The 134,695-nt window shown below is 39.3% G+C and overlaps 3 protein-coding genes across 4 annotated transcripts; all 3 read right to left on the bottom strand.

Moving 5' to 3' along the window:
* Positions 1 to 10,184: 10,184 nt before the first annotated feature.
* Positions 10,185 to 33,722, bottom strand: MYH4 (myosin heavy chain 4). Its single transcript, XM_010379592.2, is given in 39 exon segments — positions 10,185 to 10,426; positions 11,502 to 11,597; positions 11,694 to 11,798; positions 11,885 to 12,055; positions 12,147 to 12,272; positions 13,616 to 13,819; positions 14,419 to 14,727; positions 14,997 to 15,121; positions 15,219 to 15,384; positions 15,464 to 15,647; positions 17,087 to 17,283; positions 17,411 to 17,529; positions 17,956 to 18,082; positions 18,572 to 18,961; positions 19,047 to 19,137; positions 19,417 to 19,562; positions 20,100 to 20,276; positions 20,595 to 20,837; positions 21,506 to 21,761; positions 21,892 to 22,028; positions 22,123 to 22,246; positions 22,567 to 22,684; positions 22,767 to 22,854; positions 23,422 to 23,492; positions 24,666 to 24,735; positions 24,737 to 24,976; positions 26,495 to 26,665; positions 27,214 to 27,363; positions 27,465 to 27,583; positions 28,180 to 28,318; positions 30,108 to 30,211; positions 30,336 to 30,434; positions 30,585 to 30,648; positions 30,814 to 30,906; positions 31,744 to 31,858; positions 31,953 to 31,980; positions 32,722 to 32,878; positions 33,240 to 33,383; positions 33,512 to 33,722. Coding segments are annotated over 39 exon segments (5,820 nt in total). The 5' UTR covers positions 33,716 to 33,722; the 3' UTR covers positions 10,185 to 10,273.
* A 32,596-nt stretch (positions 33,723 to 66,318) lies between these two features.
* On the bottom strand, positions 66,319 to 92,871 carry MYH1 (myosin heavy chain 1). Of its 2 annotated transcripts, none has more exons than XM_010379593.2 (40): positions 92,813 to 92,871; positions 92,533 to 92,563; positions 90,730 to 90,973; positions 90,486 to 90,629; positions 90,213 to 90,369; positions 88,782 to 88,809; positions 87,919 to 88,033; positions 87,728 to 87,820; positions 87,533 to 87,596; positions 86,770 to 86,868; positions 86,579 to 86,682; positions 86,306 to 86,444; positions 85,972 to 86,090; positions 85,737 to 85,886; positions 83,365 to 83,535; positions 82,244 to 82,553; positions 81,771 to 81,838; positions 79,947 to 80,034; positions 79,747 to 79,864; positions 79,326 to 79,449; positions 79,101 to 79,237; positions 78,746 to 79,001; positions 76,911 to 77,153; positions 76,642 to 76,818; positions 75,703 to 75,848; positions 75,531 to 75,621; positions 75,047 to 75,436; positions 74,568 to 74,694; positions 72,791 to 72,909; positions 72,437 to 72,633; positions 71,529 to 71,712; positions 71,075 to 71,240; positions 70,857 to 70,981; positions 70,037 to 70,345; positions 69,746 to 69,949; positions 69,287 to 69,412; positions 69,026 to 69,196; positions 68,664 to 68,768; positions 68,449 to 68,544; positions 66,319 to 66,579 (listed from the first exon to the last, which is right to left on the bottom strand). In XM_010379593.2, exons 3-40 carry the CDS (start codon positions 90,931 to 90,933, stop codon positions 66,427 to 66,429), a joined length of 5,817 nt encoding a protein of 1,938 aa, XP_010377895.1. In that variant the 5' UTR covers positions 90,934 to 90,973; positions 92,533 to 92,563; positions 92,813 to 92,871; the 3' UTR covers positions 66,319 to 66,426. The 2 variants fall into 2 exon arrangements, with proteins under 2 accessions (XP_010377895.1, XP_030778508.1); XM_030922648.1 differs by having other exon boundaries at positions 90,730 to 90,969; positions 92,813 to 92,838.
* A 2,562-nt stretch (positions 92,872 to 95,433) lies between these two features.
* Positions 95,434 to 123,273, bottom strand: LOC104675132 (myosin-2). Its single transcript, XM_030922649.1, has 40 exons — positions 123,210 to 123,273; positions 123,025 to 123,067; positions 121,351 to 121,574; positions 121,105 to 121,248; positions 118,954 to 119,110; positions 117,723 to 117,750; positions 117,521 to 117,639; positions 117,335 to 117,426; positions 116,735 to 116,798; positions 116,510 to 116,608; positions 115,319 to 115,422; positions 114,652 to 114,790; positions 114,171 to 114,289; positions 113,932 to 114,081; positions 112,344 to 112,514; positions 111,912 to 112,221; positions 111,215 to 111,285; positions 109,961 to 110,048; positions 109,756 to 109,873; positions 108,183 to 108,306; positions 107,959 to 108,095; positions 106,266 to 106,521; positions 104,442 to 104,684; positions 104,174 to 104,350; positions 103,946 to 104,091; positions 103,772 to 103,862; positions 103,300 to 103,689; positions 102,050 to 102,176; positions 101,241 to 101,359; positions 100,903 to 101,099; positions 99,983 to 100,166; positions 99,741 to 99,906; positions 99,514 to 99,638; positions 99,047 to 99,355; positions 98,755 to 98,958; positions 98,048 to 98,173; positions 97,785 to 97,955; positions 97,597 to 97,701; positions 97,380 to 97,475; positions 95,434 to 95,718 (listed from the first exon to the last, which is right to left on the bottom strand). Exons 3-40 carry the CDS (start codon positions 121,552 to 121,554, stop codon positions 95,566 to 95,568), a joined length of 5,823 nt encoding a protein of 1,940 aa, XP_030778509.1. The 5' UTR covers positions 121,555 to 121,574; positions 123,025 to 123,067; positions 123,210 to 123,273; the 3' UTR covers positions 95,434 to 95,565.
* Positions 123,274 to 134,695: the final 11,422 nt, after the last annotated feature.

Raw genomic sequence — 134,695 nt, 5'->3', positions numbered from 1 at the left:
TTTTTTTTTTTTTTTGGAAACAGAGTCTCGCTCTGTCGCCCAGGCTGGGGTGCAGTGGCCGGATCTCAGCTCACTGCAAGCTCTGCCTCCCGGGTTTAAGCCATTCTCCTGCCTTAGCCTCCCGAGTAGCTGGGACTACAGGCGCCCGCCACCGCGCCCGGCTACTTTTTTGTATTTTTTTTAGTAGAGACGGGGTTTCACCGTGTTAGCCAGGATGGTCTCGATCTCCTGACCTCGTGATCCGCCCGTCTCGGCCTCCGAAAGTGCTGGGATTACAGGCCCTATCGCTTTTAATGTTACAAACCCAACAGTACATTGTTAAAGTTATTATTTTACTATTTATAGTCATTTCCTTAGCCCAGTACAGCTTTGTTCCCACAAAACTCCTTCATGCTGTATTGGCAAGTATGTTACACATATATTACATTTCTTTATGTTACAGGCCCAACCATACAATGTATATGTATTATTTTATACAATTGCTTTTTAAGTCAGTTAAGAGAAGAAAGAAGAAAAAATGTGAATTTATACTGTCTTATAATTACATACTTACATTTTCTGATACTCCTTTTTTTGTGTGGATATGAATTGCCCTCTGGAGTTACTTGCTGTCAGCTTGAAGAATTTTCTTTAGTATTTCTTATCAAGCAGGTTTGCTATCAGCAAATACTCTGTTTTTATCTGGGAAAGTGTTTATTTCACCTTCACTTTTGAAAGATAGGTTTGCTGGATATAAGATTTTTTGGTTGATGGTTTTTTTTTCATTTTTTTTTTTTAATCTTTGACCACTTTGAATATGTTATTTCTCCTGGCCTCTATTATTTCAGCTAAGAAGTCAGCTGTTAATCATACTGTTCTCTTGTAAGTAATGAGTCGTTTTTCTCTCACTGCTTTCAAGATTTTCTCCTTGTCTTTAATTTTCAGCATTTTTACTATGATATAGCTATAGAACTATTTGCATGTATCCTACTTGGTGTTCATTGAGTTACCTGGATGTATAGATAATTGATAAATTCAGGGAGTTTTCATCCATTATACATTTGAATATTAAATATATAGATAATAAATTCAGTGAGTTTTCATCCATTATACATTTGAATATTAAATATATAGATAATAAATTCAGTGAGTTTTCATCCATCATACATTTGAATATTTTTTCTGCTCCTTTCTCTTTGTCTTCTCCTTCTGGTATTCTCACTGTGTGTATATTAGTGTACTTAATTATGTCCTACATTCCTTTGAGGCTCTTTTCATTTTTTATTATTATTTTTTCCCTCTCTATACTTTGGCTTTCATAAGCTTTATCAATCTGTCTTCAAGTTCACTTATTCTTTCTTCTTCCAGTTCAAATTTCCTGTTGGGCTCCTCTAGTGAATTTTAAAATTTCATTTATTATATTTTCAACTCCGCAATTCTGTTTTTTTTTAAAATAATTTCTACCTTTTTATTGATAGTCATTATTTGATGTGACATTGTCATTATGCCTTCCTTTACGTCTTTCATCATGTTCTCTTTATTTCTGTGAAAATGTTTATGATAACTACTTTGATGTATTTTTCTGTTAAATTCAACATTGATTGCTGTCACAAGCAGTTTCTGTTGTCTGATTTTCTCAGTGTATGGATCATGCTTTCTTATTTCTTTGCGTGTATCGTAATTTTTTGTTGGAAACTGGACATTTTAGATAATGTATTGTAGCAACCTTGGGTAGTGTTGCCCTCTCCAGGGATTGTCAGTTTTATTTTCTTACTTATTTGTTATTAAACAATTTCTTTATTACCTTTATTATTTTTAAAAATTTTAATTATTTTAAAAATTAGTACATAATATTTGTACATATTTATGGGGTACACGTGATATTTTGATACATGAATACACTATGTGATGATCAAGTCAAGGTATTTAGGATATCCATCACCTCAAATATTTATCATTTCTTTGCATTGGGAAGATTTCCATTTTTTCATTCTAGCTATTTTGAAATATACAATATTTTGTTGTTAATTAGAGTTACGCTCCTGTGTTATCAAACACTGGAACTTATTCTTGTGCTTATTTGTTTTTAACTGGCTGGTTTATTTCAGTGAAGTTTGTTTCCCACCCACAGTTTAAAGCTTCTGAAATTGCTCCTCAGGGAGGTGCGGCTTTGGTATGCCCACAGCCACCCTGTGATGACAATGGTTTTGGGAGGGCTCTCTTCCTCTCTTTCTCTGACCGCACCCGGATGTCAAACTCCACTACTAGATGGCTGATAGCTTTATTGATTTTGATAATTCATTTGGGCATAAATTGCTCTGTGAATGAATCCAATCAAATTCTATCTGCTTTGAAAACATAATTTCTGAGGTCAGTGTTTGATATTTGTTTTGATCCCAGGGGGACTTCTCCCAGCTATCTTATTACCTGGTTCTCTCCTAAAAACTAGCTGGCATACATTTTAGCCTATATATTTAATTTCATGGCAATTTGTTTTTAACACAATGTGCCCTATTCTTGAAAGTGTACTTGGGTTTTAATTTCTCTGCCTTCTGTTGCAAATGAAATCAGTTCTTTTGGGCAAAGATTAGGAGCTCTGTTTTATGACCGACTTCTCCCCTAAGGCAAAATCTGAGCCAGGGCTTTGGAGCTGGTGGTGGGGACAATTTTAATCTTCTGTCTGATTGACACCTCCATTCTGGGAACTGAGCACTTGGTGGGGATGAACAGCAGCCTAAGGTCCTCTTGGCTTGTCTCTCCTTGTGTAGAACCTCCACCTCATAAGTCAGGTCAAGGGTGATCAGGGCCCCAATGTTCTCAGCATCTGGGGTAGAGCCTCTGTTCCTTGAGTGGTAGCTGGGCAGAAAAGAGAGCCTAAACCTTTCAATCACACTTGCTCAGGTCTTAGCCTCGGGACAGGTAGCTGGAGGCTGAAGGAAAAAGACCAATGTTTTTCACTTTCTAGAAAGAAAGCCCTCTGACTAGGAGCTTGAGGAAGAGGAAATCCTGCAGTTGGCTGTAGCAATCTGGAGTGGAGTCCCCCACCTCTCTGTGTTGGGATGGTAAGAGGCAAGAAGTGATTTTGGTTCAATACCACAGAACTTTACCTTTCTTACTGAATTTGCACAGATTTTCTTGATAGATGTTTTTTCCTTTTCTGTTTCTTTAGGGCCATTTATTTTCAGAGACTTTAAATGTTGTTTTGTTTAAAATAATTTTCACCTATTTCAGTGGGAAGAGGATCAGTGGAGCTCCTCACACTGTCATGCTGGAAGTAAATCCTCCCTATAGCACACGTGTGTGTATGTGTGTGTGTGTTTCTTTGTATGTCATTTTTAGTAGTTTGCTTTAGGTATTACATTATGTGCGTCTCATCACTGTCTTCTGTTGTCATGTTATCAGTTCAAATGAAACATATACATTTTACCTCCCTGTAAGTCCTTTTATCCTCCCAGTTTGTAACTGTCTTAAACATTTCCTCTGTATACTTTTAGAACCACACCAGAAGGTGATATAATTTTTGTTTCAATCATCAAACATAATTTATGAAACTCAGGAACAGAAAATCTTTTCTACCTGCTTTTATTTTTGCTTATCATATTTTTTCCTCTTTGATGTTCTAAGGTTTCTTTATTCACTTTTTTCCTTTCTGCTTAGAGACTTTCCTTTAGCCATTATTTTAGGCTATGACAATTCTCACAGTCTTGATCTAAGACTTAGGTCTAAGACTTAAAATAGTCCTAATCTAAGAATGTCTTGATCTCCCTTTCATTCCTGGAGCTTATTTTTGCTGGACATAAGATTCTGAGTTGACATTTTTTTTCAACTACTGAAAAATACTGTACTATTTATTTCTGTCCTTCATGATTTCTGATGAGAAATCCCCTGTCATCTAAACTGTTTTTCTCCTATAGGTAAGATGTCATTTTTCTCTGGCCGCTTCCAAGATTTTGCTTTATTTTAGTATTTAGAAGTTAATGATATGCCTTGGTGTTAATTTCTTTGAGTTTATCCTGTACAGATAAACTCCTTGAATCTGTAGGTTTATGTTTCCTAACAAATTTGTAAGTTTTCAACCATTATTTATTTAAGTACTTTTCAGCCCCACCCTCTTTTTCCAGCACTCTGATAACATGAATGTTAGGTCTTTTGTTTTAAGACTTTGTCTACTACTTTTTCATTTACTGCTTTTAGTTGTTCAGCTTGGATTACTTCGATTATTCTTATTCCAACTCACTGATTTCTCTGTCCTCTCCATTTTCCTGTTGAGCTCATCCACTGAGCTTTTTAATTCAGTTATTGTATTTTTCTCTTCTAAAATTTCCACTTTTTTATGTCTTCTTTTTATTTGCTGAGGCTTTCTCTTTCTCCGTTTGTTTCAAGCATGTTCATAGTTGCTCTTTGAAGCACTTTTATCATGTCTGTTCTAAAATCTTTGTCATGTAATTTAACATCTCTATCATCTTGGTTTTGGCTTTTTTTTAACTCATTTGTCTTCTTTTCATTCAGTATGAGATTTTCTTGGTATAATGAGTGATTTTCAGTTGAAACTTGGGCATTTTTGTATTATGTTCTTGGAATCTGGATCTTATTTAAACCCTTGAATTGGCTTTCTGTTATACTTTCCTAATAAGGGAAGTGATGTGGTTTGGCTGTGTCCCCATTGAAATCCCACTATGAATTGTAACAATCCCCACATGTCAAGGGCAGGGCCACGTGGAGATAATTGAATCATGGAGTCGGTTTCCTCCATACTGTTCTCATGGTAGTGAATAAATCTCACAAGATCTGGTGGTTTTATAAATGGAAGTCCCCCTGTGCAAGCTCTCTTGCCTGCTGCCATGTAGGACATGACTTTACTCCTCATTTGCCTTCTGCCATGATTGTGAGGCCTCCCCAGCCAGTGGAACTGTGAGTCAATTAAACCTCTTTCCTTTATAAATTAACCCGTCTTGGGTATGTCTTTATTAGCAGTGTGAGAGCAGACTAATACAGGAAGTAAGTGAAGGGGGGCTGGTGATGCTACCTTACCGTTTCCAGATAGAGTTGAAAGTCCAGTTTCCCTTCTGTTAGCACTTGAATGGAGAGTATTTTTTCACTACTGTTGCAGGGGTAAGCTCATTACCACTGAACAACAGTGAAAGTGCTGACTTTCCTCTAGGCCTCCTCTAATGGTGGGAAGGACAAGGGGTGCCCTGTTACTCCCTGTGTGTGGGAGTCAAAGATCCCAATGTTATCACTACTGATATGCGGTAGGAGGGCATTACTGACCAGCAGGGATGAAAATTCCATTTTTCTGCTTGGTTGGCATCATCACCCTCTAGTGCAAGTGCTGGGCATCTATTCATAGCCTCATAAAGGCAGAAGTATAGGCTTTCCACTCGTCTTTTGCTGGGGATGGGAAGGGGTCACAGTTTTATTCTCTCGTGTCGATTCCACTGGAGAAGCTATTGTCTAAAAAGCTATTGTCTAAGTTTTCTGTCTTGCTAGGCTGCCTGTTTCTTTTTCCTCTGCCTAGAGAGAAAGGCCTTTGTTGGGGCTTTTAAAATCTTTATCCATTTGTGTTTTTGTATTGTCTGCTTCTTCAGTTCCAAGTCTGGGGCATATAAGTCAAAAAGAAAACTCAGGGAATTTATGTCATTCCTTGGGTCCTGAGGGTCCTGTATTACTTCGTCCTCATGCTGCTGATAAAGACATATCCAAGACTGGGTAATTTATAAAGGAAAGAGGTTTAATTGACTCACATTTCTGCAGGGCTAGGGCTTGCACCCTCTGAAGCAACATCCTGAGCTGTCCTTTGGCACCTTTTAGCTATGGCTGGAGTGACTGGGATGCTGGGCACCAAGTTCCAACCCTGCACACAGCAGGGGGGCCCTGGACCCAGTCCAGGAAACCATTTTTCCCTCAGGAAACTTGTGGCAGAAGGGGAAGCAAACATGTCCTTCTTCACATGATGACAGCAGAGTAAGTGCTAAGCAAAAGGAGGAAAACCCCCTTACAAACCATCGGATCTCATGAGAACCCACAGTATCACGAGAACAGCAGCATGGGAGTAACCACCCCCATGATTCAATTACCTCCCTCCCATGGCACATGGGGATTGTGGGAACTACAATTCAATATGAGATTTGGGTGGGGACACAGCGAAACCCTATCAGGTCCCCGGCTTTTCCATCTTTTCTCCATCTTTCAGAACCTCTTACGTAAGTTTTATGTATAATGCCCAGGGTTTTTTGTTGTACTTAATGAGAGGAATAGGGAAAAGTACAAATTATCGTCCTGGAAGTGGAAGACTCCTTACAGATTTTTTTTTGTAGTTCTATCAATTACTGAGGAAAAGATGTTAAAATATACACTACTTTAGGATGTACTTATGGATAATATGTGTAAGATTCCTAGCACTGTGCTTGGTACAGGTTAAGTTCTTATTGTTCATTCATCCCACAGATATTTCTTGAGCACCCATTACATGTCAGGCAATGTTCGTCAGATATTCAACAGGGAGCGTAACAAAGTCCCTGCCCTTATGGAACTTATATTTTAGCAGAAGGAGACAGATGTTAAACAAATAAATTAATAGTTAAGTGGTGCCGTGGACAGATATGAAGCAAATCAAGGAGATAAGAAGCGTAAGTGGCAGGGTAGGGAGAAATGGTTGTTTGTTTTATACTGGGTGGCCAGGGAAGGTTTCTCTAATAAGGTGTAATTTGACCAGAATCCTGAAGACATTAAGGAGCAAGCCACATGGATATCTGGGTGAAGAGCCTCTGCTGTGGTGAAATGACAGATGACTGACCTTATTTGTAAGGGAAGAATGTCATCAGAACCTTTTGCTTGTTAGGGTATGGTGGAACTCAGAACAGCGTATTACTTCCAGAAGAAAGAGTTAGATGATCATGCCCTAGGTCTGGCTTTCCCATCTATTAGTCATACAACCTTTGACAAAGCACAGTCTTCTTTGTACCTCAGTTTCCAAAAGGATTCTCTTTATCTCACATGGTTGTGAGAATCCAGTGACTGACAAATTACACATAAAAAAGCATTTTACAAATGAAGCAAAGGGTTCTATAGATGTAAGATATTATAATTGTATCATTATTACTTCCAGTGCTATCTAACTTGGAATAAAAAACATTTAAATTATATTTTAGAGATTATTTTTAGCTCAACCTCCTAATTGCAAGGATAAAAAAACAAGCCCAGGCCAGGCGCGGTGGCTCATGCCTGTAATCCCAGCACTGTGGGAGGCTGAGGCAGGCGGATCACAAGGTCAGGAGATTGAGACCATCCTGGCTAACATGGTGAAACCCCGTCTCTGCTAAAAATACAAAAAAAAAAAAAAAAAAAAAAAAAAAAAAAAAAAAAAAAAAATTATCCAGGCGTGGTGGTGGGCACCTGTAGTCCCAACTACTCGGGAGGCGAGGCAGGAGAATGGCGTGAACCCAGGAGGCGGAGCTTGCAGTGAGCCGAGATCGCGCCACTGCACTCCGGCCTGGTCGACAGAGCTTGACTCCGTCTCAAAAAAAAGAGAAAAAAAAGAGATTAAATAAAATGACCATCCTTTAGGGTCCCAAGAATTCAGACTCTAATAGGAGATTGGGATATAAGATAGATAGAAGAGGTAATGCTGTGGAGTAGAAGGATCCTGAGATTTCTTCTATTCTTAATACCTGTTTGGTTATTTGAACACTTGTGAATGGAGTGGAAAGAAGAAGATTTATGATATTTCCAGTGTTAGTCACAGAATTTGTTTCTAGTAACCATGGTTTTTAAGTTCTCAGAACAGAGAGAAAAAAAGGGACTGGCGTTGTTACAGATTCTTAGGGGGTTTTATTAGCGTCATGACGCTTGACTTACCAAAAACACTAGGGTATGGTCATCTTTGCCTAGTTCTCTGTGTGTGCTTTAAATAGTTTTATTTGTAAGTTAGAGAAGAAGTCCCTTGCTTTTTTTTTTTTTTTTTTTTTTTTTTTTTTTTTTTAACGTTTCAGTCTTTTTCCAGTCTCCATTTCTTTCTGTCACACTAAGTGTTAGTGTTACAATCAGGTAGGAATTGAACTTAAACTACCTGTCTTGGTCCTAATTCAGACTTGTGTATTCTTGGAGACAGCCTCTGCCTTCTCCTTGCATGCATCCTGTTTGGGTTCTCAGATCCAGCAGCACTAGGTTAGAAACAGTCACCAAATCTCAGTAATACCTCGTATCAATTAAAGGAAAGATGAAGAGTGCTATAAGCTGTCCTAGATTATTATGTGTGGCTTTATTGTAGTAGATAAGGAAGTAAGTCTATAAATCAGCTAGTCTGAGGAAAATGAGGAAAAATATTAACCAGAATAACTGTGACTCTGTGTGCTTGCTCCTTTAATCAGGAAACCCATAATAATTGACCCATAGGTAATAGAATACACTCTCGACTCTCTACATAAGCAATTATTTAAGTTAGGAGTCAGAATAATGAAGCAATTGCTCAGTGCTTTTGAGGTCAGTAGATTAACTCTCCAGAGCTTAATTAAAAAGCGATAATAAATGCCTGCTCTAGGGAGGATGTTTCATTAGTCTTCATCATGGCCTAGGTGAAGTATTCCTAATAATTATTTTCTACCCCTTTAAAATTCTCCTCTTATGAAGCAAGCTTCTCACTGCTAGTTAGGATTCCCACATTGGGGAAGGAGAGTTCACAAAGCAGCCCCTCCATTAGAAAAGCCTAACTTTGAAAAGGCAGCACCATTATAAAAGAATAAATTGGTATTCTCTTATCTTATTTTTGGAAGAAGCAAAATATTAAATTTTAAGAAAATATCAAAGAGAAGAACACTATGGCAATGGTTATGATAAAATTTTGGTCATATTCTTTTTGAAATTAAGAATTAAATTTCCTTTACGGTTCCTCCTTAAAATATACAAGATACTGAGAAAAGTCAGACTCCTTTTCTGGAGCAAAAATGGACAGAACTTTTTGGATAAGTATTTCTCTTGACCTTCTAATTCTACATACAGTAAGCAGAACTTCATCTTCATCATGGCCTAGGTGAAGTATTCCTAATAAGTAAGCAAAACTGTATGTAGAATTAGAAGGTCTAGAAGGTCAACAAAAAGATTTATCTAAAAAGTTCTGTCTATTTTTCTTGGAGAAGGAGACAGTTCAGAGGAAAATAATTTATTCCAAAGGGAAATGAAATCTGTAACCAAAAGTAACTGGGAGGTTTGAATGCTGTGAAAATGTTTAACTTCTTCCGTTCTTTCAAGCCCTTTCTTTATACTGTTAGAACTGTGCATTCATTTTGCATTCTTGTTCATTTCTATCACCATCATCCATTCTTGTTCATTTCCATCACCATCATCCATTCTTGTTCATTTCCATCACCATCAGCCATTCTTGTTCATTTCCATCACCACCATCTCTAATTTTGACCATTTAATAGCCTCCTAAATAGTCTTTGCAGGCTTTGATCTTTCCCACCTTACTCATTCCTCCATACTGCTGCCATAATTGTGTCAACTCTACTCTTCAAGAAATTGGACCAGTTTGATGTGTGTCCTTATTCCTTAGCACTACATGTGAGGCCATACCCTTCACAGCCAGGCCTTAACTTCCGTATCTGGCCTCATCTGCTCCCCTTTGCTCATGAAGCCTATGCTAAAACTATGCTGAAATCTCATGCTTGTTTTCTTTTCTTCGAATGATCACATATTTTTTTTCTCTTTCACCTAATAACTGTCTGGTCATCTTTTAGGAACTAGCTCATAGTCTCCTTCGAGAAGCCTCTCTGGATTTCCAAAGTTAGCAGCTCAGTCTATGTTATTGCCACACTTGTTTTTCACACTTATGTCAGAGCATGTATGTTGGACATACATACAGCATGTATCTGTTTGAATTGCCGTCTTCCACACTGGATTAAACTCCTCAAAGAGGGATAACTATCATATCTTTGGTGTCCATTTCTGGACCAGACATATAGTTGATACTCAGTAAACTTGGTTGAATGGAATTGAGAGTGCATTTGTCACCTTCACGTCTCCTCAGAATATCTTATTTCGTTTACCTTCTTTTAAAGTTGGGTTTACTGCCCACATTCATTTTTGTTATCATCTCTGATTGCACATAGTAGGAGCTCCACAAATGTTGAATAAAGGCATTAGTTCTATTAGCACTAAAGAGCGTATAATTAAGGGACAAATGTATTTTTAGATGCAAAATTATCTAACAATTTTATTTCCTTGATATACAGGACAGTGACAAAGAACTTCACATTTTGTGCATTTCTTTGGCCACATTTTCTTCCATTAAAATGAATTACTCTTCACTTATGACTTTTGTGTGAACCTCCCGACTCTTCATTCTCAGCTTGTTGACTTGGGACTCAGCAATGTCAGCCCGTTCCTCGGCCTCCTCCAGCTCGTGCTGGAGCTTGCGGAACTTGGCAAGGTTCACATTGGATTGTTCCTCCTGAAAACAGAGATGTATTTGAGATAACAAGAAAATTGGACATTTTCTGATTGTTACTGCTTTTGTTACTTCAGTATTTGCCTCATGAATGAGAAAGAAAAGGGTCTGTTGTCCGGACGTGGTGGCTCACACCTGTAATCCCAGCACTCTCGGAGACCGAGGAGGGTGGATCACCTCAGGTCAGGAGTTTGAGACCAACCTGGCCAACATGGTGAAACCCCGTATTTACTAAAATTAGCCCGGCGTAGTGGTGCATGCCTGTAATTCCAGCTACTCAGGAGGCTGAGGAAGGAGAATCTCGACCCAGGAGGCAGAGATTGCAGTGAGCTGAGATTGCACCATTGCACTCCAGCCTGGCAACAAGAGCGAAACTCTGTCTCAAAAAAAAAAAAAGTAAAAGAAGAAGAAAAAGGCTTTATTATTTAGTAACATAGTTATTTGAGAGCAGCGCATCCCACAAACTCGCCTATGTAAATAAATGTGCTTATGACTCTCCTCAAGTCTCTTTCTCACTTGACTCTCTTTCTGGAAAACTGAAGAGGCTGCAATGATAACCAGAAGAGCAAAGTAGCAGGGATCTGAATTCAATCTTGTTTCTAAAAAGCAAACTTTAAAAAATAGGTGCGGTAGTGGCATTTGGTGCCAAGACTCCTAAGGAAGGTTTCAGAATTAACAGAATGAAAAAGATAACTGCAGCCGAATTGAAAAACAAAAGTTCCAAGATGGATTTATCATGAAGTTAAATGAGGCTTAGAATTCATACCCTCATTTGCACAGGTTCATATGAGTTGGGGGTTGTAGAATGTTCTAGATAGGGAGGGAAGTGGATTGTAACCAAGAAACATTTCTATGTTAACCTGTCTGGAAAATTGCTTAAAGAGGTCTCAGAAGAAATAAACTCAAATCGCTAAGGCTCCAGTAATTTATGGTTCATTTTTCTCATTCTAAATATTCATGTTTATACCTAACTATGCCCTTCCAATTTAAAGAAAGTCTCCTAAATGCTATAAACTTTCAGCCCCATAAAACCTGGATCTGCATCTGAACCTTTCATTTCCACTGTGGAGATACTCACAGCCTCTTCAGCTTGTCTCTTGTAAGCTTTGACTTTGATTTGCAATTTGTCCACCAAGTCCTGCAGCCTAAGAACATTCTTGCGGTCCTCCTCAGTCTGAAAGAGGGGGCAAATAGATAGTGCCATTATTTTAAAACAACTCATTATTTTCTTGAAAGCTGTAGGCCTGGAAGATATGAAAACACTGGTCACCTGGTAAGTGAGTTCCTTCACTCTTCTCTCATGTTTGCGAAGACCCTTGACAGCCTCAACATTGCGCTTCTGTTCACTTTCCACTTCACTTTCAAGCTCTCTCACCTGGAAGGGAACAAAGACATTCACCAGTTTGGCTGTAACTGGCCACATGAGTAGGCTAGGAATTGAGTGAAGTTGTGGAGACCCACCCTGGCCTCCAGTTTCTGGATCTGCTTCTTCCCGCCCTTCAGGGCCAGCTGCTCAGCCTCATCTAGACGGTGCTGCAGGTCCTTCACCGTCTGCTCCATGTTCTTCTTCATCCGCTCCAGGTGGGCGCTGGTGTCCTGCTCCTTCTTCAGCTCCTCAGCCATCATGGCGGCCTAGTTAGCAAATAAATCATGAAAATAATGAATTCTGATGATAGCAGGCAGCAGCCCATGTGTCAGTAAGACAAATGCTCATCTTGCTTACATCAGTGATGGCCTTCTTGGCCTTCTCTTCTGCATTGCGGGCTTCCTGGACGATGTCCTCCATCTCTCCCTGGATTTGGGAAATGTCTGTTTCCAGCTTCTTCTTGGTGTTGATCAGACTGGTGTTCTGTTTCAAATTAATGAAAGAGAAGAGAAGCACATTAAATTATAACAATTCACACTGTCATTTTACCTAGTGTACACAGGCATAAATTATTGATCATAAGAAATGTTTAGAATAAAAACCAAATTAGAAGATAATTCTAAGTTTATGCCTTTTCTTCTTTCTATATATATCTCTATTAATCACACTTCTAAATTATTCTGGGTAAAATCTAATTTCTGATATCAAACATATTCAACTATTACCAATTGCCATCTGTAAGCATGAAACACAACCCGCAAAACTCAAAGTGCTGTGCCATGCAGTACCACACCACAGCTCATTTAAAATGAATCCATAATTCTTAGCTGTTAACTCATGTTGGTTGGCTCCATATTACAAATGCATAAGTAGTAGTCTTGTGGGATAAAAATGAACCAAGAATCCCTTCTGTTTTTGGCAAGTTGACAGTATTTGGAATAGTCAATTTCAGATACTGTTAATAAGGAAAAGGTTGCATATTAATTTGATTTTAAAGTTATATAAAGCATGTGATTTTAACACTTCTATAATAGTTATGTCTGTACACTGCAACTTTCTGAAGTATATATTTATTGTAAAAGATAGTGGAACATACAAATTAGCAGACAAGAGACAAAAAATAATTATTGTGCTCTCACCAGAGATAAAGGATAAGCTTTTATTTATCTTTCTGGATGTTTCCTCTATGTTTATATGGGAAAAAAGATCACACATCCTATATTATTTTTAAGTTGCTTTTTTAACTTACTATAATGTAAACATCCTCCCATGGCAATAAATGCATACTAGAGTGGTTACATATTAGCCATTGTGAGGATATACCACCATTTATTTAACACATTCACTATATACAACAAATGCTAACTAGTATTAATAATGGCCTCCAAGAATCTGAACTGAAGAGCTTCTCTTTGTATCCCACGAGGTTAGCATTCTGTGCATATGTGTGATACATAAATATAATTTAGTGGCTTTTTGTTTTTCTCCTCTATTTTATTTGCCTATCTTTTTGTAGCTTAGAGTTGCATAAGGCAAGGCAGCTACAAATATTGTGTGTATGTTTATTTGTAGGTGGTCTTCTGTGCTTTTTTAATAAAAATTTCTAGAATTCCAGATTATTTCAAATGAACATGATTGTGCCAGCCCATAAATATACTCGTGAACCAGCTAGGTCCCAGTAAATCCTACAGCACCCTCTACGTTTTCTAGAGCTCCAGGAAGGGGCACCTGCCAAGATTATTTTTTGCTTTATAAACAAGCTTACCTTCTCAAATTGTCTTCAGCTTCAGGGAGTACATTTGCTAAACCATAGTCTTGAACCTCACCTGAGTGTGCAGAAGTTGCACACGCTCACTGGCATCCAGAAGCTCTTGTTCTGCCATTTTCCTGCTCCTCTCAGTCTGTTCCAGGGATGCCCTGAGCTCTTCGACTTCAGCCTGCATCAGGTTAGCTCTGCGCTCAACCATTGCCAGTTGTTCCTTAAGGTCATCTTGGCCTCTGATGGCATCATCCAAATGTAGCTGAGTGTCCTACCCAGAAACAAAAAAGAGAAAAGCCTCTTACTTGTGCTCCACTTAAAGCAAGTGCAAACTTATGGTCATGTACACTCTTTGATCTTAATGACTTAGAGTGTGATTAGATAGGAACAATCTGCAAGTACCTTTAATAATAAATTCTTTGTAGCTGAGGGTTGCAGTTCTACTCAAAAGAACATGATGTTTTATTATTTTAGACCCCGAATCATTAAAAAGTACCATGGCTGGCTCTATGAAATTTCGGATCAGGAGAGTATCCTTAGACTTCAGTTAGTCCAATGGTGTTATTTTACATATTAAGCAATTGAAGTCCAGATTAATGAAGTGATTTAAGCAGTGGCATGTAGCCAAACTCTTTCATCACTTCCTCTATCTCCCTACCCCTCACCACAGTGCTTTCTGCAGATAACAAAGCAAAATCTGTCCTGGGCCTTCCAGAATTAAGCTCTTTTTCAGTTTTGTGCATATACTTTTGAACTGATTACCATGTTGCTTAGGTGATTTATGACGCATAGTCCTGGTAAAACATTAAAATTTGAGTTACACAATGGCACTGAGACTGTACAACACTCTGTGTGTTTTCCCCAGCATACCTTCAGTATTGCTTGTGTGTTTCTAAGATTTCTTAGTGCCTCAGCAGCCTGGCGGTTGGCATGGTTCAGCTGGATTTCCATTTCGTTAAGATCTCCCTCCATCTTCTTCTTGATCCTCAGAGCATCATTTCTGCTCCTGATCTCAGCATCCAGCGTGCTCTGCATTGACTCCACAACTCTGAGATGGTTCCTCTTCAGCTGATCGAGTTCTTCATCTTTTTCAGCAATTCTTCGGTCAATCTCAGATTTCACCTGATTTAGCTCAAGTTGAATGCGAAGAATTTTGCCTTCTTCATGCTCAAGAGATGCCTTAATAAAAGCAACGTTTATTTAGGTCACCTAAAGAGCTTTTTATTTCTTTCACATTGTGATAATTTCTCCAAGAAGGCATTACAAAACCCACAAACTATCATACGTCTTAATGTATCCTATTAGCTCTGCATTCTCAAGGTACAATTCAGTACTTTTCACTGAATTACATGTGTTATCCCCTAAAGATTTGCAACATGATAGAGATCTCAGTTGCTATTAATTTTCAATTTATTTATAATGCAGAGCTAAGCAAATGAAAAATATACCTCTGCTTCCTCTAGGGAAGCCTGTAGTTCACTCTTCTCATGATCAAGTTGTTTCTTTACTTTCTCCAGTTCGTGGATATGCTTTCCACCCTCTGCAATGTGCTCTGTCAGGTCAGAAATCTCCTCTATAATAATAAAGTACCAAATTTCAGTTCAGTAGAAAGAAAAATTGAAAAGATATCTCCCTACCATTTTTGAAATAGAACGATTGCAATGACTCACGTTGTAAATTCTTATTCTCTCGCTTTAGAGTTTCAAGATGATCCAGGGATTCCTCGTAGGCATTCTTCACCTTGAATAGCTCAGTGCTGAGAGAACGGGACTCCTTCTGGGAGGCCTCAAGTTCAGCTTGAGTTTCCTCATACTTCTGTTTCCATTCTGCCAGAATCTGGAAGTATATAGAAAATAAGCCTTTGAAACCAAGAATGATGTCAGCTTCCCCCCGGGGAGCTGGTACTGTGGACCACCTTGTCAAAGTTTCTTTGCTTCTTATCGAGAGCTATGCAGGCAGCATTAGATCGTTCCACATCAATCATGAGGTCCTCTACTTCATTCTGTAGCCTCTGCTTTGTCTTTTCAAGAGAAGCACATTTGGAATTCACAGCTTCTACATGTTCTTCAGCATCCTGCAGACGCTGGGCCAGCTTCTTCCTGAAAATTGGGTCAGTATGAATGACCAAGAGCAGACTCAGAGTCACCACAGTGTCCTTTATAAAGCTGCTGACTAGGAAAGCATATTTCCTCAAGAGTTGTCTACAAGTTGTTGAATTTTTCTAAACATTTTCACTCTCTTAGAATTCTGGTTTCCTGTTGAGTTCTTATTGTTATCCATCTCAGGTACTGCCAAACATATTTACAAAGCACGTGTGTGTGTGTGTGTGTGTGTGTGTGTGTGTGAGAGAGAGAGAGAGAGAGAGAATATAAGTTAGCACTAGGGCTAGGTGAACAATGTGAAAATTTGCTCCTCTTTCTTTGTTTTTATTTCACTAAGCTGGTCCTTAAGGTGTGGCACATTTTCTTGAAGTTTGCCTGGGGTGAGAAGTAGAAAACAGAAGTAGAATGAATACATTTCTCTTTTGAAGCCTGGGATTTAGAGATCTGTAACTACTTGTGGAAAAGGACTGAGTTTTATTTACTTTGAGGAAGAAATGGCAATCATGAACAGGAAGCGTATCACCAAGGAATGGTTAGCATTGAATAGTATCTTTAAGCATTTTCTAGTATGGGTCTCTTTATTTTGCAAATGACGAAACAGCAGCCCAGAGTGATATGTTCAAGGTCATACAATGAATCAGTAACTTTCTGGGTTTGGTGGCCTCAGATAATAAATACTACTGCATTATTACATTTCCCAAATTTCCTCCAAAATCTTATCTACTGCTCTTTTCACCAACCTACGCAATTCATGACCTTTCCCAGCCCATGCTCTTTTCTAGAACTCCCTCTGGAAATGCTTGCTAAACACTTTCATTCTGTTTAATTCTAACAACTACTGAGATAAATTAAATTTAGAAAGACTTCCTTCACTAGGAATATAATGCTTTTTTTTCCTTCTATGTGTAAATGTGTAAATCTCATGACTTGTAGTCCACAAACAGTATGTGTAATTAGTGAATACATTCATTGATATAGGTTGTTAGTTGAAATAATGACAGCATATGACAACCTTAATCTAAACATTCAATACTCCAGGTAAGGAAAAACCGATTATTGTTAATTGTAATACTCATAATAATTTACCAGATAGTCTCAATGTCTCAATTTTTCCTTCTATTAAAATATACTAATTCTATTTAATTCATAAATAATATTCTGATAATTAATAATCCATCTTTGTGGAAAGAAATTTAAGATGCTCTGGACCAGAATGGGTGGAAGGATCTGGTCTCATTCCATTCTCCAGTGGACATACATTGGACTTTAAGAAGAAGAATATGGTGGAATCCACCACCCTATAATAAAATAAGCTGAAGTCTTTCATCTCTCCTCCCTATGCCTGGAATATTCTCTTTCTTCTATTTTTCCTTCACTGCCTTCACTTTTATTTCTTCCTGCTCCTCCGCCCGCTGCCCCGCACGAAAAGCCCATACTTGGCCTCCTCCAGCTCCTCTGTGCGCTGGATGGCGTCCGTCTCGTATTTGGTCCTCCACTGGGCAACCTCACTGTTGGCCTTGGACATTCCCCTCTGCAGCTCAGCCTTGGCTTCCTGCTCCTCCTCATACTGTTCCCGCAGCAGGTCACAGTCATGGCGGGCTGACTGCAGGGCATGGGCCAGAGCACTCTTGGCCTAGACCAACCAAAAAGTATGTGATATAAGTTTATCTTCTGATCATTGAAATTCTCTCTGCAAAGTTCAATAGTGTGTTATGTTGCACGATTCAAGTGATTGAAAGTATCAGCTGGAGAATTCTCACCTTAGTCTCCTCTTCTAGCTGCCTCTTTAATTCTTCAATCTGTTGTGTAAATGCTTGTTTGCCGCGGGATAGCTGAGAAACCATAGCATCTTTTTCATCTAGCTGTCGCGAAAACTCACCTGTGGAAGACAAAACATCAATGATTTAGTTCTGTTGTCTAGGTAAACAATAATTTAAAGAATGGAATAACATTGTAACCCTCTTATTTCATATGATGAAAAAAATCCTCAAGATTTTCAGTGCTGTTGAGAAGGTTATTTCTTGCTTTTAAAAAAATGTGTGAGTTTTCTTTGATATTTTAGAATTCGAGACGTTTTGAGCAATGCTGAGGCAACAAAAATCTCCTGAGCCCAGGGAGCTTAATTTTTTCCCTCAATTGTAGCTTAGAATCATTGCATTTTACTGTCTCGTAACAAAAAGATGGAGGAATAGGTAAGACATGATAAATGAACGTACAGAGCTTGAGAAAGTACTTGTATTTGATAGGTAAAGGCTTGCCTTTCATTCCTCACCTCTCTGAAGGCTGATGTTATTTATTTACTGACCTGATTCTGTGTGTAAACGTGCCTTCTGGGCTGACAACTCATTTATTAAGCGTTGTTGCTCCTCTTCCTTTGTTTTTATTTCACTAAGCTGGTCCTCTAGGGTGCGGCACATTTTCTCGAAGTTTCCCTGGGGTGAGAAGTAGAAAACAGGAAGAGACAATACATTTTTATTCCAGAGGCTGGGATTTAGAGATCTGTAACTACCTGTGGAAAGAGGTTGATTTTTATTTACTTTTCTATCAATCTTGCATGGTGGCTATACAGTAGTAGAGGCATTTAATTTGGCTAAATAATGAACACATGATTGTCAAAATTATATTCTCTTTGAAAGTGTGAACATCATTTAAATTCTGCATCATATAGAATATGGTTTTTAGATAAACCTTTTTTGTAATTATATATTTTTTTCATGGTAATAGTATCAAAGGTTAAAGTGTTTTCTACAAAGAAGTTAAGAGAACTTAAGTGATTCAGTACAATGATGTGCACTAGGAGTAAGTTTAAGCTTCAGATGACATCTAATGTTTGTGTAATTTGGCTAAAAATAGTCATATATAAACTTGGTCATTTTGAATTATTGCAAATAAAGATGAAAAGGGCACAAGTTAATGAAGACCTTGGCTTTGGAGATAGTCTCCATGTTACTAGCAAGGTCATCGATCTCCATCTTCAGCTCACTCTTTTCCTTCTCCAGCTTCTGCTTGACCCGCTGAAGGTTGTCAATCTGCTCCCCAAGCTCAGCCACACTATCTGCGTGCTTCTTCCGAAGAGCAGCTGCCGTGGCTTCATGCTGCAGGGTGGACTCTTCCAGGTCCCTGCGCATTTTCTGGAACTCAGCCTCCCGCTTCTTGTTCATCTCAATCTGGGCTGAAGTGGCCCCACCGGCTTCTTCCAGCCTCTCACTGATCTCCTCCAGTTCCCGGGAGAGGTCAGAGCGCTGCTTCTCTGCTTTGGCCCGGGAGGCCCGCTCTGCTTCGATTTCTTCCTCCAGCTCCTCGATGCGGGCCTGGTTGTGATATGTCCACATTAATGTGAATTTATGTCAATTCTGTTTCCTGTAATGCTCAGAAAAGGTGGAGTTTATAACTTACCTGTAACTCTTTGATCTTCTTTTGTAGCTGCATTGCAAGGGCTTGTTCATCTTCAATCTTGCCTTGCAGATTGCTCATTTCAAACTCTTTCCTATTAGAAGAGCAACACATTAGCTTATAATCAGTTCTCTTACCAATCTTCTTTTCTATGTATAATCTAAGTTTTTTTATATACTACTGGTGTTGAAGGAGTGAGTAGTACAATGTTTTACAGATTAATAATGTATTAGTTTAATTAAATAAAAAGGTCAAAGATGTCATTATTTTTTTCCATATGCCATGATGTAATGTTTTGGAGATCTTTTTAGCGTATGTTTCATTTGCATTGACATACAACAAGCAGATTATAGCTGAATTATGCCATACTTACTTTTTGAGTTTCTCATCAAGTTGCTGTTTGTCATTTTCTATATCCATTGTGGATTCTTGGGCCAATTTTAGGTCACCCTCCAGTTTTCTCTTGGCTCTTTCTAAGTCCATGCGAAGTTTCTTTTCTTGTTCCAGAGATCCTTCAAGCTAAATTTATAATGCATTGTATTTATTTCAGCTCTTAAGCACTGAACCCTATGCTTAGTAGCCTTCAAAGATACATAAGAAAATTTTTTTTTTTTTTTTTTTTTTTTTTTTTTGTTGAGACGGAGTCTCGCTCTGTCGCCCAGGCTGGAGTGCAGTGGCCGGATCTCAGCTCACTGCCAGCTCCGCCTCCCGGGTTTATGCCATTCTCCTGCCTCAGCCTCCGGAGTAGCTGGGACTACAGGCGCCTGCCACCTCCCCCGGCTAGTTTTTTTTTTTGTATTTTTAGTAGAGACAGGGTTTCACCGTGTTAGCCAGGATGGTCTCGATCTCCTGACCTCGTGATCCGCCCGTCTTGGCCTCCCAAAGTGCTGGGATTACAGGATTGAGCCACCGCGCCCGGCCAGAAAAATGTTTAAAGATACAACAAATAGCACAAGAACTTTATTCACAGACCAAGCATTATGAGCATCATTGCTGGTTTTATGTCACAACTGTTTATTTTGTTGCAAGGGGAAACATTTTCTTTTTCACACTTACATCATCCACTTGCTGTTCTAGCTTGGTTTTAGCTTTGGTCAGAGTGTTTACTTTGTCCTCCTCCACCTGCAGGTCATCCAGGGTCTGCTGATGGGCCTCCTGGAGAGCCTTCTTCTCCTTGGTCAGCTTAGCAATGTTTTCATCCAGGCCTGCCATCTCTTCTGTGAGGTTTTTCACCTTTAGATTTGAACAGATGACCGGGAGGAATGTCAATGACAATCTATTATCTTGATGAAAAACGTGATACTGTAGTATCTTAGGATAATGTCAGCTTGAGATGGAAAATGAGAACCAGAAGGTAACCCAGGCTTATAATGGTTGAAAAAATAGGAGGTAAAGGTCAAGTAAGTAGATTGAGGTGGTGAAGACTAAAGAGATGACATAGTTATGACAGTGGTATTTTTCATATTCAGTCATCTTCAGATTAAATTTTTAATTAAAATACTTCAGTATCAAGGTACTTATAAATATTCTAAAATGGATCATGATTTGTACCTTGTTCTCTGTGGCGTGTTTCTCCTTCTCAACCTTGGCCAGTGTCAGCTCAAGGTCATCAATGTCTTTTTTGAGCTCCGAGCATTCATCCTCCAGTTTCCTCTTCTTGGCTGTCAGCTCAGCATTGATCTCTTCCTCATCCTCAGCTCTTTCAGTCACCTCTTTGATTTTGGCCTCAAGTTGGATTTTGGTTTTAATCAACTGATCACATCTTTCCTCTGCATCAGACAAGGCATCTGCTTCCTAAAGGGAGAAATTAAGCATTTTCATTTGTTTGAGCTATATCTACAAGCACACAATAATTTATTAAAAGGTGGAAACTTCAGTGACTGCCAGTTTGGTCAACATGTATACAAGTTGCTAACTTTTAAAATGAAATGGACAAAATGTTAATACTGTCATCTACTGATCAAGTATAACAAATTTCCTTCAGATAGTCATGTGTGGAAGGCCAAATCAGGAAAACTAGCTCTTTGGCAAAAATCTGCCTCTATACTAACCTTTGCAACTTTGGAAAAGTCACTCATTCATTGTAGGACTCAGTTTTCTCACATTTAAGAGGGGATTAATTTAGCCATTTCTCTGCCCTGGTAAAAACAACGTAACTTCTCTTTTATGCACAAAAATATACTAAAGAAAGAGTAATCTGATCTGAGAGAAGGTTTCATAAAGAAAGGAAAATGTCTATTGATATTTTTATGATTTTGCTCACTGATGAGCAAACTGTGTATGAATGCACATATGAACATGTGCAGCATAATATGTGACTTTGCATCTATTGCTTCTTTATGCCCGAGTCTTGGTGTTTTTGAACAGCAAACAATCAGAACAAATGTTTCCGTGGAAACCATTCATTTTAAAACATTAAAAACAATAAGATATGGCTGAACTGTGCAATGTATAATACATACAGCTTGAACTTGGAGTTGTAAGTCATTTTTCTCTTGCATTAGCGTCACCATCTTTTCTTCTAGTTCTTTCCTTTTTGCCTCTGACTTTGTCAGCTCTTCTTTGGTCTTCTCAAATTCTTCCTTCATGTTGGCCATCTCCTTCTCTGTCTCTGCACTCTTGAGGAGGGGCTTGATCTTGAAATACAGCTTCATCCAGGGCCAGTGCTTCACATTCATGAAAGCACGGATGTTGTACTGAATGCAGAAGATGGACTCTCTGCAGGAAAAGAAAAAAAGATGCAAATGGAGAATAACGTGGAATGTGATCATCATTCAACAAAAGTAATGACTGCAGTGGATTCATTTATGAAAGTGTGGAGAAGGGAGACTTGTGTGTGGGCTCTCACCTCCTCTCCATCATCTTTCTGAACTCCACTCTCATCAGGAACCCTCTGCATATGGCTTGAGTGCGCGTGATGAGTTGAGCTAACTTTTCATCTCGCATTTCCTCTAGAGTTCCCAACAGGCCAGCCTTAAAGAAAACCTTATGAAAGAACAAGTTAAATATGTTATTTCCACTTAGGAGAAAGTCTAAAAGTGATAGAATTATGACAGACAGAAATTTGGACTGGTGATACCTTGGTATGACCGAATTTGTACTGGGTGTGGTCAATGTCAATAGACCCTAGAAGTTTCTCAGAAGCCTTCTTGCTGTCAATGAACTGACCCTCTGGGATAGCACTCGCATTTAGAACCTTGTATCTGTCAGAATAAAAAGAATATAAAAATGTGGTTTTTCTTCACTAAAAAAAACCAGTAGAACATTTGGTAACTATCACTGAAAAGATGATAGATTTTTTGTGAACAAAATGCCATTTAAAAAGTCAGACAGTGCTTTATGTAAAACTTGGAAAGATATTATGACAAACTTATGATAATATAAACCTAGGATTCTTTCTTTTATGATCAATTTTAAAATAATTGCATGTCACTTTTCAAGGAAAAGTTATAAAATGTTTGAATTATACAGTGATTTTGATGTAGACTAAGACATTGAAAGCGAAAAATAATGAGACACAAACCTCTGTTTGAAGTCTGCATAAAGGATTCTGCTTGGGAATCCTTTCCTACAGATGCGGATGCCTTCCAGCACACCGTTACACCTCAGCTGGTGCAGGACAAGCTCATGCTCCATGGCACCTAAAAGAAGGAACCCACATGCCATACTTCCTGGTCTATTGCACACACACTGGAGCTTGTCTGGATATCAGAAATATCTTACCAGGAGTTTTAGTTTCATTGGGGATGATGCACCGCACAAAGTGGGGGTGAGTGCTCCTCAAATTGGTCATCAGCTTATTCAAATTCTCCTGTGGAACCACATGAAAAGTTTTAAACTCATTTCTAGTTGCATCTACATGACAGTCCCTATCAATGTTTGTCTTTCATTTCATATTTTAATGAGCTGTCTCAAGGAAAACAAATTATCATAACAGCGAGGAATCATATATATGGAGCATAGGTAGGAAATTACGGATTACACAAAATCAGTTAATTTAAGTTTGTTATTGTCAAGCACCACCAGTCAGAGGAACTTTGTATTGAGATTTTTGTCACATGAAGGAGATGTAATTGAATACAGTGGTTGTTTGATTTCATGTGAAATTTGTGCAATACCAGATCTCTTGGATGTAGGACTCGGGGCAATGGTTCAGGTATCATAAAGATTGATGTGAAGAGATACATAGTTTTTTGTTGTTGTTGTTAATTTTTTCCCTAAGGCATTTAAAAAGTTTACAAAACCTTTAGTAGTATACTAAAAAATATACTATACTACTTTATTCACTTTCACCATAGATATCTTTAAAAAAATTTCTGTTTTGATACTTTAGTTTTTTAATGAAAGTATTTATCTGTAATTCAAGAATATACTGTACCCTGAAAAGAGCTGACACTGTCTGGAAAGAAGAACCCTTCTTCTTGCCACCTTTCTTTCCACCACCACCCTCTAAAAAACAAAATGGAAAAATTAAAGTTATTTGCCACAGCCTTTCAAGTACTATCCATAGACATCAGGACTGCCAAAATTCCTTTTAGAATTTAAATTTGCTCTCATTCACTCGCATCATTCCTATGCTTTCCATATCTCTCTTCCCTCATTTGTAGATTAAGAGAATCATAGATTTGTCTCACGTGATAGGCATTCAGGAAAAAACCAACAACAAAAGAATTGCGAGTGTAAAGGGTAGATGTGGGTAGGGGATGGGACTCTCCTACTCCAAGTCAGCGATGTCTGTTCTCTGAAGGAAGGGCCAAGGAGACAGAGTAGTAATGCCTCGTGAGCGCAGGTATCCCTCGGAGAACAGGCAGAGTTGCACACTTGGTCCCAGGTAGGTGAGCCTCTGCTCGCCTGCAGGGAAATCCTGGCTCCCATTTGCCTGTGTTTCTTGCACATCTGGTGTTAGGGCACTTAAGAGAACAGAACTTTACTTCCGCAAGCACTAGGGCCCTGACAAAGGATTTCCTTATCTCCAGCCTAGCTGGAGAACCTTGAAAGAACCAATACTATTAAAATGATACATATTAGTTTTATGATCCTGAGCAAATCACTTAACCTCTCTGAGATTCGTGTTTTCTCATCAATGAAATCAGGCTGTGGGCTAAATGATCCAGTGTCACTTAGCTCTGAAAGTCTATGACTGTAAAACTGTACCGCAGTTATTAAATACACTTTCTTTTTTTTTTTTTTTTTTTTTTTTTTTGAGACGGGAGTCTCTCTCTGTCGCCCAGGCTGGAGTGCAGTGGCCGGATCTCAGCTCACTGCAAGCTCCGCCTCCGGGGTTTACGCCATTCTCCTGGCTCAGCCTCCCGAGTAGCTGGGACTACAGGCGCCCGCCACCATGCCCGGCTAGTTTTTTGTATTTTTTAGTAGAGACGGGGTTTCACCGTGTTAGCCAGGATGGTCTTGATCTCCTGACCTCGTGATCCGCCCGTCTCGGCCTCCCAAAGTGCTGGGATTACAGGCTTGAGCCACCGCGCCCGGCCTAAATACACTTTCTTTCATTAGGCACCTATTGGCCAGTGTTTTCGTGTTCGGTTTTGCTGTAACCACATATGTCTCTGTTGAACAGTGTATATCTATTTTGTACTCTTGTAACATATTAATGCTATTAAACATGACCTGATTCAGCAGTTTGTGCCCCAGAGAAGAGGAAAGCCAGAGTCTTCATTGCAGACTTCTGGTACAGTCCCCACCACAGTCTCGTTCAGGGGGTCCTTGTTCTTGTCAAGCCAGCCGGCAATGTTGTAGTCCACGGTGCCGGCGTAGTGCACCAGCGAGAAGTGAGCCTCAGGCTTGCCTTTGGCAGGCTTGGGCTTCTGGAAGTTATTGGACTTTCCAAGATGTTGTTCATACAGCTTATTCTTGAAGGAGGTGTCTGTTGCCTTGGGGAACATGCACTCCTCTTCCAGGATGGAGAAGATGCCCATAGGCTAAGAACAGGAAAAAAGGGATGATATATCATGAGCCCCTCAGAACGTTATGCTCCATGTGGTTGATGGAAAACTGAAAATACAATGTTTCAAAAGAAGACTTTGAATGATAAATTAAACAGGCATGGCATGTAAAGTAATCATTATGTACCCAGAACATATGGGAAATATGCTTGCTAGAAAGACTCAGTTAAAAAAAAAAATACATCTGAACCATTTGGCACACTTTATGTTCAGTGTATAAAACCAGATTCTGAAAACATCACTTCAAAATTGAATTCTTTATTCCATAAATGTATATATCTGACTACTTTCTTTCCTACTGACAATATAACTTCCTTTACCTCGAATCTAGAGGTGACAGAAGTATGAAGGGAAGAGAGATTATGTGTAAGGACTAAAAATGATCCATTCCTAGGGGAAAAGTGCATCTTATGTTGTATCATTAAACTTCTGTACTTTAGCCTATGTTCTCCACCACTGTGGAGTTAAATGATAGTAATTTGGTTTTGCTTTCTAAGAGTTTGGCTTTTTTCTTAATGTATTTGATAGGAAAGAGTGAAAGAAAATTCAACATTGATGATTTAACAAATTCACAAATTGTATCCCTAAGAGTATTTCGGTGATACAGAAAATGAAATACTAGAGAATAAAATAAATGCCTTTTCTGAGGACCATAAAGTTTTCATGAATAGTAGAGATATTATATCACCAAATTAACATATCTTTTCCCCAAATTGTGCAGACCTAGTCTTCTGTTAAACTCTTATCTTTCATATTTTTGTGAATTTTAACCTGAGTATTTTAAGTTTTCCTGGGTGGCAATTGCATTTACTCTTCCCTTCCCACTGCTTAGGGTAGGGTTCACACATAGACTTTATTGATATCAACAAGTACATGACAAGCTCCCAAGATACTTTTGGAAGTGTTTACCGATTGCTTGATGAGTGTTAACATATCTAGATCTGATGTAACTATTGCTCCACCCCCTTAATAATGGAGAATTCAGGGCCCATTTTCTAGGTAAGTGATACAGAGGTTTGGTGTTTATTCAGTAGTTATCATGAATGGAGAAAGACTTAATGACTGCAAGAGTTGAAGGACTAACCTTCCGATCTTTAAGACATGTTGACAGAGCCTGCCTTGTTACACGTGAGGGATGATGATACCTGCACAATACACTGTCATGGGTGCACCAGGGTTAATTACACACCCAGAGGAATAGCTGTAATTTCATCCCTTTCTCCCATATGCATGAAATCATGTAGGAATAAAAGAGAGAATTAAGTTTTTAGAGGGATAAATGTGAATCCATGTGTGTGTGAGTGAGAATCATTTTTCTACAAACTGGTCTACTTGTTAATAACAGATCGCTTGGGACACCTCATATCCAATCAGAATATACGAGTGTGTCAGGAAAGAGCACTGCTTGTTCTTTGAGAACAGGGAGTGTGATTAAGCATAGAGAGGCAAGCAATTTGGTTTTCATGTTTTGAAAGCTAGAAAAGTCATATGAACCTTCTCGATGAGCTCGATGCAGGCAGCCAGGTCCATCCCGAAGTCAATGAACTCCCACTCGATACCTTCCTTCTTGTACTCCTCCTGCTCCAGCACGAACATGTGGTGGTTGAAAAACTGTTGCAGTTTCTCGTTGGTGAAGTTGATGCACAGCTGCTCCAGGCTGTTGAACTACAGGACAAGATAAATATAGGAAATTACTCATAACTTAAGTATTCTATCTACAGAGTATCTATTAGTATTTTCTTGTGAATTTAAGGCATTTTGGTTTATTAAATTATAAACCTTCAGATTGTTTTCCTAGTACATAATTCTCAACAAAGTAGAATTGATTCTTTGAATACTTGTTTTCCAAGTAACTGCATGAGATCTTGCATACTAGGCAAAATACTGTTAAATGAGGATTCTAAAATATTCCCTTAGAGTAATTTTAAAAAGGTGTTTTTATGCTCATCTGCTTGGATCCAGGATAGATTTTAACTATTTTAACCTCTCAGAGATCAACTTTTGAGACTTCTAGACTGAAAAGAATAGAATTTTCTCTTTTCCTATTTATACCTATTTACTTTTCATATCTTTTCAAAGACTCTTTTCAGTAGGAATTACATTTGAACATTTTGTAAGGTACATTTTGTAAAAGTGATTTTGTATGCTCTAACAAGATTGATAAAATGACTGAGGATTTGCACTTACTAATCTTCTGTCAGTTCACAACTCACATCAAAGATCTCAAAGCCAGCAATGTCCAAGACCCCGATGAAGTACTGCCTGGGCTGCTTGGTGTCCAGCTGCTGGTTGATGCGGGTGACCATCCACAGGAACATCTTCTCGTAGATGGCTTTGGCCAGAGCACCCACCGCATTGTACACCTTCAATAGGAGTGATAGTTTAGTTTTTTAAATTGAAAATAGTGATGAACTCCTGAGTCACTTGCGGTTCAAATAAATCAGAGAGTTTAAGTCATGTTTACCTGCTGCACAGTCTGGCCTTTGGTGACGAACTCATTGCCGACCTTGACTCTGGGATAGCAGAGGGATTTGAGCAGGTCAGCAGAGTTCAGACTTGTCAGATAAGCAGCTTTGTCAGCAACTGTGTGAACAAGGTGAGAATGGTGAAACTGACCATGGCTTACACACTTTAAAATGTAAATGATGATAGCAAAGAAAAAAGGTTTTACTCAAAAAGTAATATGTGCAAATGTCATTGAAACCTATTCATTTGTTCATATTGCCTCAAAAGCATTACCACCACTTTCACTAATTTTAGTCATTTCTTGTGATGATAAATTGGAGGTTGGGGAATCGATACTTTCTGTGATATTTAACGTTGCAAAAGTAGACCACAGATAAAAATAATTTGTGAAACCCTAACCTAGAGGAGTAGCGACAGAAATATTCAGATCTCTGTTTCTTCCAGTGCATGTGGGCACACAGATTATTCACTGAAATAAAAAATGTATTAGTCAAATAGCAAATATGAGCTTATGAAAAGCCAATGAAGAATGGAATGAGCAGTAATCACAAATCTGCTCAATAATGTAAAACGTCAGTCTGTGTGTAATTTCCTTCTCATAATACTTTTGCCCTTCACGAACTAGGTCAGAGAAAGTAAAAACACGGTCTCTGCCTCTGAAAAGCTCACTGTGTCAGTTCTGTCAAGTGGAAGATACCAACGGGGGGTGGTACCTTCTGTGCCATCTGGCTCTGCCTGCTCTTCCCTTTGCTTTTGCTTGAATTTCATGTTCCCGTAATGCATCACGGCTCCAGTGAGCTTGTAAATGGCCACCTTTTCATCAGCAGTGAAACCCAGGATGTCCACAGCACTCTGTCAAAAGAGTTGAATTTACTCATCCCCAATTAGCACCATGGAAGACTCCCTCAGAACACCGGGGCTGTCTCCCACTTTTTTCTCATCTTGCCTTGCCTTATGTTTGACTAGCACTTTGCCATCTTCAAAAGGTACTCATATGCTTCACCTTTTGATTCACATGGCAATACCAAGAGGTGTGCATCAGTCTTTCCATTTGAGTCAGGAGTCCATTTGGTCACAGAATATGATGTGACTTGTCCACACTCACTCAACCAGGACTCAGAGCCATGACTTTGGATGCCAAGACTAGTACTTTGCCCCTTTTCTCCACCCCAGCCCCCCTTTCCTTCTCAGGCACATGCTCCTCATGGTCTCTTGGCTATTTTTGTTTCTTTTCTCCAGGCTCGCAAGTCTCTCTGTTGCTCCTTCTTCTCCTATTTGTTCTATCCTAGTACATAATCCCAGTCTACCTTCCCACTCTAATGGGCGTGAGCGATAAAGTTGGAAAGAGGGTATGAGGAGAACAGCAGTGGCTGTGAGTCTTTTTCCACATGCGTCTCTGATAGCAAGCCACAGCTCAGCTGACCATGAGATGCCTGGGGTAGCAAACTTTACCTAGTCATTTATTTCTCATGCAGAGAAGAGACATTTGTGAAAAGAAGGAATTTTGCTGTTTAATGTAATATTTCTGTGTCTTTTTTCTCTATAGAATTTTGATTACCTTTTTAGTTGCCCACATAGGCTTTGAAAAGGCTTTTAAATGGGGGCAGGATTCAGAGCAGGCAGAGGAAAATGCGTTTATTTACCATTCTTACCAAGACTCTTTCCCCAGATTATTGCCTTCCGCTTCTGGCTCACTAACCCTACCTATTTACAGAAACTAGACATTATTATGGAAGTCTTAGAGCAAGACTGCTACATTTTTTTAACCTCGCAGACTAGGGTGTGTTTCTTAACTCCCTATCACTTTTGGACATACAAAGATAATAGTAAGTTATAGAGAGTACAAGCTGGTATTTATAAGATGAAGCCACACAAATGAATTATTGACTTCTTGAGAATAATATTTTAATAGAAAAAGCATTTTTGCAAAAGCACTGTCAACCCTAACTTGGGGGTATTGGGATATTCCCACTGATATTAAAGTTAAAAATAAAGAAGATTATTCAGAAATCAAACGAAAAGATGAAATATATATAAAGTTTACATATAAAGAAAGTAAGCCAAAAAGTAATATTCCTTAAAAAAGAGGTGGTAGTGGGGAAAGAGTGTGTAGTTTCAAAAATAAATATAAAGGCTTATGGAGTCCCCAAAGTGCATGTTTTTGAAGTAGACAACCCACTTCTTCTAATGTTGCTTGGGGAGTAGAGAGGGATATATTATTAACCCACAGAGGTTTATTCAAAATGAGGCTTATGTTTACATGTGACTGTAGAAGAACAGTGGGAGTTCCATGTTTAGTTATAATAATATTGCAGTTCCTTCCCAGGATCTTGGGTGTGGGGTCTGGCATAAAATAGCAGAGAAACATCAATATTGGACCATAAATATCAACCAAAAATGACTAATAAGATAGAATAAAAGGAACCTACTAGCTAAGGAATACTAAAGACCCAACATTTATTACAGGCTTTTTAACACATGTAGGGGGAGGGTTTTGAAATATCCTATAATTTGTTTCCAAGAGTAAGAAAGTCCAAAGGGTTGTATTACCTATTTATAGTCTTTCTGCCACTGCTTTCCACCCTATTAGAGGAGAGTGTTGTACACATTTACTTGTTACTACTTTGTGCCTATTGCTTACATCTGTGGCCATCAGCTCTTCCTGGTCATCAATGCTGGGCACAGTAATTTCCCCTTGGCTGACAAACGCGAAGTCATATGGGTTGGTGGTGATCAGAAGCATTTCTGAACACATGGAAAAGAACAATATATAGACAGCGTTACTTTGGTCATCACAAACATTTCAGAGGGGCTTCTTAGAAGGGCTCTTATTCTTCTTTGGTAGAAATAAATCAAAGATGTTTCTTACCAATGAGCTCTGGTTTCTTATTGGACATGATTTGATAAAATATGTGGTAGCTTCTTTCAGCCTTTAGCTGGAAAGTAACTCGGGACTTCTCTAGCAGATCTGGAAAGTCAGATTAAGCTCATTTGAAAGCAGATACCACAGTGAAAAATTTAGTGTTTGAAAATTTCCCACAACAGAAATAAGTACAGGATTTTCCAACATGTACCCACAAAGAAAAAAATTCTCAATCACTAATATTTATTAACTTACATGTTTCAATATCTGCAGAAGCAAGTTTGCCTGTGGCACCAAAATGGATCCTGATGAATTTACCCTTAAAAAGGAAAAGGAGGGATTATTGTACACATTAAAAGTCAGAAACTATTTTTTTCTGTGGACCAAACATCTGTGGACCAAACAGATGGAAAAAATGTTGACACCGCATGCACAGAAGAGCCAGTGCTGATCTTCACGTGAAAATGAAGATCAAGAGACTTACAAAGCGAGAGGAGTTGTCATTCCTCACGGTCTTGGCGTTGCCGAAGGCTTCCAGTAGGGGGTTAGCACTGATGATTTGATCTTCAAGGGTCCCCTTAAGAGAAATGAATAATCAGATAAAGAAAAAAGTTGCAGTAAGTAATTTCCCATTGACCTCTTTCCGTTCTCCATTGCCCCTGAACAGTATTCTGTAGTTTTGAGAAAGGCTTTCTGAAATGAGTTAAAAGGAAGGTAAATTGGGAAGGGGAGGGGGACACTCCAGTGACCTGGTCTTGACTTCTGCATCCCCCAGGCCCAGAAAAGCACCTAAAACATGATTGTGAGAATTTTTCCTGTTATACTTGCCAATATGTTGCCCTATTCATCTCATTCTCACAAGCCCTTCCAAGAGTTATTTTCCAAATTCTGGCGTCACTTGCAATTGGCTGCTATGATTTTGAAGCACCATGGTCAATTAAAAAAAAATTAACCTTTATTTTGGATTCAGGGGATACATGTGCAAGTTTGTTACATGGGTGTATTTCATGGCACTGAGATTTGAGGTATGAATGATCCTGTCATCCAGGTAATGAGCATAGATAGTATCCAATACGTAGTTTTTTGGCTTTTGCCTCCCTCCTACCCTTCCCTATCTAGTAGTCTCCAGTGTCTGTACTTCCCATCTTTATGCCCATGCATGCTCAATATCTATCTCCCACTTATAAAAGAACATGCTGTATTTGGTGTTCTGTTCCTTCATTAATTCGCTTAGGACAATGGCCTCCAACTGCATTCAGATTGCTGCAAAAAATATGATTTTGTTCTTTTTTAAGGCTGCATAGTATTCCATGGTGTATACATACTACATTTTCTTTATACAGTCTACTGTTGATGGGCACGTCGTTAGATTTTAAAATCTGTTATTCTGTCCTTAGATGAATATCATGCCCACCTGCATTTTGCCAGAGGCAGGTTCCTCTTTTTTCTTCTCTCCAGTAACTGCAATTGTTGCAAAGTACTGGATGACACGCTTCGTGTTCACAGTCTTCCCTGCACCAGATTCTCCACTATCAAATTCAAACAGAAGAAAAGTTCAGAATCTAAGGTAGTAGTAGCCACTACAATGATCAAAACAGAAAGAAAGTATTGAAATATACATACGTAATCAGGATTGACTGGTTTTCACGATCTGTGAAAGAGAAACAAAAGATAATATTTAGAAAAACACACTTAACACATAGGTCAACACAGTACTTATAAACTCAAAATTGTCTTTTAAAACTCCCCATTTGCAAAAATAACTATATGAATTTGTGCTTTGCTTCTCGTAAGGTTTTTCTAAAAATAAGTATCAAAGATCTGCTAATTAATAATCCCGTTACCTTTCTAATGTATAGATTATGTAATGCATCATTTTACCATTTTATCCATGAGAATAATCTATCAATATCAGATTAATAACAATTTTGTGTCCCATCCTGTCACCTGGTTCATAGTTCAAAATTATGTCATGTTGTTAATGTCCAATTTAAAGTTTTATACTGTGCTTGTGATAGCTTGTCACTGTGAGACTTCAAAACTTACTTTTTAGGAGAGATTATGTATTATCTATAATTCAAATGCAGAGTTGATGCCTAAATTTAATTAATTTTGAGGTGGAACTGGCATTAGTTAATTTGGATTTTAGCACAGAAATCTAAGCAAAATTTCCCCTATTTTTGGAACTAGTACTTAGCATAGAAATCTAAACAAAATTTCTTCTCTGTTTGGAACTAGTGCATTTTATTCTAAATATATTTCCTTAATTTTATTATTTCTATTATCATGTTTGTGCTGAACATTAATTCTCAGAATACTAGCCCCATGTTTTTTCTGATATCAGTATACAACTGTTTTACAAATGATTATGGAAATTATAATTCTCACTCACCAGTAAGCATGAACTGATAAGCATTGTCAGAGATGGAGAAGATGTGGGGTGGGGCCTCCTGGCGCTTTTTGCCTCGGTAGGCTGTCACCACCTCAGGGTTGTACACCGGCAGCCACTTGTAGGGGTTGACGGTGACACAGAAGAGGCCCGAGTAGGTCTGTGGGAAAGGACAGGGTTGCTCAATCAGCAATCACCTTATTTATCTACCTTGGAAATACTGCTTTAAGGGCAAGCAGAGCGGGACCTAAGTACTGTGTTAGTTCTCATAAAGTTTCATTCATTTGTTGCCTCCCTCCATCATTGCTGCTGCACAAAATGCTTCAGTTTTTCAACTAATTCAGTTAAGTAAATGGCTTTCCACATGTACATTTTAAAACATATCAGAGTTTACAACATTAACCAAATGATTGATCATAAAAGAACACTGCAATAACCAAATTTATTTAAAGCCCTTAATTTATTTTGGCTAATGTGTAGTATATGGAGTGAGTGAGAAATAATGTTGAAAGGGTACTCACGTAAATCATCCAGGCTGCGTAACGCTCTTTGAGGTTGTACAGCACAGCAGGTTCATGCAGGTGAGTCATCATGGCCATGTCCTCAATCTTGTCATATTTGGGAGGGTTCATGGAGAAGACTTGGTCTTCTTTCACCGTTACAGTCTGTTAAGAAAAGAAGGAGCCAGTGCACATCAAATAAGTAGTAGAAAAGGCCAGGTCAAAAAATAAGTATCACCTAAATTAACCCCAAATGAGGTAGAGTCTAATCAGCTCCAGATGTTTTTACTCACAGCTCCAGCTTCGGTCTTGGCTGTCACCTTCCCCCCTTCCCTGCTCTGCACTGTTGCTTTCACGTAGGACTCCTTAGGGTCCACCACGAAGACTGATGTCTTGGCATCAAAAGGCTTGTTCTGAGCTTCAATTCGCTCCTTTTCAGACTTTCGGAGGAAAGGAGCAGCCTCCCCAAAAACGGCCATCTCAGAGTCGGAACTCATGGCTGCAGGTTACTGATGGCAGTTCTGGACTAGGTGTACCTAGAGGAAGAAACAGAGCCAAATGATGATTCAGGGTTGGGGTGGAGAATTATTCTGTTGATTTCATATTGATGTGCTTAATTTTCCATGCTTGTTTCCTCACCCCTGCCTTTAGGGACCACTCCTGTGTACTATGTCAAGGAGCTGAGAGATCAGCTCATTGATTTGAAAGCACTATGTTGATAGCTTAATTTTTGTGATACTTTAAGCCTAAGTTCATTCCTCTATGTTGTAAATCTTAGTTGAGAAATGTGGAGGAATCAACGTTCAATCAGCAACATTTATGATGCTCCAAGCATGTTCAGAATTTTTTCTTTTTCTTGCTGCTTTTCTTTTTTTTCTTATTTCCAACCTCCCCCTCTTAACATTGTGATGATACGAAGAAATGGGAAATAACTGTTTCCAGTGGCTTTACAATATAAATGAACCTGTCTTAAAAACTCAAATACAGATCTTTGGGCAAATATTCCTCTCATCCCCAATTACTAAAATTGGATGTCAGACTTACTAAAATTGAACGTGGACAGGTACACCTGTTCTTTCAGGACATAAGTCCGGATCTAATAATTACAAATAAACACCTGGTTAACTGACAGTTAAGTAAAGGAAAAAAATAACTGTAATGAAAACTGAATATCCAAAGTATAATTTTGCCCTAAGTAAAAATTAAAGTCTCTTTTATTAGTTTTTAAATTGTTTGAAAGTCAGAAGTATTATCTAAACCAAAAACAACTTTAAAATATTCTTGGAGAAAAAGAACTTCTTGATTTTTAATAAAATTTTATAGTGATTGTATATGTTTAGTCTGTATTTCTCTTTGTTTTTAGTTGGATTTCAATATAATAGATTTTAAAAATCTGATTCTTACTGTCTTAGGTTTATAATCTCTTTCTTCTCCTCTTTGTAAAAATACCAACTAATCTTCCAAATACTTTTTCTGATATGGATAGCCAGTATAAAGTTTCAAGCCAAAATGAACTTTAAAAATTTTCCCCACTGGCAAATTAATTATGAGAAAATAAAATAAGTCCTGCTGTCTTGATGGCAAGGACAGGGTGAGCAGCCACAATAAAAGAAGGTGACCTCGGGGGAGCAGAAGTGTATTGGTTGCCAGCGACAATGACAGCAATGATGGAGACAACAGCAATAGCCACCACCTTCTGCAGACCTTCCAGAGTCTTGATCTTTTGTCATCTGCCTTAAACTTTCCCTCAACTTAAAATGTTAAGTATAGAATTTCCACATACTGTATTTTCAAAATCAGTCTTATCTGTAAAAGCGTCCTGATGACACTGTGAAACTTAGACATATTTTCAGGGAACATATATTGGAACATTTAATGTCAGGTTTTTTTTCTTTGAAGAAGAAATGTTATTATATTACATTATATTTTGTTTCTGTGTTTGTTTTTATACCAGACAACTTTGAATTAACAACACACTGCCACGTGGAGATTACTATAATGCAGTGAGTCCAGGAAACACAGAAAGATGATTGCTAACCTTCCCGTCTCCTGTCTTATTATAGATTAATTGTTTCCCAACTTGTGGATCAAGCCCCCACAGAGCCTCAGGTTGTTGCAAGGGGTCCTTGAATCCACCCACACAGTGATCATTGCCTCAAGTTTGAGGAAGCAGCATTTCCACATGAACAGTGTTTTCTGTTCTTTTCTAAGTGAATATAGCTGCCATGTTAAATATAAATTCATTTAAAATAATTCTTAAGTGTAAAATAGGTTTTCATGATTATATATACCCTTAACATAATACTAAAAGTACATGTCTGCACATGCACAGTTAGCAGGATTCCATTACATGTTTCGATTCTCCATCAGCAGAGTTCCATTAAATGTTTTGATTCTGTGGAGTTGTCCTTGAAAACCACTGACTTCAATCACAGTTGGCAAGAGCTGGAAGGACCTTAGCAGTCAATAGAATCCACCCTCCTTGTTTACTGATGAGGAAACTGAGGCCTAGAAAGGTTAAGGGTCATTCAGTGTCACAGAGGTGGATGATAAGTGGTAGTGCTGGGACATGAGTCCTGTTCCGCTAACTGCAGGTTTGTTAATTCCACTGCAACACACTGTATTTGGAGATACATAACGGCTAACTGGCTTGACCCAGGCAAATAGAATCAGTGAAAAGCTTGGATTGGCACCTAGAAATATCAACTTCCAGATAAACACATCTTGATTTTATCATGCAGTCTCTCTGATATATCCTTATGGGTTATGTTGGAGTAGTAGTTCATATTAAGTATTACATATGATGGCTGCATTCTTTCTGAAGTTCTAACAACATGTGAAAGAGAAGGTTCATTAAGTTGTGTTTGATTAAGTGTCCTGAAAAGTCAAAATTTTATGAGAAGTCATTTTTAAGGAACAGCTGCCCTGATATCCTATTCCCAATACTAAACTAGGAAATAAAATGGTAGCTCATTAAGATGTAGCAATATAGAGATTCCTTTGTTCTTTAGAGCGTAGTAATAAATTATTCTTACCTCTTTATTATCAGATGAAGAAGGTGGCAGGCTCAAAGCAGACAACTACTGTTGAAAGAAAAAATAAAAAGAATGCGGGATTCTTTTTTTCCCCATTTAATCACAAAATACTAGTAACTATATTGTGTACAATGTCATCCTTAAGAATGTTGGAAAGAATAATTAAAATTTGGGAAACAGTAGATATCCCTTAAATGAAAAATCATTATCATCAGGAATGTAAAAGTAAGTGTTCTTCCACATATACATACCTTCAAGAATTTTGAGGAAGGACGGGACAGAGGCATCTCAGCTTCACTTTTATAGAGACCATTCTGCAAACACAGCAGCCACCTCAGCTGTCCTAGCTGGGAACCTACTTGGCAAAACCATTTTTGGCAATCTCTTTGCACAATATTCACTGACTGTGGCTGTGAATGGATATAATTAGAAATATTTCTTGACACCTATAAATAATGTGACAGAGGATGATCTAGGGTTCTTTATAGGCATTTGATAGGGGATGGGGATTCAGGGCTTCTAATGCTGTTTCTCCAGTTTGACTGTTGCATCATTCATCACAGAGTTCAAAACCAGATTCCCATTTACTCCTCTGCCTATAAAATTGGTCCAACAGAATGAGTCTGACGTGAGGAGTTTAGGATTAATTAATTTGTTGGTTCTTAGAGCCATTAAGGAGTCTGGAATGAATTTTAGATCTGACACTATGATTGGAAGCAGTGAGTGATGGATATTAAGACAAGATTCCTAGCCACAGTCTGGATTTTAGAAAGACTGGTGATAGATTCTTTTAAAGTCTGAAAGTCTAAATATGAAGGTGAAAGTGAATTCTCAGATTAGGCAGTGGTGATGGACCACTGGGGGAGGCATAAGGGATTTAGAATAGATATAAACACTTCTGTTCTTTTTCTGGAGGACTTTCCATGGATATCTCCAGCTTGTATGTTTTCACTGAAGGAACAACAGGATGCTGTGTGATGTTCCATGCATGTTTCCACTGCATAATGGAAGGAGACACAAACATGCATTCCTAGTTCATGGGCAGACTCTCATGACTAGCTATAGCTCTAATGAGGTGGGTACCACATATTTTTATTTAAGGTGGGAGGAAAGTCATGGTATCCACAATATTCTCCCTGTGGATTGAAAAGATGGATGGGCCATCACATATGCCCATAATACTCATAAACTGGCTTTTGATGGTTTTGCTACATACACAGCTGTTACTGAATATGACAGGAAATATACCTACTCTAAGTGTGACCCTAACTGAGATCTGGTGAGGTATTTTCAACTATCATCTGCTGGTTTACATTACTGATTAATGAGATCACTGTTTTTATAATTCTGTTGACGTAGAATTTATCTCTGACACATTGATAGATTGAATCTTTTATACTTTTAAAATTTATTTTGATAAAATTCTGTGAAATAGGTGATCAGCCTTTAATAACAAAATCTCCATGAAAATAACTCACAGAAGTCTAGCGACTTACCCAAAGTGCTAGGCTCTAAGCCAGAAGGAAACTTGTTCTATTTTTTCTCTCAGATTTTCACAACTCATTTTTTTTTACTTCTTTTGGAACTTAGCATCTGACTTGCAGACATAATAAGTATGTATTATATTTACTGTATTTGAAGTTGAAAGATGAAAGAAGAAAATATGAATGAGACCAAGATACATAGGATGAGTTATAGGACCACAGATAATGAGGACTCTTTACATAACAGTTAGAACTCTGATCAATTACAGATAGACTGATCACTCAGATCTTGAAAGCTCTGAAACAAGACCATGATATTCTAGTGGGACCCCTATTATGGGCCACCAGGAGTGGATCAGAGGACCTTGCAGAGGTTGGACAAGGAGAGAAGAGAAGCAACACTGAGTGAGGGAGTACACATTTCCCTTAGACTTACTTGTTAAAGGATTGTCTACATAGAAAACATAGGAGATTAACACGAAGTCTTTTGTATTTGTATGGTTCTTTGTGATTAGATATGAGTGGGAAGAATGGCTCCAATCCAAATAAGGAGAGTTATTTTGGAAGCTGTGTTTAAGCAGTCTGTGTAAAAGCTGCTCGCTCCCTATTTTCCTCAGATTAGGAAATATTATAGGCTTCTATAACCTTGCATTTCCTTATCTATTAAAAACAGAAATCTGGTGAAAATCAAATACTGCCTTCACCTTACAGGGTTGTATGAATTAAATTAGATTTTATATATATAGGTATCAGAAATTATTATATTATTATATCACATATGGGAGATTATATCTACTTTATTATATGTAATCTTATTTAATTCATACATGTACGTGTGTAAAGTGCTTAGCATAGTGTCACCGGGGCAGCTGAGGCAAACATTTCTTCACTAGAGATGAAAGTCACAATGGCTTGCTGGTTCTTCTCCCAAATATACCCAGGGAGTTAAAGTGGTAGTAAAGAGCTGAAGATAGATGGTAGATAGGAAAAGTCTAATGAACAAGATTTTTTTTCTTTTATAAATTTTGTTTAAAAATACAGTTGGGACCTAGGTTGGAGGTGTTCGTGTCTTAGATTCTATAGTAGTCCAGTATGGCAGCATGACATTAATTTGAAAAACACTTAAGATTCAGCAAGTCAGACTGGTGTTTGTCTTCTTTTAAATTGCTCTGAGACTCCAAAGGGCCATCGCTACTGAAAAGAGGTTGTATAGTCACTTTCAAGTCAACTGCTTATTACATTCTACGTAGTTATATTTCATCATGTGGGTAGGTCATTGACTCACTTGTTTACTCAATACATACTTACTGAGTGTCCATTATGTGTCAGCTGTTGTTCTAGCACAAGGGATAATGCAAAAAACTGGCAAAGCCCTGCCCTTATGGCAGTTTCAGTCAGCAGGGGTGAATATACCTAAACACATAAACAAGTAAATATGTAGTATGTCAGATGGTATTAACTGCTATAAAAGGAACAATAAAGCAGAGTAAGGAGTCATACTGCACCAAGGGGAGTGACCTGGATGGGCTTCTGTATTGAGGTGACATTTGAGTAGAAGTTTGAAAGAAGTGAAGGAGCAGGCCATATGAATATCTGGAAGAAGAATTTTCAGACAGAGGGAGCACAAAGTACAAAGTCTCTAAAGTAGGAGTACAACTAAAATGTCAGATTTGTGATAACACGTATGAACCTGGAGAATACTATATTAGTGAAATAAGCTAGGCACAGAAAGACACATACAACATGATTTCACTTGCAAGTAGAATCTAAAGTTGAATTCAAAGAAACAGAGTAGAATAGTGATTACCAGGGATTGAGGCTTGGGAGAGGGAATTAGATGTTGATTAAAGGATATACAATTTCAGTTAGGAGGAATAAGTTCAAAGATCTACTGTACAGCATCATAACTATAATTAATAACAATGTATTGTATACTTGAAAATTGGTAAGAAAGTCAATTTTAAGTGTTATCACCACAACAAATGAGTATGTGAGGTAATGCATATGTTAATTAGTTGAATTTAGCTATTCTAGAATGTATATATCACCACAACAAATAAGTATGTGAGGTAATGCATATGTTAATTAGTTGAATTTAGCTATTCTAGAATGTATACTTATTTTAAGACATCATGTTGTACAACATGATATGTATAAATATATATAATTTATTTGTCAATTTAAAAAAGCAGCAAGAAAACCTGTAACAGGAGCAAAATGGGCAAAGAGAAGAGTGGCAGGAGATGAGTTAGGAAGGGTCAGATAATGTAGGTCCTTATGGAACTATGGGGACTTTGGCTTTTAATTGAGTGATATGGGAAGCCAGTGAGAATTTTAGGAAGAGAAGCAATAAAATCTGACAGAATTTAAAAATCACTCTGGTTTCTATGTTGAGTGTAGACTGCAGGCATCAAGGGTAGGCCAACAGGGGGTAGCTGGGCCAAGGATAGATAGGCATTGCCACAATGCAGATGGAATAGAGTGATGGCTTGGACTATGTCCTAGTGACTATAGCTGCATAACAAATTACCCCAAATACAGTGGGTTAAAACAGCCATTTTAATAGGCACGTGCATTCTGTGGGTCAATAATTTGGAAATGACACAGTGGTCTCTTTGTTCTTCAATATCTGGGGCCCCTAAGATCCCAAATCCTGGAGGTGATTCAACACCTAGGTACAAGTACTTTGTCTCATAATAATGGTTAGAGAAAAAAGGGATTGTTGAGAAGGATAACGAATAAATGAAGTGTTATCTAGAGGCAGACATGAGGTCAAGATAGGAGAAACTAAGAATAATGTTGAAAGATGGGCAAGATTAAGTATATTTGTGTTGGGGAGAAAAATTCTGTGGAGTTAAACAAATTGATAATGCAAAAGAGGGAGGGGCTAGAATCCAGAGGCCAAATGGAAGGGTTGGACTCTGATGGGAGCAGGAACACTTTGTGTATTAGGAAAGTCGACTGAGAGTGAAGGCAAGTTTTAGCTTAGTTAGTAGATTTGATGGTGAAAAGATGAGGGACTTGGTACTTGCTTGCTTCTGTTTTCTCAGTGAAGTATGCAGCAAGGTCACTGACTGAGTGCAAGGCAAGGGAGGAGATGTAGTGGGTATATAGAGAGAAGCTGTGAAGTGTTCATTTTGGAGAGTGAAAGCTATACTACACGTCCCCAGAGTATTGAATGATAATCATGAAGTTAAAGTGAGACCTGTTTAGCAAAGTTATATGCTTTTTTCCCACAACTTTGGTTGCTTGGATGTGTCCACAGAAAAGATGAATATTTGGGTTTAACCAAGGTGAGAGTTTATCGGGTAAGTGCAACATAGGGAGAGATGGGCAAGGGAGCCAAGAATCTTTTCAAGTGTGTAATTATAATAATGTGCCATAAAATTTAAGCTTGAATAAGGAAGGAAGTGAGAATATGAGGGGACACATCAGAACAATGAAAAAGTGGAGGGGCATCAATGGATAGAAGGTCTTGATGATATCAAAGAAATTGTAGGGATGAAAATCTGGAGAAGGTGAGCTGGAAGAAGAGAAGGTATTGGATAGAGATTGATTGTAATAAATCCCAATTGGTTGTGATGTGTAACTCTTTTTATACACTGTTGGATTTGATTTGCTAGTATTTTGTTGAGAATTTTTGCGTCTATGTTTATGAGAGATATTGGTATGTAGTTTTTCTTTCTTATAATATCTTTATTTGGTTTGGGTATGGGTCATGCTGCCCTCAAAGAATGAGTCAGAAAACATTTTCTCTGCTTTTATGTTCCTAAATTATTGTGGATAATTAGTATTATTTCTTCCTTAAGTATTTCGTGGAATTCACCAGTGAAACCATCTGAGCTTGGTGCTTCTTTAGGGAAGGTGATTAATTCTTGATTCAACTTCCGCAACAGATATAGTCCTATTTAGATGATCTGCTTCTCCTTGTGCAAGTTTGTGCAGAGGCTGAATAGTATGATTGAAATTGAGGTTTTGGAGGAGGTACACACATAGTGATGATGACTAAGTCAAGGATGACTTTGTGCTGAATCTGAACGCTGGGGAGTCCCAGAGGCAATTTTCTATACATGCAAACACACTTTTGTGCACACATATATAGTGTATGTATTTATACAAATGGGATTGTATTATACGGATGATGTTCAACTTGTTTTTTTTTTTTTTTTCATTATACTGTATTTTGAGCTTCTTTCCATGTTAGTATTTACTTGTTCAATTGGTATTTATTGAGCAGACTACACAATGGTTTAAAAACCAAAGTGCTTGCTCTGATAGAATTTACATTTTGATGGGGGGTGGTAGTGGAGACAATATGCTCATAAAAATACTTAAAGAAGAATTTCATATTCCGAGTGCTAGACCATGGAAGGTATAAATTAGAGTAACGAGATAGAGGTTGATGTGGGGAGAGGACCACAAGAGGTAAGCTTCTTTCAACTGTGACTTGAATAATGTGAAAGAACTAGCCATGCAAATTTCTAAATGAAGAGCATTCCAGGTAGGGAAAATTTGGGGGAAGTGAGTGAGAAAAAAATAGCTCCATATTTTGAATGCCTACTACAAACCATGTGTATATTCTAAACATTTAATATACATTGCTTCATGTTATTATGCAAACCTGAAGAGTAGAAAGTACTATTATTGCCATATACTGAAAAGGAATTGAGCCACAGTCTGGGTAAGTAAATTGCCCAGGCCACAAAGCTGATGTGTGGTAGAGTTAGTACTCAGCTCAGGCAGGTTTACCCCAGAGACCATGGCCTATCCTTTTCTCCCCTCCCCTTCCCTCCCTCCCCTTCCCTCCCCTTCCCTCCTCTGTCTTCCCCTCCCTGCTCTTTCCTTCTCCTCCCCTCTCCTGTCCTCCCCTTCCCTTCCCTCCCCTTCCCTTTTTTGTTTCTGAGATGGGGTCTCCCTCTGTTACCCAGGTTGGAGTGCGGTGGCGCTATCTCGGCTCACTGCAACCTCTGCCTCCCAGGTTCAAGCAATCCTCCCACCTCAGTCTCCTGAGTAGCTGGGACCACAGGCATGCGCCACCATGCGCAGCTAATTGTTTGTATTTTTGGTAGAGACAGGGTTTTGCCATTTCCCAGGCTGATCTTGAACTCCTGAGCTCAGGCAATCCATTTGCCTCAGTCTCCCAAAGTGCTGAGATTACAGGTGTGAGCCACCATGCCTGGCACATTGCCTATCCTTTTACTGTATGGCCTCTAAGGGCCCTTCCAACTCAAAGATTCTATATTTATCTAATGTGGTATTTTATTGACACAATAAAGGCAATACCAGAAGTAAAAAGCTAACAGGATAATAAGTGAGGGACCTCCTGTCAGATGACTTACACTTTATGAAAACCTACATGTATGCGAACTTCATGTGATGTTATGGTATCCAGTTGTTGAAAATACCATAATGCTTACCCACCAGAAGCAGACATTTTCAAAACCAGGATGCCACAAATAAATTAAAATCATGACACATAGAAATGTGGAAAGTACATGATTCTGAAAAGATAGAAATGTATAGAGACTTATGTTTTCTTTGCTACAGGATATAAGTGAAGCCTTGAACCTGTTTGTCAAAAATTCTATCTTGGTGACATATTCATCATTTGGACCCAACACATGTAACAGTTTTGCTCACTCACCACTTACCCCTCCTGGCTGTCTACACCTTTCCTGTTACTTCTTCCATTGTATGAATAGAGAAGTATATATGTGATGTCATAATTAACTCAGAGGCACACATTTTCTTGGGCAAGCAAATCTAAATGGGAAAAAATGAGGGGATAGAATCTTTCAACTCTTTCTAGTTATTCTGTGTTATTATTTAAGACCTGGATTTCCAAGGGTCGATACTTATTTGTGTGGCTTACTCTTATTTTCCTTCCTTGTTGTTATCTGACATTTCTACCCTAAGGTATGAAAAATCTTATGCTAACTCCACTGCTCAGGCAATATTAATACTTACTTATTTGAGAATCTGATTTTCCAAGTATTGATGAACAGTAGTACAAATAAATCAGTGGACAAACTTAATTATATCATCGATTTCCTTAAATTCTCACCTCTTCCTCAATTCTAGTTAGAGAGCAAGACTTGCTTAGGCATCTTGCTGCAGGAGGTGGACTCTTATGTTGAAAGTCATGCTTCCTTTCAGGAATCTTTTTTGTTTTCAAGTTTTGGGTATGGCACTAAGATACCTTTAATCAAGAAAAGAGGTGCCAGGAAGTCACTGCTGTTCCTGCCAACAGCTAGCATCTCCTATAGAGTTGGAATTAGAGATAGGAAAAGAATACACTCTATTTCCAAGTTGTGGGATAGCAATGAAAGATAACTGTAAAAAAATAAGGGCAGTTATGTTGGGAAAATGGATTAAATGTTTTCTTTTTCATGTACTAGTTGTTTGTGAGTACTTTGGATTTCTATAAATTTTACTGGGTAAACAGTTGCCTATTGATTTTGAAGGTGTTGAAACTAAGAGAAAAGATTGAAAAAAATAATTGTTTCTTAAACAGATTGTAGCTGGAGAAAATGCAGAAGTAAAATGTGGATAAATACAGCTATTTTTCTTTAAACAAGTAAAAGAAATGTATCTATCTGAAATCTGGATTTGCCTCCTGTTACTCAACAGGAGAAATAAGACAGGATGCAATAATTCAAGAAGAGAGGTAAGTCAGGATGCAATAACTGAAGGTAAAAGATAAGACAGGATGGAATAACTGAACAGGAGGAATAAGACAAGATATAATAACTGAATGGGAAGGGGCCGGGCACGGTGGCTCAAGCCTGTAATCCCAGCACTTTGGGAGGCCTAGACGGGCGGATCACGAGGTCAGGAGATGGAGACCATCCTGGCTAACACGGTGAAACCCCGTCTCTACCAAAAAATACAAAAATCTAGCCGGGCGAGGTGGCGGGCGCCTGTAGTCCCAGCTACTCGGGAGGCTGAGGCAGGAGAATGGCGTGAACCCAGGAGATGGAGCTTGCAGTGAGCTGAGATCTGGCCACTGCACTCCAGCCCGGGTGACAGAGCGAGACTCTGTCTCAAAATAAATAAATAAATAAATAACTGAATGGGAGAGATAAGACAAGATGCAGTGATTGGAGAGGAGAGATAAGAAAAGATGTGATAAATGAAAAAGACAAGATGGGATGTAATAAATGAGAGGGAGAGATCAGACAGGATACAACAAATGAGAGAGAAAGAGAGAGAAGACAGGATGCAATAAATGGATGTGAGAGGTGAGACAGGATGCAATACATGAGCAGGTGAGATAAGACAGGGTACAAAAATGAATGGAAGAGACAAGAGGGAATAACTGAATGGAAAAGATAATGTGATACAATAAATGAAAAAGAGAGATAAGACAGGATACAATAAGTGAACTGGAGTGATAAGACAGGATACATATGGTAAATGAGTGGCAAAGATAAGACAGGATGAAATAACTAAATAGGAAAGATAAGACAAGCAGGAGTAACTGGTCAGAAAAGATAAGACAGGATGTGGTAAGTGAAATGGAAAGATAAGATAGGATGCAATGAAAGGGCAGAAAAGATAAGAAAGAGTGGAATATCTGGATTGGAAAGTTAAGACAGGATGCAATAGCTAAGCAGGAGACATAAGACAGGATGCAATAACTGAACAGGAGAGAGAATCAGGATGGAGTAAATCAACAGGAGATGTAAGATAGGAAGTAATAACTGAAAGGGGAAAGATATTAGGTTATTACAGACAGATTCTCCTTCCTACTAGGGAATGCTTTTTGAAGCTGGTAACGAAGTATAAGCAGGGTGGACTTGCAAAGAGGAGGAAAAAGCACTGACAACAGGAGAAAGAAGAATCTGACTGTGATATTAAAATATGGGGAAAGAGCACTTAAGTCTACCTGGGTATCATAGAATTTGTAAAAGTGAATAATTTGATGCCTAAAGAAGGCATGAAAGTTGGGTAAAAATTGGAAACATTCATTTACTTATACTTTCAAAATATAAGTATTGAGCATAAACTCTGTTCAGGGCACAATCCCAAGTGGAGGGATACAAGGATAAACAAGTAAGAACCCCAATTTACATTCATGTAGCTTGTATTTTAATGAGGGAGAAGATATTATCATAGTTGTTGTAAGTAATAAATGATGAGAACATTCATGTAGCTTGTATTTTAATGAGGGAGAAGATATTATCATAGTTGTTGTAAGTAATAAATGATGAGATCATATAACAGGGAAATCTTAACTGTTCTGGAGGGACTAGGAAGTGAAGAGTATCACAAGGTGAAACTTCCAAGGTGGGAAAAGCCTTCTTTAGGATTTTGGCCTTTGTGCTAACAGCAAAGGTATGGTTTTAAGCTAGAGAGTGATGTGATCAGCCTATTATTTTTAAAAAGCTCTCTCTGCCTGCAGTTTAGAATAGATTTATGAAGTAAGAATAGGTATGTGGAATACCAGGCAGTAGATGATAGTAGTTTGGTCAAGGAAGATGACAGCAAAGATAAAGAGAAATTGATGGTCTTGAAAGATGTTTAAGAGTAGTAAAAGAAAAAGTTAATGATTGATTGGATATGGGAGAATGAAGGACATGTAGATTTCAAGGCTGATTCCTAGTTTTTAGCTTGAGCCAACCGAGTGGGTAATGTTGCCATCCACTATGATAGAGTGGTATGGGAACAAAAGCAAGTTTTAAGGAGGGGAGGGGAAGGTCATGAATACCTCTTAGCTGTGTTGTGTTTGAAGTGCCTATTAGTAGAGAGATTGAGTCTGACTCTCAGGGGAGAGAATTAGGCTTGGGATATAAAGTTGAAATTCATAGGTTATGAATGGTAATAGAAGCTAAGGGAGTGGATGAAATCATTTAGGGAGAAAGTGTAAAGTGAGAAGAGATGGCGTCTAAGATGGGACTTTGAATCATATCACATTGAGATTACATAAACACTTGAAGGTTACAGAGAGGAAGTTGAACTGACAAAGGAAAGAGAAGGAGAGACTAGAGAGCCAAAGCTCTGAAGAAAACCAGGGCAGGAAAAAGTCTTGGAAATTAGGTGAAGAGATCAATTTCAGAAAGAAAGAATGGTCAGATGTATAAAATATAATTGGAAGATTATGTTAGTTAAGGCTTGGGAAGTATCCATTTGATTTAGCAACAAATGAATCATTGAATCATAGTGAGATCCATTTCTGTGAGGTGGAGGGAGCAAAAACTACTTTGAAGTGAATTAAAGAGTAGGTGGGAGGTGAGGAAATGAAAACACTGTGTATACACAATTCTTTTCAGACACTTTGTTGTAAAGTTGAGAAGTGAGACAAAATCTGGAGAAAGAAATAGGATCAACAGAGCGTTTAAGAAAGGATTCAGTAGAGTGGGAGATATTGGGGATGAAAATGAAAGAGAAGTAGTCTATTATATAAATCTTCCAAAAAAGAAAGGAGGGAGGGAATGAGATTTAGTGCCAGGAAGAGAAGATGGCCTTAAATTGGAGGAGACACCTCCTCACTGGAAGGAGCAAGATGGCTTGGCAGTATAAATGTGAGCCCGTTTCCTTTTGGTGACATCTATTTTTTTCTTTTTTTTTAATTTAAAATATTTAATTGACAAATTGTATATTTTCAAGTTGTACAGCTTGATGATTTGCTATACACATACATTGTGTAATGACTACATCAATTAAATTAACACATCCATCACGACCCATGCTGTACGTTAGATCCCCAGCATTTATTTAGTCCTCTTATATGTGAAATTTTTTACCCTTTGACAAACATCTTTTTGATTCCCCCCACTCTCAGCCCCTGGCAACCACTGTTTTACTCCCTGCTTCTATGAATTCAACTTTTTTTGGATTCCACCATATAAATGAGGTCATGTGGTATTTGGTTTTCTGTGACTGGCTTATTTCAGTTAGCATAATGTCCTTATGGTTCGTCCATGTCATTGTAAATGACAGGATTATCTTCTTTCATACGGCTGAATAATATTTGTGTGTGTTACATTTTCTTTATCCACTCACCCATTGGTAGACACTCAGGTTATTTCCACATCTTGGCTGTTGTGAATAATTCTGCAGTAAATATGGGAGTGCTGGTGTCTCTTTAAGTTACTGATTTAATCTCCTTTGTCTGTATGCTCAGAGGTGGAATTGCTGTTTTATTTTTAATTCTTTGAAGGACCTCAATACTGTTTTCCAAAATGGCTATACCAATTTGCATGCCCAGGAACAATATACAAGTGTTCACTGTTCTCTGTAGCCTTGCCAATACTTATTATCTCTTCTCTTTTTCATAATAGCCATCCTAACACACATGAAGTGACAGTTGTGGTTTTGATTTGAATTTTTCTGATTAGAGATATTGAGCACCTTTTCATATATTGATTGGCCATTTGTATGTCTTCTTTTAAGAAATTTAGGTCCTTTGCCCATTTTTAAATAGGGTTATTTGTTTTCTTGTTATTGAGTAGTTTGAGTTCCTTTTACATTTTGGATATTAGCTCCCTATCCAATTTATGATTTGTGAGCATTTTCTCCTGGTAGTAGTCCATTCTCACACTCCTAATAAAGACATACCCGAGACTGGGTAATTTATAAAGGAAAACGGTTTAATTGACTCAGTTCAGCATGGCTCGCGAAGCCTCAGGAAACTTACAATCATGGCAGAAGGGGAAGCAAATACATTCTTCTTTACATGGCAGCAGCAAGGAGAAGTGCTGAGCAAAAGGGGGAAAAGCCCCTTATAAAACCATCAGATCTCATGAGAACTCACTCACTATCACAAGAACAGAATAGGGTAACCGCCGTTATGATTAAATTATTTCCCATCAGGTTTCTCCCATGACAAGTGGGGATTATGGGAACTACAATTCAAGATGAGATTTGGGTGGGGACACAGCCAAACCATGTCATTCTGTTCCTGGCCCCTCCCAAATCTCATGTCCTCACATTTCAAAACAAAATCATGCCCTTCCGACAGTCCCCCGAAGTCTCATTCCAGCATTAACTCTAAAGTCCAAGTCCAAAGTCTCATCTGAGACAAGGCAACTCCCTTCTGCTGATGAGCATGTAAAATCAAAAGCAAGTTTGTTACTTCCTTGATACAGTGGAGGTACGTGGATTGGGTAAGTATATCTGTTCCAAATAGGAGAAATTGGCAAAAAAAAGGGGAGTCACCAGTCTCATGCAAGTCTGAAATCCAATAGGGTAGGAATTAAATCTTAAAGCTTTGAAACAATCTCCTTTAACTCCATGTCTCACATCCAGGTCACTCTGATATAAGTGGTAGGTCCCATGGCCTTGGGCAGCTTTGCTGCCATGGCTTTGGGGGTACAGCCTCCCACCTGGCTGCATTCATGGCCTGGCATTGAGTGTCTGCAGCTTTTCCAGGGGCATGGTGCAAGCTGTTGGTGGATCTACCATTCTGGGGTCTGGAGGACAATGGCCCTCTTCTCACAGCTCCACTAGGCAGTGCCCTAGTGGGAACTCTGTGTGGGGGCTCTGCACCCCCATTTCTTTTCTATTCTGCCCTAGCAGAGGTTCTCTATGAGGGCTCTGCCCCTGCAGCAAATTTCTGCCTGGACATCCAGGCATTTCCATACATCCTCTGAAATCTAAGGCAGAGGTTCCCCAACTTCAGTTCTTGACTTCTGTGCACCTGCAAGTCTAACACCATGAGTCAGCCACCAAGACTTGGGGCTGGCATCCTCTGAAGCAATGGCCTGAGCTGTACCTTGGCCCCATTCCCTGTTTAGGCATGGCTGGAGCTGAAGCAGCTGGAATGCAGGGCACCATGTCCTAAGGCTGCATAGAGCAGGTGGGGCCTAAGCCCAGCCCACAACACAATTTTTTCCCTCCTAGGCCTCCAGGTCTGTGATAGGAGGAGCTGCTGTGAGGGTCTCTGACATTCTGTGGAGACATTTTCCCCACTGTCGTGGTGATTAACATTTGGCTCCTCATTACTTATGCAAATTTCTGCAGCCAGCTTGAATTTCTCCACAGAAAATGGAGTTTTACTATTGCATCATCAGGTTGCAAATTTTCCAAACTGTTATGCTCTGCTTCCTCTTGAATACTTTGCTGCTTAAAAATTTCTTCCACCAGATACCCTAAGTCATCTCAAGTTCAAAGTTCCACAGAGCTCTAAGGCAGGGGCAAAAGTGCCATCACTCTCTTTGCATAGCAAGAGTCAGCTTTACTCCAGTTCCCAACAAGTTTCTCATCTCCATCTGAGACCACCTCAGCCTGGACTTCATTGTCCATACCACTATCAGCATTTTAGTCAAAGCCATTCAACAAGTCTCTAGGAAGTTCCAAACTTCTCACATCTTCCTGACTTCTGAGCCCTCCACGTCTCTAGGAAGTTCCAAACTTTCCCACATTTTCCTGTCTTGTTCTGAGCTCTCCAGACTGTTCCAACCTCTGCCTATTACCCAATTCCAAAGTCGCTTCCACATTTTTCGATAGCCTTACAGCAGCATCCCACTCTCTGTGGTACCAATTCACTGTATTAGTCAGTTCTTACACTGCTAATAAAGACATATCTGAGACTGGGTGATTTATAAAGGAAAGAGGTTTAATTGACTCACAGTTCAGCATGGCTGGGGAGACCTCAGGAAACTTATAATCATGGCCAAAGGGGAAGCAAACATGTGCTTCTTCACATGCTAGCAGCAAGAAGTGCCAAGCAAAAGGTGGAAAATTCCCTTATGAAACCATCAGATCTCGTGAGAACTCACTCTCATGAGAACAGCATGAGGGTAACTGTCCCCATGATTCAGTCACCTCCCACTGGGTCCCTCCCACAATGTGTGGGGATTATGGGAACTACAATGCAAGATGAGATTTGGGTGGGGACACAGTCAAACCATATCGCTCCCAATCTGTGGGTTGGCTCTTCACACCATTAACTTTCCTTTGCTGTATAGAAACCTTTTAACTTGATGCAATCTCATTTGTTTATTTTTGCTTTTGTTTTCCATGCTCTTGGGGTCATACCAAAGAAATCACTGCCCATATCATTGTCATGGAGATTTTTTCCCCATGTTTTCTTCTAGTAGTTTTACAGCTTCCGGTATTATGTTTAAGTCCTTATTCTATTTTGAGTTAATTCTTCTATAAATGATGAGATAAGGGTCTATTTCACTCTTATGCATGTGAATGTTCAATTTTTCCAACACTATCGAAGAGACTATCCTTTCCCTATTATGTATTCTTGGCATCTTTGTCAAAAATCAATTGACTGTCAAAAATCAATGTACAGTTTTATTTCTGGGCTTTCTATTCTTACTCCATTGGTCAGTGCATCTGTTTTTATGCAAGTACCATGCTATTTGGATTACTATAGTGTATTAGTCCATTTTCACACTGCCATAAAGAACTACCTGGAACTTGGCAATTTATGAAGAAAAGAGGTTTAATTGACTCAGCTCCATAGGCTTAACAGGAAGCATGGCTGGGAGGCCTCAGGAAACTTACAATCTTGGCAGAAGGCAAAGGGGAAGCAAGGGTCTTTTTCACATAGTGGCAAGAGGGAGAGAGAGAGAGAGAGAAAGAAAGAAAGAAAGAGACAGTGCCACACACTTTTAAACCATCAGATCGCATGAGAACTCACTTATTGTCACAAGAACAGCAAAGGGTAAATCCACGCCCATGATCCAACACACTTTTAAACTATCAGATATCATGAGAACTCACTCACTATCATGACAACAGCAAAGAGGAAATCCGCCCCCATGATCCAGTCACCTCCCACCAACTCCCTCCTCCAATTTGCATGAGATTTGGGCAGGGACACAAATCCAAACCGTATCATATAACTTTATAGTGTATTTTGAAATGTGGTAGTGTGATGCCTTCCACTTTGTTCATTTTGATCAAGATTGCTGTGACTGTTTGGGGTCTTTTTTGCTTCCATACAAATTTTAGGATTTTTTTTTTCTATTTCTGTAAAGAACGACATTGGAATTTTTATAGGAATTGCATCGAATCTGTAGCTCACTTTGGGTAGTATGGAAATTTTAACAAAATTTATTCTTCCAATCTATCAGCATGAGATATCATTCCATCTATTTGTGTCATCTTCAATTTCTTTCATTAATGTTTTGTGGTTTTTGGTATACACATATTTCACTTTGTTGGTTAAATTTACTCCTGTATTAGTCTGTTCTCACACTGCTGTAAAGAAATACCTGAGACTGGGTAATTTATAAAGAAAAGAGGTTTAATTGGCTCATAGCTTTGCAGACTGTACAGGAAGTATAGTGGCTTCTTCTGGGGAGGCCTCAGGAAATTTACAATCATGGCAGAAGGTGATGGGGAAGCAGGAGCATCTTACATGGCTGGAGCAAGAGGAAGAGAGAGCCGGGGAGGTGCTATACATTTTTAAATGACCAGATCTTGTGAGAACTCTATTACAAGACAACACCAAGGGGATAGTGCTAAACCATTTATGAAGGATCCACTCCTGTGATCCAATCACCCCTCCCTGACCAGACCCCACCTCCAACAATGGGGTATTACAATTGAAAATGAGATCTGGGTAGGGACACAGATTGAAACCTATGGGGGAACCAGCCCCTGATAATTCATCATAGGTTCTTTTCTGTTTTCTCTAAGTGTCAGCTGGTCTGAGAAATAAAGGGAAAGAGTACAAGAGAGAGAAATTTTAAAGCTGGGTGTCCGGGGAAAACATCACATGTCAGCAGGTCCCGTGATGCCCCCTGAGCTGTATAATCAGCAAGTTTTTATCAGCAGTTTTCAAAGGGGAGGGAGTGTATGGATAGGGTGTAGGTCACAGAGATCACATGCTTTAAGGGCAACAAAAGATCACAAGGCAGAAGGTCAGGATGAGATCACAAGGTGAGGGCAAAACTAGAATCACTAATGAACTTCCATGTCCCACTGTAGCACTCATTGTCATTGATAAACAACAGGGTTCAAGAGCAGAGAACCGGTCTGACTAGAATTCGTCAGGCTGGAATTTCCTAATCCTAGCAAGCCTGAGGGCGCTGCAGGAGACTAGGGCGTGTTTCATCCCTGTCTACAGTCTGCATAAGGCAGACACTCCCAGGGTGGCCATTTTAGAGGCCCTGCCCTGGGAATGCATTCTTTTCCCAGGGCTGTTAATTATTAATATTCCTTACTGGGGAAAGAATTCAGTGATATTTTTCTTACCTGTTTTTGGTAATAACAGAAATATGGCTCTGTCCTGCCTGGCCCACAGGCAGCCAGACTTTAAGGTTATCTCCCTTGTTCCCTGAAAATCACTGTTATCCTGTTCTTAAGGAGCCCAGATTTCATATTGTTCAAACACACACGCTCTACAAACAATTTTTGCAGTTAACTGCAATCATCACAGGGTCCTGAGGCGACATAAATTCCTCAGCTTATGAAGATGATGGGATTAAGAGATTAAAGTAAAGACAGGCATAGGAAATCACAAGAGTATTGATGGGGAAGTGATAAATGTCAATGAAATCTTCACAGTTTATGTTCAGAGACTGCAGTAAAGACAGGTGTAAGAAATTATAAAAGTATTAATTTGGGAAACTAATAAATGTCCATGAAATCTTCACAATTTATGTTCTTCTGCCAATGGCTTCAGCCGATCCTTCCATTCAGGGTCCCTGACTTCCCACAACAGAAACCATATTAACTTCTATGTATATTTGTTTTTGGATGCTGTGGTAAATGGGATTGATTACCTAATTTTTAAAAGATAATTGTGTAAAGAGTAGTATACACTGCTGATTTTTGTATGTTGATTTTGTATCTTGCAACTTGACAGAATTTCTTTGCTAGTTCTAATGGTTTTTTTGGTGATATCCTTAGGGCTTTTTATATATAAGATTATGTCATCAGCAAACAGAGACAATTTCACTTTTTCCTCTTTTATTTAGATGGCTTTTTTTTTTCAACTTGCATAATTGTTCTGGCTAGGACTTCCAGCACTATGTTGAAAAGAAGTAGTGAGAGTGGGTAACGTTATCTCGCTCTTAATCTTAGAGGTAAACCCTTCAACTTTTCACCATTGAGTATGTTAGCTGTGAGGTTGTCATATATGGTCTTAATTGTGTTGAAGAACATTCCTTCTATCTATACCTATGTCATTTTTATTATGAAAGAATTTTGAATTATATTAAATGCTTTTTCTGCATGGTTGAGATGATAATATGATTTTAATCCATCCTTCATTCTGTTAATGTAGTATGTTACATTTATTGCTATGTATATATTGAACCATCCTTGAATTATAGGAATAAATCTCATTTGATTATGGCATGTGATCCTTTTGATGTGTTGTTGAATTCAGTTTGCTAATATTTTCTTGAGGATTTTTGTATCTGTGTTCATCAGGGATATTGACCTGTGATTCTGTTTTCTTATAGTGTTCATATCTGGCTTTGGTATGAGATTAAGGCTGGTTTCAAACAAATGAGATTGGAAATGTTCTCTTCTCTTCATTCTTTTGGAATAGTTTGAGAATTATTGCCATTAATTCTTTTTTTTTTTTTTTTTTTTTTTTTGTTGAGACGGAGTCTTGCTCTGTCACCCGGGCTGGAGTCCAGTGGCTGGATCTCAGCTCACTGCAAGCTCCGCCTCCCGGGTTTATGCCATTCTCCCGCCTCAGCCTCCGGAGTAGCTGGGACTACAGGCGCCCGCCACCTCGCCCGGCTAGTTTTTTGTATTTTTAGTAGAGACGGGGTTTCACCGTGTTAGCCAGGATGGTCTCGATCTCCTGACCTCGTGATCCGCCCATCTCAGCCTCCCAAAGTGCTGGGATTACAGGCTTGAGCCACTGCGCCCGGCTGCCATTAATTGTTTCATTGCTTGATAGAATTCACTTGTGAAGCCATCTGGTAATGGACTATTCTTTGTTGGGACTTTTTGATTACTGATTCATTTTCCTTACTCATTATTGGTCTGTTCAGACTTTTTATTTATGCTTCAGTCTTGGTAGGTTGAATATTTCTAGGAATTTATCTATTTCTTCTAGGTTATTCAATTTATTGGCTATAGCCATATTCATAATAGTCCCTATGATCCTTTATATTTCTGTAATATGAGTTGTAACGTTTCTTTTTCATTTATAATTTTACGTATCTGAGTCCTCTTTTTTTCTTGGTTAGTTTAGCCAAAGAATTGCCAATGTTTTTTATCTTTTGACAAAACCAAGTCATGGTTTTGTTGACCTTTTGTACTCTCTTTGTAGTCTCTGTTTCATTTATTTCTGCCCTAATCTTTATTTCTTTTTCATTCCTTCCTCTAACTTTGACCTTAGTTTATTCTTTTTCTGATTTCTTGGGATGTGAAGTTAGGTGGTTTATTTGAAGTCTTTTTTTTCTTAATGTTGGTATTTATCACTATAAACTTCCCAATTATAACTGCTTTTTCAGCATACTGTAAATTTGAGTATGTTGTATTTTCATTTTTATGTGTCTCAAGATACTTTTTTATTTCCCTTTTTGATTTCTTTTTTGATCCATTGGTTGTTCAGGAGTGTGTTGTTTAACTTTCACATATTTGTGAATTTTTCAAAATATTCTTGTTATTTATTTTTAGTTTCATACCATTGTGGTTAGAAATAATACTTGATCTTAATATTTTTAAACTTGCTAAGACTTGTTTTGTGGCCTAACATATGGCCTGTCCTGGAAAATGTTCAGGTGTATTTAAGAAGAATATGTATTATGTTGTTTTGGGATGGAATGGCCCATATATATCTGTTAGACCCATTTGGTCTATATGGTTATTTAAATCTGCAGTTTCCCTTCTGATTTTCTGTCTGGATGGTCTATCCATTATTAAAAGTGGGATATTGAAGTCTTCTACTATTATATTGCTGTCTGTTTCTTCCCTTAGTTTTGTTAATATTTACTTTATATATTTAGGTGCTCTAATGTTGGGTGCATATATAATTACAATTATTATATCCTCTTAATGGATTATTTTATCATTACATAGTGACCTACTTTGTCTCATGACAGAATTTCACTGAAATTAATATAAGTATAGTCACTCATGTTATTTTTTGGTTACTATTTGCATGGAATAACTTTGTCTGTCTCTTTACTTTCTATTTATGTCCTTCAGACTAAAGTGTGTCTCTTGTAGACAGCATATTTTTGGATCTTGTTTCTTAAATCCGTTCAGCCACTTTGTTTCTTTTGATTGGAGAATTTAGTCTATTTACATTGTAAGTAATTGTTGAAAGGACTTACTATTGCCTTTAATTGTTCATTGTTTCCTGATTGTTTTGTAGATCTGTTGTTTCTTTCTTCTTTCTTGTTATCTTTGTGATTTTTTGGGTTTTCTTATGGTGTATGTTGTTTTTTTTTTTCTATTTATCTTTTGTGCATCGACTATAGAGGTTATTTTTGTGGTTAACATGGGGCTTACATAACCTTCTCTTTTTAGTGGATAACAACTTTAATCATATACGAAAACTCTACACTTTTATTTTTCTCCATGTTGTATGCCACGGTTTATATATTTTATGTTGAATATAAAACTTTATATATATTAGTTTATATTAAATTATTATAGCTATAGTTTTAAAATATTTTTTCTTTTCTTTTTTTTATTATACTTTTAAGTTCTAGGGTACATGTGCATAACGTGTAGGTTTGTTACATATGTATACTTGTGCCATGTTGGTGTGCTGCACCCATCAACTCATCAGCACCCATCAATTCATCATTTATATCAGGTATAACTCCCAATGCAATCCCTCCCCCCTCCCCCCTCCCCATGATAGGCCCTGGTGTGTGATGTTCCCCTTCCCGAGTCCAAGTTATCTCATTGTTCAGTTCCCACCTATGAGTGAGAACATGTGGTGTTTGGTTTTCTGTTCTTGTGATAGTTTGCTAAGAATGATGGTTTCCAGCTGCATCCATGTCCCTACAAAGGATGCAAACTCATCCTTTTTTATGGCTGCATAATATTCCATGGTGTATATGTGCCACATTTTCTTTTTTTTTTTTTTTTTTTTTTTTTTTTTTGAGACGGAGGCTCGCTCTGTCGCCCAGGCTGGAGTGCAGTGGCCGGACCTCAGCTCACTGCAAGCTCCGCCTCCCGGGTTTACGCCATTCTCTCGCCTCAGCCTCCCGAGTAGCTGGGACTACAGGCGCCCGCCATCTCGCCCGGCTAGTTTTTTGTATTTTTTAGTAGAGACGGGGTTTCACTGTGTTAGCCAGGATGGTCTCGATCTCCTGACCTCGTGATCCGCCCGTCTCGGCCTCCCAAAGTGCTGGGATTACAGGCTTGAGCCACCGCGCCCGGCCGTGCCACATTTTCTTAATCCAGTCTGTCACTGATGGACATTTGGGTTGATTCCAAGTCTTTGCTATTGTGAATAGTGCCGCAATAAACATATGTGTACATGTGTCTTTATAGCAGCATGATTTATAATCCTTTGGGTATATACCCAGTAGTGGGATGGCTGGGTCATATGGTACATCTAGTTCTAGATTCTTCAGGAATCGCCATACTGTTTTCCATAATTGTTGAACTAGTTTACAATCCCACCAACAGTGTAAAAGTGTTCCTATTTCTCCACATCCTCTCCAGCACCTGTTGTTGCCTGACTTTTTAATGGTTGCCATTCTAACTGGTGTGAGATGGTATCTCATTGTGGTTTTGATTTGCATTTCTCTGATGGCCAGTGATGATGAGCATTTTTTCATGTGTCTGTTGGCTGTATGAATGTCTTCTTTTGAGAAATGTCTGTTCATATCCTTTGCCCACTTTTTGATGGGGTTGTTTGTTTTTTTCTTGTAAATTTGTTTCAGTTCTTTGTAGATTCTGGATATTAGCCCTTTGTCAGATGAGTAGATTGCAAAAATTTTCTCCCATTCTGTAGGTTGCCTGTTCACTCTGATGGTAGTTTCTTTTGCTGTGCAGAAGCTCTTTAGTTTAATCATATCCCATTTGTCAATTTTGGCTTTTGCTGCCGTTGCTTTTGGTGTTTTAGACATGAAGTCCTTACCCATGCCTATGTCCTGAATGGTACTACCTAGGTTTTCTTCTAGGGTTTTTATGGTATTAGGTCTAACATTTAAGTCTCTAATCCATCTTGAATTAATTTTCATATAAGGAGTAAGGAAAGGATCCAGTTTCAGCTTTCTACTTATGGTTAGCCAGTTTTCCCAGCACCATTTATTAAATAGGGAGTCCTTTCCCCATTTCTTGTTTATCTCAGGTTTGTCAAAGATCAGATGGCTGTAGATGTGTGGTATTATTTCTGAGGACTCTGTTCTGTTCCATTGGTCTATGTCTCTGTTTTGGTACCAGTACCATGCTGTTTTGGTTACTGTGGCCTTGTAGTATAGTTTGAAGTCAGGTAGCGTGATGCCTCCAGCTTTGTTCTTTTGACTTAGAATTGTCTTGGCAATGCGGGTTCTTTTTTGGTTCCATATGAACTTTAAAGCCGTTTTTTCCAATTCTGTGAAGAAACTCATTGGTAGCTTGATGGGGATGGCATTGAATCTATAAATAACCTTGGGCAGTATGGCCATTTTCACGATATTGATTCTTCCTATCCATGAGCATGGTATGTTCTTCCATTTGTTTGTGTCCTCTTTGATTTCACTGAGCAGTGGTTTGTAGTTCTCCTTGAAGAGGTCCTTTACATCCCTTGTAAGTTGGATTTCTAGGTATTTTATTCTTTTTGAAGCAATTGTGAATGGAAGTTCATTCCTGATTTGGCTCTCTGTTTGTCTGTTACTGGTGTATAAGAATGCTTGTTATTTTTGCACATTGATGTTGTATCCTGAGACTTGCTGAAGTTGCTTATCAGCTTAAGGAGATTTTGGGCTGAGACAATGGGGTTTTCTAAATATACAATCATGTCATCTGCAAACAGGGACAATTTGACTTCTTCTTTTCCTAACTGGATACCCTTGATTTCTTTCTCTTGCCTGATTGCCCTAGCCAGAACTTCCAACACTATGTTGAATAGGAGTGGTGAGAGAGGGCATCCCTGTCTTGTGCCAGTTTTCAAAGGGAATTTTTCCAGTTTTTGCCCATTCAGTATGATATTGGCTGTGGGTTTGTCATAAATAGCTCTTATTATTTTGAGCTACATTACATCAATACCGAATTTATTGAGCGTTTTTAGCATGAAGGGCTGTTGAATTTTGTCAAAAGCCTTTTCTGCATCTATTGAAATAATCATGTGGTTCTTGTCTTTGGTTCTGTTTATATGCTGGATTACGTTTATTGATTTACAAATGTTGAACCAGCCTTGCATCCCAGGGATGAAGCCCACTTGATCATGGTGGATAAGCTTTTTGATGTGCTGCTGAATCCGGTTTGCCAGTATTTTATTGAGGATTTTTGCATCGATGTTCATCAGGGATATTGGTCTAAAATTTTCTTTTTTTGTTGTGTCTCTGCCAGGCTTTGGTATCAGGATGATGTTGGCCTCATAAAATGAGTTAGGGAGGATTCCCTCTTTTTCAATTGATTGGAATAGTTTCAGAAGGAATGGTACCAGCTCCTCTTTGTACCTCTGGTAGAATTCAGCTGTGAATCCATCTGGTCCTGGACTTTTTTTGGTTGGTAGGCTATTAATTATTGCCTCAATTTCAGAGCCTGCTATTGGTCTATTCAGGGATTCAACTTCTTCCTGGTTTAGTCTTGGAAGAGTGTAAGTGTCCAGGAAATTATCCATTTCTTCTAGATTTTCTAGTTGATTTGCATAGAGGTGTTTATAGTATTCTCTGATGGTAGTTTGTATTTCTGTGGGGTCCGTGGTGATATCCCCTTTATCATTTTTTATTGCGTCTATTTGATTCTTCTCTCTTTTCTTCTTTATTAGTCTTGCTAGTGGTCTGTCAATTTTGTTGATTTTTTCAAAAAACCAACTCCTGGATTCATTGATTTTTTGGAGGGTTTTTTGTGTCTCTATCTCCTTCAGTTCCGCTCTGATCTTAGTTATTTCTTGCCTTCTGCTAGCTTTTGAATGTGTTTGCTCTTGCTTCTCCAGTTCTTTTAATTGTGATGTTAGAGTGTCAATTTTAGATCTTTCCAGCTTTCTCTTGTGGGCATTTAGTGCTATAAATTTCCCTCTACACACTGCTTTAAATGTGTCCCAGAGATTCTGGTATGTTGTATCTTTGTTCTCATTGGTTTCAAAGAACATCTTTATTTCTGCCTTCATTTCGTTATGTACCCAGTAGTCATTCAGGAGCAGGTTGTTCAGTTTCCATGTAGTTGAGCGGTTTTGATTGAGTTTCTTAGTCCTGAGTTCTAGTTTGATTGCACTGTGGTCTGAGAGACAGTTTGTTATAATTTCTGTTCTTTTACATTTGCTAAGGAGTGCTTTACTTCCAATTATGTGGTCAATTTTGGAATAAGTGCGATGTGGTGCTGAGAAGAATGTATATTCTGTTGATTTGGGGTGGAGAGTTCTATAGATGTCTATTAGGTCCGCTTGGTGCAGAGATGAGTTCAATTCCTGGATATCCTTGTTAACTTTCTGTCTCGTTGATCTGTCTAATGTTGACAGTGGAGTGTTGAAGTCTCCCATTATTATTATATGGGAGTCTAAGTCTCTTTGTAAGTCTCTAAGGACTTGCTTTATGAATTTGGGTGCTCCTTTATTGGGTGCATGTATATTTAGGATAGTTAGCTCTTCCTGTTGAATTGATCCCTTTACCATTATGTAATGGCCTTCTTTGTCTCTTTTGATCTTTGATGGTTTAAAGTCTATTTTATCAGAGACTAGGATTGCAACCCCTGCTTTTTTTTGTTCTCCATTTGCTTGGTAGATCTTCCTCCATCCCTTTATTTTGAGCCTATGTATGTCTCTGCATGTGAGATGGGTCTCCTGAATACAGCAGACTGGTGCGTCTTGACTCTTTATCCAGTTTGCCAGTCTGTGTCTTTTAATTGGAGCATTTAGTCCATTTACATTTAAGGTTAATATTGTTATGTGTGAACTTGATCCTGCCATTATGATATTAACTGGTTTTTTGCTCGTTAGTTGATGCAGTTTCTTCCTAGCCTCGATGGTCTTTACATTTTGGCATGTTTTTGCAATGGCTGGTACCGGTTGTTCCTTTCCATGTTTAGGGCTTCCTTCAGGGTCTCTTGTAAGGCAGGCCTGGTGGTGACAAAATCTCTAAGCATTTGCTTATCTGTAAAGGATTTTATTTCTCCTTCACTGATGAAACTTAGTTTGGCTGGATATGAAATTCTGGGTTTAAAATTGTTTTCTTTAAGAATGTTGAATATTGGCCCCCACTCTCTTCTGGCTTGTAGAGTTTCTGCCGAGAGGTCTGCTGTTAGTCTGATGGGCTTCCCTTTGTGGGTAACCCGACCTTTCTCTCTGGCTGCCCTTAAGATTTTTTCCTTCATTTCAACTTTGGTGAATCTGGCAATTAATGTGTCTTGGAGTTGCTCTTCTCGAGGAGTATCTTTGTGGTGTTCTCTGTATTTCCTGAATTTGAATGTTGGCCTGCCCTACTAGGTTGGGGAAGTTCTCCTGGATGATATCCTGAAGAGTGTTTTCCAACTTGGTTCCATTTTCCCCCTCACTTTCAGGCACCCCAATCAGACGTAGATTTGGTCTTTTTACATAATCCCATACTTCTTGCAGGCTTTGTTCATTTCTTTTTCTTCTTTTTTCTTTTGGTTTCTCTTCTGGCTTCATTTCATTCATTTGATCCTCAATCGCTGATACTCTTTCTTCCAGTTGATCAAGTCGGTTACTGAAGCTTGTGGATTTGTCACGTATTTCTCGTGTCATGGTTTTCATCTCTGTCATTTCATTTATGACTTTCTCTGCATTAATTATTCTAGCTATCAATTCTTCCACTCTTTTTTCAAGATTTTTAGTTTCTTTGCGCTGGGTACGTAATTCTTCCTTTAGCTCTGAGAAGTTTGATGGACTGAAGCCTTCTTCTCTCATCTCGTCAAAGTCATTCTCTGACCAGCTTCGATCCGTTGCTGGCAATGAGCTGCGCTCCTTTGCAGGGGGAGATGCGCTCTTATTTTTTGAATTTCCAGCTTTTCTGCCCTGCTTCTTCCCCATCTTTGTGGTTTTATCTGCCTCTGGTCTTTGATGATGGTGATGTACTGATGGGGTTTTGGTATAGGTGTCCTTCCTGTTTGATAGTTTTCCTTCTAATAGTCAGGACCCTCAGCTGTAGGTCTGTTGGAGAATGCTTGAGGTCCACTCCAGACCCTGTTTGCCTGGGTATCAACAGCAGAGGTTGCAGAAGATAGAATATTGCTGAACAGCGAGTGTACCTGTCTGATTCTTACTTTGGGAGGTTCCTCTCAGGGCTGTACTCCACCCTGTGAGGTGTGGGGTGTCAGACTGCTCCTAGTCGGGGATGTCTCCCAGTTAGGCTACTCAGGGGTCAGGGACCCACTTGAGCAGGCAGTCTGTCCGTTCTCAGATCTCAACCTCCGTGTTGGGAGATCCACTGCTCTCTTCAAAGCTGTCAGACAGAGTCGTTCGGGTCTGCACAGGCCTCTGCTGCTTTCCCTGTTGTTTTTTTAGCTGCGCCCTGTCCCCAGAGGTGGAGTCTGCAGAGACAGGCAGGTTTCCTTTAGCTGCTGTGAGCTCCACCCAGTTTGAGCTTCCCAGCGGCTTTGTTTACCTACTTAAGCCTCAGCAATGGCGGGCGCCCCTCCCCCAGTCTCGCTGTTGCCTTGCGGTTAGATTGCAGACTGCTGTGGTAGCAATGAGGAAGGCTCCGTGGCTGTGGGCCCCTCCCGGCCAGGTGTGGGTATAATCTCCTGGTGTTCCCGTTTACTTAAAGCACAGTATTGGGGTGGGAATTACCCGATTTTCCAGGTGTTGTGTGTCTCAGTTCGCCTGGCTAGGAAAAGGGATTCCCTTCCCCCTTGCGCTTCCCAGGTGAGGCAATGCCTCGCCCTGCTTCAGCTCTCGCTGGTCAGGCTGCAGCAGCTGACCAGCACCAATTGTCCGGCACTCCCCAGTGAGATGACCCCAGTACCTCAGTTGAAAATGCAGAAATCACCGGTCTTCTGTGTCGCTCGCACCGGGAGTTGGAGACTGGAGCTGTTCCTATTCGGCCATCTTGCTCCGCCCCCTAAAATATTTTTTGTATTTTAACTTTTATACTAGAATTGGAAGTGAAATACACACCACTATTACAGTATTAGAGTATTCTGATTTTGACTGTGTATTTAACTTCCCCTATGAGTTTTATACTTTCATGTGTTTTCTCTTTTCCTTCCTTCCTTCCTTCCTTCCTTCCTTCCTTCCTTCCTTCCTTCCTTCCTTCCTTCCTTCCTTCCTTGTCTTGCTCTGCTGCCTAGGCTGGAGTGCAGTGGCATGATCTCAGCTCACTGTAAACTCTGCCTCCTGGGTTCAAGTGATTCTCCTGCCTGAGGGAGAATCAAGCAATTCTGCTGAGTAGCTGGGACTACAAGCATGTGCCATCATTCCCGGCTGATTTTTGTATTTTTAGTAGAGATGGGGTTTCATCATGTTGGCCAGGCGGGGTCTCAAACTCTTGGCTTCAATTGATCCACTTGCCTTGGCCTCCCAAAATGCTGGATTACCAGCATGAACCACAATCTCTGACCTCATATGTTTTCATGTCTTACTTAGCATTCTTTCATTTCAATCCGAAGAATTCCCTTTAGCGTTTTTTGGTAGGCAAGTCTTGTAGTGATGAACTCTCTGAGCTCTTGTTTGTCTGGGAATGTCTTCATTGCTTTTTCATTTCTGAAGGATAACTTTGCCAAGTACAGTATTTTTGCTTGTAGTGTTTTATTTCAACACTTTGAATATGTCATCCCACTCCTTTCTGACTTGCAGGGTTTCTGTTGAGACGTCCATTGTTAGCCTTATGTAGGTTCCCTTGTATGTGATGAGCTGCTTTTCTCTTGCTTCTTTCAAAATTTTCCATCTTTGACTTTCACTATTTTATTACAATATCTTGGAATATTCTTTTTTTGGGTTAATTTGTCTTGTGATTCTTTGAGTTTCACGGATCTGGATACGTATATCCTTTTCAAGATTTGGGAATTTTTAGCTAGTATTTCTTTAAATAAGCTTTTTGTCCCTTTTTCTCTCTTCTCCTCTGACACTGTCATAATTTATACATTTGTATGCTTGAGGTGTCCATAGTCCTTTATGCTTTTTCTCTTTTTCCTTTTCTGATCCTCTAATTGGCTAGTTTCTGATGACATATCTTTGAATTCACTAATTCTTTCTTTTGCATGATTGAGTCAGTTGTTGAAACTCTTTATTGAATTTTTCTATTCTTTTATTATATTATTCAGCTCCAGGATTTCTGTTTTTTTTTTTTTTTTTTTTTTTTTTTTTTTTTTTTTTTTTTGTCTTTACTTTGGTTGCTATTTCTTTGTTAAACTTTTCACTTTGTTCATGCATTATTTTCCTAATTTTGTTTAGTTGTCTATTTTGGTTTTCTTGCTCCTTATTGAGCTTCTTTAACATCATTATTTGAATTCTTTTTCATGCAGTTTATAGATCTCATTTGTTTGGGGTTGGTTATTGGAGCTTTATTAGTTTCATTTGGTGGTGTCATGTTTACATGACCCTTTGTTATCTGTGTAGTCCTGCATTGGTGTCTGAATTTATTCAGGTTTAGTTCTTTCCACTCAAGTGTAATAGGGTGTACAGAATGGCAGAGAAATTTAGGGAGTTCTCAAGATAATGGCTATAAAGATAAGTTATGGATTTTTCCTTAAATGGGAAGAGAAATAAAGATAAAAAAGATGCTGATTTAGATAAGAAGTAAAGAGACCAAATACTCAGGTGCCAGTGGGGTTGAAGAACTGTTATGTTGGGAATAGTCCAACAAGCAAGTTAGAAAATCAGAAAGGAGATGCTTTATGTAGTTAGTTTGGAGAATGGAGATTGGGCAGTTTTGTGATACTTTCTAGAGTGAGACGAGACTATGGAGGAGGGGTAGTGGTAGAGAAGGTAGTCGAGGCGGAAGTCAGTGTATTCAGTGAATCATCCATGTGGACATTGAAATCTCCCAGGAATGTGGTAAGGATTGGAGGGAAAGGAAAGGCAGGTGCCAAAATCTTTGATGAATGAAAAGTTAGTAAATGACCACAGTAGGTATGTGGAATAGCTAAATAACATGAACTTCAAAGAAGGAAGAGTCTTCTATAGGAGGATAAGCAACAAGGGGAATTAAGAGGGGTATTATTTCTAGCTTAGGACTAAGGAGTTCTTGAACCATGAGAGAATAATGGTCACCTCTTAAGAAGACTTACAGGGAAGGATTTTTATCAGGGGGAGGCAGATTTCAATTTAAACCAAGAAGTGGATTGGGGGGAATATTCCAAAGAGCATAAGAGATCTCGTGTTTCCAGGAGGGTCAATATTAAGTGAGGGTACAGCTAAGATTTGCTACCATAATCAGGTCCTTCTGTCCTTTCCTGACTCTTTGCTTAACATATACCCATTTATGTATCCATTTTTCTCATTGTCAATAACCAAAGGAAATGGCAATGTGTAATTGGAATATTAGGATATAAACTTTGGGAGAAAACTGGAATATTAAAATCTATTAAAATTATTTTAAAGTCCAGCCCAAGATACAGCATTACAATAATGAGTTGTTTCCAATAATCAATAGAAAATAAGTGGAGGTGCATAATGACCCAAAGAGAATCTTCCCCAGGAACTGAGGTCCAGAGATGTATGATTGGATATTTTAACCTACTGGATCGTAAGATTAGAAACATTTAATTGTATATTGTTCCTTTTAAGTAGACTGGGTACTATTCTCACAAGACCTTTGTTATATCTTTAATAGACAAGATACTTGCTATTTTACTTGCTCATGTTGTATGAAAAATTGACATAGGTGGAAGGCCCATGCTACCCTCAATACAGGTAAACCTGTGGTAGTAATACCACAGTTACAACAATGATGACAATAATTGCCATAGCACTATAGAAAGACACAATACAGAAATCTACAGTAATGAGAGTAGGGTACTGACTTTAAAAAATATGAACTGACCTATTGCTATCAATATACTGGAAGAAATCTTTGTAAAATACAGAAGTATCCAAAGAGATAGAAGACATAATAGAAACATATTTCTTAACAATTTGTAACTCCTGGTTACCATTTGATTCTGATAACCAGGGAGGGGGCACAATCAAGCAAACTAAACATCTGTAGATAACAAAAAGCTTAAAATCTCTTATATTTAGAAAGAGCCAGAAAACCTACAGAACATGCTTCCCTCTCAAGGGATTCTAATCCCAATTTAATGGTTCATATAGTTATAGTGAAGAGTTTGCATTTTAAATATTTTTGACAATACTTAAAAAATTAGATACTTAAAAATACCTAATTTTTAAATTTTTCTCTTATTTTTTGTAAATAACATGTTTTAATTTATTTTTACTCAGCCTTAGGATGAAGGATTTCCTATCATTTTATGAAGAAAATCAATAATTTCATTGACAGAAATTAGCTATGTTTTGTCAAGTAAGGTTTACCAAATATTCTATGTTTTGTGTGCCTGTGGTATACCTTTAGGTTCACCTACTTCCCATAGGGACGCGTATAGTGGTACTTACCGGGGTCGGCCATAGAGGTGAAAAAGAGACTCACAAGATTTTGGCAGATAAATTTTTTATCTCCAGAAGTCATAAGTACAAAATGGAGTGACAAAGATTTTCACATTTTGTGCATTTCTTTGGTCACCTTTCAGCAGTTGGATAAATTACTCTTCACTTATGATTTTTGTGTGAACCTCCCGGCTCTTCACCCGGAGCTTGTTGACCTGGGACTCAGCAATGTCAGCCCGTTCCTCGGCCTCCTCCAGCTCGTGCTGGATCTTGCGGAATTTGGAGAGGTTGACATTGGATTGTTCCTCCTGTGAATGGAAATCCGTTTATGAGGGAAAAAAGTTCAGAATTTTTCAGAAATTCAATGGATCTTGAATTTCCTTTTTACTTAAAAATGAATCACTCTAGCAGATCTTTTAAGAAACCTAGAGAAATGCTCTTGAATTTGTATTTTTATTTTTTTGCCTTAGCTTCTTGAACTCGTAGATAACAAGGAAGGACAGGTGACATTTGTATCTGAACTTTTAGAACAGCAAAACATCCTAGAGCTACTACTAAATATGCCAGGTGTCCAGCTTTGTGTTTTGTTTTGTTTTGTTTTGTTTTGTGTTGTTTTTCAGAATCCTGAGAATGGAACTAAACCTTTTAAGAATGCAAGTATGCAACCAAACCTTTTAAGAATGCAATTATGCAGTCTATACCAAACCAAACCATTAGGCTTGAATATAAGTTATTGCCATGTGAATATAAATTATTGCCACTTAAGTTTAGAAATTAAGCAAGAAGTTTGTTTCTTAAAATAGTCTGAGCTGTCTCTGATTATACTCAAATATATAGCAGAGAATTTGAGCAGGTCAATTCTAGTTTAGTCTCTGGTAATCATTCTTATTTAAAAGTCTCAGTAAGAACCTCCAAAATGTGGCATTCAAATTTAGAACAGACATAAAGCTTAGAATCATTAAATAGTATAGCTTGAGGAAAAAAACCTCAGCTTTTCATCTTACAGATGAGGAAAGCAGGAACTGAAGAAAGATTAAGCAATTTGTCCAAGATATGGACAGGTTGTGTGTGTGTGTGTGTGTGTGTGTGTGCGCGCACGCGCGCGTGTGTGTCCGCGTACACATGTGTGTTTGTTTTCTCTCCCTCCCTCATTCCCCTCCATCCCCATCTTTCTCTCTCTCTTACCTTAGATGTCAGGGGTAAAATAAAAACCCTCAATGAACAGAGGAACTCATTTGTGATATGTAACTATGCATATTTATATGTAGGAAATTGATACTATTTGATTATTAGTCCAGATGAATCATGGGATAGGGAAATGAGATAAAGTGGAGTGTGAAGAATCTACTGATTTGAACATAACCAAGACCTTCTGAGTTTCAGAATCTTATATTTAATGATTTACTTGACACATTCACTTGTGTATATATGGTATTATGTATCTAAAACAGAATTCCTGTTTCTTTCTTGCCCTGCAAATCTGTTCTTCCCTTTGTTCCCCACTTAAGTCATCATCCACCTGATTACTTAAATCATAAACTTGATAAATTACTCTTAATTGCCTTCTTTCATCTCCCAAGTGCAACCTACTAGCAATCTTATAGTTTCTACCTCCAAAATATATCCTGAATCTCTCCACTTCTCTCTGCTCCACTTTCTTTTCCAAGCCGCAGAACCAACCTGAAAAGCTTCCTAACATGTCTGTCTGCACCCACTTGTGTTACCCAGTAACCCATTCTTTACATAGTAGCCCAAATACTCTTTTTAAAAAATATAGATCAGGTAAGGACTGACCCACATTAAAACCCTCCCTGGCTCCCCAGTACCTTATTGTACTGAGAATAAAATCCAGACTTCTTACCATGGCCTGGAAGACCCTATGAGCTGCCTCCTGCCTGGCTTTCCAGCCCCAACTGTGGTACTTGCCTCCTTTTTTTTTGTCTGCTTCTTGAGCCAGACTCTTTTCCACTCAAAAGCTTTTCCTTTGCTCTTCCCCATCTCTAGAACATCTTCTGCTGGCTTGTCAGGCTGTTGGTTTTACCTTAGCTTCGGACCTCCATGTAGTCATTTGTTTTCCTTCGATCCTTCCTCATTTTACTCATCTTTTCTTTTGTCGCTTTAACTAAACTGGCCTGGTCATGTCTGAGAAAAATCACTGCAAGGGGTTGTGAACTCACCGCTTCCTCAGCTTGTCTCTTGTAGGCTTTCACCTTTGCTTGCAGTTTGTCCACCAGGTCCTGGAGCCTGAGAATATTCTTGCGGTCTTCCTCAGTCTGAAATAATATTTTTAAGAGTAAGTTTCTTGAAAATACAAATATCACATTTTGTCATATATATGGCTTTTAATCCCATGTAGACTAAAGTGAAAACCTAGACAGGCCATTTTCCTTACTTGGTAACTGAGTTCCTTCACTTTTCTCTCATGTTTGCGTAGACCCTTGACGGCTTCAACATTGCGCTTCTGTTCACTTTCAACTTCACCTTCAAGTTCACGAACCTACAAGAAGATGGACATTTTAAGGACATTCACTTGATGAATTTTTACTTCTTCATATGACACACATACTTCTTTTACTCTGCTTTGTATGTAGTTTTTAATGTCCTAGTTCAGTTTTCCTTATTATGAGCTTTTGGGCATGACGGAATAGCTCTCCCTCGCCTCAGTATGCCCCACATCATCTAGTAGTGCTAGGTATTCAGAATCATGCGTTGGATTGGAATGAGATAGGAATACACGCTGATTAGGAGACCCACCCTGGCCTCCAGTTTCTGGATCTGCTTCTTCCCGCCCTTCAAGGCCAGCTGCTCAGCCTCATCCAGACGGTGCTGCAGGTCCTTCACTGTCTGTTCCAGGTTCTTCTTCATCCGCTCCAGATGGGCACTGGTGTCCTGTTCCTTCTTCAGCTCCTCAGCCATCATGGCAGCCTAATTAGCAGTAAAACAGAATGGGTTAAGATAGCTAAGACAGCAAATTAAGATTCAGGTTTGACCACCACTGTGTTACCCTTCACTCACATCAGTGATGGCCTTCTTGGCCTTCTCTTCTGCATTGCGGGCTTCCTGGACGATGTCTTCCATCTCTCCCTGGATTTGGGAAATGTCTGTCTCCAGCTTCTTCTTGGTGTTGATCAGGCTGGTGTTCTGTTTAAAATGTGAAAATTAGAAATATTAGACACATGAGAGAAAAATTAGGAAGCCTGATGTTCTAATGAACCTATAAACTAATTAACTAAATGAATTCATTAATATTCCTCCTTGTTTCATAAATTATCTAAGTTGACATATGTTTAAAAGACAATCAACTATGGATGTTATAGTTCAGATAAACAAAAATATAGATAATCAAAAAATAAAATATTTTAAACTTTATCCCTCATGAAATCTTATAAATAGATATCTTAATAGTACCAAGATTTCAGCAAGAATGTCATTTTCATACCCTCGTATTTTTTACTATTCTGTTATTACATGCACCTGGGTGTGCAGGAGCTGAACACGCTCACTGGCATCCAGGAGCTCCTGTTCTGCGATTTTCCTGCTCCTCTCTGTCTGCTCCAGAGTGGCCCGCAGCTCCTCGATCTCAGCCTGCAGCAGGTTGGCTCTGCGCTCCACCATGGCCAGCTGCTCCTTCAGGTCCTCCTGGCTCCGGAGAGCATCATCCAGGTGGAGCTGGGTATCCTGTGAAACAAACCGTCATTGAGACACCATGTTCTCAGGGTTGCAGGCACCCCAATTGTCCTGGGACCATCTCTTAGACATATTTACCTTGAGGATGCCTTGGGTGTTCCTGTAGTTCCTCAGGGCCTCGGCAGCCATGCGGTTGGCATGGTTCAGCTGGATTTCCATTTCATTGAGGTCTCCCTCCATCTTCTTCTTGAGCCTGATGGCATCATTCCTGCTTCTGATCTCAGCATCCAGTGTGCTCTGCATGGACTCCACGATTCTAACGTGGTTTCTCTTCAGCTGGTCAATTTCCTCATCTTTTTCAGCAATTTTCCTATCGACCTCAGACTTGACTTGGTTCAACTCAAGCTGGATGCGTAGGATCTTTCCCTCTTCATGTTCAAGAGATGCCTTAATGACAGCAAGAGGTGACATTAGTAGGGCAATGGAAGTGTGTAGTATTCTAGAGATAAGAATGATTTGTCCTTCATGAAACCTTATTTATAAATAGATTTCTAAATAGTAGTAAGATTTAAGCAAGAGTGGCATTTTCATGCCCTTGCATTTTTTTTTACTATTCTCTAACACAGTTTCTGCCTTTGTGCTGCCATCATACATTTTTATTTTGTTATTATAGAAATTTCTACAAATTATTGAATGTTATTATTGGTTTTATATGCTTCTATCTCCCTAAATTGTGTCCTTGAAAGCAGGGCCTTTAACTGATTCATCTTTGTTTGTTCAGTGTCTAGCACAGTTCTTGACATGGTTATGGTGGTTGTATGCATGGTCAGTTCTCCATTCTCATCCCTAGTACATGGAGCAAAAAAGATTTTTCATTTCTCTTGATCCACCATTCCTTGCATTTAATAGAGCCCAATTCCTCTTGTAATTGTTTTAGAGTATGCAATAAAATGCTTACCTCTGCCTCCTCTAAAGCAGCCTGAAGTTCAGACTTTTCTTGCTCAACTTGCTTCTTTACTTTTTCCAGTTCATGGATACGCTTTCCTCCTTCTGCAATCTGTTCGGTGAGATCAGAAATCTCCTCTATTGGTGAACAAAAAATATAGAAATTTGTTCATCGATGGAAAAGAGTCTTTCAAATCTTTTATTGTTAAAGTAAAGGTAAAATGTGCTCACGTTGCAAATTCTTATTTTCCCGCTTCAAGGTTTCAAGTTGGTCTAAGGATTCCTCGTAAGCATTCTTAATCTTGAATAGTTCTGTGCTGAGGGAGCGGGACTCCTTTTGAGAAGCTTCAAGTTCAGCATGAGTTTCTTCACACTTCTGTTTCCATTCTGCCAGGATCTGAGGGTCAAGGAATGGACAAGAAATTTAGTGGAGAAAATTTGATGAGATAAAAACCATCTATTCTAGCAACTCTGAGTTGAGGTGTTCTGGGACTGAAAAAAAAAAAAAAAAATTACAAGTGAGAAGAATAGAAACCACAGCAGCACTTCCCCTCTCCACAGACAGCAGCTGATGGGTCGAGAGCCACTGAGGACAGCCCTCAGATGATTTGAATTGGGCACACTGAAGGTAGTAGGCTATTGTTAATTCTATGTTGAAAGTCGAAGCAAAAACTGGAGAAAATACCTTATCAAAGTTCCTTTGCTTTTTGTCTAGGGCCGCACAGGCAGCATTTGTCCTCTCAACATCAATCATGAGGTCCTCAACTTCATTCTGGAGCCTCTGCTTCGTCTTCTCAAGGGAAGCACATTTGGCATTCACAGCTTCTACATGTTCCTCAGCATCCTGCAGACGCTGAGCCAGCTTCTTCCTAAAAAGTGAAATATGGACAATAAAAGTGAATGGCTGTCAACTGAATTGGGTGTTTCAAAGTGGGTACAAGAGAGTGAATTCCACAATCAGACTTCTTTAATACTTTGCTTCTCAAGCTTGTTCTGTAGGTCCAGTTCTGTATTAACGCATTCCCATTATCCTACCACCAAATACTGAAAACAACTCTAATTTTGGTATTGCCATACTTCATAGAGTGACTTTTAAGGCCATCCATGACAAGCATGAGCTAACATTTTACCCTTCCAGGTAGCTGTCTTATTCCTCTTCTATAGAATATTAATATCTACCTTGAATTACTGCTTTGTATGTCTGTGTCTCCACATAATTTTAATCCCCAGAGGGAGAGTCTCTACTGTACTGATTTTTGTATTCTTGTAGGCTGTCCAACATATTAAGGGCTCAAATGTTGGGTACATTGAATTCAAATGAAATATATTTGATTTTGTCTGTCTAATTATGTCCCTTATTTGTGCTAGCTTTTAATTAATCCATAAATAATAAAGAAGCCTTCCCACATCGATATACATTTTGCATTGAGAACTCCTCTCAGAATCTCTTCTAAGGCATCTACCAAAACATTAATTCCAACAACAAGGCTGTATATGGTCCCAGAATGTTTTTTTCCCTAGTTTTTCATATGTTTTGGGAGCAAGGAAACTGTTTGCCCTTATAGTGCCATTTTAACTAAGTCTGGAACATACTTGGCCTCCTCCAGCTCCTCTGTCCGCTGGATGGCGTCTGTCTCATATTTGGTCCTCCACTGGGCAACCTCACTGTTGGCCTTGGACATTGCTCTCTGTAGCTCAGCCTTGGCTTCCTGCTCCTCCTCATACTGTTCCCGCAGCAGGTCACAGTCGTGGCGGGAGGACTGCAGGGCGTGTGCCAGGGCACTCTTGGCCTGAGAACATAGAGTTTGGTGACTTAATTTTATATATTTAAAGTGATGTTTGATTCCTGATCTCCTATAGGCCACCAGAAGAAAGTCTGTAAAAGTAAGTGAAAAACAAACAACTACAAGAACAATAATGACAAGAACGACAACAAGTGGAACTTACCTTTATCTCCTCTTCAAGTTGCCTTTTCAGTTCCTCAATCTGTTGTGTAAAAGCTTGTTTGCCCCTCGAGAGCTGGGAAACTAATGAATCCTTTTCATCTAGCTGGCGTGAAAATTCACCTATAAAAGACCAAGGTCCGGAAAACTCAACCTTACTGTGGAAATTAAAACTCTAAAATAAAAACTTGAGCAGGGAAAGGGAGCCAAGTCTGAAACTTGATGGAGAGCATGGGTGACAACAAACCACCAACATCCACTTTAACCCTGATAAGCAAATCCATGTAAAAATTAGAAGCATGGAGAAATTTGAGGGAGATTACATGCTTGTGTACAGCACAAAAGATTTTAAGAGATGTTTTTGATTATTTGATCATAGTCAGAATTGACGAAGAAACGTGAAAAAAATGTAAATCAAGCCAACAAAATATTCCAGTACTTTTTATTTTATGTAAGGCAATAGTGTTGACTAATTTGCCTTCCATTGAAAGTTGGTTGAAAGAAAGGATTTATACTGTGGAAAATAAGAGACTTTGGGCATTTTCTTCTGTAAGTAGAAGTGATAGTCAAAAGAAATTCTGCAAGGATTTTTATATTAAGAAATGATTAAGTGGTCTCCCATCCCCAGAATGAATTGGTTTCTGGATAAGTACTTTCCAAACTAAATGGCATTTACACATGTCTTTAATTTTTTAAGCACCATAATGCAGAAAATACACTATATTATGTTAGAAAGGTAGGAAAACTTTTCCATACCATTTTTAAACTAGTTATCTTGAACTTTATCTCTTTGGCATTTAATAAGAATTATCTTTTTTTTAAAACACCACTGAGTTAGGAGGAATAAACATGTATTGAGGAAGAGAAACTACAAGGAACATTTTGACTCCTTGAGGATATAGTTTTTCTTTTTCATGAAGTGTAATGACCACCTTTTAACAATAATAAAAAAAGCTTATTCTGAACTTTGTTATAGAAAGAACGTATTTGAATACCAAAGATGTAGAGTGATTTTCCAACACTTTAACCTGCCTATTACTTTAATAGCCTAAATTACCCATAAAACAATTTCCATCTTGTTATCTGTACTTGGGGAGATGGAACTTTGGTAGAAAGTTGGACAGGTCAGTAGGAGGGGGAATAAATGCAGAAACTTTCCGATTTCTCTAATCAAAAATCTACAAATCTTACTTGAATGCTTCTCAGTTGGGTTGTGGTCTTGAATATTTCCCTACTTAACCATGTTAGTTACCAGTAATTGGCAAGACTTCAGGAGAAAGACTGGAGTAAACATTCTTGGACAAGTCGCTTCATCACTACCATAATCCGCTGTCTTTAAAATGGGGATAGTATTACACAGACTAATGAGGAAAATAAAGTAACACACAGCTTGCGAAAGCATTTTGAAAAGTGAAAAGAGGTACCGTAAGGATACACTTTGTTTTTGATAACTTTTTGATTAAAGCCAAATTTTCCTTAAAGTCTTCAAAAATAAAAGGACCTGATTCTATTTCTCTCTCTCTGTCTCTCTCTCTCTCTCTATATATACACACACACACACACACACACACATATATATTTCATATATATACACATATATTTCTCTCATATATATATGAAAGAAAGCAACCTCATGCCAGTGGTCAATAATGTTTTCATATTAGTGGGGATCTCCCAGGGAGGTAGTATATGACCTCAAGTAACTAAATGCAGAGTTTTTCAGCAGATCGCACATGCAGGGTGAATTCGTCATTCAAGGTCAGTACTGGTAAATGGCCCACCTGATTCTGCCTGCAGGCGCGCTCTCTGCGCTGTGAGGTCATTGATCAGCCGCTGCTGCTCCTCTTCCTTGGTCTTAATTTCACTCAGTTGATCTTCTAGAGCGCGGCACATCTTTTCAAGGTTTCCCTGCATTCAAAAAGTGGTAGAAGGCATCTCAAGTCAGTAGTTGGACCAAAGAAAGTTTCAGTAATCTAAACATTCCATAGGAGCTGCAGTACTCATTTATTTTGAGAAGAAACTATCTTTACAAACAAAACCAGCAAAAGTCTTAGATTGTGATGGAAAGACTAATACATAGTCCAAGCATACTGCCACTGAATTGCTTGTTAATCTAACTACTTTACTAAATTGTACTATCCATGATATGAATAAAACGGCACCTGATTTAGTTCATGAGATGTTTTTGAGATACAAATCATATTTGTGCTAAAGGGAAAAACAAAAAAAACAAATAATCCATGTGAAGTGTTGATTGTACCTTGGCTTTGGAGACGGTCTCCATGTTACCAGCAAGGTCATCAATCTCCATCTTCATCTCACTCTTCTCCTTTTCCAGCTTCTGCTTCACCCGCTGCAGGTTGTCAATCTGCTCCCCAAGCTCAGCCACACTGTCTGCGTGTTTCTTCCTCAGGGTGGCTGCCGTGGCTTCATGCTGTAGGGTGGCCTCCTCCAGGTCCCTGCGCATTTTCTGGAACTCAGCCTCCCGCTTCTTGTTCATCTCAATCTGGGCTGAAGTGGCCCCACCGGCTTCTTCCAGCCTCTCACTGATCTCCTCCAGTTCCCGGGAGAGGTCAGAGCGCTGCTTCTCTGCTTTGGCCCGGGAGGCCCTCTCTGCCTCGATTTCCTCCTCCAGTTCCTCAATACGGGCCTGGAAATGGTGAAAAATATTGATATAAACTCAACTTCTTGGTGTCAGTAACTTTTTGATGTTGAATTAGCCTGGTGAAAATCATTTAACGTACTTGTAACTCCTTGATTTTCTTCTGCAGCTGCATACCAAGGGCTTGTTCATCTTCAATCTTGCTTTGCAGACTGCTCATTTCAAACTCTTTCCTATTAGAAAAGCACTTTATGTCAGTCTCAGAAATATTAAGAGTAATTTCCCCACAAAACTCTTTTTCTGAAACTGCTTACTTTTTAAGCTTTTCATCAAGTTGTTGCTTGTCATTTTCTATATCCATTGTGGATTCTTGAGCCAATTTTAGGTCTCCCTCTAGTTTTCTCTTTGCTCTTTCTAGATCCATCCGGATTTTCTTTTCTTGTTCCAAAGATCCTTCAAGCTAAAAGTTAATAATCCATGAATATGGTTCTCAGAAGGGTACCACGTTTTGTCCCAGATTAAATTTTTCAACATTATATCTATTCAGCAAACTATTTTTTCTATGAATTAGGCAGATTTGTCCCATTGATTCCATTCTCCTTGGTATTTACCTAGTCGAAAGAGTCATCATTTAAAAGGTAAAATGTGCCTCTTTGTCACATTGTTACAATAAGTTACTAGTGAGACATTATGCTTTCTGCATCTCCCCACTGGAATCCACTACTTTTCCAGCTGGGATGGACACCATGCGAATACTTCCAAAACATGACTTTTTTAATGTCTCCCTTACTCAGGCATTTTCAGTGGGTTCTTCATCTTCCACATTCCTAATTCTGAGTGTCCTTTGTTTCTGTGAGAGAAAACCTTATTGATCATTACAACTTCTTTGCTGTTGCTATGCTGCCTGCTTAAAACACCCACCCTCTTCTGTAACTGCACATAGCCGCTTGTCTTTCAAGCCCAGCTAAAGACCTGTTTTGCTTGTATAGCTTTTCTTTGTGAACACGTTAAGCTTCCTTTCCCTCAATTCTTTTTACCCATATTGTCTATTATTCACTGTTAACTTTCTTTATTGATTTTAACAACTTTCTTGTGTGTACATCTTAGTCCTTGTAATAGGGATGGTATTCCATATTCCTCATTCATAGGAGGTACTTGATAAATACTCACTACATCATAAAAACACAAACTCACGCTTACTTAGTTTGTTACAAAATTTTTTAAAAATCATTTTTATATAATGTTAAGCTTACGTCATCCACTTGTTGTTCAAGTTTGATTTTAGCTTTGGTCAGAGTGTTGACTTTGTCCTCCTCTGCCTGCAGGTCATCCAGGGTCTGCTGGTGGGCCTCCTGGAGAGCCTTCTTCTCCTTGGTCAGCTTAGCGATGGTTTCGTCGAGACCTGCCATCTCTTCTGTGAGGTTTTTCACCTACAAAGGTGAAGAAAGCAGCTTAGTTGTTCTAAAGCAGCTTAGTTGGGGTGGCAGAACCTCTACACAATATTGTAGAATATGATTGATACCTTGTTTTCTGTGGCATGTTTCTCCTTCTCAACCTTGGCCAGTGTCAGCTCAAGGTCATCAATGTCTTTCTTGAGTTCTGAACATTCATCCTCCAGTTTCCTCTTCTTGGCTGTCAGCTCAGCATTGATCTCTTCCTCATCCTCAGCTCTCTCTGTCACCTCTTTGATTTTGGCCTCTAGCTGGATTTTGGTTTTGATCAGCTGGTCACACCTTTCCTCTGCATCAGCCAAGCTGTCAGCTTCCTGAGAAGAGGCAATAGATACTTATAGATTTTAGTTTCCTAGACATTTTCAGATTTTATTAATATTTTGAAACCAAACAAGTGAATTGTTTTAAGGTTTCAGGTTAATTTTTATTAGCTTTCTACCATTCAGCAAATATTTATTGGGCACTTATGAGTCTGGTGATAAAAAAAGGAACTTAAGTCATGGTTCCTGGTGAAATTCTGTTACAATTATATTTGCTATAACATATATAATGTGTTGGTATATAATTTCAGGTCAGCCAATTTTCTTTTTTTAATATTTATTTTCAGGAGCATTCAATATATGAAAAACCAATAGACAGAAGGATTGGGTTTCTAGCAGGTTGCTAGGAGAGAGGGGTACAATCAGAAAAGTGCCTTAAAAGGAAGAAGTGTCATCCAGTGACAGAGTAGCTTGGAACTAAAGGAACACCTGGAAGCACCAAAGGGAATGGAATATGTTCAAGGTGATGCTTAGAGAAGTAGCAAACATATTTCTCATGAGAAGAAATAGGAGTTGGGATAAACTGTGAGGGAAGGACCGTGTCTCTCATTCAAACTTACATCCCTGTCTGGAACTTCACCCAATATTTATTAGTGGATAGTTGATAGAATATTGTTAAACAGAGGTTATATAATACTATCCTCAAAGGAGAGGAGTATTCTTGGATAGATTATCTCCTGTTTCTTGAAGGCATGATGAACCACTCCTCAGTGTGGAAAACCCCGATCTATACAAAGTACAGGAAAGTCACAGTGCCAACCTAGGTATTCGCAATTCATCATTCTTTAGATTTTCTAAATATGTGTCCCAAACTTGTAGGCACAATGGGACTAGTCAATTCCCTTTCTGAATTCAGAGAACTAGGAGGGTAACTTTTAATGTTTCTGCTGTTGGTTTTGGTGGCAGCAATTGAACTGTCTTGTTATTTGGGTTACAAAAATGGGTTAGGTAGTGACTCTTGAGCAAATATTTCTCCCCAAGCCTCTGGATAGTTACTGGGACATTCGAATGAGAATATCAACCCTATCTCTCATACTTTGCATAAAAATAGGCATTATCTGTGGAAGGCATTGCCATTATCCTTACCAGAAAGCATTGCCATTATTCTTGCCATAATCCTACTCTTTCAGGTACTAAAAAGTTTCTAAAAATAAAGTTGAGCAGAAAGTTGCTCGGGGATTGTAGATACAAGATTCAGAATATCGATTTCAAGTTAATGCGTTTTCATCAAAGTCTCCTTCCTCTTCACTGACAATATTTTTCTTTTTCACAGCTCTTACTTGCATTTTTCAGTAGGGAGAATTTAGGGAGCAAAGCTCACTTTATTTCTTGTTCACATTCTGCTATGGAAAACAACAGAGGGGAAGGAAAAATGCTTTTATTTTTCCCTTCTTGACAGCAAAGAATCCTACCACAGTGATTTTTAGTAATATTGTATATGGAATTTTATAGAACATTCTAAGAAGTTGTGGATTATTAAAGATTCATAACCTGTCCCTTATTTAGTGGAATCTAGACCTCTCCTTAGTGACCACTGAGCTGAAGTTTTAGCATCAGATTGCAGGAAATGACTTCTGGATACTCACAGCTTGAACTTGGAGTTGCAAGTCATTTTTTTCTTGCATCAGAGCAACCATTTTTTCTTCCAGCTCTTTTCTTTTGGCCTCAGCTTTTGCAAGGCTTTCTTTCGTTTTCTCAAATTCTTCCTTCATGTTGGCCATCTCCTTCTCTGTCTCTGCACTCTTGAGGAGGGGTTTGATCTTGAAATACAGCTTCATCCAGGGCCAGTGCTTCACATTCATGAAGGCACGGACATTGTACTGGATGCAGAAGATGGACTCTCTGTCATAGGAACAGAAATGTTCAAATCAGATTATAATAAGAAGCAGAATTAAAAGGCCTAGGATGATGAGGTTAAGTAAAGAATTCTTTACTTAATACCTTCTTTCCACCATTTTCTGGTACTCCACTCTTGCCAAGAACCCTCTACACATGGCCTGGGTTCGGGTAATCAGCTGGGCCAGCTTCTCATCTCGCATCTCCTCTAGGAGCCCCAGAAGACCAGCTTTGAAAAAGACCTATGTGTGGGAAGAATTTCAGATCAGAAAATTTATATAAAATTCAAAGGGACGGGAATAACATCAGGTAGGATTTACAGAATATTACCTTGGTGTGCCCAAATTTATACTGGGTGTGGTCAACATCAATGGACCCAAGGAGCTTCTCAGAAGCCTTCTTGCTGTCGATGAATTGTCCTTCAGGGATAGCACTTGCATTTAATACCTTGTATCTGTTTAAGCCAGACAAAACAATGATATGGCTGTTGTCACAGACAAGAAATCTTCCTGTCTGGCTATAGAAACAACATAGCCACTGGGCAATCTGAAATAAACGAGAACTCATATCTACCCCTTTATCTATCCTCTGTATATTCAAAGGATTTCAGATTTTTCTTATGTCAATATGAAGTTTGTTAAGTGAGTTTATCTTCTCTTCAATTTTAAGAGGAGGTATAAAGGATTCTTTCATTGAAAAATGTTTAAGAAGTAATAGAAACCTTAAAATAATTTACAGAAAAATGTCTGACCTCTGTTTGAAGTCTGCATAAAGGATTCTGCTTGGGAATCCTTTCCTACAGATGCGGATGCCTTCCAGCACACCGTTACACCTCAGCTGGTGCAGGACAAGCTCATGCTCCATGGCACCTAAAAGAAGGAACCCACATGCCATACTTCCTGGTCTATTGCACACACACTGGAGCTTGTCTGGATATCAGAAATGTCTTACCAGGAGTTTTAGTTTCATTGGGGATGATGCACCGCACAAAGTGGGGGTGAGTGCTCCTCAAGTTGGTCATCAGCTTGTTCAAATTCTCCTGTGGAACCATGTGAGTTTACATTTTTAAAAGTGTACTGTTTTCTACATTCATATTTATAGACCTAATCATTGTGATCTGACTGGTTTAATTCTTATGAATAGTATCCAGATGAAAATTTTCAAAGAGTTATCTCTGGAATTTCCACATTCGCAATATGGCCTCCTATTTTCTGTTGGTGTGCATTAGAAACATAGATTTCTACTTGCTGTTGAAGTGACTGTTCACTGCTGTTGAATTTCCTAGTATATGTTTTAAATTCACCATGACACTCTAAGTACATGGAAATACTCTACCCATTCTCTTTTTGCCTAGATACATGGTCTAATTTTACTACTAATCAATGCCTTCCTCTCATTCTCCCACTTTTTTCTTTTTCTTCTTCTTCTTCTTCTTTTTTTTTTTTTTTTTTCTGAGACAGAGTCTTGCTCTGTTGCCCAGGCTGGAGTGCAGTGGTGCAATCTTGGCTCACTGCAACCTCTGCCTCTCGGGTTCAAGCAATTCTCCTGCCTCAGCCTCCTGAGTAGCTGGGATTACAGGCACACGCCACCACCCCCAGCTAATTTTTGTATTTTTGATAGAGACGGGGTTTCATCATGTTGGCCAGGCTGGTCTTGAACTCCTGACCTCAAGTGATCCACCCGCCTCAGCCTCCCAAAGTGCTGGGATTACAGGCGTGAGCCATGGCGCCCAGTCACACCCAATTCTTTCTTTACCTGACTTTCACTTGTATTTGTGTGTCTATCACATGCTTATTCTCTATCATAGATACAGAGCTGTGTCCTGCTTATTCCACAGAAAGTGGCCTTTATTAATGCTTATTCTGGGAATACCAAGCGTGTAAAGTTTTCCATCTTTTGGAGATCCTGGTTTTTCCAAATATCTACAGCATCCGTTATTAGAGATGGAATCAGAATTGGGATTGCCAAAAGAAAAATAGACTTTCCTTTTTTTCCTTGAGATGGAGTCTTGCTTTGTCACCCAGGCTAGAGTGCAGTGACATGATCTCAGCCCACTGCATCCTCCGTCTCCTGGGTTCAAGCGATTCTCATGCCTCAGCCCCCTGAGTAGCTGGGATTACAGGCGTGCACCACTATGCCCGGCTAATTTTTATATTTTTAGTAGAGACAGGGTTTCATCGTGTTGGCCAGGCTAGTCTCGAACTCCTGGCCTCAAGTGATCTGCCTGCCTCGGCTTCTCAAATTGCTGGGATTACAGGCATGAGCAACTGTACTCGGCCGTATTTTTTTTTTCAAGTGCTATTTTTTTTAATCACATCTGGTTTCTTATTTCCTTCTTTTGACAGGGGCTCCAATTCCCACCACTGTTTTATCTTTAGCTTTCAAAATCTACTCATTTCTGTTCTATACCAATATATCTTTAAGCACCTAAATCACTTGGAGGCTCCCAAAGCCTCAGGCAAATCTCAGCTGTACGTAATCCTATCCCAGTGGAGTCTTTTAAGTGTTCTCAGGCCCCAGAATTGAATTTTGCTGTCTGATACTGACTTCTGCAATTCACTTTCATCTCCCTTGACTCCTGTGTCTTCTGAATAGTGAGGTGTGTCTTCCAAATTATCCCCAAGCTCCCTAAAACTCAGTTTTACCACTACCAGCTGAACTATCTCATTGAGTTACATCCAGTTCTAGAATCCTTGAAAGATCAGTTTTTCCCCCACACCATAGAGTACATTTAATATCCTAAATCTAATTAGACAGAGAAAATGAAGTTTGTACCCTGAAGAGAGCAGACACGGTCTGGAAAGAAGAACCCTTCTTCTTACCACCTTTCTTTCCACCAGCCTCTAAGGGGAAAAAAAAGAAGCAATCATAGGACAGCCTTTCTCTGGTTATGGTTTTTGTTGTTTGTTTTGTCTTTTTTTTTTTTTTTTTTTTTTTTTTTCCTGAGATACTGGAGTGCAGTGGCGTGATCTCGGCTCACTGCAGCCTCCACCTCCCGGGTTCAAGTGATTCTCCTGCCTCAGCCTCCCGAGTAGCTGGGATTATAGGCACCAGCCACCACACCCGGCTAATTTTTGTAATTTTGGTAGAGATGGGGTTTTGCTATGTTGACCAGGCTGGTCTTGAACTCCTTACCTCAGGTGATCTACCCACCTTGGCCTCCCAAAATGCTGGGATTACGGGCACTGCATCCGACCTCTGGTTATGTTTTATATATTAGGTAAAATATTAATTATATTGATAATTACCTGCTTCCGCTGCTGTTGCCCCAGTGAAGAGGTGAGCCAGAGTCTTCATTGCAGACTTCTGGTACAGCCCCACCACAGTCTCGTTCAGGGGGTCCTTGTTCTTGTCAAGCCAGCCGGCAATGTTGTAGTCCACGGTGCCAGCGTAGTGAATCAGAGAGAAGTGAGCCTCAGGCTTGCCTTTGGCAGGCTTGGGCTTCTGGAAGTTGTTGGATTTTCCAAGATGTTGTTCATACAGCTTGTTCTTGAAGGAGGTGTCTGTTGCCTTGGGGAACATGCACTCCTCTTCCAGGATGGAGAAGATGCCCATAGGCTGGAAGCATGAAAAGAAAGAAATGCCACTTGAATTCTGTCTGCTTATAGAAATAACACATGACATTAATAATGATCCCATCTGAATCAATTCACCCTTTAATTCTACAGAGTTAATGAAAACTCATTCCTTTGGTTAGAAGTCGTTAACTTAACAAATATTTATTGGGTGCTGATCAGGAGCCTCGTGCTGTGTCAGGCTCTGGGATATGACATAGTAAGACAGATGAGGGCTGTGCTCCTGTGGAGTTTGTGTCTTTACCCCAGAGACCTTAAAGCAATATTTCTCCAAGTGTGACTTGCAAATTAGCTGCATCAGAATCACTTGTTCAAAATGAGGATTCTGATGCTTCATCCTACACTTACCAGAAAGTATTCTAGGGGTGAGATGAGGGAAACCTGCAACTGTACCGAGCATTCTTGGTGAGTCTTTCACACACTGGATTTTAAAAGCCTCTGCTTTAACGTACATTAGTAGAAATTCATACTTCTAATGCAATAATGATGACTTTAGGATGACAAAAAAAAATAAGTAAAAAATATTCTAGTCAGTGCACTTTTTGTAAGGAAAGATGACTTTGAATGTAAGACTTTGTATTGCAAACTGTGGGTATGTGATGAGTTCTGGACTCTATAGAAAATATTTAATCTCCTTTTATCAGAATATCTACCTCAGAGTTGGCAAAATAAGGAATTCTCCTTGTGTTTTTCACAAGTAGAAATATTTAGCCATTGCCTATATCAAGATTTTATGATTTTCTTTTAAATACTGTACAGCAGTAAGATCTGTGATCTGCAAAAAGCAAGCCAACCTTCTCAATGAGCTCGATGCAGGCAGCCAGGTCCATCCCGAAGTCAATGAACTCCCACTCGATGCCTTCCTTCTTGTACTCCTCCTGCTCCAGCACGAACATGTGGTGGTTGAAAAACTGTTGCAGTTTCTCATTGGTGAAGTTGATGCACAGCTGCTCCAGGCTGTTGAACTAAATAAGTGGAAAATACAAATTAGCATGCCATTTTTAATGAAATCTTCTCTTTGAAAGTGATGTTTTTTTAGTTAGCCAAATTGCCCTCTTAGGATGGTATCGTTTTATCCTACCTATACCTACGCTATGAAGTTTTTGCTGCTGTTAGCATACTTGTTAAAATTGTCTCTTCAACACCCGTCAACAAGCTCTGAATGATGCTTTCCTATGCAATAAAAAAAGTTGTTTGGAGCTGGAGGCCGTTATTCTTAGCAAACTAATGCAGGAACGGAAAACCAAATACTGCATGTTCTCACATATAACTAGGAGCTAAATGATGAGAACACATGGACATATAGAGGGAAACAACACACCATGGGGCCTATTGGAGGGTGGAGAGTGGGAGGAGGGAGAGGATCAGAAAAAAATAACTCATGCGTACTAGGCTTAATATGTGGGCAATACAGCTTACGTATGTCACAAACCTGCACATGTACCACTGAACTTAAAAGTTTTTTTGAAAAGATTGTTTGGTTTTTCCAGTATTTGTTTTTGTTGGTCAGAGGTTTCTTAATGATTTATGATTATGTTGTAAACTAGCTAAGTTTTTTAGATCTGAGCCATTACGGTCTGTATGTTGTCCTTAATATTAAAAATTCAACAGCTACTATTTGGTGAACATTTACTCTACAGTAGACACTATACTGAGTGCCTTGTATAAGTTACTGCATTTAATCCTCACAGCTACCTTTGTAGGTGGTATCATTTGCTCATTTCATGGGTGAGGAAACACTATTAGAGAGGCTAAGTAACTTGTGTAAGACCATGGCAGTAAGGGTCATGGCAGAAACCCCACATTTTGATACCAGAGCCAGTGTTTGTAACTACTCCCAGAACTTGAGTAGGCCTGCCCTGCTTCATTATTCAGGGCGCTTACATGGAAACACAATTGAGGATGCCCTTGTTTAAAGGCACTATCACCATACAGAAAAGTCAAAGGAGTTCTACAGGGGGGATGAATCTGGCAAGCACATACTAAGTCAAGAAGACAGTCACAAATACCACATATTATCTGATTCCATTATATGACGTGTGCAGAACAGCCAAATCCAGAGACAGAAAGTAGATTAGGGGTTTCTGTGGCCTAGGGGGAGGACAAAATGGAATTTCCTGTTGGGGTGATCAAAATGTTCTGAAATTGTTGTGATGATAGCACGTACCTGTGAATATACTAAAAACCATTGAATTTTATACTTTAAATAGGTGAATTGTATGATACGTTAATTATATCTCGATAAAGCTGTTACTTAAAAAAAAAAAAAAAAAAGCTCAAAATGATTGCAAGTACCCTGTTATTAGTTTTCTTATTTTAAAAAGTGTGGATTGCTTTTTCTGTTCCTGCTTGATGACAGATTATTCCTTTCTTCCCATGTTGGCTTGGAAATGTCTGGAAGTGCCTACATTTCTAAAATTTCTTCCAGTTTCAATCAGATGTATGAAAATTTCATCCAGTTTCATACATAGATAAAAGTTTGGAAGTGCAACCTCTAAATGAGAAACATCCAAGATACTGCTGTCAAGTGGAGGATTTCAGTAACCTTATTTCCTAAGCTGTGTAGCAGATATTCTTTCTTAGGCAGACAAATTTGAGTTTATTTATGATGCCATTTCTATACTCAATACCTGGGTATTGCAGAGGTTATCCTAATAATTAAACACATTTCATTTCTCAGCAAACAGAATCTCAAAGTCTTTCTTTTAAAGACTTTGTCTTCTCCACTGCCATCTTTGATCCTATTATTGCCTTCACTATCTTACTGTTTACTGAGTGCTGCCTGCATGCTTGGGGACTGTGTTAAGGGCTGAAAATTCAGAAATCTTGAAACTAGCAGACAGATCTCAGAAGTGAGTCTGTGATCTGGAATGCTAAGTGCTTTACCTATAGGTCCTAGTTGAATTTGCCCGATGATCAATCAGGTACCATTCCCATTATTACACAGTTAGTAATTGGCAGAGCAGGAGTTTGAATCCAGGTCTATCTCATTCCAAAGTTCATTTCCTTTCATGGTCTTTTGGTGCTCTTTCATGTGTCAGTTAAGTTTATAGTGCAGCTATTTTTCATAGACCCTTTCCATAAGTGACTACAGTCATGCTATATGACTGCAGCAACAAGCTTGCTTGTTGGAAACTTTTTTGGTACAATTTTTCTGCTAACTCACATCAAAGATCTCAAAGCCAGCAATGTCCAAGACCCCGATGAAGTACTGCCGGGGCTGCTTGGTGTCCAGCTGCTGGTTGATGCGGATGACCATCCACAGGAACATCTTCTCGTAGACGGCTTTGGCCAGAGCACCCACCGCATTGTACACCTTCACAGATAAAGTTTATTGGTGTTATTGAAGGCATGTCATGAAGGCCTGGGATGTGTGTGATTCATTGAGGTCATGCACTTACCTGCTGCACAGTTTGACCTTTGGTGACAAACTCATTGCCAACCTTGACCCTAGGATAGCAGAGGGCTTTGAGCAGATCTGCAGAGTTCAGATTTTGGAGATAGGCTGCCTTGTCAGCAACTGCAGAAACATAATTCAGATACCCAATATGACCTACTGTGGGACCCACAGTTCAAAGGGGCAGAGTATTGAGTGAATAACTTTGTAGAAAGTCTGTGTGTGGGTACATCTAAGTATGTCCATCAGGAGCTCAGCTGTAAAGAAGACTTGAGTTTTGGAATAGACGTTTTTGCCTATATTCTCTCATTAAACCCAGATGGAGATTCATTTGGTACCTTCAGTGCCATCTGGCTCAGCTTGCTCCTCGCGCTGCTTTTGCTTGAATTTCATGTTCCCATAATGCATCACAGCCCCTGTGAGCTTATAGATGGACACTCTTTCATCTGACGTGAAGCCCAGAATTTCAATGGCACTCTACCAGGAGAGATGAGAAGACAAAGATTAGGGCACAAGAGAATTTATACTGTATCCTTTACACACATATAGACGGCTGTTATTGCCATTCCCATGCATAATGGATTTTAAATGAAAATTCATGTATAACTTACATCTGTAGCCATCAACTCCTCTTGGTCATCAATGCTGGGCACTGTGATCTCCCCTTGACTGACGAAGGCATAGTCATATGGGTTGGTGGTGATCAGGAGCATTTCTGGGTCACAGAATTCAGGGCATTTGTTTTACATTAGAAGATAGTACAGTGACAATCTTCTAGCTGTGAATTTAAGTTATTTCTTACCAATTAGATCTGGCTTCTTGTTAGACATGATCTGATAAAAAATATGATAGCTTCTTTCAGCCTTTAGCTGGAAAGTAACTCTAGACTTCTCCAGAAGATCTGCAACAGACAGTAAACATCAGATTACGGGGGAAAATTACACAATGTCCTGGAGTGGTTTGGGGACTTGGGATCATTAGCTAAATCTCATTGGCCTCTTGAGATTTCAGCTGAATGTTCCTGTGAAGTACCACATATTATGTCTCTACAAACACTATTGCAGTTCCTCCTACCTCCTGGGAAAAAAAGTGAAATACGCTTGGATCAAGACATTCACTTCGCATACAGAAGATCCTTGACATTTGGAATATAATCGAGTCCTGAGACTCCCTCTGCAGCATCCTGTTGCCATATAATAGAGGGACTACTAAAAGCAACAGTGTTAAAGCTCAGGCTAGGAAGATATCACATATCCTCAATCCCTGGACAACTTGTTTACTCCTAGTGTTAGTTTTTTCTTAAAAAAAAAAAATTTGAAATCATTCTGGGGCTGGAATACTTTGGACATGCCCAGCAGTTCCTGGCAGTTCCCACAGAAGCATTACCTCATGACTGGAGTGGGTAAAGCACACTGTGGGCTGTGGATAAGACTGACGTTAACCACAGGCATGTTTGGCAGCAGACTGGTGCTTTACAAGCTCCATATTCAGCAGGAGCTGCAAAGTGTTCCTCCAAACCAATATTTGCCATTCTTGGATTCTATTTAGGAGGTCCTGTTACTCACATGTTTCAATATCAGCAGAAGCCAGTTTCCCTGTGGCACCGAAGTGGATCCTGATGAATTTACCCTTGTAAGTAAAAAAGATGTTGTTATACCCAAAACTTGAAGTACATAATAGGGATGCCATTGAAATAATTCAGACATGCTTTCTCTGGCATCTGAAGGCAGAGAAGACCCTTTGGCAACCAAGAGACTTACAAAGCGAGAGGAGTTGTCATTCCTCACGGTCTTGGCGTTGCCAAAGGCCTCCAGTAGGGGGTTGGCACTGATGATTTGATCTTCCAGAGTCCCCTGCAAAGGCAAGTGCAGTCCTTGCATCTGGGGCTTGGGAATTTCCTACCTGAGAGTCCCAACAGAGCCTGGATTGTGACTGTGACAATCAGACTCACCTGTATTTTGCCAGAAGTAACTTCTTCCTTCTTCTTCTCCCCAGTAACTGCAATTGTTGCAAAGTACTGGATGACACGCTTGGTGTTCACAGTCTTCCCTGCACCAGATTCTCCACTGTCAGAGACCAAACTCATGAGAAATTAAGCACTGCGACAAATGAAACTACAACTACCTCGTGCCTTTGTCTTTATATCTCTATCAGAGAGGCTTTTACATCTTTCTTTTCAGCCTACATATAGCTCATATTATTTCTATTGCTTTGCACTGACAAGAAGTAGAAAAAATCAGTCATTATTCATTTAACACGTATTTCTTGAGTGTTTATAATGTGTCAGCTTTTTTTCTGGGTGCTGAGACCTGGACTTGAGGGCTCTGAAAAGCAGCTACTCAGCACCTCTATAGTGAATGAAACAGTTAGTAGGAAACTCTATGAAACGTGCATGTGTTTTTCCATTTCCTCATACTAGAGACATGGCTCAAGTTTGGTCTTTGAAGGAACAGACATTCTCTAAGTGGGCCTTAAGAATGAACTGCTAGTAATATTTCCAAACTGCTGTACCTTTCGAATGCTGTATGCTGCTCATTGCACTATACTGGGTTCCAGCCAAGCTCATTTTACACTTTCCACTCACTGAAAAGTTCTGTGGAACTTTCAAGACTGAGCAAGCAAATGAGGTGATTTAGAACATTATTATTTTACATTCTAATGCAATGTAAACCTTATAATAAAGCTAAACCTATATCTCGTTCCAGGTTGATCATTCACTGCTTTAGTAGGGAGCATTAACTAATTTCTTCTTTCGGTTTGTCATTTTTCCAGTGAGAATAAACTGCCAATAAATCTCAGAATAGGAATACATACGTGATCAAGATAGACTGATTCTCCCGATCTAGAAGAAAAACAGTGGACAATCAGCATATGTATCAGTTACACAAACAAAACTTTCTATAGGGAAATAGAGCATTTGAGTATAAGTGTCATGTATTCAATGGGATCTTTCAATATACTGTGGTAAAGTTATGGTATTATATTTAAGCCTCTTAAACTGGGGGAAGAGACACATAAAAATGTCATATCTTAAATTCCTTAAGTTAATACAGAAAGAAAGTGTGTCCTGTTGGTTTGATATAAAGAGCAATATTCTCCAAAGCTAGGTACATTCCTTAGTTGTCACCTGTAGATTTCAATGGCATGCTGTCTGCTGATTAATGCATGTAGCTGAAAAATGCATAATATACTAAAGGCTTGGACTGTCATTTAATAGATTGAAGTAGTGTTAAGCCGTGATTGAGGTTTTGTTTCTAAGACAAACAGAAAATGTTTAGTGTCTTTTGGCCACAGACTATAGCCCTAACTTCGATCAGCCCTCCCAAAAGTGTACCATGATGTTAAAGAAAGATGAGGTAAGAGAGGATGCCTCAATCAAAATAAAATCTTTCTAAGGCAGGAAAACAGTTTCTGTTTACATGTGTGTAGCTCTAAAACATCATCTTCATTCAAAGGATATCATCTCTTTTTTTTTTTTTTTTTTCTTTTTTTTGAGACGGAGTCTCGCTCTGTCACCCAGGCTGGAGTGCAGTGGCCAGATCTCAGCTCACTGCAAGCTCCGCCTCCCGGGTTCCCGCCATTCTCCTGCCTCAGCCTCCCCAGTAGCTGGGACTACAGGCGCCCGCCACCTCGCCCGGCTAGATTTTTGTATTTTTTGGTAGAGACGGGGTTTCACCGTGTTAGCCAGGATGGTCTCGATCTCCTGACCTCGTGATCCGCCCGTCTCGGCCTCCCAAAGTGCTGGGATTACAGGCTTGAGCCACGGCGCCCGGCCAGGATATCATCTCTGAGATGCACTCTGATGACTTTAAAGAGATGACAGTACTTGTAAAAGTATCTAATTTATAATGAACAGGAAACTGAGGCACTAAAAGGATTGAACTCCTATTTTTCATTTCTATTCAGATAATATATGATTTATATGATTCAGTTGTTACTTAATCTTGGCTCTTATTACTTAAATATATAAAATAAATTGTGCATTTCCAAGCAAGGAGACCATAAACAAATTAAACTTAATGGGATGGAGCAATAGCATGGCCTAGTAAAATCAGGGAGGTGTAATTAGGAGAGCAGAGTTTTAATACCAGCTTTGACAGTATGTACTTCTCTGTGCTTTAGTCACCTCTGCTGAACAACCAGCGGGGTGGATTGAATTTTTTTCTAAAGGTCTTTTTTTAGTTCTAACATTTTGTGATTATGGGTGGTAAAATAATTCATATGAAAACCAGCTGAGCCACTCACCAGTCAGCATGAACTGATAGGCATTGTCAGAGATGGAGAAGATGTGGGGCGGGGCCTCCTGGCGCTTTTTGCCTCGGTAGGCTGTCACCACCTCTGCATTATACACTGGCAACCACTTGTAGGGGTTGACGGTGACACAGAACAGGCCTGAGTAGGTCTGCACCCAAAAAAAGGGGGGGGAACAGAATTATTTGATGGGGACCTTAATCATCTACTACTTGTCAAAAACTATTAACTGCTCTTATGAGTAGAAGGCCATGAGAAAAAACTCACGTAAATCATCCAGGCTGCGTAACGCTCTTTGAGGTTGTACAGCACAGCAGGTTCATGCAGGTGAGTCATCATGGCCATGTCCTCGATCTTGTCATATTTGGGAGGGTTCATGGGGAAGACTTGGTCTTCTTTCACCGTTACGGTCTGTCCAGTCAAACAAGAGAGGCCAGATCAAAAAATAAGTGTCTGCTAACTTAACCCAAAATGAGGCAGAGTCTACTCAGCTCCAGATGTTTTTACTCACAGCTCCAGCTTCAGTCTTGGCTGTCACCTTCCCCCCTTCCCTGCTCTGCACTGTTGCTTTCACAAAGGACTCCTTAGGGTCCACCACGAAGACTGATGTCTTAGCATCAAAAGGCTTGTTCTGAGCTTCAATTCGCTCCTTTTCGGACTTTCGGAGGAAAGGAGCAGCCTCCCCAAAAACGGCCATCTCAGAGTCGGAACTCATGGCTGCAGGTTACTGATGGCAGCCCAATTAAGGACCCTGGCTGGCAGAGGAAGAAAAGAAATTGTAGAAATTAAGAAACTGGACCATTAGATTCACATTTAAAACTTTTTAAAAAGTTTACTGACCAGTTGAGTGCTTAGTATTGCATTGGGTATGACCACCTCCCTGGCTTGGTTGAGGATAAAATGTCAGTCTCTTTGTTCTGTGCCAGTGCTGACACTATACTTAATCATGCATTTGGAAAGAGACTGTTATTTCTGGCTCACCTATTGCAGTCTCTTAGCTGCTTTCTCTGTTTCATTTGTTATGTATATTAATCTTTATAAGCTGTCTGTCATTGGCTTATGGAGAACATAAAGCTATAATGGTGGCAGGATAGTCTCTAGTTCTTTCACTTATAGTTTTTTATCTTCCCAATTGGATTATAAGCACCTTGCAGGCAGGGAGTTCTCTTCTTTTTATGGTATCCTTCACACCTCTTAGAACACATGCTGGACACAGAGAAGGGCTCAAAGCTGGCTTGGTGAATTAAAAGAACAACAGGAATATGTTGCTATAATTTCAGGAACTACTCTGTACATGACGGAAATATTTTCATTATAAACTTGGGAGTTACAAAGACTTCCTAATATACAGGAAAGCAGAAATGCATGGATCTTTGTTTTGCATGGTTAAAAAATATTCTATTATCTATCAGTTTCTGTTGTCTCTGTATAATAATTTTGACAAACTCAGCTTCTTCCCTGGTCTTTAGCATTTCTCAAATATTTATTATAAAACATTCTTACCTATGTTTTCTTGCTTTATTGTTAACATTTTTATAACAATTTCACAAGACTTGTTCTTTTCAGGATCCACATTAACTAGCATTCATTAATGTTGTCAATAATCCTGATGTATATTCTAATTTGTAATAATAAAAATACCTTTTCCAGGAAAGCTCATTTGGATACATTTTTCACATTTTTCCCATTGAAACTATATTGACTCTGATAACACAATTAAAATGCTTCATCTTGCTGAATATGCTCACAATGATATTTCATATTGTGTGTGTATATATATGTGTGTGTGTATATATATATATTCATTAATTTTTATTTTACAGATTGTGAAACAACATGCAGATTTAAGCAACTTTTCCAAGGCAAAGATTTCAGACCATTCTATTTATCCATTTAGACATCATCTCTCATAGTTTTTTATATTTATAGGGCTGAGGAAAAGCCATAGTATAGAAAATTTAAATTTTCTCGATAATTGAGCAACACTTTGAAATGTTACATTGCATGTTGTAATGCAATCATTTAAAAGATAAGCTACAATGCTGGAAATAGTGAATGAAATTCACTATTGTGAATAAAATTCCCAAAGACTCTGAGAAAACATTTTCATATATTGCAAGGGATATGAGTTAATGAGAACCAGTTTCTCAAGTCATTCTCCATTTTTTAAGAGAAGCACGATCAACTATGAAATGGAAATGATTTTTTTATCACTCTCCTCACCCCGCCCCCTACCACTTCCAAACCACTGCAGAAGAGTCCTTGCGCTCTGTGAGCAATGAGGAAAAAAAAAAAAAAAAAATCAGAATCTTACCGTAGAGATGCGACCTTAAAGTGGATCAGAACTGTAAGAAAAAGAGCAAATCTCTTCTGATTAAATTATAACAATTCCCAATTATAGAATAATTCTTAACTGAGAACCAGGAAATGACTGGGACGACTACAACATCTAATTAAAATTGCTATAGAGTAAGCTGGTGCTTCACTGGCAGGGCTGCCAGGGGCAGTGGGAGCCAGGATGTGTGGCATGCACGGGGGCAGCCAGACATCCCTTACCATCCTCCAGACAGAACCCTGTCCTCACACACACTTACCTTGAAGCTTTATGAGGAGAGACAAGTCATACTCATTCCAAGGGTACTTTTATAGGCTCAAATATGGAAAACACGTAACCTCCTCCTCTTTCTTAAAACATATTTGGCAAAACAAGTTTTTGGCATTGACGGTCTCCAAGCCTAATTCCCCTCATATTAAAGATGTTTGGATATAATTAGAAATATTTCCTCTCATATTGGGTTAAGTATATGAATCAATCTCCTATAAATAATTTGAGTCGTTGGCAATCTTAAAGTTGTTGGCCTTTGGAATAATGTAAGGTGTTGTTTCAAAGACAGCTAAGTTCTGGAATCCCTGGACTTTGTTGCCTACTGCTCTTCTGTTTCACAGAGTCGCCTGTGTGAAGTCTTTTCAACTGCCTGCACAGTTATGATAGTATACTCGGGAGGAAAGCTTCTGCTCTTTAGCAGAGTGTTATAAAAACATTGTTGCTTTCTCTCAAAAAGATTTCCTTTTTTTTTTTTTTACAATTTATTGTGCTTTTTCAAGGATGCTTGGAAATTTAATTTTGAAACTTGCTTCATGAAGAGCAGCCAAAGATAGCTTCTTTTGTTTCCTTCAATCAGTCGCCTCTGATTCATTGTCAAATCATTCCACCGGCACTTCAGACTTGCTCCGAAATTGCATTGCCTTGCCAAGCAGAGATGTCCTGCTTCTCTCATTTTTTTCGATGCCCAAGTTGCTTGTGAAATCTAGTTTCTTCTATGAAACTCAATGTAAGAAAATGCTGGAAACAGGGCATTTCTCTGTCTAAATATGCAGCATCGATGATTTTTCCTCTATCAACTGTCTGTGGGATATATTTAATATTTTGCTTACAAACAATACCTGAACAGTGTTTTCTATTTTAATTTTAATTTTTTTAAAGTTTGTTTTACTGTCTTTGTGGCCTTGCGTCTCTCTCTGTCAGCATTGTCTGGCTGGGACTGGGACCACATTTGCTTAATATACCTGGTTTTGCAGCCACATCTGTATTATTGTACTTACATTTCAATTGATTGAATGGCTATTGCTTGCCTTATGAAAGGAGATATCTGGATATACTAGTTGTAAAGGTCACATCGTTTTATTACCATAAGGGATCATCTAATTCATCTTCCTCGTTGTACTAATAAAGCAACGGAGATCCAAAGAATCGAAGAGAATCTCCACAAATCACACAGCAGTTTAGACTCTGGTCACCTGACTTGCAGTCCAGCGTACTCGCTTGTGACACTCTTCTACCTGGGGTAGGTTAAAGCCATCAGGAGGGGTATTGCAGGGCCTTTCCTAGCCATCTGTTAGCCTGCTTTGTTACCACAGGTACATAATTTTACTTTCGTACTTGTCTGTTTCTTTACTAGGCACCTGCAAAATGTGGGTAATGATTTTCAGGATGACAGAACGTTTTAATAATGTTCTCAACAGGATTTGATGGGAATTTTCAGACAACCTTTTGTCTTGCTCTGGGTAAACTTTTCAATAAGTAGGAAGTAAGATATTGTTTTTGTTTATTACTGCCATGTTATAAAGCACTTAAGCAATTCCAGGTGATACAGGAATAAAGTGAAAGGCTTATGCTGTGAGAAGAGCAATTCCACACCCTTTCTAAGGCCAGTGCAACAGTGTGAATCCAACTTACCTGTTAAACTACCATGTCTAATTTACATCATTTTCACACAGTTAGACCAAGATACTCTTACTTTCTATTTGATGGGAAGTTACCATTTAGCTTTTCCTTTATTCTGTCGAGGAAGGTTATATTTTTGGCTATGCATCTCAGCTGCATCCAGTTTAAAAATCTTGATCCTCTAGGGAAACGTCTCTGAGTAGTCCAGATTGCTATGATATCGACTTTTTGTACCAAACTCATACCCATCATTATGTGTGTTGAATATACATTTGAATAATCTACTTTGAGATCATGTTTTCTTGACACTTTTAGTCATTTATTTTGGCTCTTTATATGATTATACGAGAGACCATGAAGACTAGAAACATGGGCTAATAGCTCATGGATACTACATTATAACACGTAAAATAATACTCTCTATGTCTCCAGGTTTGATAGACACCCTATAGTTTTCACAGGGAGAAGAGTCATATTTAATTTAATTTTGAAACTTGCTTCATGAAGAGCAAGGTCATGTCAAACCCATTACCCAGTGCACGTACTGTGGGCATATGGTACATTGGAATTAATAATGTAAATATCCATGGGCTAATTAAGAATATTTTGGATTTATATTCTTGATAACAGTTATTCAACAAAGAGAATTAATGATACAATTCAGTTTGAATCCCCTATATGAGAATATAGCTAGTACCATCCTGAAAAAGGTTCATGGTAGGGGAAGCAGGAGCTTTCTAAGATTTTACGGTACTCAGATATAAGGAAAGTTCAGAAAGAAATAAAACAGACTTCCAGATTTCTGTTCATTAGAACAGTCTTTCTTGATAAGTGACACCTTTAGAGCCTTAAGGTGTTGCTGTAGACCCAGAATAAAAGTGAATACATAAATACTTAGTCACCTATTAAACGTGATTGTTTGACAGCTCTGTGACTATTCAAACTTTGACATGGCTTCAGGAAAGAGAAAAGACAAGACCAGTCTAAGGATATTGTTTGCAAACTACCCTATGCTTTATTTCCTTTGCAACAGGGTAGAATACACAATAATGACAGAGGGAAATGACCAAAGTTGTCACATTTTGTGCCTGTCTTCAGTCACTCCATGGCATCAGGACATGGTCACTCTTCACTTATGACTTTTGTGTGAACCTCCCGGCTCTTCACGCGCAGTTTGTTGACCTGGGACTCAGCAATGTCAGCTCGTTCCTCGGCCTCCTCCAGCTCATGCTGGAGCTTGCGGAATTTAGCTAGATTGGTGTTGGATTGTTCCTCCTGAGAATAAAAATGGAATTGTAAGGAACTCACACTTGCATCTTTCTAGACTCTTTAGACCTAAGAGAAGAAAGGATTCTTCTTTAGACCTAAGAGAAGAAAGGCATCTATGGAGAAGCAACATCTAGGGCTTATCATTGAAATTAATTTTAAGATTTATTTATTGGTGTCATATATATATATTATTATATGATATATATCTTACATCTCTATTTTGGCAACCAAAACACATAATATATATGTACCACAAGTAGAATAAGAAGAAACATATAAGCTTAGAGAGGAAGGCAAGAATATTAAAGTCATAGTTGTTAATGCTTGCTGTAAGTTGATGATTTTCACTTGGGTTAGTTTTTTTTTATCATATTAAGAATGAATTTATTAAGTTTTTAAAAATTTTAAAAATTGAAATAAATGTATCATTTTGGCACATTTCAAAATGGTTGCTTTTTTCCACCTGCATTGGATGTAATGATTCTATTGACAGATTACCTAATATTAAGTAATCTTTACATTGTAAGAATTAACCTTATTTAGTCACTGGAAGACGATTCCTTTAATAAAGTAAGACTTTTACTACTTAGTAATTTATCTTTGCTGTAACTGTCTTTATGAGTAAAACTGCCTTTAGTTTTTCTCCCTCTGTTCTCTCTTGGACAGGTTTTGGTATGAGGGCTATGTGAGCTTCTTAAAATGAATTGGACAGCTTTCCATCTTTTCCCATGCTCTTGAACAGCTTACATAGCTGTGGGATTATCTGTTCCTTGAAATTTTGAAAGATCTATCTGGACTTGGGTCCATTTCCAGAAGTAAGTCAGCCAACTTGGTAATTTATATTCTCCTAGAAAAATCATCAATTTTTTTCAGGGCTTCAACTTTATTGATAGATGTATGTTTTATATTAAAAAGTAATCCTCTATGTGTATAGCTTATTCCCTTTATCACTTCTAATGTTGTTTGTATTTTGTCTCATTTTCCTTGATTAAACTAGTTATAATACATTTATTTTATTAATTCCCCAGAAGTTACAAAATTAATGAAGTTATCAAATAGAAAATAGTATACTCTAATTCACCAATTTCTACTTTTATTTTTAACAGTACTTCTTCTACTGTTTTATTATTATTTATAATTTCTTTATTGGACTGTCCATTTATTTATTTATTTTTACTTTTGGTTCATCATGAAAGCATTTAAAGCAATGAATCAGCCTCCAGGCACAGCTTTGACTACAGTTCTGTAGGTTTGTAAAAGTAGCATCTTCCTTGTGATTTTTACTTATAATTAATAATTATTTAGTAATTATATTTTTATTTTCACTTTAAACCAAGAGTTATTTAAGAAAGTTAGTTTTTTAAATATGTAAGTACCCAAGAATTTTTGCTTATATTTTGTCATCACTTTACAACTCCATCGTACTGTGGCCAGAGAATATGGCCTGTATTATTTCTGCTTTTAATTTTTTTCAGGTTTCTTAGTGGATTGAAAGTTTACTTTTAAAGTGAAGCTACTGATATTACAAATGATACACAATAATTATTGTACAAAAACAAATGTTAAGTACACATGCAGAAGTCTATAACGCAAATAGCTTGTTTACTACAAGAGGTAGTAATTATTTATTAGCTTAATTTGAGGACTTCAATCTTAAAAATACTTACAGCCTCCTCAGCTTGTCTCTTATAAGATTTCACTTTTGCCTGAAGTTTATCTACCAAATCTTGAAGTCTGAGAATATTCTTTCTATCTTCTTCCGTCTGAAAGATTGTAAAAAGTCCAGGACCTTAATTACTAAAGCACATGACTATTGCATCATTGCATATGAGTATTTCACATAGAGTTCGACCAGTGCTTAGCTGCTAAAAACTACTGCCGTACCTGGTAAGTGAGTTCCTTCACTCGCCTCTCATGTTTGCGCAGACCTTTGACAGCCTCAGCATTACGCTTTTGCTCACTCTCAACCTCTCCTTCCAGCTCCCGTACCTACAAATAAGTAGGCTCTTAAGAACTTTGATCCAATCAGGCACTGAAAGCAGATGGAAATAGACAGATATTGGGAGACCCACCCTGGCCTCCAGTTTCTGGATCTGCTTCTTCCCACCCTTCAGGGCCAGCTGCTCAGCCTCATCCAGGCGGAGCTGCAGGTCCTTCACCGTCTGCTCCATGTTCTTCTTCATCCGCTCAAGGTGGGCACTGGTGTCCTGCTCCTTCTTCAGCTCCTCAGCCATCATGGCGGCCTAAATAGCAAATAAATCAAGAAAACCAAGAAAGTTACAGATGTCAGGAAATCTTACTGCTAAATCAGTGGGCAAGTGTGCCTGCCACTCACATCAGTGATGGCCTTCTTGGCCTTCTCGTCTGCATTGCGGGCTTCTTGGAGAATGTCTTCCATCTCTCCTTGCATTTGGGAAATATCTGTCTCTAGCTTCTTCTTGGTGTTGATCAGGCTGGTGTTCTGTTTAAAAAGAGTTTGTACATTTTAAAAATTGTATTACCATAGTATTTATTGGTAACCACTTCTTGAAAAAAAATTCAGATAGAAATCTGCAAGTCAAAAAATGCCTTTTAATATTAAAGAATTAAAGGATTGTGTTATGTAGTACAATTAAATAAAATAGAAATATTATAGAATATTCAGCATCTTCAAGTGCATAGGTCACAAGCAGACCAAATAGCTCTATAATTTTATAATTATCATTTACCAATAGACCATTCACAGGGATAAAAGTATAATGGACATGCGCATAACATTCCATTTCTCCAGAATGAAATGTGAATATTGATAATGAGGGCCAATAAAGATATTAACACAATAGAATATGGGCAGCCTTAGAATATTATAGGAAGCAAATCAACAATAGTTTTTCAAAGCAAAACAGGGAAAGATTTCTCAATAATGCAGAATTACTATTCTGTATTATTTGAAAAGAAAATTTGGTAGATATATTAGGTCTGGCTGTCTTATAAAAACTCAGGCTTATCTATTCTGGGACATACAAAATTCACTACAGGAGAGTTCTTTGTGCTGAATCCCACCTGGGTATGGAGGAGCTGAACACGCTCACTGGCATCCAGGAGCTCCTGTTCTGCGATTTTCCTGCTCCTCTCTGTCTGCTCCAGAGTGGCCCGCAGCTCCTCGATCTCAGCCTGCAGCAGGTTGGCTCTGCGCTCCACCATGGCCAGCTGCTCCTTCAGGTCCTCCTGGCTCCGGAGAGCATCATCCAGGTGGAGCTGGGTATCCTGTGAAACAAACCGTCATTGAGACACCATGTTCTCAGGGTTGCAGGTACCCCAGTTGTCCTGGGACCATCTCTTGGGACCCATTTACCTTGAGGATGCCTTGGGTGTTCCTGTAGTTCCTCAGGGCCTCGGCAGCCATGCGGTTGGCATGGTTCAGCTGGATTTCCATTTCATTGAGGTCTCCCTCCATCTTCTTCTTGAGCCTGATGGCATCATTCCTGCTTCTGATCTCAGCATCCAGCGTGCTCTGCATGGACTCCACGATTCTAACGTGGTTTCTCTTCAGCTGGTCAATTTCCTCATCTTTTTCAGCAATTTTCCTATCGACCTCAGACTTGACTTGGTTCAACTCAAGCTGGATGCGCAGGATCTTTCCCTCTTCGTGTTCAAGAGATGCCTTAATGACAGCAAGAGGTGACATTAGCAAGGAACCAAAAGCTTTATGAGTTTTTTCTGGACACCAATAATTTTGTGCTATGTGTCTTTTTATTCACTCTTTGCAGATGTACCTAATTTTTTTCCAAATTTTTTTATAATGCACAATTTTACATATACCTCTGCTTCTTCTAAAGCAGCCTGAAGTTCACATTTTTCTTGTTCCACTTGTTTCTTTATTTTCTCCAGTTCATGGATACGTTTCCCTCCTTCTGCAATCTGCTCCGTGAGGTCAGAAATCTCCTCTGTTGTTTGAGTAAAAGACAGGTAGGTATTTGGTTAAACAGGTGACGTAAGGGAAAGATTCTTCCAAGTTATGAATATTATTGAATGTGATAGGGACTCACGCTGTAAGTTTTTGTTCTCTCGCTTCAGGGTTTCTAGCTGATCCAAAGATTCCTCATAGGCATTCTTCATCTTGAACAGCTCAGTGCCAAGGGAACGGGCCTCCTTCTGGGAGGCCTCAAGCTCGGCATGCGTTTCCTCATATTTCTGTTTCCATTCTGCCAGGATCTGAAAAACCAAGACCTGTTACCTGCTGTAAAGACAAAAGAGTAGAGTACAGAGCAGAGGATGCTGGAGGAATTACCTTATCAAAGTTCCTTTGCTTTTTGTCAAGGGCGGCACAGGCGGCATTTGTCCTCTCCACGTCAAGCATGAGGTCCTCGACCTCATTCTGCAGCCGCTGCTTCGTCTTTTCAAGGGAAGCACATTTGGCGTTCACAGCTTCTACATGTTCCTCAGCAGCCTGTAGCCGTTGGGCCAGCTTCTTCCTTGAAGATTATACATGTTTTCAGAGAGAAGCGAACCATAATATGAATTATGAGTTATTACCACACACACTGAAGAGTATTAGAAACTTCACAATAATGCCACCCAGCCACCTTTCATTCTTTCAACATATATCGATGGGCCTCTTTTATGAACCAGACACTGGCTACACAGCAGTGACCAAGACAAAAAAGGTCTCTGCCTCATGAAGATCACAAACAAGTAAGAGAGGTAAACAATAAGCAAATCAGAACATCGTAATAATACCTTACAGATATAAGTGCAGTGAAGCAAAATAAAATAGAGTAAATGGCGGGCAACTACTCTAGATATTCAGTGAAGGCCTCCATGAAGAGATAATACTTGAGTCAAGAGCTAAAAGAAGTCAGAGAGTGAACCACAGGGAAGTCTGTGGAGAGAGTATTTCAGACAGAGGGAACAGCAGGTACAAGCCCCTGATGCAGCAATGAACTCATTGTGCCTGACAAACAGCAGTGAAGCCCCTAATTATCAGTGTAATTATTTGCTTTTCTTTGTATTCTTAACTAGATTTTAGGATCTTAAGGCAGGGACCATATTTGACTTATTCATATCTTATTCTCAGGGCCTGATTGTGACTGGCACATAGAAGCCAATTAACGAGCATTTGTGGACTAATTCACTGAATCTTCAAAGGTCATGTCTTTCTGATTCAATATGCAAAGTTTTCTGCTCATTCTCTGCTATCTGTGCACATACTTGGCCTCCTCCAGCTCCTCTGTGCGCTGGATGGCGTCCGTCTCGTATTTGGTCCTCCACTGGGCAACTTCGGTGTTGGCCTTGGACAGCGCCCTCTGCAGCTCAGCCTTGGATTCCTGCTCCTCCTCATACTGTTCCCGCAGCAGGTCACAGTCATGGCGGGAAGACTGCAGGGCATGTGCCAGGGCGTTCTTGGCCTATGGAGACAGTTACACCTTCGTTTTACTGGATATTTAAATATTTAACTCTTAACTTTCAAAACCTTTTGAAAGCTGGTATAACAGGCTCCATGTAGAATCAGCTCATATGGGAAAAGTCTGTCTTAGAGTCATAATTACTTTTATCTCCTCTTCAAGTTGCCTCTTTAATTCTTCAATCTGTTGAGTAAAAGCTTGTTTGCCCCTTGATAACTGAGACACCAGAGCATCCTTTTCATCAAGCTGGCGTGAAAATTCACCTGATAGACAAAAGAAATGGCACCATTTTTTAAGTGAAAAACAAGATTCTGCAAGCCCATGTTAGAAAGAAATTTTGACTCTTATTTTCCCAAATTGAGTGCTCAGATGGTTGAATTCTATGCTGACATCTTCATGCTCAGTGCCAAGTTTTCAGTTTTTATGGTGAAACTTTCAGATCCATCAGGATGAATAAATACAGCTTAAATTCTTTTTGTCCTTTTCATAACTGATTCTTTCAGGATTCTACAATATCGTACGAAACCTCGTGATGACTGTCAACAAGTAAGCTAAAATGTCTAATTCTACATAGTCCCCATTCCATAAGACTTTTGAGAGACTGGGCTATTCGTCGCCCTCATTCTGGAAGTTAGTTGACCCACATAAACTAAAGAGAAACTTGGCCTGAAAGAGAAGCCCTGGACTCATGCTGGAGTAACCCCTAATCCCAACGTCCTCACAATGAGCAAACTACTCAAGGCCATTCTGGAACAGAGCTTGATCCTGTTCAATTGAAACCTGTATCTCCAGCATTGTCCCAAGATGACGTTGCACACAGGTCAGGTGTCTGAGTCGTTTGGTGAATCAGACATGTTCTCAGCTGCTATTATTAGGCTCCCACGTCACCAAATCAGTTGTTCTTAATCGCAATCCTCTCCACCCTGAAGCTGCACAGAAGAGGGGAGAGTTACCAGATTCAGTCTGCAGGCGCCCCCTTTGCGCAGTCAGGTCATTGATCAGCCGCTGCTGCTCCTCTTCCTTTGATTTCAGTTCACTCACTTGATCCTCTAGAGTCCGGCACATTTTCTCTAGGTTTCCCTATGGAAGAAAAAGTAAAAGAAGAAAACAGAGACCTTTTAAACAAATAATAATCACCTTTGCAGTTGCTATACCTTCTCCCCAAAATAAAAAATACAAATTTATCTTAATATAGAAAATAAACCACATTGTCTTGTATGTAATGTAATGCATAAAAGTTTTTCTTTTTTTCTTTTTTTTTTTTTTCTTTTTTTGAGACGGAGTCTCGTCTTGTCACCCGGGCTGGAGTGCAATGGCGTGATCTCGGCTCACTCACCGCAACCTCTGCCTCCTAGGGTTCAAGCAATTCTCCTGCCTCAGCCTCCCGAGTAGCTGGGATTACAGGCGTACGCCTCCAGGCCCAGCTAATTTTTGTATTTTTAGTAGAGGCGGAGTTTCACCATGTTGGCCAGGCTGGTCTCAAACTCCCGACCTCGTGATCCACTCGCCTCAGCCTCCCAAAGTGCTGGGATTACAGGCGTGAGCCACCGTGCCCGGCCCTTCTTTTTTTTTTTTTGAGACAGAGTCTTGCTCTGTCCCCAGGCTGGAGTGCAGTGGTGCGATCTTGACTCACTGCAAGCTCCGCCTCCCGGGTTCAAGCAATTCTCCTGCCTCAGCCTCCTGAATAGCTGGGGCTACAGGCGCGTGCCACCATGTCTGGCTAATTTTTCTTATATTTTATGAAAGCTAATCATGAAGCTCTGTTCAATATTAATATGAAAATGTTAAGGTTATGTTCTAATTTTAAGATTTTGTTAAAATTGTATGGTATACATTTTCTAAAAGCATGTTCCAAAATACTTCATTGCTTTTATGTATGATGAAACTTTCCTCACTTCAATTGCCTTGAAATTATTGGAGACCTTTGTTCTCTAACTGGAGACTTGGAGAACACAGATGGCTTATGTTCAAAAACTGGTGTTTTCGTTTATTAATGGTGTGATGGGTCAAAGTGCCTGGCCTCTTTGAATTTCGGATCCTTTATTTGTTAAATGGAAATAGTAAAAATACTGATTTTTTTGTGCTTACTTTCCTGAATTACTGCAATTAACAAATGACTTTATGTGTAAAAAGTGCCCTGTATAAACTGTGATGTGTCCGTAAGGCATTATTTTCAATAACAATATCCCAGAACTTGTAGTACCTTGGCTTTGGAGACCGTTTCTACATTACTAGCAAGGTCATCAATCTCCATCTTCATCTCACTCTTCTCCTTCTCCAGCTTCTGCTTCACTCGCTGCAGGTTGTCAAGCTGCTCCCCAAGCTCGGCCACGCTGTCTGCGTGCTTCTTCCTCAGGGTGGCTGCCGTGGCTTCATGCTGTAGGGTGGCCTCCTCCAGGTCCCTGCGCATTTTCTGGAACTCAGCCTCCCGCTTCTTGTTCATCTCAATCTGGGCTGAGGTGGCCCCACCGGCTTCTTCCAGCCTCTCACTGATCTCCTCCAGTTCCCGGGAGAGGTCAGAGCGCTGCTTCTCTGCTTTGGCCCGGGAAGCCCTCTCTGCCTCGATTTCTTCCTCCAGCTCCTCAATGCGGGCCTGGAAATGGTGCAAAATACAAACTCAGCTTCTTTGTATCATAACTGCCTCCGAGCCAGACTGATGAAAATCATGCACTTACTTGCAATTCCTTAATTTTCTTCTGCAATTGAATACCAAGTGCCTGTTCATCTTCAATCTTGCTTTGCAGATTGCTGATTTCAAACTCTTTCCTTTTAGAAAAGTAGCAAAGGACAACAATTTAGTCCGTATCCAATGTTGGAAGCAAATCCATAAGCAATTCTTTCTTTCTTACTTTTTGAGCTTTTCATCAAGTTGCTGTTTCTCATTTTCAATGTCCATTATGGACTCTTGGGCCAACTTCAAGTCACCCTCAAGTTTCCTCTTAGCCCTTTCTAGGTCCATGCGAAGTTTCTTTTCTTGCTCCAAGGACCCTTCAAGCTAAATATAAATAATGTTGAATCAGAAGGAATGCTTATCTTCCTTTAGAAGAAAATAACGTCCTTGATGATACTAGACTTACATCATCCACTTGTTGTTCAAGTTTGATTTTAGCTTTGGTCAGAGTGTTGACTTTGTCCTCCTCTGCCTGCAGGTCATCCAGGGTCTGCTGGTGGGCCTCCTGGAGAGCCTTCTTCTCCTTGGTCAGCTTAGCGATGGTTTCGTCGAGACCTGCCATCTCTTCTGTGAGGTTTTTCACCTACAAAGGTGAAGAAAGCAGCTTAGTTGTTCTAAAGCAGCTTAGTTGGGTGGCAGAACCCCTATATAGTATTTCAGAATATGACTGATACCTTGTTTTCTGTGGCATGTTTCTCCTTCTCAACCTTGGCCAGTGTCAGCTCAAGGTCATCAATGTCTTTCTTGAGTTCTGAACATTCATCCTCCAGTTTCCTCTTCTTGGCTGTCAGCTCAGCATTGATCTCTTCCTCATCCTCAGCTCTCTCTGTCACCTCTTTGATTTTGGCCTCTAGCTGGATTTTGGTTTTGATCAGCTGGTCACACCTTTCCTCTGCATCAGCCAAGCCTTCAGCTTCCTTAAGTTGAAAACAAGATCAAAATTGGGAAGAAAGAATGAAATACTTTACAATGATAAGAGTGTATGTTTCTGCATTTGATCTTTTGACTTTCCTATATTCATTCATTTATTTACGCCTTCACAAATTTTTGTTTCATGAACCACCCTACTGTGTACATTTTCTACATGTGGGTAAGCCAAAATGTACCAGTTGTTATTCTGTTCCCCTAAAAGAATGTATTCTACAGTAGATTAGAAAACCTATTTCCCAAAAGCTACCATTAATGTAGAAAGTAATTGGTGACATAACAGATCAGAGAATTTGGATCAGAGATGGTTTCATGAAAGAACCGCTATTTGATTTGGGCCTTGAGAGAGGGTCAGGATTTGCTTTTGCAGAAATCAACTTATTGTGGAGAGGAGCAGGAGGGGTGTGGGGAAGCATTCTAGCAGGACAAATTCAAGATACAGCTGCTACTGATTTTTTTTTTTTTTTTTTTTTTTGTAGTACTGGAGGATGCTCCTGATTATGATGTACTAAATTCAAGTTGAAACAAAGTAATCAAGAAATTCCTGGCAACCTGCAGTTTCCAATTAAGGGGGTCAGGGCAGGCAGGAAATGAAGGAGACACTAGAATATATACTCATCAGTAATCTTCCATATCAGCCTTTGAATACATTAAGGAATGCAGGGTGCTGTGTATAACCATGTCATGAATACAGTGGTTTAGTACGGATTCCGCATAAATCTCTGGGGGCAACAGAAGAGAATACAAGATAGATTGGGAGGGGTCTCTTTCCTTCTGTAATCTAGAAGGAGTTATTACACTGCTCGGCGTTATTACACTGCTCAACGTTGACAGAGAGACCAATCTTAACAGAAAAAAATATGACTTTGTGATAAGTAGACCAATTCAATTCACTCCAAATAAAACATAGTCTTATAAATTATAGTCTCAAGTTGATGGAAGCAGTTCTCAAATGATTAGTTCAGGAGAGGGCAGTGAGCAGGCTGAATGGAAGAAGAGAGAATTGGGAAGTAGGTTGAGCAACTTTGGTGCTGATACAACAATGTGGGTGTGACATGATGGGACACTGACTGTGGAGACAGATTAGAAAGGGAGTCTGAGTTTTTGAGATCAATATCACATGATAATTCAGTAAAATTTGATGTAGAGTGCTGTCAGCTGTTCCTATTCTAATTTAAGACCTGTGGACATCTAGAAGTTCAAGGAAATTTCAGAAAAGTATTACTCTCTCCATGCTATCCTCCCCTTCATATTTTATTTGGGACTGTGTTATATTAAAATCATTTTTAAGGACTGCATTTAAAGGGAAAATAAGTCAAAAATCTTGTGGTTTGATGAAATTGTGTACAGTGGAAAATGAGGGACTTTTCTACCTACTGCCCTGGTACTGGTTTGTTGGGGGTTATTGGGCAATGGAGGAACGTTTGGACCTTTTCGTACCATTGGAGTGTTTTAACCTTTTCCCTCCAATGAGTGTCTCCCATGCAATTACCAAACTCATGGCCCACAGTGGCCAAAGTCCTAGCACTTGCATCCTGGTTAGTGATACCAAGGGTGATATTCCAACTCACAGCCTGAACTTGGAGCTGCAAGTCATTTTTTTCTTTCAACAGCGTCACCATCTTTTCTTCCAGTTCCTTCCTTTTTGCCTCTGACTTGGCAAGTTCATCTTTAATTTTCTGAAATTCTTCCTTCATGGTGGCCATCTCCTTCTCAGTTTCTGCACTCTTCAGCAGAGGCTTGATCTTGAAGAAGAGTTTCATCCAGGGCCAGTGCTTGACATTCATGAAGGCTCTGATATTGTACTGGATACAGAAGATGGCCTCCCTGAAATTTAATTGATGCAAATTAGTATTGTGTGGCCGATGAAATGAGATGAAACCTTGGCAGTGAGAGTTGGAGATTTGGCTCCACCTTGTTCCTACTCTGCTTTCAAACATGCAGATGAAAGAAATTCTATTTTGGGATGATGGTCAAGGTCTTGCTAAGGTCACTCATTTCTCTACATCACTGCTTCTCAAACTTTGGCATGCATAAGAATCACCTGAAGGGCTCGTGAAAATACTGACTCCTGACCCTCACCTCCACAGATTCAGATTCAGAAGATCTAGGATGGGGCCTGAAAATTGGCACTTTTAACAAGTTTGCAAGGAACGCTGATGTTGCAAGTCCAAGGAGCACCCTTTGAGGAGCCTTGCTGTACATCAGTGCTTCTCAAACATTGCTACTAAAACACCACTAAGGGCAGTGAAGGGGGAACACAGCTCTTTAGGGATATGTGGGGCCTGAGATTTTAAAAACTCAGAATTTCTTCAAAAATCTCTGGCATTATATATTGATGTTGTGTGAATGTTGCATTCTACTCTCTAATACCACTTTTGTTTTCATCTAAATGATTTTTACAACTAATTACCACATATATAGACAATTACCCAAATATATATATATATCATGGATCATGACCAAAATTTATTATTTTTAATGAAATGGAATATAGTTGAAAACATCAGCATAATTACAAGTGGTAAAAATAAAATTTGCTTCATGTAAATTATTTATATATCTACATGCACATATGTATATGTGTAGATGTATAGGTGGCAATGTAAAATGCCTTTCTCAACATGGAGTAATGGTCCTTGTTACATACGTCCTGTACTTTGAGACACCTGGCTCTACAGTCTTTGAATTCTGTCCTTGCATCAGATTAGATGACCGAAAAGCTACATTCCCTGATGACATTTTGTTAACTTACTGCAAAAAGTCTTTCACAGATAAATGGCCCCTAATATTTTAAATCATGATAGTTTGATAACATAAATGATCGGAGGGAAAAAGTTGTCTCTGCATCCTGTGTTAAAACCACTCTTGACTATACTGTCTGTAATGCAGGTCAATGTCCAGCTGCTACCCAGTCCTTCCCCACCTCTGCCTTTTCTTTGATTCTTATCTAATGCTCTGTCCAATAAATTCATATTAGAAACAAGTGCTAGGGCAAAAGTTTGCTTCTGCTTACTCACTGGTGTGTTTTATCTTGTTGGATAAGAAAGTACACACACTTTATGCTTCTCAAGTTTTTACCCATACAATCAGAAGGTGATGGTTACTTTCTTAAGTTTTCTGGTACACGTATATTCCCACTTCATTATAGGACTCTTATTCATTTCTTCTTTAGTGTCCTTATCATAAGCTGAGTCTTAATTGTAAGCCATTTCAAATATGTTTTTGAAGATGGACTATGTGAATAAACATAATGTTTTATACCTTCTCTCCACCATCCTCTGGTACTCCACTCTTGCCAAGAACCCTCTGCACCTGGCCTGGGTTCGGGTAATCAGCTGGGCCAGCTTGTCATCTCGCATCTCCTCTAGGAGCCCCAGAAGACCAGCTTTGAAAAAGACCTATGTGTGGTAAGAGTTGCAGATCAGAAGCTTTAATGAAGTTCAAAAGGACAGGAATAGCATCAGGTAGGATTTACAGAGTATTACCTTGGTGTGTCCAAATTTATACTGGGTGTGGTCAATGTCGATGGATGCAAGGAGCTTCTCAGAGGCCTTCTTGCTATCAATGAATTGTCCTTCAGGGATTGCACTTGCGTTTAATACCTTGTATCTGTTAAAGTATATATAACTTTTAAAAACTAGTTTACTGATGACACAAATAGTAGCTAAACATTAAATGATTCACGTTTTAAAGCAGAGGTTTTAAAAAAATATTATTCTTTGTTCACAGGGAGAACATTGTTTATATGAATGGTCATCCCTTTGGCAACCAATTTTTACTCCATTGCCTTTCCCTCACAGTTGCAACTTTCCTTTCTGTCTCATCAGACCCTGTTCTTAGGAAAGGGTTCTGCCTTAGGAAAGGCACACATTATGGTGTGTCTAACCAATAAAATGCAATGTGTTATCTTTACTAGATGCATTTGCTTTTTAAGGCCCTGAATCCAAGAGAGCTACTTTTCATTGCAGAATTTGGTAGAGAGTACACTTTAGGTGTTTGGATCTATCCTAATCACCTAAAATCAAACTTAGACATGCTTTGGATCTTGAGCCCTGGAATTCTCTGTCAGTGCCACCTGACCTAAACCTAGGAGAGATCAGGCTCCTAGCAGCTGCTACCCAGTCCTTCCCCACCTCTGCCTTTTCTTTGATTCTCAAGATGGGCTTATCTAGAAAGGAGAAAAAGGACCTGAGGAACAGTCATTGTGACATGTTCCTTCTGTGTCTGGGAAACACTGGGAATCTAATATGTGAGAAAAAAAGACGAACATAGATGATACCAAAGGAAATGACAGAAAATGAATAGTTATGTTTGTATGGAAGAGTTTCTAGCTCAACCACTTATTAACTGTTACTTTGGGCAAGTACCTTAATCTCCCTGAGCCTCAGTTTATTCATCTATAAAATGAAGTCTTAATAGTACCTACCTCTGCTGTGTTTTTGTGAGGATTAAACAAGATAATCTAAACATATTAAGCACTCAAAAAGGTCGTTCTTATCATTATTAGAGGTAACGTGTACATCTATGAGCTAAGCCAAGAGCCTGGCGAATCCAATTAAAATTCCACAAGGTGCTTAAAAGTTGCATATTTACATTTTAAAAGTGTTTGAAGCTGAGCATGGTGGCTCAGGCTGTAATCCCAAAATTTTTGGAGGCCAAGGCCAAGGCCGAGGCCAGTGGATGACTTGAGGTCAGGAGTTCAAGACTAGCCTGGTCAACATGGTGAAACTCCATTTCTACTAAAAATGCAAAAATTAGCTGGGCGTGGTGGTGCATGCCTGTAGTCCCAGCTACTTGGGAGGCTGAGGCAGGAGAATCGCTTGAACCCAGGAGACAGAGGTTGCAGTGAGCTGAGATCACGCCACTGCACTTCAGCCTGGGCGACAGAGCAAGACTTTGTCTCAAAAAAAAGTGTTTGAGACTTGAGGCTTGTAATTTTTTGACTTGTTTTTGTGACAAAACTAACAAGTAGAGGCAGGTGTTTCACTAAATTGTTTTGCTTGCATTAAATTTGTTCATATTAAACTTCAGAATACACCATAATCAGGAGAAACTGACCTCTGTTTGAAGTCTGCATAAAGGATTCTGCTTGGAAATCCTTTCCTACAGATGCGGATGCCTTCCAGCACACCGTTACACCTCAGCTGGTGCAGGACAAGTTCATGCTCCATGGCACCTAAAAATGCATATTTATTTCACTGCAGAGCTGTTAAAAAGGAGGTGTGGCAGTCACCCTTTGCCCTTTCATTATAGAACTTCTTACCAGGAGTTTTAGTCTCATTGGGGATGATGCACCTCACAAAGTGAGGATGGGTACTCCTGAGGTTGGTCATCAGCTTGTTCAAATTCTCCTGTAAAATCAGGAGAAATCCTGTCATCTTAGACTCTAGACATAGATATGAGCAGTCATTGATGTCTATAAAATCAATATCTATAGCTGAGTTGAATGACCAGTATGGACTGCGTTCATATAAGACAACACTTTGAATGCTTCTTCTGAGATGCACTTTCCTCCTCAATAGATCTTTCTGCACTTGAGTTTCCAGGAGTTACACACAGAAAGCATCCTGGCATGTGCTTCTTTTCAGTTTATACCAACACCATCCTGCTTCCTACCCTGGTCCCTGGCCATACACATACATTTACAAGGCCATTGCCTTCCCATGCAAGATGATCGCTCTTTCTTATACTCAATTCCATAGTTCTCCAATAAGGAAATGGAAGCCTGCACCACATCTGGACTTTTTCCTTATAATACAGCTCCTCTTTTCCAGCTCTATCAAGTTTTAGGGGATAAAGATTATCTACAGGGGAGCAATCCTACTAATTGTAATTGAAAATTGACTCGATGAAGAGCAAGGATACTATATTAGTTGCACTACAGATTTGCTGCTAGAATTCATGAGTTCATTAGCCATACTGATGTCTTTTGGTCTCGCTGAGTTCATGTCATTGCTCTTTTTCATGGCTCAGCTAGATTGTGAATGGCAGAGTATTATGGTCTATAAAATTTTCTATAAAATATTTCTCATTATTTGACTTAGCATGAAAAGTGAACTAATAATTTCTGAGTAATTTAAATCCCTTCTTTCCAAAGTTAGATCAACAGAGTCACTAGTTACTATCAGTCCTTTTCTAAACTACTCATGGAATGATCTTGTACTTTTCAAAGCAAATTTTAACACGTTGGGTACAGTGTACACTGCTCTGGTGATGGGTGCACCAAAAGCACAGAAATCACCACTGAAGAACTTATGCATGTAACCAAACACCACCGGTTCCCCCAAAACCTATTGAAATAAAAAATAAATTTTAAAAAAGAAAAGACGAGGGGAATTTTGCCCAGCAAGATGTCAAAGCATATTATAAAGTAATTTTAATAAATGTAATGTGATATTAGTACATGAATAGATAAATATATCCTTAGAACAAAAATAGAAATTCAGAAAACAGACCCATGTAAAAAAAAAAAAATCCCAAAGTAACTGGAGAATGTCAAAAACAATTTCTTCCTTACTCTGAAAAGCGCAGACACTGTCTGGAAAGAAGAGCCCTTCTTCTTACCGCCTTTCTTGGGCCCTCCACCTTCTGAAGAAAAAGGAAGAAAATAATTACAGTTTTGAATTGGCAGGGCTACTTCTTGGCTATTTGCTGATTTCCGTGTTCATCGAGTGGAGCCTTTTTTCTACCCAGCTGGCCTCTCTGATAGAGCCTGAATGAATCTTATTTTTCAACTAAGTTTCAGCCACTTATCTGTGATTCTTTCTCCAGTGGGAAATGAGGCCAGGGATATTCACCTGACCGTATAGAGAGGGATTCCCTAATATTAGTTCACGTGGGGAGCACTAACTTCAAAAATCATCAATAAAAGCTAGTACTGAGAGGCAGAAGTTTGTCACTCTGTTGCCTAAGATTTATACCCTCAGATACTCTATATCCTGCAGATGTGGAGGAAGAAGTAGGAGAGAATCGTAGAAGCTGAGGCTTTTCATTGGTTGACAGTCTGATAATTCCTCTCTGACTCTGCAATAGGGCTCCTGTCAGTAGTGGAGTGAGCCACAAATATGTGATTACAAGGCTGCCTATCTATTCAATACCTGGAGGAACCAGGGGCTTGGTCTGCAACCCTTCTGCAGGCCTAAGAGATCACTAGCTTCAAATTTAACATCATGTTTTGTAATACCTAGAGAGTAGTATTAACATTTGAGCATTACCTGCTTCAGCAGTTTGAGTCCCAGAGAAGAGATGAGCTAGAGTCTTCATTGCAGACTTCTGGTACAGCCCCACCACGGTCTCATTCAGGGGGTCCTTGTTCTTCTCCAGCCAGCCAGTGATGTTGTAGTCCACAACACCAGCATAGTGAATCAGAGAGAAGTGGGCCTCGGCCTTGCCTTTGACCACCTTGGGCTTCTGGAAGTTGGCAGACTTGCCCAGGTGCTGGTCATACAGCTTGTTCTTGAAGGAGGTGTCTGTTGCCTTGGGGAACATGCACTCCTCTTCCAGGATGGAGAAGATGCCCATAGGCTAAAAAGCAGACCACAACACAATACCACACTTCTATTTTTCTTTCTGTCTGTAGAATTAAAATAAAAAGCAGCGAATAATATAGTTGCCACAAAATATGGTTTCGGAAATGCAAAACTAACCTTCTCGATAAGCTCAATGCAGGCAGCCAGGTCCATCCCGAAGTCAATGAACGTCCACTCGATGCCTTCCTTCTTGTACTCCTCCTGCTCCAGCACGAACATGTGGTGGTTGAAAAACTGTTGCAATTTCTCATTGGTGAAGTTGATGCACAGCTGCTCCAGGCTGTTGAACTAAATAAATAGATATGTTTACTTCTCTCTTAAGCAAATTGAGCATCTTTTAAAATACAGAATTTTTCCATTTTAAAAATGTGTGTCCAAGAGCCTTCATATTATAGATGTTAAAATCACTGGATTAAAGAGACTTTGAAATGAAAGGTGAAAAGTATGGAAGATTTGAGGGCGTATGGAAGCTACTATTTTTCTGCTGTCATTTTGTAGAAAATCCTACCATTATGATATTCTTTTCCTGTGTTTGCTTAAATTTATTCAGGTATTTTCCTGAGTACCTACTTAATCATTCTGTGTTTATTCCCATTGTCTTCTACATTTTCCAGAAGGTTTACAGTTTTCTGTTGAATCATTTAGAAGCCAACTTGCAACCCCTGAGAAGCTGGCTGGGAGGAGTCTATCTTGCATGGCAATCACATGGTCAGCATGGCAAGTGAGCAATAATTGCCACCCGGGTTGTTATTTAATGTGAAATGAATAAAAAAAGATCAAGATACCAAGTATTATATAAAGTATGACAATACACATTTATATTTTGAAAATACACCAAAATACACCATTTTGGTATTCACCAAAATGTTAATATTACATATAAATAGTAGAATTATGTGAAATCTTTTTCCTTGGGACCTTCTATGTCCTCTGCAATGCCCTAAGTTTTGCTTGTATAATTAGAAAAAAAAAGTAAACTTCTTAAAAACTATAATCAAGAAAAATATATTTCATAATCAAATATGAATTTTTATTTCATGATATCATACTAATCAGTCTTAAAAGCTAATTGCATTTGTTAATGCTGACTCTAAATTATTACTGTTTCTCAGCTCTTTTTTTTTTGAGACGGAGTTTTGCTCTGTCACCCAGGCTGGAGTAGTGCTGTGGCCGGATCTCAGCTCACTGCAAGCTCCGCCTCCCAGGTTCACACCATTCTCCTGCCTCAGCCTCCCGGGTAGCTGGGACTACAGGCGCCGCCACGTCACCCGGCTAGTTTTTTGTAGTTTTTAACAGAGACGGGGTTTCACCGTGTTAGCCAGGATGGTCTCGATCTCCTGACCTCGTGATCTGCCCGTCTCGGCCTCCCAAAGTGCTGGGATTACAGGCTTGAGCCACCGCGCCCGGCCTGTTTCTCAGCTCTTATTGTCTCTGAGTATTTCTTAGACCTTCAATCCCACTGCACTAAGCTAATTCAGAACTCCCTTTGGATCATATAGCAAGTTGGGGAGTCCTTATTAAGTGCATTGTTGTTTTTTTATAGAAGTGGAATTGCTATTACAGTAACTGCCCAGAGAGTACTCTTTTAAGGCTTAAAATAATTTCAACGGTGCTAAGAAAAGGTCATAGTCTTCACTAATTCCTTCATATAGATATTTCCATTGCCTTACTATAAAATCCTGTCACCAACCAGCTACCAACTCACATCAAAAATCTCAAAACCAGCAATGTCCAAGACCCCGATGAAGTACTGCCTGGGCTGCTTGGTGTCCAGCTGCTGGTTGATGCGGGCGACCATCCACAGGAACATCTTCTCGTAGACGGCTTTGGCCAGAGCACCCACTGCATTGGTCACCTTAAAAGACAAAGTTATAACTCTCGAAGTTATTAGAGGCCTGTGAAAATGCTTTCATCCTTGGCAGTTAATTTGAATTATGCACCTACCTGTTCTACAGTCTGGCCTTTGGTGACAAACTCATTGCCGACTTTGACCCTAGGGTAGCAGAGAGCTTTGAGCAGATCTGCGGAGTTCAGACTCTGGAGATAGGCCGCCTTGTCAGCAACTAAAAAGAAGAAAGAGTAGAACAGTGTTATTGTGGCCCAAAGAAACCCACTTCCTTAAACATATTTTTTAAACTACAAGTATTTTGTGCAGTGTTTCACATACTTTCCGAGTATCCTTACTCATGTTTTCACTAAGTTCAAGTTTTTGATTATGGGGTAGTTTGTCCTAAAGAACTTCAATTATTATAAGAAACATCTACCTGGTGCTTATGTTTCCCATGGCATATTATTTAGGTATACAGATACTTTCAAACTTAATTCTTAAAAGTGAGTTTACCTTCCCTAGGAAGATTCATGGGTAACAAGTTAAGAATGTGATTTTCAAACAAATGCAAGATCGTGTGGGTGACTTAGTTGATACCTTCTGTGCCATCCGGCTCTGCTTGCTCCTCACGCTGCTTTTGCTTAAATTTCAGGTTCCCATAATGCATCACAGCCCCCGTGAGCTTGTAAATGGAGACCTTTTCTTCATTGGTAAAGCCCAAAATATCAATAGCACTCTGTCAATATAACCAATAGGATAGCTGTTAGGTTGTGATCCGCACGCTTACTATTAATAGTGCACGCTCCCGTTGCTGGCCTGAGGAAATTATCAGTACTAATGGGAGACAAGGAACCCCTTAGATTGGGTATATAGAGAGTTGGTCAACCAAAGGCCAGCACAGAGCATTAGAATTATAGGTGCACACCCTCTGAAGATTCAAAACGTGAACTTAGAACAGAGAATAAGGATAGTAACTCTAAGGAACTTGTTATTTTGAGAGATGGTAGGAATCCAATGCAAGTCAATTGCAAAAAAAAAAAAAAATTGTTTAGAAATTCAGAAATGACAGATCTTTAGAAGAATGTTAACGGGTAAGTAAAATGCTGTAGGGGCACATCGTACTCTTTTCATTTGACTCCAGGGGGCATGTCCATTTGCATCCTGGAATCTTCCTTTGCCATTTCTACTAGACACTGAATATTTATCTGGATCACCATTACTCTGACCGACCATAATAATTGCGACTTTCTTGTGTTCTACTTACATCTGTGGCCATCAATTCTTCCTGATCATCGATGCTGGCGACACTGATCTCCCCTTGACTGACAAATGGGTAGTCATATGGGTTCGTGGTAATCAGAAGCATTTCTAAGTACAGGAAACAGAGCAAAGATAAGCATAATTATCTTCTTCATTAAAACAAGAGATTTCTAGACAAATTGTGAGGCACTATATGGTGCTTGGTTGATGATTGATGGGCACTGAAGAGGCATTTAAAGGATATTAGGCACCATTGCAAACGCCTTGAAGTTGATGTCATGGTGCCCTTATAAATCCTACTAAAAAAAAAAAAATGGCTGGGCACAGTGGCTTATGCCTGTAATCCCATCACTTTGGGAAGCCAAGGCAGGTGGATCACCTGAGGTCAGGAGTTCAAGACCAGCCTGGACAACATGGTGAAACACTATCTCTACTGAAACATAAATATTAGCTGGGCGTGGTGGCGCATGCGTGTAATCCCAGCTACTTAGGAGGCTGGGGCAGGGAGAAACGCTTGAACCCAGGAGGTGGAGGTTGCTGTGAGCTGAGATTACGCCATTGCACTCCGGCCTGGGTGACAAAGCGAGACTCTGTCTCAACCATCAAACAAACAAACAAAATTATTGTAATCCAAAGAGGATAATCACATAGTGGGAAAAGTTGTATCACTATAGTGTTGATTATATACAATCCAGAATTGGAAATAATCTATCTGCAAAGAGGGTATGGTTGAGTAAATTGTGCTTATTTCTAGAATAAAACACTATGCAACCATTGGAAATAATGATGTGGAGCTGTATTTAGTGACATGGAAAAAGCTATGATATATAATTGCTCAGTAAAAAAAGTAGATTACAGGAGAGCATGTAACCACAATTTCAGTTATGAAAATTGTATGTATGTGTCTATATGTAGAGATATGTATATAGAAAATAACTAGAGTGATATTCATCCAAGTGTTCATGGTGGTTATTTCATAGTAGTAGGAATTAGAGATGTTATTTTTACTTTTCCTTTTACTTTCCTTTGAATTTTTCTAATAAGCACATATAAATTTTTACCAAACTCACAAAGCTATTTTAAAAAGTAAAATGGCATATAAACTTGCCAAATTCAGTCACAGAATACTAGGTTGGACTATGCATTGATAGGTACTGATGCAGTCATTCTGGAAAAGAATTATGACATTTCTTACCAATTAGTTCTGGTTTCTTATTCGATGTAATCTGATAAAAAATATGATAACTTCTCTCAGCCTTAAGCTGGAAAGTAACTCTAGACTTCTCTAGCAGATCTGGAAGGAAACAAATAACAAATAAGAAAAGTGTAAAAATTCATGTGACATGTGAATTTGATTTTTTGGTCAGTTTTTTTAGGTCATAAGAATCAGGAATGATTTTAAAGATATCTGAACACTTACATGTTTCAATATCAGCAGATGCCAGTTTTCCAGTAGTGCCAAAGTGGATTCTGATGAATTTACCCTTGAAATAAAAACTAATATTACTACCTTGTTTTTATATAATATTAAATCTTTGAGAAATTCAAAACATTTGATGCTAGTGCTTTAATATTAAATCAATTCAGAGAGTATCAGGTAGAAAAAGGTGTATCTCCCGTCTTATAAGTAGAAGAGTTTTATCTTTGATTTAAAAATCGTAAACATTTATTAAGTATGTGAAGTAATGGATATGTTAATTAGCATGTTAATCATTCCATAATGTACACATAACATATATCAAAACATCACATTGTATTTCATAAGTACAATTATTATTTGTAAATTAAAAATTTTTCAATTGTGAATAATTGTAGATCACGACAGGTAAGAAAGAACTCAGGAAAAAGGTCATGTATCTTTCAAGATGGGGTTTGATCCATGTTATTACAGGCTCAGAGGAAAAGGAAAGAACAATGATGTAATACAATGGGAACGAACAAGATTCAGAGAATGTATTTACAAACATCTCATAAAGGTTCACCAGTGAGCAGTATCTGTTCGAGTGTCCAAGAGACTTACAAAGCGAGAGGAGTTGTCATTCCTCACGGTCTTGGCGTTGCCAAAGGCCTCCAGTAGGGGGTTGGCACTGATGATTTGATCTTCCAGAGTCCCTGCAAAGGCAAGAGCAGTCCTTGCATCTGGGGCTTGGGAATTTCCTACCTGAGAGTCCCAACAGAGCCTAGATTGTGACTGTGACAATCAGACTCACCTGTATTTTGCCAGAAGTAACTTCTTCCTTCTTCTTCTCCCCAGTAACTGCAATTGTTGCAAAGTACTGGATGACACGCTTGGTGTTCACAGTCTTCCCTGCACCAGATTCTCCACTGTCAAATCAAAACTCAATCAGATATGGTCTCAAAGCTAGCAGCGATCACAGCCATGTAAAGAAAGCATAAAATGTACTTACGTGATCAGGATTGACTGATTCTCTCGGTCTACAAAAGAAATTATAGGCATTTAATACTGTTTTCTTACATATTTGCAAATGATAAGTCAAATGGAATGAACTTAGCATTATGCAGTCTGGGCTTTGCAACCTTTAGGGCTTGGCAGGCTCTAGACCTGCCACTTTCTCCTCCCCAACTTCAGCACACATCTACCCATTTAAACAGAACACCACCACTTTTATCAGTTTTATGTTCAAATCTTCCAAGAAATATTTCATTTGAGGAAAAAAATTCTAAGATGAAGGAAAATGTTTGAAAGCCACTGTGTAAGTGATGACCACATGGCTGTGTATTCCTGAAGCACCAGACTTTTTCTTTTTAATACTCGATCACTAAATAAACAGTGAAAGTAGACTTGGCTCTTTGGTTAGGTTTAGATGACAATTTAAGTTAGGACTTATATATTGTGGGTCCAAGAAGTATTGAAGAATGAGCATCAGAGATATTTCTAGTGTGTGGGAAGGAGTAAGTACAGTGAAGGTGATAGCTGTAGAAATACAGCTTCGGTCATATTTTTAGGAAAAGGTAAAATTTTGTTTTGATGTTTTACTCTCTCTGAACAGGAATTCTCTAAGCCCCTTCTCAAGGTGCCACAAGTAGTTTAGATTGGTCTAGCCAAGACAATATTGTAGGAAGCAGATTCAACATCTAACTATCTTAATACCAAATACACCTTAAATCTCGAGCCTGTTCAGGTTGGTTCTGGGAAAAGGGCAATAGCATTGTGCCATCCTTCATATAGAGAGACTGTTTAATCTGTCACAATTTAGGATGTTGAGGTTAAAACTAGAGAGACAAGTTTTACTCTTCCGTTTTTTGGCTCATAGTAACAGAGACACAGTTTGTATGTGTGATTGTGTGTGCATGAGTGTACGAGTGTGTATACATACACAGAAATATTTGTATTTTTGCTCATATTTATTTGAGTTTCTGAGTCATTCAAAAGTATGCTAACTAACCATGGCCAGCCTCTGTTGATGTTTTCAAAGTTTAAGAGATCATTAGCAATTATGTGATATTAAGGATTACAAATCAGCCTTTCTCCCCTTCCTGGACCTTCTGCTTCATAAATACACCAGCCTCAACTAAAAGGGATGATCTCAAAGAATGTGTTGAGATTGCCTCGAGTCTCTTTCTCCTATGGTTCTGCTCTAAAAGTTTATGCACTCGCAAAGCATTCGGCTCACTCACCAGTCAGCATGAACTGATAGGCGTTGTCAGAGATGGAGAAGATGTGGGGCGGGGCCTCCTGGCGCTTTTTGCCTCGGTAGGCTGTCACCACCTCGGGGTTGTACACTGGCAGCCACTTGTAGGGGTTGACAGTGACACAAAAGAGACCTGAATAGGTCTGTGAGAAGGAAAAAGATAGAATAAGTACTCAAAGACCTTTCCTGTTATTTGTGGAATTAACTTATGAATTGAATGTTTTTTTGAGACAGGGTCTTGCTCTGTCACCCAGGCTGGAGTGCAGTGGTGCTACCTCAGCTCACTGCAGCCTCGACCTCCTGGGCTCAAGCAATCCTCCCACCTCACCCTTCCAAGTAGCTGGCACTACAGGCGTACATCACCATGCCCAGCTAATTTTGTATAGGCTTTTTGTAGAGATAAAGTCTCACTTTGTTGCCCAGGCTAGTCTGGAAATTAATTGAATTTTAACAAAAAGGAGCACTTTAAGTGAGTACTCTTATTTCTTCAAGGTATCAGCATGAAAACTAGTTGGTGGGTTCAACAATGTGATAGCAGAATCCTGAGGGAAGCGACTACAGTTCAGATTTCTTATTGCTCTCCTCAGGGCTTTTCACAGTGATTTTTACATAGCAGAAGAAGAAATACATGTTATTAAACACATGTGCTATGAAACTTTTTATTGTTTTATGGAAATGGTTTGTATTTTCTTTATAGCATTAAGACAATTCAATTTTATGAGAACATAAATTTGGACATAAGCTAAGTGGCCAACAGTAAGGGTATGGTTAGGTGAACTATGGTAAATCTTCTAAGACAATATGATGCAGGCATTTAAAAAAGTGAACATGAAAGTATACAGCAGCACTCAGAAAATATTTACAAAACATTTTTAAGTTGTAAGGAAACAGAACACAAAATGATATATATACATCATGATTACAATAGGGGGATTTTAAAAATCTTTGACAATTGGTTCAAGACAGGCACCAACCAGTTAGACTGGATGCTGACCACCATCAACACTAGGTACCCTTGTATAGGTGTTGCCTAGCTAAATATCGGCACTGGCTAAACTGTGCAAAAATATGAATGTAATATAATAAATTGGGCTTAAAAATATTTACTGCGTGTGTATTATGTGCAGGTCTTTGCCAGACAGTAGAGATGAGACCTGATAAATGAGATTATGTCCCTCAAGGAATCCCCAGTCTATGTAGGAGACAGTCATGTAAATGAATGATGAAGGAGAAACATGGTCAGTGTTAAGGCAGGGACAGAAACAAAAGGACAGAATATCTCACTGCTTGGGGAAGTGGGAGAGGTTTCATCAAGGAGGTGACATTCCAGATAGAAGGTACCAGAACACACAGATACAGATTGCTGTTATTTTAGGGGAGTGAAAATGAGTGAAATTTGTTTTTTTCAAAAAAACAAAAACAAAAAAACATTTTAGGCCGGGCCTGACGGCTTATGCCTGTAATCCCAGCACTTTGGGAGGCCAAGCCCAGGAGTTTGAGATCAGTCTGGGCAACATAGTGAAACTCTGTCTCTGCTAAAAAATCCACACACACACACACACACACACACACACACACACACACACACACAAAATAGCCGGGTATGGTGGCACATGCCTGTAATCCCAACTACTCTGGAGGCTGAGGCACAAGAATTCACTTGAACCCACGAGGCGGAGGTTGCAGTGAGCTGAGATTGCACCACTGCACTCCAGCCTGGGACACAGAGTGAGACTCTGTCTCAAAAAAAAAAAAAAAAAAATTAAAATAGTTTCAAGTGTTAAAACATGTTTATCTTTTCACTCTGGATGATTCTGCGGCTGGAGTGGGGAAGAGGAATGGGGAAGATGACCTGTGATTGAAATATAAGCAGTAGCTGCTCAAATGCCTGCTTAAGGGTTTCATGGCAAACCCAGTCAACATGGACAGTGGACTTCCCCAGCTTTGGATGGAAAAACAAGGAAGTGCTGGCTGTTGAGCTGTGCTTTACGATAGCAATCATGAAGCCTTTTAACTAGTTATGCTACGATGAAAGTGAAATGGCTCACTACCTGTGACCTGTTTATGCTCAGTGGAAGAAGCGGGATGGTAGGGTACATGAGGATGATTATAAAGAGCGCTGGCAGGAGGTACTCACGTAGATCATCCAGGCTGCATAACGCTCTTTGAGGTTGTACAGCACAGCAGGCTCGTGCAGGTGAGTCATCATGGCCATGTCCTCGATCTTGTCATATTTGGGAGGGTTCATGGGGAAGACCTGATCATCCTTCACTGTCAGAGTCTGGTAAACAGGAAAGATAACCGTTTACATTAATTGAGTGACCAAACAACTGCCAACAACAAAAATCAATAAAACGTGGCAAGCTCCTGGGATCCTACTCACCGCTCCTCCCTCAGTCTTCACTGTCACTTTTCCTCCTTCTCTGCTCTGGATGGTTCCTTTGACAAAGGATTCTTTGGGCTCCGCCACAAAGACAGACGTTTTGGCATCAAAGGGCCTATTCTGGGCCTCAATGCGCTCCTTTTCAGACTTTCGGAGGTAAGGAGCAGCCTCCCCAAAAACAGCCATTTCTGAGTCTGAACTCATGGCTGCTGAACTCTGAGGTCCTAAAGGAGATAAAACATTTCACATTAGAGAGTCTGGATTGCCATGTATACCAATAAATCTTAATATTTGTTGTATTTCATAGGCCCAGTTGGAAATTCCATTAAGACAGGTCTACTGTTCACCATACTATAGTTACTGAGACAAACATAATCACAAGAGTGAAAATGCATCAGGTGGTCTCTGTGTACCCAATACCGTATTCAGGGCTTTGCATCTATTGTCTTATTTCATCCTCCAAGACTCACATCCTCATCGGAAACTGAGTTACAGTCCAGTGCTGCTGTCAAGTAGCTTGTGACCTTGGGTATGTCACTTGATTTTTTTTTTTTTTGAGCCTAAGTGACTCCATCTTTAGAATAGGGATGATAAATTCTGCCTTTCTTAATTCACAACCCATGATATATGGTGAAGATACTTTGAAAAAGAGGTTCAAATGATGACTGAGAAAGTTATTTGAAATTGTTCAGGCTACCATTTATATATAAGATGTCATGAATTATCATGTCACCAAATTCCATGTTTTGAATGTAATGTAGGAGAACTTTATTTCCTCCTTTACCTGTTCAGCCAGATTTGTTCAAGTTCAGTGTTTTATTGGAGATTATAATTTGGTTTCCCTTTTTTTTTCTTTTAGGTTAGGTGCTTAGTATAGTTTCTCTGACACAATTTTTTGCATATTAAATACAGTTCACCAGTTTAACCCCTTTAAACTAATTAAGGATAAAAACAGTAGCCGACGTTAACCTCATTCTTCTACATCAAAGGGCTCCCTTTGCTATTCCAAATTTTTCTTTGAAGCATGCAGGCCCTGTTTGCTCCATTCTATGTGATCTGCAGATTGCCAGTGGAATCAGTAGAATGAAAGGTTTGGAAAATAACGCTACCGCAGTCATTACATGATCAAATTACTTGAAACTCATTTGAATCGTCTCTCCTAGTCTTTCCCTTTAGAAATGCAGTATGTAGTGGGAGGGCGTATTAATACCTCTATTATATATAAGAAAAATGCCACAGCACTCAGCATTGTGTAAGGCGACTTTTTACAAGGGCTTTAAGAAGTTTAAAGGAAGGATTGTCCTACTTACTTCCTTTTGACTTTGTTGGATGTTATGTTTACTAAATGAATTCTAACAGCAGGATGCATTTTTATCAAATTTGAGATTTTTAGCCAGGGAATCTGAGGGTAGACTCTTTTTTTCCTGCACAGACAGTATATTTATTCAAAGCAATTCCCCTGCTCAAATGTCACCCCACCAATGCTTGAGCCGTAAATGAGGATGTGTGTATTGTCCTGAAAAGACAGTCCTCCCTTTCTCACCCCTTTCCTGAAGCACAGTTGTTAGACAGTATTTACTGAGACAAGCACTTTCTGAAAGGTTGCTAAGTGACAGAAATCCATCCCAGAGCCTCTTACATTCTCCTCCAGGAACTGGTTAGTCCAAATCTTACCTTGTTACCAAGTGAGAAGATGCAGCCTGGGAGTGAGACAGTTCTATAAAAGAAAAGGGAAAAGCACTTGATTAGTTAACCAAAAAGAGAGGGAAAAACATCCCATTTACGGCATTACTTGCTATTGTAAACAGAAGTAACAAAATTCATAGAGGTAAAATGTACAGTTCCAGAAGGAGCAGTACCAGAACTAGCAGCTGCTGCTGACACTGGGCGGTGTGACCGGTGTCCCTCTTGAAAGGCCCGTCCTGCTCCCACTTACCTTGGAGCTTTTTAAAGCAGGACGAGTCAGCCTCATTCCAAGGGCTCTTTTATATGGATAGCTATGGAAACAATGCAGCTGCCTCTTCTTTCTTAAGTCAAAAGGAATTGTTTGGCAAAATACCTCTTGGCAATCTAGCGTCCCCGCATAATTCTCATTCATATTAAGAATGGTTGGATATAATTAGAAATATTTTTCTTATTGAGTATGTGAATAAATCTCCAATGGATAATTTGAGAAGATGATCTGAAAGAAAGAGTCAAGCTGGGGGATAAAGGCCGTGGCTGGGCAGCCAGGATACCTGGTTTCCCTCGGAACTTCTTTTTGGCTTTGCTGGGCATACCATTCGGGCTTGCCTTGCATCACTTTTGCATATTTCACATGTTAGGTCACATAAATAAAATACAACTATGTATTTTAATTTTGTGGACAGTTAAGTTTTACCTGTGGATCCTTTCTTTCCAGCCGTGCAAAATTAAGCGATGTGCCTTCAAAAACTTAAAGAGACAGAAAGTCCTCTCTGTTGTTCCAATATTTCTGTAGTTTCAGAATTTCCTTGCTGTCTCACCTTTTTGCTTTTGCCAAAGCTGTTCACTCTACTCCACGCACCATTTCCTGTCCCCCCTACCTATTTGACTTGCCTGCAATAAAAAAGGCTGAATATTTTCTAGTAGCAGAGGCGTTTTTAGAGAGTACTTTTCAACATTTTTTCATGTCATAGCCCACTGAGAAAAAAATGACAATATTAGTGTTGCATGCTAGAGTAATGGGGAAGGGATTTGTCTGTATCTGTAAAGGGCTTGGGGAGAATATTTTTAATTTTTTTACATTCCTTTATGTAATATAAATATAATAACTATGATACGCATAGCATTAAGGAAAATATTAAATACTGAATATGTCGGAAACTTACAAATAATATCTTCTTGAAAATCCTAAGGAAAAATGTCAGCTATATCCCACAAATAAAACTTGTTTGTATCTGACTTTATACTTGAAATATGACACAAATTTCCTGATCAGATTTTCAAAAATGATACAAACAGTATCTGCGTTCTTGATAATTACCACCGTGGGGCTCTTTGTCCAAGAAAGAGGGATGAAAATGGAAAACCAAGTAATTTACAACTGTTGAAGTATTTAAAAAATTTACCAGCTCTTTTCCTTCATTGAAAAATATAATGTTGAATATTCTAGTATAATGAAAATAAGTTTTTAATCCATTTGAACTCTCTCTTTCATATCAAATATTTCAAAGGATAATGAAGCTCTAATCTTCAAAAACTTCATGGGTTAAAGGACTCATCAGTTGCTAGATTGGTCAAAGGGCACACTAGTCGCAAATACACAGAAGTACCTGATCTATTCAAAGTCTCAGGTTTGGAACTATTACTATGAGCTACCTCTTCCAGTACAACCTACTTAGTCTTCTGGCACCTTTACTCTGGCTGGTGCTCTCTGGGCAGCATGCCTTGTCCCAGGCATCCTGGAACACCAATCCTCCCAGCAATTCCAGGGGTCTCTTGACTGCAGAAGACAGCATTCCATTCTCAGCTGGCTGCTGAAGTCCATCCAGCACATGGCAAACACCACCATTGTGCTTGCCTCCCATGGGGATCATAGGTTATGCTGTCAAACTCCAATGCAGCCCAGTCAACACTCTGAGGAAACCTTGGTCAGCCTTCTCCCAGCTAGGAGCCACCTCCCAAGGCTGTGGTCCCCCCTGCCCATCCAGCCATTCTAAGACTGAAGAGATCAACATTTTATGGCACATCAGTTATCTTTTTGATGCCAAGACACACTGGTTGGGAAGCTCTGTTTTAAGGTGAGCTGTGGAGCTGTTTTTTCAAACTAAACAGCCATTTTTAGTGCCCACAGCAATAGTTTAATATTCTCTTGTCCATCTCTGCTGCCGATGGACATTTTCCTTATGATTTATTAAATATTTCTTACGTTATTTACAAAATGATCCTCACTTTTTTTTTGAAACAGAGTCTCACTCTGTCGCCCAGGCTGGAATGCAGTGGCATGATCCCGGCTCACTGCAACCTCCACCTCCTGGGTTCAAGCAATTCTCCTGCCTCAGCCTCCCAAGTAGGTGGGACTACAGGCACATGCCACCATGCCTGGCTAACTTTTTGTATTTTTAGTAGAGACAGGGTTTCACTGTGTTAGCCAGGATGGTCTCGATCTCCTGACCTTGTGATCCACCCGCCTCAGCCTCCCAAAGTGCTGGGATTACTGGCATGAGCTACCACGCCCGGCCCGATCTTCCACTTTTAAGCCAATCCATGGTTCTGTATTCTGTTTCCTCAGTTGGTAAACTCCTTCATTGAATACTGTCTTCTGTAGGTAGCAGCTGTCTAATACATTGTTTTTGACTGTAAACAAGAAAATGCAAAGCCTTGTTCCCAGTGGTTGAGAGATACACCTTAATTGTTCCCGTGCCACTTGGCTCATGGTCTGTGACTGTTAAATGTTCTCTGAGAACAAGGGCTTAAGGAATATGTCATTCGGGATCATCTTTTCCACTATGTCCACTATGTAAACAGGTCAAAGACTTACATTCACTTTGTGTCCTTTTCTTGATTTCATTGTATTTTTTTACCACTGCTGCAATAAGTCAGGGGCTTTCTACTTTGCATTGCTCGCACCTGGGAATATCTGTCACATTTTGGTGTGGTGACAGCTTGGGAATGAGCTAATTTAAGAGTGCTGCTACTCTCTCTGAATCTCCTTGCATGGCATAGACAATGCAAGGAGATTCAGAGAGAGTAGCAGCCACTGATCTGGCCTTCAGGAAGATTACAATCTAAGAAATCAAGAGAGCACTAATAGATGGCTCAAGTCACCTTCAAAACAAGTGACAGCAGCCGTTAAAAGATATAATGTATAAATCCTTTGAGAAAAGGATCTTTATTTTCTGCGTCTACTCGATCCTCATCAACACTTAGGGTAATGCTAACATGTAGAAACTGCCCCGGAATTCTAGTTTGTAAATTCCCAGATGTTCCAGGTTTCTTTATCCTAATCATTCTTGTCCCCAACAACTGAAATTGGGACCTGAATTTAACTTTTGACTACATACCAGCTGGATATCTTTGGAAATTTACTAAACCTTCTCAAGACTCAGCCTCCTGCTCTATACAAGGGATAAGGAAGTGCTACCTCATAGGGGTTTGTGAGGAGTCAATAAGACACGAAAGTGCTTAGAAGGTGAAAACAGTGACTGGTACCCATCACTCATTCAACTGATATTAACAATTGTGATTACTATTGCCCCCCACAGTTTGTTAGTTCTTATTCTGAAGTCTCTGCTGGAAGTGAAACTAGTTTTCTTTCTGATCTCTATAACTAGACGTGCCCCCTTGATCATTTCAGTTACTCAATAAACATTTGCACAGCACGACTATATGGCAGGCTCTCGGGTAAACTCCCCACGGCCACCAGGGAATGCCCTCTTCTCTTTCATATTATTGTTTGATTTTATCAAAATGCAGCTCCTATTCAGACATTTTTCTCAATTATTCCATCAGATAGAGAAAAGGCAGTTTGGCCCAGACAGAGAGACAAACTCGTGTCAGCTATTACAGTTAAGAAAGGTGTGAAGATGCTGGGCGTGGTGGTTCATGCCTATAATCCCAGCACTTTGGGAGGCTGAGATGGGTGGATCACCTGAGGTCAGGAGTTTGAGACAAGACTGGCCAACATGGTGAAACCCCCTCTCTACTAAAAATCCAAAAATTAGCTGGGTGTGATCGCTGGCACCTGTAATCCCAGCTATTCGGAAGGCTGAGGTAGAAGAATCGCTTTTGAACCTGGGGGGGTGGAGGTTGCAGTGAGCCGAGATGGCACCATTGCACTGCAGCCTGGTGACAGAGCAAGACTCTGTCTCAAAAAAAAAGAGAAAGATATGAAGAAATGAGGGCCCAGGCTAGGGAGTTGGTGGTGGAAATAGAAAACTGATCAAGAAATTTGTTAACAGGTGATCTTTGGAGAGGGGAAGTGAATATTAGGTAACTTGGTGGAGGGGAGACTGACATTTCATACCATACCATTTTTGTATTTTCAAAATTTTATGCTGGGTACATGTATTATTGTTTTAAAAATTAAAAGTGATGATTTGTCAAAACAGGATCCCCCCTAAATATTGGAAGAAAGTAACAGATGGGATTAAAAGAAGAATTAAAGAGATGGCAGATTAAGCCCTAGAAGAGTCGGGACTCAAGAGGAAGGTTTCCCAGTGACCACTTCTGTCTTTTTTCCATAGTCTAAACTCCAGGCCCATCAATCCACATTGTTAATGAGTGTTGGTGTTGTTTTCCAGGAATGCATTGGTTTTCTGTTTCAAACTTCGTACATTTGCACCAGTATAAAGCCCCATTGATAGAGAGCTATACTTCCAAATGTCTAGTCATAGAACTTTCTGAAAATTTGCTTTATAAAGAAAAAACTTGGCTAGTAAGAGGCCTGTAGGAGAGCTCATAATTGGAAGTTACTGAGACATAATTTAGAGCCATTTATAATTTGAATAAAAATATATGCATATATTCAAATTTAAGTATTTATTTAAATACATTTATATATAAATTACAAATATAATTTTTATCATACATTGCATTACTCCTTTTAGTTCCAGATTTAGCTTTCAAAGAATACATTATTTAGTCCTAATTTGAAATAAGTGGAAAAAGGAAAGTTTGTATCTGTTTGCACTTTTGGGTAGAACTGCACAGGAAGTGGCTGGAGGGGGTGCTATATCAAAATCCAAGAATCCAAAGACTTGCTGTATGTAAAGCATTCTATTAAGTGCTTAGGAGAGAGGAAGATGGGCCTAACTCTCAGCAGTTCCACCAGCACAAAGCACTTAATCTGCATGTAAATAAGGGAGTGTGGTGATCCTTCATGGAAAAATTTGGGAGAAGCAAAACTAACTCCCTTAAGACTAAAATTAACGTCTGTTTGTTTTTCTGTCCACAAAAGTAAAATAGGTACATGGATATTCTAGCAATTTGGAAAAAGCACAGCAAAAGAGTATAAGTTAAGAGAAATGGTTTCTTACTAGTGAGTGTAGAAAAAAAATGCATTCATTTCTGCACCTTTCAACATTCGCTTACCATCTTTTATTAGATTAATTTGATTAGGCAATTAAGAGGCATAATCAGTATGTATATGAACTCTATAGGCCTCATGCCTGTCAAATATTAGGCATCAATACATGTTGGTTGGATGACAAAGGAGTAAGCATTGTTCTGATAATGCCACTACTTACCTGGCATTTTATAGCCTGTAAAATGAACCTCTTTCAACAGCTCTGAGGTACGGATAGCACAGATAAATTCTCTTCATTTTCTTTTCTTTTTTTTTTTTTTTTTTTTTTTTTGAGACGGAGTCTCGCTCTGTCGCCCAGGCTGGAGTGCAGTGGCCAGATCTCAGCTCACTGCAAGCTCCGCCTCCCGGGTTCCCGCCATTCTCCTGCCTCAGCCTCTGGAGTAGCTGGGACTACAGGCGTCCGCCACCTCGCCCGGCTAGTTTTTTGTATTTTTTAGTAGAGACGGGGTTTCACCGTGTGAGCCGGGATGGTCTCGATCTGCTGACCTCGTGATCCGCCCGTCTCGGCCTCCCAAAGTGCTGGGATTACAGGCTTGAGCCACCGTGCCTGGCCTAGAGGGGTATTATATGGCTTACCTAATCAGGGCGGAACTCAAAGATTTCTTGCCCCATTCTCCATCGCTTTTAATGCCTAATATATTTAACCCTGAGTGCTGTTCACTCCAGAATTGCTCTAACGCCTTTAGGTTGACTGTTAGGATGTACATTCATAAACTGCTAGCCTTACTCAGGCTTCTTACAATATTGTGGGGAAGATAAAATGATAAATATGCCAATAGTTATTCCAGAATGTAGAAAATGTTAAGTGTAAATCTCCAAAGGAGAGGGCGTTCCCCACAAACCCTTTGCTATCCTGTTTGCTCAGTCTCTTCAAAATTAGCACATTGACTGTGAGAGTATATGCAGATTTCTTTAAGGAAGAAGTCGCATTTTGTTGAAGGATCAGGGAAGGCCTCATGGAAGTGTCATCCCAGATAGTCCATGAAGGAATGGGTAGGATTTAACAGATGGAGATCCAGGAAGAAAGAAGTTCTAGGTGCAAGAACAGAAACCGGAAGAACTGAGGTAGGAGGAAGAAAAGTTGAAGTTGGTTTGAGGAGGAGAGAGCAGTCTTGTCTGACTGGAGTCTAACATAAGTGTAAGGAAGAAGTCTAGGGAGACAGTTGAGGCCAGATGCATCAGAAGCTGTTGTCAGGCCTCACTCGTTAAGAAGAAATGTTCTGGCCCAGAACTCCAAATGAGGCTGACCAGAGCAGCTTCTTTTTATCTTTGTTTTCAGACCACAGACCCCTTCTTTCCTTATCTTTCACTCAGTTCTACACTCTCAGATTAGTTTTCCATCCCCCATATCCACACAGCCACTTTGACCTCCTCCTTTGGCCTCCTTCTGCTCATGATCTCCCACCCTTGACCATACTTGATCCTATTAGTCAGGGCACTTAACCCCTCTCCTACTTCCGTGACCAATGTCCTTCCTCCTGCTGATGCCTGTAGAAGCTGGAAACAGTTATGGGTTGTGTTTCCTGCCCTGCCAGGCCCACTCAGCTTGTGACAACAACGAGCCTTGAATGCTTGGCACCAGGGTTTGACTGTAATAAAATATTTAACTCTCTTGGCTTGGGCACGGTGACTGACATCTGTAATCCCAGCACTCTGGGAGACCAAGGTGGGATGACTGTTTGAGTCCAGGAGTTCAAGACCAGCCTGGGCAACATAATGAGACCCCTCCCATCTCTACAAAAATTAAAAGTTAACCCCTAAATATGAGGCTATTAGCCAACACAACACTTCTGTGAATTTAGAATGCTGTATCATTGGGGACCAAAATTATTTCATACTTACTTTAAAATAAAATCTACCAACACTTTTTGAGAAATTTTAATTTTGCTTGACTATGATGCTTTTTAAAGTCAATTTTTAGGAATGGAAAAAGTATTCAATTAACCCAATTCTATTTTCCTTCTCTCAGTTGCAAGAATAAAAACTGGATCAAAATCATTTTCATCTTGTCCTGCCAAAATTATGCCCCTACAAACAAACCAACAAACAAGTGCAAACCCAAATCCCAAAAGAGAAAAGAAAAAAAGAAGTATGAATTAGAGTGGGAATGGAATTCTCATGGTTGAGGGAGGAAAGATTTTTGCTATTTCTGTGAGCTGGACATTTCAAAGAGACCCAAATGTGAATCAGCTTCCTCAAAACTGCTGCTTTTTCTTTGTGGTTTTGGTTTGTCCCAGGTCAAGCAACTGGTCCAGTGGACAGGAGTTGATGAAAACAAGGCTGTATTCCAAGGCTGAGGAGTATTTTTAGATCTTGAGGAAGAATTTTTTTTTTTGAAGGAAAGGATGGTAATGTCATCCAAAGTACTAGTCCTTTGCAGAAGCTGCTACTTGGCATGTCTCAAGAAGCACTTCAAAAGGAATGCGGCCAAAGGCCAAGCTTCAGGAAGCCAAAGGCTGGAGACCCAGTCGTTCTTCTGGTCTAGTTGAAAAACATGATGGCAGACGTTTTCATGGATTTTCTTACCCTTTGTCCCTTTTATAAACCTTCATGAACACAGGCATTTGCTCTGTTGTGATTGCCCTGTGGAAGACTCTAGCTTAATGTTCTAAATTTTTTCTTCTTTGAGTGATAAGAACAAAAATGATCATTGGAAACCCCCAAGAGATATCATATCCTTGTAGGAAAATATTACCTGGCTGATCTCGAACAGTCTTCAAAGTAAAAATTATGGAAAGAATGGATGAAACAAAGATCAGATGCTGGCGTGTGTACATGTGGGTGCGCTGTGTGTTTATGTGTGCCCAGCACTCACGCATGTGCTTGACTCGAAGTGCCCTTTGCAATTAGGAGAAAGGCAGGAACGGCGGAGCTACTTATTGTTCTTGGATGATTCAGACTCATCAGGGGGTAGCTGGGTGTTTAGATAGATAAGTGCTCCCTGCTAAGATCTTACTAAAGCAAACGATTCTAACTTGGCATTCAGGAAAATCAATAATTTAAGTGAAATAAATTGAATTCTGGAAATTATCTTCAATTGAATCTCGTGATGTTGGTTGAGCTACTCAGGTCTCGTGGGCAAAAACTTAGGAACAGAAAGTTTTTATCAGCTGACTGAAGTGCCATTGCGTGGTGCATGACTGTATTATAGTTTCAAAGTGTTGATGCCTATAAATAATATTTTTAAATATCTACAACTACTGGCTGGGCACGCCTGTAATTCCAGCACTTTGGGAAGCTGAGGCGGGTGGATCACTTGAGGTCAGGAGTTCAAGATCAGCCTGGTCAACATGGTAAAATCCTGTCTTTACTAACAATACAAGAATTAGCCAGGCATGGTGGTGGGCACCTGTAATCTCAGCTACTTGGGAGGCTGAGGCAGGAGAATCACTTAAACCCAGGAGGCAGAGGCTGCAGGGAGCCAAGATCATGCCATTGTACTCCAGTCTAGGCAACAGAATAAGGCTCTGTCAAAAAAACAAAATAAAATATTTACAACTACTGAAATATGACATGAGTATCTATCTTGGTGACTATAATTTATCTTGGTGACTGTGATGGTTAATTTAATGCATCAAATTGACTGGGCCAAGGAGATATAGGTGTAGATATAAGTATAGATATAGATACACACACACACACACACACACACATATATTCAGTTGTTCTGTTTCTCTGGAGAACCGTGACTGATAAAGTGACGAAGTCACAAGCACTACTACTAGTACTTGGGTTTTGTTCCTATACCATATTAGAAGGAAATGAACTGCAGGTTAATTGTTTCTTAATAACTTCCTATTTTCCCAGTCCAAAGGCTGCTCACTTTTCAAGAACCAGCAGATTTATCCACCCATTGCAATCCCCACTGAGACTCCACATTTCTGAAGCCTTTGTGTCCATATAGTAATAACACCCAGCAAGCTGCTTCAATTGTTCATAACATTTCAACTTTGTGTTTCATCTCTCCTTTCCCAGTGCAGGTTTCTTGGAAGCAGGCACTGGACTTCTGCTTATTTTGAAATTCCCTGCCTCAACTGCAACCAGCATACTGATGGGAATCTGGTATTCCAGTGGTTCTCAACCCTGAACACACATCAGAATCACCTGCAGATGCTTGGGTTGTGTTTCCCAGGCCAGCGGTTCACAAAGTGTGATCCCCGGACCAGCAGCATCAGTATCACCTGAGAATTTCTTAGAAATGCAACTTACCAAGCCCTACCTACAACCAACACAATCAGAAACTCTGGGGGTTAGGGCCCAGCAGTCTATGATTTTGGAATGCACTAAAATTTGAGAACCATTGCCCTAAGGACTCTGATCCAGAAGAAATGGAGCGGAATTCAGAAAACTTTACGGAAAAAGTACCATCATCTGGGAAACTCCATGAGGTCAAAGGTAGGGTCCAATTTTCCTCACTATTATACCTCAAGGGCCTGTCTTAGTGCCTGACACATGGTCTGGACTAGAAACTATTTGTTGAATAAAAGAAAGAAATGCAATTTGTGAGGCCCATGTATTGCGCAACTATATTTTTCAGCGTCTGCTGACTTTTATAGAAATTAGATACAAGTCCTTTGGAAGATAAATATTCCCTTTGAAGGTGCTATTTATTGCAAGACATCAATTATTTAACAAACGATGCACCTGTGGCTCATCTAGTAGCTCCAACTAGTGATTTGGCTTATGAGAGAATTTTGAAAAACAAGCCAAAAGGTCAGCATTTAGAAACCTAAATGCCTTCACCGAAGCAAAGGAAACTTTGCTTTCTTTTTTCTTTTTTTTTTTTTTTTGAGACAGAGTTTCACTCTTGTTGCCCAGGCTGGAGTGCAGTGGCGTGATCTCAGCTCACTGCAGCCTCCACCTCCTGGGTTTAAGCGATTCTCCTGCCTCAGCCTCCGGAGTAGCTGGGATTAGAGGCGCCTGCACCACACCCGGCTAATTTTTTGTATTATTACTAGAGACAGGGTCTCACCATGTTGACAAGCCTGGTCTCAAACTCCTGACCTCAGATGATCCACCTGCCTTTGCTCCCAAAGCGCTGGGATTACAGACGCGAGCCACCCCGCCCGGCCTGCATTTTTTTTTTGTTCTATCAGGACCACTTGCCATATTGAGCTCTTTGGGGTTTTCTGATCTTCTTGACTACAGTGAGGACAATATGAGCTCTTGTACTCTACAGAATAAAGGAAGAAAATCCTTCTGCCTTTCACCTTCAAAACATAGGTAGAATAAACTAAAGCTACAGCAGACTCCGATTTCCAAAAGAGCATTATATATATTCAAATAGCAAGTTGTCAGAGAGTGTACTTTGCTCTTTAAATAGCGTGTCATTGATGCATTGATTCTACTACGTGCAAATTGTGGTGTAAGATAAAACAGGGAATGCTGAAAGGTGTTCCTTCTCTCAAAGAGCTCACAACAAAGAAGAGAAACGAGAGCAGGGAAGACGAATAACTACAATCCCTCTTTATCCTCCTTAGTGCTCGACAGAGCCCTTTCCAATGTTTTTCTTTCTTTATCTGTTTGCTTATTGGTGAGTTTGTTGTCTTCCCTCCTCACTAGAGCATAAGTCAAGGAAATCTCATTTACCACCATATCTGACCGGCACTGAGGATATTTCCTGGTGCTGGTGGACACGATAAATATTTCTTAAATGGAATGCTGGAGAAGGAAACACAAAGTTAAACACATGAATTACTACTTTAAAAATATTAGATCCTGGCCGGGCGTGGTGGCTCACACCTGTAATCCCAGCACTTTGGGAGGCTGAGGCAGGTGGATCACAAGGTCAGAAGTTCAAGACCAGCCTGACCCATATGGTGAAACCCCATCTCTACTAAAAATACAAAAATTAGCCGGACCTGGTGGCACGCGTCTGTAGTCCCAGCTATTCCAGAGGTTGAAGCAGGAGAATCACTTGAATCCGGGAGGTGGAGATTGCAGTGAGCCAAGATCATGCCACTGCACTCCAGCCTGGGTGACACAGCAAGACTACGTCTCAAAAAAAAAAAAAAAAAAAAAAAAAAAAAATTAGATCCCACTCTGAGGCATTTATTTTCATGTTCTCTGATGAAGAACCATGCTCTGGATTCACATGGATCTGCGGGGTTCAAGTCTTGGTTCTGAAACTTGCTGCTGTGTGGTCTTAACCATGTTGCTTAACTTTTGACAGCTTCTGCTGCCCCCTCCATTGTGATACTTACTCTGTATTGCCTCACCTGAAGTTTAATTTCTCTCTAAGTCTATTATTTAAGATAAACCAAAAAATGTCCCATAATATTGAAAAACGTATTTTAC

The sequence above is a fragment of the Rhinopithecus roxellana genome, chromosome 19 (genome assembly GCF_007565055.1).
Source record: "Rhinopithecus roxellana isolate Shanxi Qingling chromosome 19, ASM756505v1, whole genome shotgun sequence".
NCBI lineage: Eukaryota > Metazoa > Chordata > Mammalia > Primates > Cercopithecidae > Rhinopithecus > Rhinopithecus roxellana.
This window is presented reverse-complemented; position numbering and strand designations above follow the sequence as displayed.

Excerpts from the sequence above, each read along its gene's own strand:
- MYH1 (XM_010379593.2), bottom strand. The coding sequence starts at position 90,933 with ATGAGTTCCGACTCTGAGATGGCCGTTTTTGGGGAGGCTGCTCCTTTC. Across the intron at positions 90,370-90,485 it reads ACGCAGCCTGGATGATTTAC|ACCTACTCAGGCCTGTTCTG; the intron begins GTGAGTTTTTTC and ends TTTTGGGTGCAG. Across the intron at positions 79,865-79,946 it reads CAATGAAACTAAAACTCCTG|GTGCCATGGAGCATGAGCTT; the intron begins GTAAGACATTTC and ends TCCTTCTTTTAG.
- LOC104675132 (XM_030922649.1), bottom strand. The coding sequence starts at position 121,554 with ATGAGTTCAGACTCAGAAATGGCTGTTTTTGGGGAGGCTGCTCCTTAC. Across the intron at positions 114,290-114,651 it reads AGAGCCGGATGGCACAGAAG|TTGCTGACAAGGCGGCCTAT; the intron begins GTATCAACTAAG and ends TCTTCTTTTTAG. Across the intron at positions 103,863-103,945 it reads CTTGATGAAAAGCTCAAAAA|GAAAGAGTTTGAAATCAGCA; the intron begins GTAAGAAAGAAA and ends CTTTTCTAAAAG.